The sequence below is a fragment of the Vanellus vanellus genome (assembly GCF_965231255.1).
Source record: "Vanellus vanellus genome assembly, chromosome: 3".
NCBI lineage: Eukaryota > Metazoa > Chordata > Aves > Charadriiformes > Charadriidae > Vanellus > Vanellus vanellus.
In genome coordinates, this window is record NC_138907.1 from 31923898 (window position 1) to 32046162 (window position 122265).

Sequence of the window (122265 nt, forward strand, 5' to 3'; positions counted from 1 at the left end):
GTTGCACAGGATGGCATCCAGGCAGGTTTTGAATGTCTCCAGAGTGGGAGACTCCACAACCTCTCTGGGCAGCCTGTTCCAGTGCTCTGCCACCCTCAAAGTAAAGAAGTTCTTCCTCATGTTTAGATGGAACTTCCTGTATTCAAGTTTGTGCCCATTACCTCTTGTGCTATCACTGGGCACCACTGAAAAAAAAACCTGTTCCCATCTCCCTGGCACCCTCCCTTTAAGTATTTATAAGCATTAATAAGATCCTTCACCTTTGGTAATCCCTTCATCAACTTCAGCTCTGTTCTCTTCCTCACTGGTTGACTCCAGTGAAGTTCATCCGTGAGGCCTATAAAGCATGGATTTCATGCAATTAATGCATCTGCCAGCAGAAATTTTGGGTGCTGAGCCTTGGCAGCCACAAGCAACTTCAAGTCACAGTGTAGTGGCTCTGTCCGTGTTTAGCATTCACCCTGTTGGCCTATATAGCATAGAAGGCAAAGCTTAGTTTGGTCATTTACACTCATCCAGAGCAGCAGCATCTTATACAGTACCTCTACACTTCCAGGGACACTAGAAGATACAAGTTTGTGGTTTATTTATGTGATACAATGTGCACAATACACACAGGAAGTGACATTGCTGAAGTTATCACTAGAGGAGCATTGCTATGATGCATTACCATCATATATATATTTATAAACCGGAAACAAAGATGCTTTATCATTTACTGATACTTCTCTTTGGTCAAGTTTGACAACTGTATTAGGATCAGGGCCTAGGAATCTGTGTTCCCCTGTCAGGGAGAAAATCTGCTTACATACAAATGAAGCCATATGCCTTTTGTGAAATTCAAGTGCAAACTCCAGTTTGTAGTTTGTACAGTTGAAGTTACACAAGTTGCTAACACAGCCTTGGTGTGTCGCTCTGTGATATTTACCTTGCTCATCATGTTCTTTCAAGTCAGAATGGGGAACAGTACAAACACTGCAGCAAAAGGAAATAATGTGATGCAAAGTGTCTGGGTTTTTGAAGGAACCCACTGCAGTATTAGGGCAACACTGGGAGGATAATGACTTTTCTGTCCTTTGGTGTGATTAAGCACATAAACACTTTGGGTTTAAAAGCACATTGGTAACTCAGATGTTCTGGTATTTGAAGCTTTAGAATATATGTCAGTTTAAATCCAGATGGCCAGGGATTAGTATCAAGGCTTATTTTAATACAGAAGCCACACAGGATTAAAGGAAATAGTTGCTTTTCTTCTCATACAGAGAGGGTGAAAATGACTCCTGGAGAGCTCAAGATTTATGCATCATTTAAGTCCTGTTCTGATGCTGTGAAGTAGAGCATTGTGATGTCTCTCTGCATAAAGGTGACCTTAACCCAGCGGGAGTACCCCAAGGTATTTATCTGTCAAGACATGTAAGAGAAGTGAAAATGTTTCTAAGGGCAGACTTTGTAGCACCAGGAAGAACCTGATTAAATTCTCCAAGAATTCTCCAAGGTTTTTTGGCAAAACCCTCAATCCAAATATTTTATTTAAATATTTCTTGAACTCTGATACTGTGTTTCATGAAAGGCATTTGTATTATTTAAATGTCTTCCATGTGGCTATTTATAAATCTTGCTTCTAATCTAACCCTTTTAATCAAGTTGTCTCTATTTTAAATTAAGCATCTACATTGGGATGATACACTTTATTGCTGATTTATATCCTAAATCACTGGCTTTCTACAGTCTTCCAGAATATGACTCAGACTGCAGGAGACTGTCATGCTGGAGTTTTTGCTGGAGCCTGCACACCAGCAGATGTACAACAGTCTTCACTGACACACGCAGGTTAAACTCCCAGAAAGATCAATAGCACCATTCCCCGGTTGTTATTGGCAAAACAAAATCTCTGTCTCAAGGAGTTTACATTATGATCCTCTACTCTGACTTCTGCCAAAGGACTGACCAAGTAAAGTAACCTAGGAATCCCTATTTAAAGCCCATAGCTCTCCTTTGAAAAGCAGTCAAACTTCTAGGAAAGCATGCTCTCTTAGATGCCTCTTCATAGAGACTATGAAGAACAGGGAACTATCCTTCACTCTTAAAAACAGGCAGCTACAGCCTGAACTGTAGCAAGACTTGCAGATACCCATAAGAGGCTAGATCTCTCATTTATAATTTTTTGGAGTCTTCCTTCCTACCTTACAGTGGGGTTCATTGCCAGTCTATTGCCTACAGAAAGGCAGTCTCCTCCTATTTTTTTTTACCCCTTAGGGAAATTTTATTTTGACCAGCAATCATGACACTGAATAAAGGCACAGAATCTAGGAGCTCTGGATGGCTGTGACTCGTGGGACTCTGTGGGAGCAGAAAGAGTACATTCATGGCTATGAATGGCAATGCCTGGCATTCAAGCTACCTTTCCAGTAACCACTGCCCTTTACTTGTGTGGGTCCAGAAAATCCAGGGTCAGTAGCAAAGCAAGCAGGAAGGAAGACGCCACGCATGTTCAATCCCCAACCTTTTGTATCAGCACACTAGTCACAGACTAGTTCCTAATGGAGACAAGAAAGCAGGATCAGTGTGTTGCTGTAGGTCTGAGGGACAGATAAATGCTACACCTAAATATTCATCAAGGAGTTTTAACGATTTAGCTAAAAATATGGCATCGTGCTGCTTTAGTTCAACCAGTGCAGCTGTGTGTGTTATGTGCATACTCTGTACTAGTCTGGGGAAAACTTCACAAGGATAGGCAAGGTTTAAAGGGACACACAGTTAAACTGATGCAACATCATCCTTCTAATGAAACTGATACATTTCCTCTGCTTAATGAACTGTTTTTGAGACCCCACTGCCTTGTCTGCATCATCATTTACACCTACAATAAAAGGGTACCTTACCAAATCAGCAGAGGGGATACTTGTTATCAGATCAAAAGTTCCCAAGGTGACTTCAAAATCAAGGCTAATCTAATAATGCCTTAATGCCTTTACTGGTAGATTTCTTATTTTTAAAGCAATCCAGGAAATGGCAGGGACTATAGGCCGGTATGATTGATCTCCATAAGCCTCTGAGTATCGGGGTAATTGCTTATTTGACATGTTTCTGTTTTCATCCAGGTTTCTTAGCTAAGCAAATTCCTCTGTGTAAATAATCTCATCAAATGACACAGGGCCAAATACTGTCCAGCCTGTACTCTGTGTACAAGGTGCCAGCAGTTCTAGGACACTGTATCTGTGGATCCCAGTGAAGTGAAATCCTGTCCGAGAGTCCACGTGACTACTACCATCTGATTAAGCACAGTGAAGGTCCTTGCTGCTTCCTCCAGTATAACAGCACTGGAGTGACTCTGGGAGGCTGAGGAGTGCTGGTGTCCTGCCTACCAGAACAGTTGACTCCTACCTAGCTCAGTAAGCTACAGCCCTCAAAGGCTGTCAGACTGAAAGAGAGAGGGAGAACTCAGAGGATGCACTATTTCACCGATTCATCCCTGAAACATGGCAGGGGTTGAGCTCCAGCTGTGACACGTGAATATAATGTGCAGGCTCCGCAATTGCTCTGTGGTTCACTGTTACTGGAAGTGTCAAGCTATGGAAAACAGAAGGCAGGAGGAGGTGAAAATGGATTGAAGGCCTATTTCATTCCTTCTGCCAGTCCCCTGCCAAACGTACTATGCCAGAAAGGTCTAATCCCTGTTCTTTACTCCTTCCGGATCTCCTATCTGTGGCACAGGCTGCATGGAGGAGTATATGCTCCACAGATAGCTAGCTAGCTGTGAATAAGCAGAGATCGTATTTATCTAAGAACTCCCCTTCCCAAGGGCCTGTCCACAATGGAGTGCAAATTCTTGCCTTGCTGTCTCTACCCTCAGGAGCAGGGAGTCTAGCACACCTATATGGTGTTTTGAGGTATGGTATGGTTTTGAGGTAAACAGAGGCCACAGTGCCACTTACAGACACATGAGAGGAGCTAGGATCTGTCAGAGTCCATTTGGTTGTCAACTATATTCTGATACCTAAGAGAAACATTATCCCTTGCTTTGTAAGAATAAGCTTATTTGCTCACGCTGTTTATGAGGGATGACTCTAATGGTGTCTGCTTTAGTTATTCTGCAACGCAGGAAATCTGCAGTCTCTCACTGAAATTATAGCAAGTCCCACATTTGCTGTGTATTTGTTATGTAAGAGTTACTATTCTGGGCTGTGCTAAATTTAAAAGAGAAATCTATCAGGGACTCCTACCAGCAACTTGGGCATTGAAATGTTCAGGAGGATCTCCTGCTTTGATTAGGCAGATTGTGAGCAGAAAAGCAGAGTTTAGAAGCTTAATTTAATTCCCAGTTCAAGTCAAAAGAGAAAATTGTAAAGCCCTAGGCAAATTGTCAATGATACCATCATTTAATCTACTCACAGAATAAAATTTCAGTTACAGTGACAATATTTGTAAGGGGGCATATCTTGAGGCCCTTCACCGATAAATTAAGCTCCTCACCTATACTGGATGGGGGGGTGTCTGGTGTGTAAGTGTTATAAAACCATGGATGGTCTACACTCAAGCCGTGTCGGCTTACTGGAAACTTGTAAAAATAACCTGTCTTGACTCCTGAATGTTCATGGCTTTGGTGGGGCTCACACAGGGACCTTGTACTGCTTTACCTCATTACATCAAACCAGGACACTCATAAAAGTGTTTTTTAACTACTTTTAGGTGGTTAAGTGTCAAGTGAATACAACAGAATATGTGTCAGATTGTTTGATGCTTTCACCCTAACATCATTTTACTAAATAACAACAATCATTTTATAGCTACTCAATTTACCAGTACTAAGAAAATTAAGGAAAAAATCAGCTAAACACTAAGAGCTAGATTTTTCAAATGTTTACAGGCACCTAAATGTACAGCATAAACTTAGATGTTTTGAACAATGTTCATAACACTGTGAATACAGACTGTCTCTGAAAACTTTTCATTCAATGATATAGGACAAGGGATTGCAAAAAGGCCTAAATAACACTTTTTAGAAAGCTTTAGCAAGAAGGCGGATAAAGTGAGATTCCCTGAGGGATGATGCTGTGACAAACAGGTCAATACCTGAAACCATGACTGATCCCACTTTGCTATCTACAATACTCCAGGCCACTGTCATTCAGTTATAATCCCGCTCCAAAGGGTATGTAAGCTGTCAGAAGGTTCAAGAGATTTCTCTCCAGTGTTACCTGAGCTGCTCTGTGCCTGCTATCTGTTGGTGTAGCCCCGGAGAGGGGGAGGCCCATTCAAACCTGGGGGTACGTCAGCTTTCTCCACCAGCCTCAGGGTCACACCACCAACCACCACCACCATTTGAGGAATGATGGCACTGGTTAACAGATTATTTTTCCCAAATACTCACTTGCAATTCAGTGTTTTACCAGAAACCACCTTATCGCAGGCCCAGCTCTAGGTGAAAAAAGGTGCCTGCGGATTTTAAATCTTGGTGAAATGCTGGGAGCTGTATTTTCAGCCATGTGCACTTAGAAGGAGTTAGGTGTAGGCTCACCCTGAACAGGAATCATGTATTTATCACCATGGTATTTTACCTGTGTTGTCATGTGAGAAGTAGTCCTTTGCTGCTGATGTGGTTGCCACTGCAAAGGTGGCTTCCAATACACTGGGAAGGAGCTGGGGCTTGTTGAGAGACCCAAAAATCGCCACACCGGGGTAGTAGTTCTCCGCACTGGTGTGGCTCTCCACCTGGGCGCACACCCAGCGCAGGGGGGGCATTGCAGCGGGGCTGTTGAACCTGTTGGCCCCTCGCTTGCAGCGCCGAGAAGCAATCGGCCCTACAACACTTTGAAATGCTTTTCTTTCCCCCCATAAGAAGAAGAGCAACGTCTTCATCAGCCGGCCCCCTCGACGGGCGCTGGCAGGGCCGTGTCCCGGCCGCCTGTCTCCTGGCACCAGCCCTCAGGGACCACAAGATGGCGCCCTGCCCGGCATGCGCCTCCCAACATGGTCGCCACACAAGGGGTGCATGGCAGGCAGTGGGAGCTGGGCTAACCCCGGCGAAGTTGCTGAGCCTGCACTTTTTTTCTATGGGCAGGCTTCCTCTCTGCCTCGGAAAAGCCTCCTGACTGACAGTGCTGGCTGAAAGCATCCCAAGAGCCTCGGATGTGGAAGCCTGGGCCTTTGGCAGAGCTGAGCCAGGCCAGGCAGTGCCGTAGCCATGGCGAGGGCTGTGTGGACCCCGCTGTAGGGTCAACTCCCCAGGCTCTCAGGGGTGCGCACGTTTAGTGACTGCAGCTGTTTTTCAGGTCCCCAGGAAAAACTCATGGCCAAATGCGGCCTCCCACCCGCCCTTGCCCCTGGTGCCTCTCCTACAGCACTTGTCAGTCATGTACCTGACACAGAAAATGGCAAGAAACAAGCTGGTTTTCTGCCCTAGAAGCTTAAGAAGGGGAAAAGGACCAAGCAAAGAAACCCAAAATACTGCGGTGATCTCCTGCAGCTCTGCAGAGCCTGAACCCCTGGAGGTGGTCTCAAGTGCCATGGAGGAGAGGCACCGCGCTTGCTGGGGATGCAGGCTCAGCTGCCCAGGCACGCACCAAAGGACTACAAGACCCTTGCTTGTTATGGCCAAGCAGTAATACCTAACACACACACACACACACACACACAAAAACACACACACACACACTTCTTCTTGTCCCCAGATTTTCAGTTTTCTTTCATTTAGGAAACTAAACAGTCATAGGAAGGTCTTCAGCAAAGTCATGTAACAGATCAGCAACAAAGCAGAGCACAAGCAGCAGGCCACTAAGCTGCTGGCTTTTTCAGGAACATTCACGCTTCAGCTGGGATAATCAAAATAATGGGTGCTGTATCTAGTGAGAGCTTTTCAAGCAAAGGCTTTCCTGGAGCTGCAACCAAAACGTGACTGAAACCCTGTGTATCAAAAGCAAAGAAAGTCAATCCTGTTCTGATATGCTGTCAACATTAACGAGGCTAACTGGGATCTTACCTCTCCAAAGCATTACCACTGCAATTGGTAGATTAGAATAACCGTGCCACCTTTCAATCCAAAGAGAAGATAAGCAACATCAGGCAAGAGAAAAGAAGGTTTAGAGACAAGTAGTTGTATGGAAAATTCTTAATTTTTATCTTTTGAACAACACTGAAGCTGAATTGAAAAGTTTCAGGTCTGTAGTCTACAAATAGCTGCAAATTGCAGATGTATTAGTGAGAAAATTCTAAAAAATACATAAATCTCTGCACTTTTAGGACACTTTCAATTGGGACAACTCAGCAAGTAATTGCTATTATCATTTCATGCATGGCATAAGTTGCCATGGGGGTCAGTGCCAAAGCTGGGATTTTGATTTAGGACTTTTAATTCTCAGCCAGCCTCAGCTTTTGTCCCTGTGTAACAGTGCTGTGATAGAAAATTATCCCCATGGGGCCTATTGCACCTTTGCAAAATTCCAAGGTGGGGTTCCCCTACATGCTGAAGTGGTGTCTGGCTATCGAGAGAGCATCATCCCATGTCTTTCTCCCAGAACCCTCCTGGGAACTGCATAATGCAAAATCTATGCAAAAAAAAATAGGAGTGGACAGGCTTAGGAGGACACTCGGTACCCCTGGAAAATCTCCATAAAATTAAATACTATTCCAAGCTGTTCCATCCTCCTGCAAAATCACCCTGCCAGAGCATCCGGAGTGGATTCTGGGCCAGTGGCAGGGCAGAGATGACCTCCTTACTGCTGCAGCATCCTCCCACAGATCCCTGGAGGACATCTGAGCTTGCAGCAGCCCCATTGTCTGCAGAGTAATGCTGTGAACTAGTCATGGAGGCATTTCTTCCCTCTACCGCCCCTCCTGCAGATTTTTCCTTGGGAAGGGATGATCTAAGCCCATGTGATTTGGGATTCAGTATTTTTACCCTAATAGCAACTGTAGTGCACTTCCCAAGTGGAAAAAAAAAGAGTTTTGCTCCACTGCCACTCTTAAGCAGCTGCTTAATAGCCTGTACAAAGTATATCTCTGTATCCAAATTCAGGCTTCTCCTTTAAGTAACTTAGAAACTCGCCTTCTGTAAATGCCTTCTGCTTATTTAAGTGCCAGCACTGCCCTCATCACTGGGGGAGGAGGGGAGAAAGCCGAAATATGAGGTCATGTTCTAGTCACGTGACTGCTGCAGCATCTGTCAACTGTGATACAATTACTAAGCCATAACAGTGCATTTATGACATTCAAACCTGCTCCGCAAAGCCTCTCCTGGCCTTTGGTGCCTTCACCCTTTCTGTACGTAGGAATCATCTTAAAAGTTGTCTAAGCAAACCTGTACCATGAATGACAAAGCATGCATTTTGGCAGTTGTCCGTTATACCAAATATTGCAATGTACCACGAAAACAACATTCTAATTAAATCCTTTCCCTGCAAAAACCTTCAGGGCGGTCTCTTGGGTGGGACTGTTTGGAGCAGCAAATTTAACCTCTGTGTTTCAGGAGAGCTCTGAGCCTGCTCAGCTAAGCCGGAGTGAACACAGTCTCTTGCCCAGAGGAGCTGGGGTTTGAGGCTCTTCTGCCAAACTATCTGACTGCACGATTCTCACCTCAGCTGCTGAGTGGCTGCATAGGATATGCAATCACTGGATAAAGTAGGTTTGGGGTTTTTTTTTTTCAGTGACAAGAATAGCCAGATCTGTTGCAAGTTTGGTCAGAAGGTGCAGCAGCACACCAGTATTTTCTGTCTCTCTGTACCCTGCCTTCTGTGTTGCAGACTCAGAAACATTGCAGGCACAGTACAGACAGATTCCCATTGTTTACAAGTTTCCATTTTTAATTGTCGGGCCATGGCAGAGAAGAATGGGTACTACTGTGTACTAGGTAAACCCCCAATTATTAGAACCATATATATATTTCATTGCATAGGGTCCAGCAATATCTTATTAGTTGCAAATAGTAAAATCACCAGAACGGTACAAGTCCTTGTAGATGAGCCCCTGTATGATGCAGACTAATCACTATACAAAACATATTAGCCGAACACAGAATTTTTAGGAAAAAAATAAGAACATTCATGCCATACCAAAGTTCAGCTAGCTGAACATCTTATCATCTACAGGGGCCAAGGTCAATGCTCAGGGAATGTTTCTCTCTGAAGAGTGTTTCTTTTCCTAGAACATTGTGGCAGCACCTTTTGGCAAAATTGAACAGTATCCTGAGTCAGAGGTTGCATTTGGATCATCATATTTAACAGCCAAGGATGGAATCATCCTCCACAAATCTTTCCAATCTTTTTAAAGCCCATTTATCCATTTTTGCTGCCACAACAACTAATGGCTGTAAGTCCCACAACAGTATTAAACACTGTGTTAAAGCAGTTGTTTTCTGTTTGTTTAAAACCTGCCGCCTGGTAATTTCTTACATTTCAGGTCACATCAGTTCACATTTATCTCATATATTAAGCACCATAAAACTATCAGTCACATTTGATGAGTTATAAGCTGATGCATATACATGACTCTCAAAGAGTCAGAGAGAAAAGTAAGCGAGCTATTGAACTGGTGGGAAGAAGGTCTAGGATCTTTGCTGGCAACATTTGGGCTGTCTCTGACGCTCACACTGGTGATGTGGGAGATGAACGGTACTCTGTAGCTACCCCACAATACAAATCACATATCCCCAAAGGACAGAAGAAATCCCATAAAGGAGAAATGCAGAACCTCTATGGCTCTTGTAGCTGTTGATTGGAAAGGGTGAACAAAGGAGAAAAAAAGATCACCAACAATTCCCCTCAAAGCTCTAAGTCCCCTCTGCTTCTGTGGGCTTATTGGAGAGAACTAAAGATACTCAGCTCTAAGCTTCTTCCCGTATTCTATAGCTTGAAGGAGAGCACTTACCCAGGCGGTGGTGAGCTGAAGGTTAGGGCAGGCTAAAGATCACAAGTACATGAACATACTGAAATGTCCTGAGGATGTGTTCACCAGTAATGCTTCAGGATAGAAATTGCAATTGCTGGTAAATCTGTGATCCCTTAAAAATTTTTACAGAGCCTACAGAAATTGGCAGAGGCTAATTGATTAAGCTAATATATAAGGGAGAGATTTCTGTGAATACTGGCAAGGGATTTGAATAGGCCTTGAATACAATTTGCTAGCAAAATCCTTAGTGACTAACCCACCTCCAATACAAGTATCAATAACAAGAGTGAGACCATCCTTTACATAGCCAAATTTGAAGCAGCCTCATCCAATTCTTTAGCATTTTAACTATGACATGTGGTATGAATGTGTTTGCAACCAACAGGAGATAGGAATTATATCACATCCCTTGGCAGAAAATGGAGTTGTGTGTCTGTAGGCACTTGGTATATGAGAAAATTAAAGGAAAAAGAACAGCAGAAAACAAGGAAGGATTTTATATTCACTACTAGGTGGGTATAGCTGTCTACTAGGTGGCGTGTTAAATGTAGCATGGAAGCTGAAGTCATCCCCACAGTATTTAATGACTTAAGAAGTGGTGTGAGGCCCATCTTCTCTTTGGACTCTAAGTGCAATTCCGGCTACAGGCAGCAGGCTGTGAGTTCTGATTTTGTCAGCTCTAAGTTTGGTGTGCACTCTTCTGTCCTCTGCTTTTCTCCTTGTTCTTTCTGACTCTCCTCTTGCATTCTGCATCCCTGTAATAGCTGGGGTTTTTTTTCTCAGACTGAAATCTTGAAGAAGGCAACATCTTACTGTAGGCCATAATATGACAGAGCCTGCAACTGCAGCAAGGTCTCCAGGAGTTGTTGTATTACTACGAATGCCTTCATTTGTGTATGTCTTCTTTTGCATTGGATAAATAAGCTGTGCAATGAGAGAGATTTCCAGTTGCAAGAAATTCTCGGAGAGCTCCCTTAATAGAAAAAGCATTTGATGCTTGAAAGAGCATAGTAACAAGTTGGCACTGCATCTAAGCCTTTTATAACAGTTTAATTCACACCCTCTCTCCAAATGTAAATTAATCCAGATTGGGAAATGTTGGAAATCTGAAGCAATGTATGTAATTTGGTACTAGTCTAGGGGTGGGGAAGGAAGAATAAAAGCAAATATCCCGCTCAAACCCTTATATGAGCATTAAGCCAATTTTTAAGCCTTCTAGTCCTGAGACTAATAGTGCTGCTAACCCAAACAATCAGAAACTGAGAGTCAGACCCCAAACTTCCATCCCCAGACTTGCTGAAAGTTCCTCTAGTGTTTGAAACTTTACAGTTCACCTTTCCACCTTTTCTTCACAATCAGGAGGGCAAAAATTTTAATGAAACCAAACTAAGTTAGGACTTACGAAATTATGACTCCAGAGCATAGATTTTGAGGAAAAAGAAACCTCTCTAGGTTCTTAATAAAAACAATATGGGAGAAAAATATGATTCTTGCAAAAAAGAGCTTGCTATACATGTATAGGAAAAACACACATATACAGACTGAGTCATGTTTGGAAATGTTTTGTGCCATTTGCACGAACATTCTGTAACACAATTTCATTTTGTTGTATTTTTAACAAAATTTTCCCCTCTAATGATGTCTCTTTAAAAACCAGGCCACTTCCCACTAAAATGTTCTTAGGCATTCCCTAGCAGAGCACAAAGGCTGGTTTCCTGCAGTCAGCCAGACAGGTGTCAGGGCACTTGCATAAAAGCTGCCATTAGCATCAGCACTCCTCTCTTGGTTCTGCTAGTGCTTTTTGCACTTAACTCTTTTCCATCCTCTTTTGGAAGGATGGGTGGATCAGGGTCCTAACCTGGGAGCTGTCAGGGGGCTGTGCCCATGTTTGTATACGTGATGCAAATGAGATTGAAGGTGTTTTGGTTACTGCAGATTACCATTTGAGAAATACATGACATAGCAAACTACTGATTCACTGTGGCTACAAGAGAAGTAAATTAATGCAGGGAGCAATAATTTTGCAGTCCTTCTGTTACTGCAGCACCATTGCATGCAGATGCACAATACTGACTTCCCCATAACTATGCTACATCCAGCTTTACTGCCAGGAAAAGACTTGAGGTTTTTAACTCGGTCAAAGTTGTCCATGATTTTAGAGTACTCTGTAAAGTCGCTCATCATTATGCATTGTTACTATCTTAGGGGGAAGGTGACCTATATTACTTTCCTCTGATGTCTTTACTGTGTGCACTGTTATTTTTGCAAATGCTTCTGTCCCTAAGTTCCTGTCTGCCTCTTCGGGTTTCTCATGGTCAGTACAATACTAGAGATCCACACACAGGAAGCAGCAACTTCTTTATCTTTTCCAGCTAGAGGATCACACAAAGAGTGCAGTTCCCTGTCTGAAAACATTAAGTAGAATTTTCTATTGCCTTTTTGGATAACTTGAAGCAGGATGACCAGTAGGGGAACTGGGATTTGTTGGAAGCCCACAGACAAATCTAGAACAACTCATCAAGCTTGAAATTAAAAAGATTTACAACCATTACTCCCAGCATTTTGGCAGTCATTCTAGTGAATGGATGATCATATTACTTATTTCTGGAAGAGGAAGGGGGCACAAATTGGGACATGTGAGAGGATGTCCAGTTTCATTTCAGACTTTGTGAGCTCAAAAACAAGCCCATTTTGACTTGGGAAGAAACAGCTCTCTGAAAATATTTTGCCTGGTTCCAATCACACTTAATCACTGGTTGCCAGAGAAATCTTCCTCGGGGGGAGTGCTGGAGTTGCCTGTGCCTGAAATCCTTTTGTTCCTCTCTTGCACTGCTCAACAGCACAAAGGCCATGTAAAATTTATTTCTAAAGCAAGAGCTGCTTTGTTTGGATTTGTCCACTGACCAAATTCAGACATCACAGAAGCTGATGCAACTGGGCTGACTCATGCCACTGCTGAATCTTTTTCAAGGTCTGTTACTATAAGGTAAAGTCTACATCACTTTTATCTCCTTGAGTTCTTGTTATTGCCTAGCATCAACCATCACTTTCTGATGATGGTTTAATGGGTGGAAGGAGCAGTGAATTTGGTGGCAGTGCACTCATGCATATTCATGAATATGTGAACTGCTGAGGTGTTTTATCATTCCTAGGTCGGCATCGTAATACCAGTTTTCCAATGGAAAATGTTTCTTCATGTTATTGTTTAAAAATTTCATTTTAAGTACTTGAATTGATTTTTAAAACATTTTTTCTTTGCCCTTGTCACCACAGCTTTTTCCAGCCATCCTGGGGGGAGGTTTTTCAGGTTATGGAAATGGAAGGTCATGAAGGTTGCAGCCACCTTTAAGAGACAGCTGTGGTATATAGTTTACATCACCAGATGGAGGGGGCGAGAGGTGTGCATCCCCTGTTTCCACTGACACCACTGATCCTTCACCCCTATTATCCTGTCAACATTACTAATGACGTGCCACACCATTTCTATCCTATTTTAGATGTCAAACTGAAAAATTAAGTGAGTTCATGGCTGAGTTTTGACAGACCTTGGGCTAAAGGGGTAGATTACCTGTAGTCCTAGACCAAAACTTCAGCTTCACTCTACCTTTCATCTGTACACAACTGGGATCAGAGTTTTAAAAGGTGGTCATGTACCACCCAAAGAGTGCACTCAGGTACTTCTGAAAATCCAGCCACAAAATGTAACAGTGAGATCCACTGAGAATTTTGAGATCACTATCCTTTTTACTTTTTTTTTTCCTGAGAGATAGAAGCTGAGCTCTGTTGAAACTCGTGCAGTGTTTGTGGCTTCAAACAGTTATGCATACATTTTTAAAAGCTCCTTTCTTTATATATACCTGCTAAAGAAGCCTGCTCTTCCTTAGCTCAGTGTTTTCTGACTGCTATTAAAAACAGAACCCATGAAAGCAATAAAGAAAATAGCAAAACAGCGGTGAACCCCACCGCCAGTATAAAAGAGCCAGTCAGCAAGAAAATGTTCAAAACCAAACCACCACCCCACACCCAGCAAAAAAAAAAAATACCCCAGCCTACCATTCCCTCATGCATCTGGTCCTTACTAGAAACTCCAGTAGCTTCATATTTTTTTTCCTCTTCCTGAATTGCGGACCAACACATTGCAAAGATGCTCTCTCTGAAGCCATATTTTGAGGATCAAGGAAAGAATGAATTTCAGGTCCTTAAATCATCTTTCCTTCTTAGTGACTGACAAAACCCCTTAATTAATGCAGAGTTAGGATTTCCTGGCTGTAGTTGGAGCCCTTATAAAATATCAGCTTCAGCAAAATTCAGACTTTCAGAAGCCAGGAAATACAGAGTTTGGGTCAACATTCAGGCAACCTTTATTTTTCCCTCCTGGGAGCTGGCAGTAGGAACAGGGAACTGGCAGTATTTGCTGAATTGAGTATTGTTGTGTCAAATGGTAGCGGACTTGCTAAACTATGATAGTCGGAAAGATGGGAGGCCATACCTCTCAGATGGGGCCGCAGCCCCATCACTTCTGTGGGTGGGTTCAAAAGACCAACATATATATGTACCCTGAGATAGCTGCATGTTTCTTTTCACGACAGAGTTCTGTATGTTCAGTCAGCACTGGGAGGCAGAGATGTTGTAAATGTTTTAGCCACTGACACTTGGGCAAGGTAAAGTAGGGAGAATATTCTGTGGTCTTAATAATATGTATCTGTGACCAAATGTTATCTGGTGAGTAGCGGGAAAGATCAAATTTAATTATTATGGAATTGTTTCTAGGAAATTCGGTCAGCATGCATGTAAAGGAAGTGCAAATACAGCCCCCTTCTCCAAAGAGAAGGTATGCCTGGGCTATAGTAGTTACATACAATGTTCTCTGAAAGACGCTCACTGCAAAGGTGAATTATTTCTATTACAGATATACTGAGGCATTGCTCTGAAGGCTGGAGATAATATTGCGTTATTATCCTCTGTATTGCCTGGTTTCTCAGAAGTTTGAATTATGCTGCGCTCAACTTTATGGAAGCAAGAGAGCAATCTTAACCATACGTTAGCAAATCTTTTCAGCAAAGTAATGTTTTTAATAGGAACAGACATATTTTTTGTATATCTTAGAGCTTCTTTAGGTACTTGTAGTTACTTTTGCAACAACGGCAGTACTGAAATGAAGTAAAGGGAACCCTGTGACTCTGAAGCCCTGTTCTCTCCATTGTTATATGGAACGGGGTTGTCACCACTCACTGAAACATTTAGAGGATGAAGATATCGACAGTGTGATGAGAGAATCCTCAGAAATTATGATTTTATGTTGATTACAATAAACACCTAAGATAAAAATGATGGGTCTCTCCTCTTCTCCCTCCCCTCCATTTCCTATCAGGATATACATAACCCTGCCTGAGAAAATTTCCAGCACGCTCTTCTCCTCCAGCCTTATTAAGCCATTAGCATTTTAGAAGCTATTAGCACTTAAAGAGTTTCTCTTTGCTCTCTGATAGTGTGCTGCTGCAGGCATGTTTCATAGCGAGCTGCTTACAGCCCCATGCTCCCCTGCATGCGCTAGGTGCCCCAAGTCTGGATTTCTGTCCTCAGATCTGGTTTTGGATCCCCTCCAGCATTCTCCGCATGCCAAATTACATGACACATTGTTGAAGAGGACAGCCAAGGAAGGACTTATCCTTTCCCTCCTAGTGCAGGGTGGGTTCAGGTCCTAGAGCAGGACTGAGTGGGGGGACTGCATGGTTCTTCGCTGTCCCATTCACTTCTCCTGTCCTCTGCCATCCAACCCCATTTCCCAGTATCCCACACATCACCGTTCTTTAACTTCCACCTGACACTAGACTTTACAAGGCACTTCACTAGGAAGCTGATAACTGGCAGGGGTTCAAATATGCCTACATTTTTCTGTGTGAAACATCATCAAATCAAGAAAGATGTTTGTTTCAGCATTTGGCTTTAAAATTGAATCCTACTGGTGTAGAGAAGATTAACTATCTTTGAGACTTACTTGCATCTAACAAAGAGATCAAGAATCAGCTTCAAAGAAGCTGATGAAAGAAGTCCAGGCTTCATGAAAATTCAACCCCAAATCCAGACTTCATCAAAAGTTGGGGAAAATCCAGAGGTCAGCTTTAGGCACAGATTCATTTGTGATAAATGGAATTTAAAAAGGTATTTTTTCATGTATATATGTTTAGAGCTGGACGATTTGTTGGTTGGTTGGTTAGTTCTTTTTTGCACAGAGGGAAACATTACTAGATTTACCAGAATTAATCAATAATAAAAACAGCTAAGAACCAAGGGAAATAATTTGCATTGGAATTAGTCCAGCTCAAGAAAAATGAAATTCGGAACACATAGGCCTTACAATGATGTTATCCATCCTAGTAAATTGTAGAAAGCCAGGGTATGCTCTTGAATGATAAGACTCAGTTGTCAGCACTGCGACATCCCTAGAACACTTTTGGGGGTAGTTCTGGGTGGAGCAACACCAGGACTCTCCCAGGGAACTCACCGCCACCACGCAGAAGTCAGCTTTGAAAAGGCACCATTCCCAACAGAGCACAAGGCGTCAGTGTCGTGGACATGGCTGGATTGTGCCTGCCATGTCCCAGAGCCATGGAATAGGCTCAGGCACAATTTAGTTTAGTTGAAGGGTTATAGCTTGTGGCCTTTTTGGTTCCTTGAAGATAGTTTTCATTGAGCTAAAATGGAAGATTGCTAAAACTTTAATTTGGCCGTCCAAAAGCCACATCTGGGATAATCACAGGCACAAGCAGCAAACACAGCAGACACAACACAGCAGTGATCCTGGTGCCCTCTGGAAGTCTAGTGTACAGCCAAGTACAAACAGGAAACATGTTATCTCACGGATTCATCAGGTGATACCCTTAACTTCTAGTAAGGCCAGTAGAATTGGAGGATGATTTGTAACATATAAAACGACACTCAACTTTAACTTTCCAGAACTAGATGTTTCAGGGGATTAGTTTCATTCCAAAATACACGGTGTCAGCAAAGAGTCAGTATTCCCTATGCAAATCCTGCCCCGTTCTTGTAGCAAGAGTACCTTTTCTGGTCTCTGGTTCAAGATCGAAAGGCTGAGGCACTTGGGTCTCTTTAGTCTGGAGAAGAGAAGACTGAGGGGGGATCTTATCAACGCTTATAAATACTTAAAGGGAGGGTGCCAGGGGGATGGGAACAGGTTTTTTTCAGTGATGCTCAGTGATAGCACAAGAGGTAATGGGCACAAACTTGAACATAGGAAGTTCCATCTAAACATGAGGAGGAACTTCTTTACTTTGAGGGTGGCAGAGCACTGGAACAGGCTGCCCAGAGAGGTTGTGGAGTCTCCCACTCTGGAGATATTCAAAATCTGTCTGGACACCATCCTGTGCAACCTGCTGTAGGTGACCCGGCTCTGTCAGGGGGGTTGGACTAGATGATCTCCAGCGGTCCCTTCCAACCCTGACCATTCTGTGATTCTGTGATCTTATTTCACTGTCCTTTTTGATACGCTGTGGTATGTAATAGCCATACCAGACTATACAATCTTCAGCACTGGAATGAGTCAGAGGTGTATATTTCTTAGCAACCATGAAAGGGATGTTCTGATACTATGGTGATGTATGGAGCCATATAGGTAGCATCAACAGAGGATGTTAAGTGTTTAGAGGGGTGCTTGCTCGCTTAGTCCTCTCTTCTCTGCCTGGGAATGGTGGTGACTCTAGCTGTATAAAAAGCCCCACCATGATACAGATTTTATTTCCAACAAAATGTCTGGTGAACTGCACGTAACTGTCACCAAGTTGTCCTGAGGAAGAAAATTGCTTCTTTTTGACACTTAGCCCAGTGCTAAATAGCTGAGTAGTGATTTATTCTGTTCAGGCTCTTTCAGTGAATAGGGAATAGCACCAAAAGAGCAGCTCCAGTTATTTTATAGTTTCATACTATATCTTGGATTCACAGATTTTTCAAGAAACCTGTGAGAGGTAGGTGCCCTAATCTCACCAAGTTTCCAAGGGATTTATTCTTTCTGGTGCTTTAAATCCTTGTGTAGAAAATGCAATTTATGTTGGCCTGAATAAAACACAAGCTTAATTTTAGGCATGGGCCTGCGTCTGTGGACTTACAATATTTGAAATTAAGTACCCTCTCAGAGGTTAACTGAATCAGACACTTTTGTTCTTTTTTTGGCCGGCTGTTTCTTTTCTTTTTGTTTTTAATATCTCTTCTACCCCTACTTTCCTATCTGTCATTTTTTCATTCTTCCATCTCCTTCCATTTCTTGCAGCATCCTTCACCCTGCTTTGGCTTTTCTTCTCTTGTTTCCTTCCATTCTTCCTAAGAATTCTTCTTTTCCAAGTATAGTAAAGTAGTGTTATATTTAATTTCTTCTGTAATTTCCTAATAGGGGCTGGTAAATAGCATGCTAATGAATTTGGCAGCAAACACTAATTTGGTAGGTATTACAGGGGTCAGCATGGCATAAATAACCCTAGAAAAATCAAGATACAAACAGAAAAAAGGAAATTAAATAAGATCTTTAAAAACACATATGGAGAAAAACAACCCAATCCACAGCTATGTCTTAGGGCAGAGAAACCTGGAAAGTTGGGCATGTGCCTACAGTTTGTATCAGCTTGATCCTGTAAATTTTAACCCTGACTTCACTCACTTGCTGTCCTTTTTATGTGTGGTGCGCTGGTTTAATTTCTTCAGGGATTGCACCATAAACTCTGCAGTAGAGAAGCTCTTTTCCACTCTATATTTGAGCAGTTCCTGCTCAAATCAAACACTCACCTTAATTAAGGACACAATACTATCGTGATACAGTAGAGTAATTATTAATAATATTGTTGCAATACAGCATCACTGAAAAATCGGATGTATTCTTGGAAGGTGTATCTAAGAGAATCGCAGCTCAGAAGTGGACAGCACTTGTTGGGTGCTTCTGCTTGGACACTAATCTTGAAATCTGGGCACTTCATTACTGACAAACAAAGAGATTTCAAGGGAAAAATGACACTGTAAGTTAGAAGGCAACATACTATCTTATCATAGTTTAGCATGCCGTGAGCATGAGGGAGTGCATAAGCTGTGCAGAGGATGAAAATTCAGCTGTATGAACATTTTTGAGATTTGTCTTTGTCCTAATTAGGAATGCCCCCTGAAAATTTTGAAATCCCTTAAAAAAAACTTTTAGAAGAAAAATGAGGATGATCGAAATGTTTAATGATGTCATCTTTTCATTTATGTTTCACTATATTCTAAGACTATGCTAACTTAAATTGAAAACAGTGATTTAGAAATGAAAATGCTGTGCTTTTAAAATGTAAAAACTACATGCTTTGAAGCTGCCAGAGCATTTTTCTGCCTTTCTGAAAACATTTTCAAGGAATTCACATGATTTCAAAAAGTACTCACCTCAAAGGAACTGCCTTTTCAGAGAAAAGTGTTCTGCAGATGTATTTTCTTTGACCGTCTTTAAAGCTCCTGCACTACAGTTATTGAGTAAAAGCACACAGAGTAGTGATTGTGACACTTTCCAGTGGCTACTGCCAAATTTATTTTTCAAACATTGTCTCTCATTCTCAGCAACGGGCTCTAGTTTTTGTCCTCGTGCCACTGCTTTGCTACTGGCAAGCCATGTATAACTGAAGCCAGTCAACTGAAGACTCCCATCTCAGACTCTCCCGTCCCTGCAAAAAGGAAAGAAATTATTTAGAGTGGTTAATAAAGCATCATGAGCTGTAATAGCATAACAGAAAAAGATGAGACCATTCAAGACACCTATGCGTGAGCTTTCCATAGAGTGGACCACACTAGGTTGCTCCCTGAAGAGACCAAGTGCTGTTTCTTCTCCTTGCAACGTTCAGCCCCATTCTGAGAAGAGGACCGCTACAGGTACATGGAAGAGCCAGTGAGCTCTAGCGATCAGATGACTTCAGCAGATGACCTAAGAGGTGTCATCCTGTTTTATTCTGATTTTATATACTGCGTGCCTTTGCTTGGAGACCTCATCGTGTTCATGAAACATGGAATCATAGAATCATAGAATGGTTTAGGTTGGAAAGGACCTTGAAGGTCATCAAGTTCCAACCCCGCTGCCATAGGCAGGGACACCTCCCACTAGACCAGGTTGCCCAAGGCCACGTCCAGCCTGGGTTTTCTTCCTAATGTTTAATCTAAACCTGCCCTGTTCCAGTTTAAAACCATTCCCCCTCGTCCTATCGCTACATGCCCTAGTAAAAAGTCCTTCCCCAGCTCTCCTGTAGGCCCCTTTTAGGTACTGGAAGGCCGCAATAAGATCTTCCCGGAGCCTTCTCTTCTCCAGGCTGAACAGCCCCAACTCTTTCAGCCTCTCCTCATAGGGGAGGTGCTCCAGCCCTCGGATCATCCTCGTGGCTCTCCTCTGGACACGCTCCAGCAGGTCCATGTCCTTCTTATGTTGGGGACTCCAGAGCTGCTGGGTGCAGTACTCCAGGTGGGTCTCACGGGAGTGGAGTAGAGGGGCAGAATCACCTCCTTTGACCTGCTGGCCACGCTTCTTTTGATGCAGCCCAGGATACGGTTGGCCTTCTGGGCAGCGATTGCACACTGCTGGCTCATGTTGAGCTTCTCGTCAATCAGCACCCCCAGGTCCTTCTCCTCAGGGCTGCTCTCCAGCCATTCCCCGCCGAGCCTGTATTTGCGCTTGGGATTGCCCTGACCCAGATGTAGGACCTTGCACTTGGCCTTCTTGAACTGCATGAGGTTGGCTTGGGCCCACCTCTCCAGCCTGGCCAGGTCCCTCTGGATGGCATTCCTCCCTTCCAGCGTGTCTACCTTGCCAGACATATTATGAAGGAAAAAAACCACACAATCGGGACCCTTTAAACAGAGAGGAAATTAGTATCAGTGCCCTTGTAAATGATTAAAAAAATACTTGGGATTGAGTACAGACTGACATGCAGAAGGAATTGGATGTGCAGCTACTGAATTGCCTATCCATTTTTGGCACATTAGAAATATGTGATTTGTTTCCTCTGTACTACCTGGGATACATAAACGTTCTCTGCATTACATAATCTCAGGCAGAGAAGCAAAACTGTAATGATTGGATTCATAAATTGTAAAAATGGCATTCTCACCATTTATGACAACAGTAAATAATCCTGACTGAACGCCAGGCTTGCCTTCCGTCCATTCGGGTGTTACCTTCTGCTGCTGAGGGACAGCTCTGCTCGAAAATGAGAGATTGATTGGCCTGAAAGACAATATGCTGCAAACAGGACATTCAGATGACATTGCCCTTTTCACTGACTTTCCTAAACCCTTAACATTCCTTGTAAGTCTAAAAGTTTTTTTAGAGGATAATAAACCATGTCTCCAATCTTGCACTGACATAGATGCCCCCCAAAAACGAATCCTCTGATGGACTTTTGTGGGACTGATTTGAGTGGTTTTTACACATCACTTTGGGCTTTGGCTGGGACTTGGCATTTTTAGGGGTGTTTCCTCAAATATTGGCTACTCTCGTGAAGTCCTTTCACCACACATGGGCAGATGTCCACCACTGTAGTGAGATGCGTGGCCACTCTCTAGTGGTGCACATCAATCTGGCGACAAGGTGAGGCACGGCAGCTTCTCTGGCAGGGCGAACAAGAGGGTTTGGACAGAGAAACACTGGAGTGTACTCACAACACAGAGTGGCAGCACAATTGGGGAAAGTAACCATATTGTGTAAATTTTGAAGTTAAGTTTAGAGACATGTTAATAATTGAGATGGACAGATTTATCTTTTCAAAATGTTTTAAGACACCGACAGAGGCTCTAACACAATCTTAGGGAGCTGCTGAAATTCAGAAAAGTTTAGAAGAGATCAATCTCCAGAAACTCCTGGTGAGTATATTCTTTTTGTTGCACCCTCCTTATTGCACTGCTGTGGGTGCTTGCCAGCAAACGGCACCTGCAAAGGGTGAAAAACGAGCACAAGAAATATGCTGTGGATGAAACCACCAGCACTTACAGTCCTGTGCCCCTACGGGTGATCCTGTGGAGCCGTATCAGCCGTGGGGCTCGTGTCTGGTTTTATGAGGTCACACTCCTTCAGCTATGCATCTCCCCAGGGCTGTGCTACCAGCCAGGCTGGTGAGGAGACCCAAGGCGAGCGTTTCAGTTTACCAGTTCTGTATCTTCATTTTCTCTAAATATTTAGTGCAGACTAATTGGCCATCCATTGTCTGAGAGAGATGGGGGACTGGATGAGAATCATTTGGCTGAGATTGTGCAAGTTCAGACTGATGATTATAGGATTCGAGAAGCAACGCTAGCAATTAAGCAAGCAGCAGACCGGAGGAAGTATACTTCCCACTGATTGCGCAGGCGGTGGCCTGGGGTGCTGTCGCCCAGGGCTGCAGGTGTTGGGTGCTCCTAAACCTATGCATTGGCAAGTACAGCAAAAAGGAAGTGGATGTCACCTGGGCCACCGCTTTCAACTCATGGGTACTGGGAACCTCTAACCCCAGGTAGCATGAATTGGACCACTGTAGAGCGCTTTTCCCAGACCTAGTCCCAAAACCTATCTTGAAATAGCTGCTCGTGCGGGTCGTACCTGCTCATGAGGCAAAGCTGCTCTTTGGGAGACCTGTGCACCAAGTCCTGTGCTGGCTGCCAGCTGCCTTCTCGGTAAATCCAGCTTTCTTTTACAGCTGGCATCTTCCAAAGGGATGAGGAAATACCTCCTGAGGCAGCCTCTGTCTGCTCACGGCTTTGGGTTGAATCAGGAAATCGCAGCAGGGCAGTCTTGGATGTCCTGCTTTCCCCCTCCGTGGTTTGAAGGCATGAAAGTTTGATTGACTAAGCTGAAAAACTTGCAAAGTAATAACTTTTCTATTTTGTCCCGATTTGAAAACATGTTTTAATGAATATTCAGATAAGCTTTGTGCAATGTGGGATTTGCATTTATTTTCTCCATTGAGCGTGTCAGATCAAATAGAAACACAAACTGTACGACACAGAGGTCTCCTCGTGGTTTGTGCTGCTGCGTGCCATCCTTTGTCGTAATTAGATCGGGCTTATAGCATAAATCTGCAAAAAAATACGGACCAGAAAAGGCAAAAGGCAATTGTTTTTGGTCTGACTGTAAGTGTATTTCACACCATTTGAAAATGTGAAGTTGGGAACGGCTTTCTAGGGTGACATCCCAGTGTCACTGAATGGTGGGATTTCTGCCACTGACACAAGCAGGAGGGAGCATCATTTCGCTCATTTCTCACGCAGTAGCGACTCTCTCTCGATCTTGTCCTCCGGCCCTTTTAGCCTTTCAGATGGGTACCCAAGACTGCTTAAACCACAGGCGTTAGCATTCTTAAACCCACGACCACGCCTGAATTTCAGACTCAAAAGACAATAAACTCAGTGCAGAAAATAAAATAAAATAATTTAAAAAATGCCTTCTCGTCCCGTTGATTATTTTCATACTTATGGGCTCAAGTTACGGGCTAATTACAACCAGAGGAGCCACCGAAGTTTCCTTTGTGGAAACCACACGGGGATGGTGAGGGGGTCGGAGTGGGGCGGGGGTGAGCCCAGGAGAATTAAGGACCCCCCCGGGGCTGTCGCGGGTCGGGGGGTACCCTGCGGCGCCCGCCCGCTGCCCGGGCAGAGCCGGCTGTTGCTGTGCATGCGTGGGCGGGCAGCGGCGGCGGGGCCAGCCGGCCCCTCACGCAGGCCGGCCCCAGCCCCGCCGCCGAGCCCACGCGTGGGGCGCCCCTCCCCGCCTCCGCCCGGCCCCGCGCCCCGGGCGGGCGCTTCCCCTGCGCGGCGCGGCGCGGCGCGGCCGCGGCCGGGGGGAAGGCGGCTCCCGCCGGGCCCAGCGCGGCGGCGGCGGCGGATGGCGGGGGGGCCGCGCCCGGCGGGGGCCGGCGGGGGCGCCCGCTGAGCGGCGGGCGGCGGCGGCGGCGGCGATGCCGGGGGGCCCGGCGCGGCGGGGCGCGCCCGCGGGGCCATGAGGGCGGCGGGCTCCGGCCATGGCCCATGGCAGCGCGGCGGTCATGCTGAAGTGCGTGGTGGTGGGGGACGGCGCCGTGGGCAAGACGTGCCTGCTGATGAGCTACGCCAACGACGCCTTCCCTGAGGAGTACGTGCCCACCGTCTTCGACCACTACGCAGGTGAGCGGGCGGGCGGGCGGAGGAGCGGGGGGGGGGGCCCGGCCGCCGGCGGTGGTGGTGGCAGCCGCCCGCCCCCTCTCCCTCCCTCCAGCCCCCGGCCTTCCCCTGCCGGGATGGGGGGGGGCGGGGAGGGGGGGATGTGTGTGAGCTGTTTCGACCGGGATTTGCCCCCCACCCCCCGCCTTTACCCGCTGTGTTTCTCCCCCCTCGCAGTCAGCGTTACCGTCGGGGGCAAGCAGTACCTGCTGGGGCTCTACGACACCGCCGGACAGGTGAGTGCCGAGCGCGGCCCGCCGTGTCCCCCCCATCCCCGTCGCTGAAGTTATGTGCGGGGCTGCGGTGGGGGCTGGGGCACTCACAGGCGGGTTGGCCCGGGGGGGGGGGGGGGTGGCGGTGGCGGTGTGTGTGTGTGACCCGATTGATAAAATGCGGCTTTAAAAGAAAACCATCGATCCCACCCTTATTCCCGAGGGCGGGCAGGCGGAGACGGGCTGGATTTTTCGGGGGGCGTGTGGCCGGGGGGCGGCAGGACGGGGCTGTGGCGGGGCCGGCGCTGGGGGTTGGCAGCGCTCCGGACCGGGAATCACCCCCCACTCCCGGTCAGACCCCCCTCCGCCCCCCGGAGTGCCGACCCCCCCGCCCGAAACGTGTCTCCTTCAGCGGGGGGGGGGGACGCGGTGCCTCGGACGCCTCGGGTGGGATGCAGAGCCGGAGTGCCGCAGCTTGCCTTGTTGTTTTACGCTTAAGAGCTCTTAAATAGCGAGAAAGAGTTGCTCGACTTGAAGGTGGAATATAATAGCCTGTAATTCTGAGCCGCTGCCTTTGAGATAACCCGGGTTCCTTTTGCTATCGAGTGATTCGTTTGGTTAAGATTGTCACAGCCTGTTGTGAAAGATGCGATGCCAGCACCGTGTCTTAAGTAACTTTAATGACGCATAAAGTGCTTGATGTTTTGGAGGGGTCACCGGTGTAGCGGTTTCTCAAGGGCTCCGTTATTCACCTCCCTTCTCGGTTAGCTTAACTCGCCCGGCACCAGCCGTCGGCCGAGCACAGGGGCTCCCGGGTTAAAGTGCTCCCGCAGCTCTCCGGAGATGCCGTACCCGAAACAAAATGGTTTGTGAAAGGCTCGACCCCGTGAGGTGCGGGGCCTCTGCCAAAGGGAGGCAGGCGCGGAGCGTACGCGGAAACGCTGCGTGGGTTTTTGCAAAGTTGTGTATTCCTTATATTAAAACTTCTCCTTGCGCTGCGAGCATGTGTTTCGGACTCACATGACCTCAGACACGCTTCCTCGTTGGAAAGAGCAACTAGTACGATAATCGCACCGGACTGGCAGAGAAAAAAAAGCCGTATTTTTTTAATCGTGTTACTTCCTATACTTAATTGAGCAACCGCTGCGTAAATTAGTATACATTTTTAGATCTGCACACAGCCTTAAGTAAGGGAAGCGGCGTTTAACCGGTCTTCTATATCTTTGTTAGGCCTGAAATCAGTAATAAAATTGATTCGATGAGAATTGTAGGAAACAGACCCATTTCCAGAAAGCTGATACCTGAAGCGTGAGACTGTCCCAAAAAGGCTGACTTTGTGATTGTCGTCTCACCGACGTAAACACAAACTAGTCAAATTCATGCCAACTAAGTACATTTGGTATTACTGTCATAGTCGTGTTTTTCTGTAGTAATTGGTTCAAAACACAGCTTGTAAAATACTGCTTAAGTACGCTACAAGACGAGATTCTAGTGGTCAGGCAAATAAAGCATTTGGTTAATAGGCATCTAGTTTTATTTTTTTTTATAATAAGCATTGGAAAATGTAAAAGCGACCCTAGCACTACTGTACATGTGCATAGCTTATTTGTGGGTGCTGTCTCAAACTGTTTGTGCCGGCTTGTTGCTATTAATGGGAACGTGTGCTGTTAGCACTGCGTAACCTTAACGAAGGTGGTTTTGTGGTATCCCACTCTGCCTGAATGTGCTGAGTACAAAACTGAGTGACCTTTGGCCTCCTCAAAAGCTAGTAGGGTAAGTAGCCAGTTTGCAGCTAAACGGCATGCGAAGATACTCCTGTTACACTAAGAAAAACTTTTCAGTGTGAAATTTTATATCCAGGTGTGTAAACAGTTGAGGCAAGCTTCCCTCACCCCAAATTCTGAGAAGCCGAAAGCTTAAGTTTGAATTACAGAGCAGTTTCTGATATACCCAGGACCAGAGCTTGCTGGCCTAATTCAGAGGAGCCTTAGCTCACGTAGGGTGTTTTAACCTTTACAAGTATATCTGCTCTTGCTAAAACTCCCCTTTTAGTCAGGCCTGCGGTGCTAATAAAATCTTTACCATTATGCCCATCTCACTTCAGCATGTTTGGGGAACTGGTGGACATCAGGGGCTGCTCACGGGAGCCCCATCCCAACATCCAGCACAACTAGGGAGATGCTCATGGGGAGGCTGTGTGAAGATGCCAGTCCAGCAGTGTCATTCTTTTAGCTGCTTTGTCAGACAAGCTCATCTTCCCAGAGCTATGTGATAACAGAAAGCTTACTTTAAAGTTTAAATATTTATAGTAAAGAGCAGAAAAGACAGGGGTTGATAGTGCCTTCTCCATGTTGAGGAAGCGGCATGCTGCATCTGGTACATGCCTGCTGCTTGCACAGACTTCTGTACGGCTCAGATTCTTTGCTGCTCAAAGTCGGGATTTCTATGCCAGCATACATCAGTGCTTTTATTTCTAATTCTGTATCATGGTGCAACCCCTCTACGCTTTTCCGCTTCCGACCCTCCAATGGGGCAAATAAAGTTAGCTCACCTTGGGTGTTACGGCAGTAAGTATAAGGAAGAGCCTCTCTGCATACCATGCCTGGGCATCAACTATAACATAGGTCTTATCACTCTGAGAGCAAACAGCCTCTGCACAGTATGCTGTTCATTTCAGTAGCTGGAAGAGGCTTAGCTAAAAAGTAAAGTTACTGAATAGAAAATTGGTTCTGTTTTACCTCAAACCAGAACATTCTGTCACCCCCAAATAGTGTTACTGTAAAATACTGGTCTGATAGTATCGTTTTATCAAAACTTGGCAGTGCATGATCACTGTGGTATCTAAGCAGTTCACAGTCTTCAACGTGTTTCAGAGCACATAGGTACAATCTACAGATCTCATTTTGGGGGAAGAAGAGTGAGGGGGTAAATGGAGGTTCAGACAGTGATCTGCTCCAACTCCAGGCAGGAAGCCCGTAATGGAGCAAGAATTAAATGCCTTTTGATTTCTAGCTGGTGTGCAGCAGGCTCATCAGCCTGAAATACTGACTACCAGCCTGTGGGTCTCTTTAACTTGTGTGGTTGTGTATTTAGCAACTTGTGACAGACTTCTCTTTGGCAGAGGAGCTGCAGGCTTTTGAGTTCATGGCATCCCGTGCTCATTTCTAGCTCTCGCTTCTTCACAACACACAGAGGATCACGTGTAGGAACTATACCGATGACATAATGCCTCACATCTTTGTGAGTTTAAAGTAGGTTGAGAATAAATCTATTGAAGTCCCATTTTTTTTCCAAGTTATATGTAGTACGGAAAAACGACGCTAGTGGTTTGCAAACTGCAGTCTATAGGCCAGCAGACTGTGCTCCCTTTGTGTGTGTGCGAACTCAGGCAGGCTCTTCTCTGGCTGAAAATCCTGAGGCTCTGGTTCAGCAGAAAATAGCCAGTACAGCTGTTGGGCAGTGGAGGCTCTTGGAGCCCGTTTGGTTTTGCAGCTGTGGAGGCAGGCTCCCGAGCCAGGGAAGCGGGTGGGAATTCGGTGCCGGTGGTGTCCGAGAAGACATTCCTCCAGCAATTCCTCCCAGAGGTGGAGCTGGCAGCTCCTTTTAGCCTTGCTGCTGCACATAGCCAGGTGCTGAGACCGGGTGGGCTTGGAGTGTGTCCTGGTTTCCCCAGGAAGATGAGAACTGTGGAACCTACCTACATTGCCTGGAGCTGGGAGCATCAATGCACTGAAGCGTAAACGTGCGGTGGTTGTGCTACTGATGGTTGAATGCCTTTGGCTTTGCAGGAGCCTCTCCTGCTCTGGGAAACTAACTGTGTGTCAGTACTGCTCTTCATTGAGCAGGGGTACGTGGCAAAGTCAGCCTGGGAAGGGAACCGTGGCTTCATCAAGGTTCTGTTAACTTCACCGTTGTTGGAGTGCTTTTGAACTAGTGACAAGCGATTGATCGCCCATAATACCAAAAATAATACTGCCAGCTCTTATGATATTAAAACTTTTGGAGAAGCGTCTGCAAGCACTAATGCAGAGGTGTGCTACATGTCCCCTCACCACGTCCCAGGTGATCGGGATAAGTGGCAGGACACACAGGAGTTACCTCTTGGGGGGTTTTGTTCCATACTGAAGGCTGCTGCTTAAAGTGGCAGTCAGGGCCCATCCTCCTCTCCGTCCCTTTTGCTGGGGGAGGGGGTTCATTCATGATGTGGTCCCTTTCTTCCAGTACGTGCTGACCACATACAGGTGAAAGCCTTGCTCTGCTCCTGTGTCTTTGCTGTGAAGGACTGTCAGGACCTGGAGGGAGGATGCTGCTGCTGCCCTGGGAAGAGAGATGCTGAGGCACAGCATGGCTGTCTGGTGCAGGTTCGGCACCAAACCCCCATCTGGGCAGCGCAGAGCAGGGCACAGACAGAGCAGAGCGAATCTTACTATGGTGCAGTGCCCAATAATAACATTTATATCCCTCAGCCATCACTTACTGGTGTGATACTAGTGTGGCCTGGTTGCACAAAGCTGAGTAAACTGTGTTCCTCGGCTTTCCACTACTATCTTTCTGCCTTAAAGGCCCTAATACGTGTAGGGCAAGCCGTAGGTCTGATACAATAAAGCTCTCAGTGCCTTCTCAAGACTCGCCAAAACAGTAGCCACAAAACACACTAAGCACAAGAGCAGGACAAACCGCTTTTGGTTCTTCTCAGCTCAGATACTGTGGCTACTCTGATTGCAGCTGCAGCCAGTTTAATTTGGATACACTGGCTTTTTGGTTGTAACAGAGGCCCCGATGTAAAATTGCTTTTAACATTAAAGTTGGTTGGGCTGCTGAAGTGCGTAAAGCTAACTCAAATATTAGCAAGATCAGCGCCTGCGTTAAGGCCAGGTGTAAAAACAAATGGTTATAACTCTGAATGTGCCTGTGGGGAAGAGAGGGGGTAGAGGTGTGGTTATTGAAATGGATGGTCACCAAACTTGCAGTGGTTGCTATAAATAAAACAAGAAATAGCAGTAATCTTGGTACTTCCTGCTGGCTATTTGTTGTGGCTTCGGTAGGTAGCCCTGGTCTAGCAGTGTCCTACTGAAAGCAGAGGCAGCAGTTGATCATTTTGGCCGGTCCATTGTGAAGTAGGAAAGTCCCTCCTTGGACCACATTACTCCTTCCCAGTTGCACCTACCCCGCAGCCGTAGCGCCAGCGCAAGCCTGGAACACACAGGCACGGTCTCCCGCAGCACAAAGCCTGCCGCCCCTTACTGCAGGGTTGTAAACACCGAAACCCGTAGCGTGATTTTGGCAGATCTAAAAATGAAATGTTGGCAATTAAAATGCTGTCCCCTTTCCATTCCCTCCCCCTGCACGTGTTTTCCCTCGCTCCCCTTCCATTGCCCCAGCCGAGCTGGCGGCAGGCGCTGGGGAGCTGCGAGCTCTCTCGCTCGCTGCTGGTCGGAGCGCTGGGCTATGAATAGCTCAGCCTCCGCTGAAGCTGCTCTCTGCTTCAGGACGTTGCCAGCCACGTAGATTTAAGGGCTCTGCAGCAACAACTGGATGTGTGCAAATAAAATAAAAACGTGCCTAGATTCTCCCTCTGAAATTTAAGTTTTTCAGGGCAAAAAAGGAGCTGAAGTGCCTGAGCTTACGATCCCTGCGTCGAGAGTTTTCTAGACTAATGTTTAAGCGAAGGCAGGCTTTCCCTTTAAAAGGAAAGGGACTCTTACCTTCAGATCGGCTTTTAAAAATGGCCTTCCAACAATAATAGTCCCAGTGCAAAGCTTACATTCAAATGTCTCTTTGTGAGCTGTGACTCACGCTTTGAAAGCATCGCATCTTTCCTGGAAAGGTAGGTAAGTATTGTTATTGCCAGATAGGGAGTCTCAGGATGGGAGACACTGCTCTGAGTTCCCAAAAGCATTCACTACTGAATAGCGGCACTGAGTTATGTTAAAATCAAATGTAAGGGATATGTTTGAAAATGTAGATCCAGAATGTCTTCGCCAAATTAATAGTAACTTAATGGCAGACCAAAGTAAAGAACCCAAAGTAAACCGAGTGTGAGAGGTTCTCTGAAACTTCAATTTTTGATATGTTAAAAGCACATTTTTATGGAGACTGCTGACCTAGAGAGACCCTTGCTAAACATTGATTGTGCGGTCAAGTAAAAATCCCTTTTTCCTGGTTTAAGAGTCATTAGATATCCTTTAGTTTGTGAGAGTTCTCTCTGAATTTTACTCCTTTATAATTTCTTCAAGGTACAGTGACATCTTTCAATGCTATCCAAACATTCACCAGCTAAAAAGGCAACACTGAATACATGCAATAATTACTGCTCTTCCAGCACAATGTTATTGCGTGTCCTCTTACTTCCTGACTTCATTTTAAGACTCATGTGAGTATCATATACTCTACAGCTGTACTGCAGGAGGCCAGGGTGAGGGAATGGGACAACTGGGTAAGCTGGCATGAGCTGGCAGAGTTTTTCTGATAGAGAACATAGGAGACCCTGGGAATTTTTGGCAGGTCCATAGTCAGACTTCTTGATTGAAATCTGTTGCCTTTGCAAAGAGCTCTTTATATTTTAGTAAAGCATGGAAAATGCGCTATTTTCACATTTATATCTTAACTTCTGATTCATCCTATGAAGTACATCTTAAATTAAATATAGTTTAGACTAGAGTACCGCTTCTGTAGCGCAGACCTACAATGCAGAAGGACTTAGAATGTGTATTAGGGTCTGATCCAAAGCTCTGTGCTGTTAGCAGGCACCCTATTGCTGATTTCAGTAGCTTTGTTCCAGTTCCTTTATTGAGAACACATGGACAAAGTGGACGTAAAACTTACTTCAGCAATACCGAGGTTTTGTCAGTTCCAGGCATTCAAAATGATGAGTCAGCTATTCCTATCCACACACACCACTACCTAAAAAAACCTTGGAAATCAAAATGGTTTGAGACTTTTTCTTTTGCCCTTTGCTGGATGTGGCTTTTCTTTAAGCCTTTGGGCTTCATGTATTCAAGTTTTCTCTATATCTGTGGGGGACTAGAAATTTGTCTTTCATTTAAAGGTAAAAAGGATGCAATTTTTCTTTATATGATCATGACACTCCAGGAACCTGGGCTTTATAATATAAAGCACACTGATTCCAAATCCTGCAGTTTTATTGTGAGTTATAGAAACCAACATTACTAAAATGGATGCTTTGGGACAGAGCTTCAGGATTCTTTTTTTAAACCTCCACATTAGCAGTTAGATTTCTAAGAAACTGCCCTTCCTCTAATTAGAAAAAAGTGCAAAATCAGGGCAGGAAGGAGGGGAATTGTATCTTTTTACCGCTCTGTTCTGTGGTTTGATAAGCAGTCTATTGGTTTGGACTGGTGACTGGATGATTTGTGTGAAGAAAAATGTGTCTGAACACTACGTGACACTTTCAGCAGTTCTGAAGAGGTTGTGTCATTTGACGCGTTAGCGGCTGCTGTCTTCAGTCTTGTTTTAATTCGTCTCTGTGCTGCATGCCTGTTGTGGCACGTGTGAAATAATTCTTTGCGATGGCCGGCACTCGCTGCTGTGTGTATAAAAATGCAAGTGGCAGCATTATTCTCCAGAGCAAAGGAAGATCTATCAGCATCCTAGGTGAGCTTATTGCTTCAGATGAATAAAACAGACTGAAAGTGCCGCAGGCAGCTTGCACTCTAAATGAGATGTAGCTGTGAATGCTAAAAGATCACAGGTAGGACTTAATGCTAGTTCCTTGTTGGTCTGATTTCCAGTTGGGATGGAGTGGTGGAATCCACAAGGGTGCCAGGTGTGACCTGGGCTGCACCTTTAGTTACAACCAACAGATAGCCCAGCCGCAGGCAGTGAGATGCCTTACGTATTCCTGTATTTTTCAAATACATGGCAGATAAAACTAACACCAGAGGCAATGTAGGCCCACTACTGAATGGGGTGGGTGCCCTGGTGACAGAAGATACAGAGAAGGCAGAACTATTGAATGCCTTCTTTGTCTCTGTCTACTCTGTCGGGGGCTGTCCTGAGGAGTCCTGTTCTGCTGAGACCCCAGATGAAGATGAAGTCAAGTCAATGGATGGGTTTGCCTTAGTTGATGAGGACTGGGTCAGAGACCAGTTAAGCAACCTGGACATCCATAAATCAATGGGTCCAGATGGGATGCACCCGCGGGTGCTGAAGGAGCTGTCTGAAGTCATTGCTGGACCACTCTCCACCATCTTTACCAAGTCTTGGGAAACGGGCGAGGTGCCTGAGGACTGGAGGAAAGCAAATGTCACTCCAGTCTTCAAAAAGGGCAAGAAGGAGGACCCGGGTAACTATAGACCGGTCAGCCTCACCTCCATCCCTGGGAAACTGATGGAGCAGCTTATCCTTGGTGCCCTCTCAAGGCATATCAAGGATAAGAGGGTTATTAGGGGCAGTCAGCATGGCTTTTCCAAGGGGAAGTCATGCTTGACCAACCTCATAGCCTTTTATGAGGAAATAACGAGATGGATGGATGATGGCAGAGCGGTGGATGTGGTCTACCTTGACTTCAGTAAAGCATTTGACACGGTCTCCCACAGCATCCTCATGGCTAAACTGAGGAAGTGTGGACTGGATGACCGGATAATTAGGTGGACTGCGAACGGCTGAAGGAGAGATGCCAGAGAGTCGTAGTCAATGGGGCAGAGTCCAGTTGGAGGCCGGTAACCAGCGGAGTGCCTCAAGGGTCGGTACTGGGGCCCATATTATTCAATATATTCATTAATGATTTAGATGAGGGAATTGAGTGTACTATCAGCAAGTTTGCTGATGACACTAAGCTAGGAGGAGTGGCTGACACGCCAGAGGGCTGTGCTGCCATCCAGAGAGACTTGGACAGGCTGGAGATTTGGGCAGGGAATAACTTCATGAAATACAACAAGGGAAAGTGTAGGGTCCTACATCTGGGCAGAAACAACCCCAGGTTCCAGTATAGGATGGGGAGCTACCTGTTAGAGAGCAGTGTAGAGGAAAGGGACCTGGGGGTCCTGGTGGACAGCAGGATGACCATGAGCCAGCACTGTGCCCTTGTGGCCAAGAAGGCCAATGGCATCCTGGGCTGTATTAGAAGGGGGGTGGTTAGCAGATCGAGAGAGGTCCTCCTTCCCCTCTACTCTGCCCTGGTGAGACCGCATCTGGAATATTGTGTCCAGTTCTGGGCCCCTCAGTTCAAGAAGGACAGAGAGCTGCTGGAGAGAGTCCAGCGTAGGGCAACTAAGATGATTAAGGGAGTGGAGCATCTCCCTTATGAGGAAAGACTGAGGGAGCTGGGTCTCTTTAGTTTGGAGAAGAGGAGACTGAGGGGTGATCTTATTAGCGTTTATAAATATATAAAGGGGGAATGTCATGAGGATGGAGCCAGGCTCTTCTCAGTAGCGACCAGTGATAGGACAAGGGGTAATGGATTCAAGCTGGAACACAAGAGGTTCCACTTAAATTTGAGAAGAAACTTCTTCTCAGTGAGGGTGACAGAGCACTGGAACAGGCTGCCCAGGGAGGTTGTGGAGTCTCCTTCTCTGGAGACATTCAAAACTCGCCTGGACGCCTTCCTGTGCAACCTCATCTAGGTGTTCCTGCTCCGACAGGGGGATTGGACTAGATGATCTTTTGAGGTCCCTTCCAATCCCTAGCATACTGTGATACTGTGATACTGTGATTCCTCACTTAAGAAAGAAAAACCGTAGGCAGTTTTTCAACTGCCTTAGCATCTGGTGCAGTGAAATCGTTGAGTGTTTTACCGAATTCTTCAGTGGAAGCTGTTAGGCCTGACAAATCAGGACTTGACATAAAATGAGGTGCAAAAGACTCTCAGGGACTCCTTTCATTCCAGAAACTCCTTCCCGGTGATGTGTTTCTTCAATGTGCCCGTGATGGCACTGGTACTATGGCACTTCGTCTTCTGAGAAGATGTGTGATGGGAATTAATCTTGAGGAGCCAGCATGAAGGCTTAGTCTTCTGTGTTACAAAGCTGTTGCTTAATGCTGGACTGAAGAATGTGCTTTTGGGGTTTATTTGTAAAAACTGAAAGGGAATGGGACACCTAACTGATCAGTCTTTCTTGCCTGGGCAGAATTTATGTAGTTAGTAAATGAAAAGACGTGTTTGATATGATATGGATAACTATATTAAACCACCTCTGTTCTGTAGTCTGTTTTCCATCTGAGAACAGATCTACTAATGGGCATATTCTCCTGTAAAAATGAAGTGCAAGAAACCATCTTTCCTAAGAGCAGGTTCTGCAGAGGATCTGCCCAGGTCCCCTGTGCCAGGGTGATTTTTTTTTTTTTTTCCTTTGATTGCCCATATCTGAAAGAATGGAAAATCCTGGTTGTTCATGGCTGCAGTCACCAAAACTGGGGTCAATTCCTTTCCTGGAGAAAGTGGAAATCCTGTGTGGGAAGAATGCGGTTCATAAGGTTGCTGATGGTGAGAAAGGAACCGGCACGGGAATGCACCACAGCCTTGTGATTTCTCATGGGTAAGGAGTGAAAGGGTTTGCCCACAGCAGTTACTCTGCCACTTCTTAGGTGCTTCGTAGTGGCTAAGCAAGTGGTATGAGGTGTTTAAGTGAAACTGTGCTCCCCGATACTGCTTGCAGTCAGTCGAATCCAAACAGCAGTTGGATTTTAGCATTGTTACAAAGGCTAAAATAATAAGGCTTATAGAGAAAATTCAGGGGCTTCTATTTTTAGAAACCCACGAAGAAGCCAGCAAGTTGGAAGTTCCTGTGGTGATGGACAGGAGAGAGGGAGTGTTCTGTTCAGACTGCCTAGGCAAATAGTTTATCATCACCACATGGCAAGGTGTAGGATTTGGACGGTATTTAAACCCACATTAAGACTGGGATCAATCCTGATCACTTAAAGGCAATTTTTTGTATAATTAAGGGAATACTCTGTCCTTCTGGTCTAATGCTCTGAAATCCATCTCACTAGGCTCCATCTTCCAGCTAGCTATTTCTCTCTATACAGAAAAGCTTTTCAGATGTGTAAACTGCTGCATAGTCCTCAAATATGCCAGAAGGAAAGTTTTGTCAAAAAAAAAAAAAAATCGTAATTCACAAACCCCGGGCTTTTTCAATGTATAATTCATACTGCCTTTGAACAGTCCTCCTCACAGGAATTTAGAGATGGATTTAGATCAGCTTACTTCATTTTTAGAATACAATGGGAGAGAGCACTTACCCTGCATTCTTGCAGCTATTTCTATAAATTAAAGATAGATGTTGGGCCCAAATCGGCAGCTTTTTGCACACTCCCTGGGAAACCTCTGCAAACCAGCCACAACAGGACAATTCTGCTTTCTTTAGCAATGCAAGCTGTATCTCCAGAAGTCTGTGAAGAGATAGAGGGTCTGTAGTGCGCTTTCCCCCTGCAGCCAGGGAATAATCACCGTATCTTGTTTTGCATGTTCAGAAGCTAGTGGTTACAGATGTAGGTGACTGAAAAATCAAAACGTAGCGACCAGCATAACAGGGCTTGGATTGCAAAATTGGACAGGCAGTCATTTTACAGCGATGCTGTGTCAGTCCAAATTGCCGCTTGCCAAATGCTCCTGCATTAGTGGTGCCTTGCGAGTGGCAGTGCCAGGAAGCCAAGCGTCCTGGGGACGCTCAATCCTCCTTCCCTGAAAAGGGTTACTGCGCCACACAGCCCGGGCTGAAAAAATTCGGCAAGTTTTTTTAGCCAGGGAAGCAATTTGTGCTTGGCATGGGGCAGTACAGACTACTTCCCTCTGTCTCCTCCGCCACCCAAGCTTCTTGTAGAATCAGAAACCACAGGGTGATTCACCGGGGTGAAGTTTGTTTCCTGGTGTGCTTCTGCAGTAGGCAGTTGCTCTCGGAGGCTTTGCCTGGTGCTGATGGCAAAGCTGCGGATCAGCCTTTAATTCCAAATAATCTGGGGGAGATGGCAGGATGTGTCCACTGGGGTAGGGATGAGCTGTTACTAACTCTCTGGGGTGCACGTTAGATGCAACGGTTGTTATGGCTCATGTTGTTTTCCAAAAATTACCGGGGGCCTTCTGAAATGGAAATTTATTTTGAGGCAGGAAAACTATGAAAAATGCAGTCTTGAAGGATAGCTTTGAAATGTACTTCAAAAATTAAAGCATGGTGATTCATATTGAGAGAGGACTTTTGACTGTTGCTACCAAGCCCTACTATGAAGTGGGTTACAACTTGGACTTTTAGCTGGGATTTTGCTCTGCAGAAACCAGCTAGGCACATATGTGTGCCTCACTGCGACCCTTTGAGCAGCAGCAGTCATTACCCTTCACTGCATGAAGGTTGGATTCCTCTAGCAACTCTGCCTGATGTCTATTTTTGGCTTCCCCTCTAAAAACAGATGGTTGGGAGTGAGAACCTCCTCTTACGATTGCTGTTGTAAGCTGTGAAAGCAACAGATGGTTGCTAACACAGAGATCACAAACCTAGAGTTGTCGAGCTGCAGTTTTTCTTCCAGTGGTGCAAGCTTTATTTTGTTCTCCCCCCATCCACTTGATACTGTTTCAGAACAGAAAAGAAATAGACATCCTTTTGTTTATAAGAGTATGTCAGTATGATATAACTGGAGATGTATCGGTAGCATGTCTTTCCTAAGCTGCAGAACACACAAAATCAGTAACTACTTTGGTTCCATGAGAGTACAAAACACGGGGCCTGGATTAAAACAGAAGCATGACATACCTTGCTCAGGGCCCCTGCCAATAGTGTTAATGACATACCAGAATTCAGTTTCTCCTATTTGCTTAAAGACACTAGCCCTCATATTTGCAGGGAAAAAAAATCAGACAAACAGATCTAGGTTTTAGCATCTTCTTCGCTGCCTGTAGCAGCACATCTGAGAGGTATGAATTTCCCCAAAGGTCTTGGTCCAGGCATGGGAAGGTATTGACTCCAAAGGTGACTCTTCTAATTGCCTTTCATCTCTCCAAATTGGATTGAGAGAGACCCTAATACCATTCCAGAGGAGAAAGAGGCCTGTGGTCTCACATTACTGAGGGAGGGGTAAGCACCGCTGTCCCCATTTAGCTTGGGCAGGGAGAAGTGTGATACCATAAAGCAGGGGAGCTACAGGGGCTCTAGTACTATGGGATCTCAGGATGCCTGCACCTCTCCGGTTTTCTAATAAATGTCAGGAAATAATGCTTTTTGTGGGTCAAGAAGGTTGTCCAGAAATGATTGGACTTGACTTTGTCTTAGTTTATTTAAAAAAAAACAACTATCCCACTGCACGTAAGCTATGTACATCAAAGGCTTTTGGAGTGCTTTGGAAAGACTAATGCATTATTAAGCTAGCAAACCCCTATGGGGCACCCTAACAGATGGGAAGATGCACGTAGAGAGAGGATAATGATTTGCTAAGGGCTACATACCGTGTCAGTGACAGAGTTAGAAATACAGTTTGTGCGTTTTTAACTATGTCTCTCAGCTGATATCCATGGAATTGGGCAAAAGTATTAGTTCAGAATCAGTTGTACAGCTTGAAATAGGGCACCGCATTCTGCTTTTATCCTCAGCAAACCCCTGAAATGAAGAAGAATATAATGCTGCAGAATTGCAATACCACTCTCTAGCTCCTCAAGACCTCTGTTTTTGAGCAGGTAAATGTCAGGGAAGGAAATAGCCAAATTTTGGACATGTTAAAACAAATCTACCTGAACATCCAAAATGCAGTGAAAATCGGTGATGCAGTATTCAAGTACAAGGCAGCAGAAACTCTGAGGCAGATTATTAGGGACTGTAACATGGAAAAAAAGAGACCTAAAGGAGAGATTTTTATGGAGCTAAGATAAAGGCAATGCTAGACTTACCTACTGAATATCAAACCTAGGGTGAAACGAAAATTTAAAAGTATGAATTTCCATTCTCCCATCTTAAAACAATAAACCCAAACAGTCCCCAGTTTGTAGCAGAGAAGCCAAGTCAAGTCATGAGCTCCTCCATCTCATCTCCTTTCCCACGTCTGTTCTCTGTTGGCAGCTGTCCTGGGTTACCACAGAGATACCAGGTAAATGATGGATGGTCCTGCTGCAATATACTGTCTTTTATAGGGATCACAGCTCCACATAACATTAATTAAGCCAACGTACATGCATCCCATTTGCTTACAGTTATTATAACTCTCAGCATATTTTTCTATTTGTATTTAACTGCTTCAGCAAACAGTGAACAATTTTGAAGTCCAGAGTATGTTGGAGAGTGAGCCATTTCACTATTATAGCCTGGAGTTGCTGAGACTTGTACTTGTAGTTGTATTTACTTGTATTTCGATCCTTAGTGGCTTTCCTGCCTATCTTATTCACATTCTTAAAATATTCCAGTTAAATTCTTTAAATGTTTTTAATGCCTAAATATACATGCAGTGCCTCCCCCAATTAGATTGGAAGTCTAATTGTTGTACAGTGTGGTGTGTACATGCACTCAAATTGGAATTTATGTTGACTGGCTAGTATAATTAGATTTTGCCGTTCCATTTAATTTTAGAATAAACCACATTTATTTCCCTTACACTAGATTCAAGAAATAAATTATCGTTGAAGCAATCAGATTTTTCCACGCTTCTCTAACATTCAGTCAAAATTCATTTGGTATTTCAGATTCTTCTAGCAAGTGCAGCAGTTATTTAGGCCCAATACATCAGAGAAAGTTTTCTGGTTTGATTGCTGTTTCTGAGAGGCTGTTGGGGAGCAGGAGGAGTCCTTAAGCACAGATAACCTACTAGATGCTGGTAACATTTAAGCCAGGGAGTCTCTTAGGAGAACCCAGGACCAGTCTAATCACGAGGCTTTATTAGAATTACCTGCTGTTATTAGTATCAATACAAACGTAATTTTTGCAGCACAAACAAGGTTCACAGGAGAGCCTGTCAGCACTGCCTTATTTCAAGCAGCAGGTGTGGTGGGTATAGCCAAATTCTCTGTTAATTTAAGTAAGCATAAATGCATTGAAGTCACTGTAGTGAATACCACGTACATCTTTGGCTGTGGTACATGATGTATCCAATCACACTGTACTTGCCTTCAGTGTAACTTCTTGATTATACTGGATGGACCCACAGCTTGCCCAGTGCAGATGGAAGAGGGTATAAATCAAAAGGCATATAAATAGATGCAGGGACAGGAAAAGAGTTCAGCAACGCACATGCCTTAACAAGTGCTAACATTGCTCAATCCCAGATGATTGCCGATGAACACTTGGGAAGAAAGGTGCAGTACTAAGACGTAGCTAAATGTACAAGGATTTGTACCTAATGGGATTTGAAAAGAGAAGCTAAATATGAAAGCTTCAAAGTAAACCATGCAAATGTAACTCAGCTTGGAGATCAGAAAATGATCAGCATTTGCTATGAATAAAAGGTCCATCTGTAATTTGAAATGGCTTAGCTAAGAGGTACTTTAAGGTCGGTGGACTAACAGTAATTTCTGGTGACAATGAAATATTTTCCCCATTCCAATATTTAATGCAGACAGTACTCTAGTTATTGTAACCCAGATGTGAGATTTTTAGAAAACGTTGAGTGTAGTGAAAGCAACTCTTTGATAGTAGGAATAAATTATGACTTTAAACTATTTTTTTCTTTTTTTTAGGAAAACCTTTTCAGTAATACCCTGCATATGATTTAGTAGAGCTGAATTTGTGAGCAACTGATGGATCTGCCTGCGTGTTCTTGCATGCAGATTTTGTACTCCAGGGACCAGTGTAATTTGCAGTTGGGAAGCTTCTTTTAGGATTTTGATTTCCACCCTAGAAAACAGAGTGGTAACCCTGAGCAGGATTGGACTACATTCAGTAGTAGCAGTAAAACATAAAATACATGCTTAAAAAAAAGAACTGAATGCTAAATAGTTTCAGTTTGCTGCTGTGATTTGTGATTTTTTTAAAGTTATTTCTGCCTTCTATGATGAATGTCCACAGATGTGGAAAAGACATGGTTAATAGTTGAGTGGGTTTTTTGGAAACTGGATAGGAGCCTGACACTAGCAGGGAAACAACTGATCTTCAAAAAGGCGTGTCAAATGGTGTAGTTTCACAGGAGTTTCAGTTACTGTGGTTGTGAAATTGGTAGCCTGTGTTTACAGCTAAGCATGCTCTAGCTTATTGACAAAACTGTAGAGTATACAAGACTGGCAGTAGAGTGTACAGTCAAAATAGCACATGAGAATACTGATTACAAATAAGGATATTATGTAAATAGACACTGAAGAGTATTGGCCAATTTGTCTCCTTGCTAGTGCAGAATCTACTCCAGTGCTCGTTCCCATATGTCTTTTCTCCATTTCACGATGAGGGTAATGGCCTTCTTCCCATAGCTGTTGAATTCCAAATGAAAAGATGGGTCTAGCAGAAACTGTTCTGGGGAAGTTCTCACATGTTTTCTGAAATTCTAGCGATGCCATCTTTAAAACTTAACAACTAATCAATGAAAGGCTTTTTTGAGGGTGCAGCTATAGGTTAATAATCTGGTAATGTGACAGTTGCCAAGGAAATGAAAATTTAATTTTCTGGCTTGTTTCAAACATGGAGTTGAATTACATTTCTGTCTCTACATTTAATGAACAAATTGTTCCAGTATTTGTGAGATTTAATTAAGGCGGGGAGCGTGCATGGGGAAGAGGGAAGCTGCTGCAGCAGCCATAATAAACTGGTGTTTATTGTGGAAGAGAAGGCCTAAACCCAGCATTCTTTGCTGTCTCTGCAATGTCTGGGCTTAGTTATATATGTGGGTTTTTTTAAAAAAAAAAAAAAAGCCTAAGGTAGGAATGGCAGGGCATTGGTTCACTGCCATAGACCAAAGGAAGCCTTGCAGAGAGAAGCTGGGGCACGTTCCCTCCTACTCTTAGCTAAAAAATATGGCAAAATCCACTTTCTTTGTCTCTTGCTAGAGATACTCTGTTTTACAGTAGGGACAATACTCCTAGGTACCTCTGTTGCCAGCGTATTGTATGCCCTGGCAGTAGGACTGGTGGCATTATATGCTTTTGATTTTAAATGACCTAATAATCTTTTCACACTGCCTCCCCTCCCCCCCGCCCCCAAAAAAGGGCATTAATGTTCCCCTGATAATGTTCTTGATCTTTAATTTTTGTTCCTTTCCAGTCTTTGCTGGGCTCGCTTAAAAGCAAGCAGAGTCTGGACAAGAGGTCCCTTCTGATCCGTACTTTGTCTGCCCTGATCATTAGCAACAGGACAGTAGGGCTTCTAAGAGGCAGAAAGAAAATTATAAGGAGGGACTTAAATAGCACGTCTACATATGTTCCAAAAGAACATATGTAATAGCACATCTACATATGTTCCAAAAGGAAAGTAAGTGTGTTAAATAGCCTAGCTTTGTATAACCTGGATGGCTCTACAGAAGTCACATCTGCTTACTCTCTTTGGGCAAACAAATGCTAACCTTTGATCTGCAAGTATGTTGGAACTGTAAGTTTTTCTTTTTTCCTTTAAGTGAAAACTTTTTAAAGGGTAGTCCTCTGTATATTCTCATACAGAGTAAGTTTCGATCAGTATTAATACACAGGGTTTTTTATATTTATATTCACATATAATTACCCTTATACACAGATTTTGCTCTAACAGCCATGCTAACTAACTTGGAATAGTTGTAAACATTCACAAGTTTGCTTCAACAAAATATGAAGAGTTTCTGAATATAACTGTTGAAATTAACAAAATACAATTTAATACTGCAGATAACAGAATTTTTCTTTCTCAGGAAGACTATGATCGTCTGAGACCTTTATCTTATCCTATGACCGATGTCTTCCTTATCTGCTTCTCAGTGGTAAATCCTGCTTCATTTCAAAATGTGAAGGAAGAGTGGGTACCGGAATTGAAGGAATATGCACCTAATGTTCCCTTTTTACTAGTAGGAACACAGGTATATCTGGTTCTGTTCTACTTTATGCAAGCAATTCAGATCCTTGTATGCTGTCTTTTCTTTGGGCTGGCAGTTCAGGCCTGACAGGACCTGAGCAGCATCTCCTTCTGGCTTTGGAGGAATGATCATAGCAAGTGGCAGAAGAACCTAGATCTGTGTTGATCTGTAATGAGCTACCTCCATTTTGTTAAAATACATGGATTGTAAACTGGGTGGCAAGATTAGCTGTATCTCTCTATGTGACTTTCTATAAAGTCATAGGACTTAAGGAATAAAATTGTCTATTCATACCCATGTTACTGGAATTACTTGGGTCTGCAACTATTGGTCACATCCAGTATTTGCTGAAGCAAAGGAGCAAGGGGAGAGGTGAGACAATTTCCTCTTGCTTCTTGTGGGCAGTGGTCTGGGCTTCAATTACAAAGTGACCCCCATGTTGGTATTAAGTTTGGGTTAATCTTTCTGCCACTGCTGGATATAATTTCTGGTATTCTGAGATGATCACATCTCATTGAAGAGCTGAATTACAGGATAAACGTTTGTTCCTTCTGGATTAAAGGTAGTAGTTCACAACTTAAATTTCCAGGGCTTTTGGATGAGGAAGGGTCCACAACCTGAATCATGACGTGACTCCATTTTTATACATGTAATACTCCATTAAATAAATAATTCTGCTTTAAAAAGAAGGTATCATATAACCTGCTGACTTTTGTTTAGAAAACGTATTCCAACATGACTGCAATCTTTCTTACTAGATTGATCTTCGTGATGACCCAAAAACTCTGGCAAGACTGAATGATATGAAAGAGAAGCCCATATCTGTGGAGCAAGGACAGAAGTTAGCAAAAGAGGTAAACTGGATACTCCTAAATGAAACCAAGTAGCAAAGAAGCAAAAAAACTCTACTTCCAGTTGACTTTTTTTCCCTTTACCACTTTGCCCAATTCTTTTACTAGTCAACATATGAAACCTTATGGTTACCAGTTAACAACATTTACTTACATTGTTGAATACAGCTAACAGCATTAGTTCTCCTACAGGGGGAAGCACATTCAGATAACTTTTCTAGATCACAACCAAACATTGTGGTGTCACTATAGGAAAAAAAAATGTGGAAGTGCCCAGATAGCAATGTATTTCAGCTGTTCAGTTCTATTGAATTTACTTATTTTCTTGACAGATAGGAGCCTGCTGCTATGTGGAGTGTTCAGCTTTGACACAGAAAGGACTGAAGACTGTTTTTGATGAAGCTATTATAGCCATTCTAACTCCAAAGAAACACACAGTGAAGAAGAGAATAGGCTCAAGATGCATAAACTGCTGTTTGATCACGTGAGATACATTTGACAATGGCCAGGCTTACTGTGAAATTCTACTGAATTTAAATACAATGCATTAAGTACACAGCAAACTTGTTACAGGTTTGAAAGCTAAAACTATGATTCTGCCTTCTACAACCAGTGAAATCCAGAGGAATAAAATCAAAGTCAACGAACTTGTAAGAAGAAGCCACCACATCTGTTACAAATATTTTATTCAGACTGGAAGGTACAATCTCTCAGGGTTACATAGTCTAGAGGAAGCAAAAACTGCACCATGTTGAAATGGCATCTGTGCGATTTTATTGAGTGGAGATGCTTGGCCTGAAATACTCTAAATGAATTTGGATAGTCTTCTGCTTTGACTATACATATATATATATATATCTTATAAAAACAACAACTTTTGCACAGTCTGTATGGAATCTGCACAAAGAAATACCTTGTCTCTCTTTGCTCCAGTTATCTGCTTTTGTATGTAAGCTGCTTCCGGTTCCAGTGTATCCACAGAGGTGCAATAATCAGACCAGCCATATAGCCAAAGGTAGCTCCGAGGGAACAGGAGATGGGCCATACCTGAGGGCAGAACACAAGGTAAAAGCAGACAATGAGGAAAATGTTTGTAGTTTTTTGTACTTCGTGAGCACAAATTCTCAGTGTAATTTAGATACTGAAAGACAGTACAGTCTAATTCTACTTTCAAGCTTGACGCGCTTTCCTAAAAATGCCAAAAGTGTAACAGTCATCTTCATGAACACTAAATGCTGTTGTACAGTTTTTAATTAATAAGCATTAAAATGTAACCAGGCTTCTGGCTATTGCAGACTTTAGTTTGATATTCCCAAAACTATGTGAAAAACTTAGGAGTATGTATATCCCTTGAAGTGTTCAGCTAACGTAACTTCCTGTTCCACTGCATATGTTTGGAAACTTACAGATTTCTTGCCAATTTCTCATGCCATTCTGAAATTTTAGAGATGTGTTTATAAATGAACTAATATTCAAGTAAGGCCAGAGACTGAGATGGATAGAGGGTTTTTCTTCCTTTTGGTCTTGAAAAGTAGACAAAGGGATGAATTTCCCTCTGGCTAGCAGTAGGGAGGGAACATAAATTTGGAAACTGACTGAACATGTTGCACCCAATTCAGCAAACTTGTAGTAAGCCAGCTGTGTTAAAGAGAGCCTTAATTATAAGCTCTATTTCCAAGTACAGGAACAGGGAACTGACTCAATACAGTTGACTCACTTTCACAAACCATCTAGCACTAAGGCAAAGAAGGAACGGGATTCTCCCCCCCCCCTTTTTTTTTTGGTTTTAAATTGCTATTGATTTGCAGGGAGGAGGGGCCAAAACAAAACTTAACCAGTCTGTCCTTAGATATAGCTTGTATTACCAGTCAACTACATACTGCATTTGATGAAAGTCTCAACTAAGCTGCTGATTAAAAATTATTATTTATTGTGGAATAAACTGAATTTCCATCCCTCTCCAAAATTCTCCTTTGCATATTTTTTATGCAAGGACAATTTTGCACTTCCTGCTGTACAGTGCATGTTCCTAAAGCAAGTACAGACTGCGCTCTCCTGGTTTTTTAATTTTTAAATTAAGGGGGATATTTCCACCTTCTATACTACTTGAGACTGAGAAATGCACTAGACATTAAAAAACTGTACACATCTCAGTGTCCAGCCTTCTGTTCTACTTCATTTTGACTTGCAATTCCTGAATATCAAATTAACTTACTCTTAGTGGTACTGGTTCCTCCTTTCATTCATTTCCCTAGTTCTGGTTCTTCTCTTCACTTCATTATCACTTGGAGAAATATATTTATTCACATCCTTTGATCATGGGAATTTTAATTAGGAATGAAAGTAATGTATTTTGTCCTCTGCTGTTTCATCTTCACAGTCTCCTCAGCTGTTCCATCTTCACATTCCTTAGCATTTGCCCTTTTATATATTATTTGGAGGTCTTAAGGAGTGTAGCAAAGATGACTATAAACAAGGTGCCTTAGGTACTCTTTATTGACCTTGTTTCATTCTTCCATTTCCAGACATTCTGTATTTGCTCCTTGTTTTTTGTTGCTGAATGTTTTGGCTGTTGCCTCTCAAACCAAAGACTTGCTTGTTTTCATTCATTCAACAGTGGTATTGTAGATCTTCTATAAAAAGCCTTGAGATGCTTTGGCATGGTAAGATATTATGTACATTTAAAACTCACATGAGTTTGTGGCCTTGGCTAAACTTACGCTTCAGGTGGATCTTTTCAACTTTTAAATGAAATATAATCAAGTTATTTCTAGCATTTTGCAGGCTATTACACACGTCTAAAGGACAAAAGAATAAAAAGGTCCCTGCAACCCCAGCTGCTTACTTAGTAATGTTCAGTTGGAACAGGAGTCATACTTTCCTATCCACTGATTAAGTCAAATACCACTCTACTATCCACAAAACTACGGACGGAGGCTTCATAACTCAGTGGTCTTTTTGTATCCTTCGTTAAATTTTACCTACATTAGGTGAATCTGTAGTTGCCTGTTTGCTTTTCAGAAGTATAAGTAAATGTTGGACCCCCAAATTTTTCCACTTTCCCTTAACTAGAGGGTCAATACCCTGATGACCCATTGATCCTGTATCTTTCTGGTATTTTGTGTACACTGGGCAATTGTTGGTACGATTAAAAGGATCTCTGATGATTGTTGTAGCTTCTTTTACCTGACTGAACTGCAACTTGGAACGTGTTTTTTTTAACAGTTATGTAACTTTGAATATTAATTATGCCTCTCTCTGCCTTCCAAAACATTCAGTTTCTGCTTCGCTTTTTTAAAATCAGTGTTGAGGCTGGCTTACTTAACACGTGACTCTGACCTCTGAATCTAACCCTCACCGGTGGCAGCTGGCTAAGATAGGGAGCAAAGGGAAGAAACCATACAATACTCCATCTCACTGACTATGAGTCAGACGCAAAAGAAGCACCACCTCATCCCTTCTAGTGACATAGAACAGAAGGGTACTAGGCCAGGTACTCGTTATGCTGGTCAGATGGCCCAAAGTAGTTCTGAAGGCAGTTTGATTGGGCTTTGAAAAATCCCTATGCACAGAAGTTAAAAGCCTGGACTTAAGAGCATTGCTGTCCTTACGCTATTTTCTCTAACCCTCAAGGCAGGGCAAAATAACCCCAACAGACACGTAATGATACCAGTTTTATTCTTCACTGCTGGTCTGTAGGCTACGTGTAGCCAGATGCAACCATGTATATATCTAAAGCAGCAAGTTATGAAAGACAGATTAAGACATGGCTCGTAAGCACATCAGCTGCACTAAAATAACAGCCCTTGCATATGCTTTTTGTCCGTCTATGAAAGTGGGTGCTTTATTTTGCATTAGCTGCTGGCCTCATTTTTCTGAGACCCAGTCTTTCTGCTGGACCTTTTTAAATTACTTTGACTTGGTCTGCTTTTGCCCTGTCTTTCATATTATCTCTTAAACATGGTTTAGCTTCCCTAACTTAGTACAAACTGCCTCTAAGTGATAAAAATCTAAGCAGTTAATATCCGTCTGCCTGTTCAGAGATTCCATTCTACTTGTTTCAAGTATGCAACTTCTAATCACCCTTCTCATCCCCTAAGAACTATTCAGCTCAGTTTCTTCTACTTTATGCTCCCTTCTGCTGTGAGGAAGCTGATGTATCCTACCCCAGCACTTGTGTCATCTCTAGGCTGGGTTAGCAGCAGGGGAATAAGGTGTTAGGTAACATTGCCTAACTGCGCTTTTTTTGGAGGGGGAAGAAGGTTGATCCAGAGAGAAGAGTGCAGGGCATGCAATAGACAGGACAGAACATTCTTCAGGAAACTGTCATGAAATGCCTTGTCTGTCCCAGCAGCTGGGAAGCATCAGCTACCATCCTCACTGCCTAATACAAGAAGAGTCAGTTTACATATGAAATGCACGTGGAAAAGGGCATTTTAACAACCTGTGTATGATTACTAGGAAACTGAACAGCAGCTTGGCAAAACCAAATCTCCCACTACATGCTTAACAAGCACAAAAAATGCATTTCAGGGGGCAGAGCATGAGCCAGCAAAACGATTCTGACTTCTGCTATTTGTTTTAGATTTCTTTTTGCCTTTTCTTTTCATCTGGCAGTAGTGACAGGACTTAACAGAGATTTCTTTAGGCTAGCTAAATAGACACTGCAGAACTGCAAGGCTTCTAGTATATAATAGAACTCATTTTAAGAATAAGGACCGAAAATAGGAATTGCCAACCTTTCATGACACAAATGACTTCGTTTCCTCAGCGCTTTTTAGAACAACTGTGAACTAATGGGAGAATGCTTAGCATATTGCATGGAAAGCAGAGCATGTTGCAGGATCCCAGCAAGGTATCTAGCTCTGCTGTACTATGCGTGTAGCTAGCTAAACCAGAATCCTGACTGCATGACAGTTTTGTCATCTGTGACAAGTCTGTAACTTGCATCCCATGTAATGGGAATTACACTGACATTGATAAAGACATAAAGGCCAGATTCTTACATGCCAGAGCAGCTATACCCTAGTAAAGTTTTTAGAGCTACTATAAAGGAAGCAGCTGACTGCTGGAACTTTAATTATACAAATGCAAATACAGTGGGGCAATCTACTGTACTTAACTTTTTTTTTTTTTTAGGAAACTGGTCCCATTCTTTAGATGAGTGCTTTTGTCATGTTCCTAAACTCAATTTTTTTGTATGCTTACTATTTCAAAAGATCCATTTCTGCCTGTCAATTAGAAAGCTATGTAATAATTTTTGTTTCATTTTAAAACTGAATAAATGAGCGTAATTACTTTCCCTCCCTGTTTCTAACATGCCTTAAATTTCTGATTGTTTAGTCTGTACTGTCTTAAAAATTTGAGCACATGCCTTTAATCTATTTTGGTTGCATGCACATGTTAACTAAAAGTGTCTTACCACATTGTACAGAATGTGTGTGTTGACAAGAACATGCCGAGGAGAAGAAAGTGTGAGGTTTTTTTCCAGCTGGCATTTGTAACTAGAAGTTGGTTTTGTGGATTTGTGTTCTAAAGTTAGAGCAAGCATAACTGCCTTTAATCTCACCATTAAGGTTTACATTAAGAAAACCTATCATTAAACAAACGATAACCACAGTGAAGTGAACAGGCTTCTACCTCTGTTTAAAAAAAAACCTCAAACACTGGATATTATCCCTTTTACTCACATAAAGCAACTTCATTTACAGCAGAACTTTCACAGTATGTAGTAGATCCAAAAGCAAATACAAGAAGGAAACTCTCTGAGCTGTGTTAAGAATAACAAAGTAGTGTGAAAGTTTATAGCCCTATTTCAGCTTACTCAAGTAACCACCAAGAACTGTACCCAAGATTCTCCAGATTATTTTTCAGGTTACAAGTGTCTGAGAGGTATCTAGGCTAATATTTACAGTCATATTGGCTAAATTACATGGCAGTCAATCAACTCATCTGAGTTGTATTAGCACTACCTATTGTATTTGAAGTATCCAGTATAAAGTGGGAATACATTAATTTCACTTTTACCTAATGATATGAAAACACTGTAGGCAGAATATTCTTTCAAAGCCACTTTTTATCATTAGTAACAGGTACTACAGATCAAAATAAAGCTACAAGATAGATGAGTGGGCAAGCATACAGTAAACCCAGAAACATGTTTTAAAAGTTTGTTATTAAAACATGCAATAGACCCGGGAACTTCACAATTTCCAAAATTCAGTTGTTGTCAATGATGAATGGGGTGTCTGGAGTTTTAATCCATTGCATATAAAGCATGCTGATAAGGTTTTGTTGTGTAATTATACCATCTTGTTCTGCAGCTAAATTACCTCAGGCTGAGTAGAGAAAGCACGTGTCACAATGTGTCTAGTAACACCTAAATGATCCCTTCTGTTTTGGTGGTGATGTATTTTAAGGTGCCACTTCTCAGATGACACATGCAGCTGGGATCCTAATCACATGCTGTTATTAGAAGTACACCATTAACTTGAAAGAGGTAATCTGAAAAAATTGAGCAACTGTAACAAAGGAAGTTATTTTCTATTTCTTTGCTAGAACTGTCCTAACTGTAACCCTTACATACCCACTGTGCATCAGAGGGCTAGAGGCAACTAGAGATGGATGTACAATTCTTTAAACGTTTTCAACATCAGCTAGAATGGCCTTATTTAAATGTTCATAATTAAGTGTTGCAAAGTATTTTAAAAATTGTTTAAGAATTAGATAGTAATCTCAGAACACTGGCAAAACTATTCACCAGTCTGACGCTTGTAATAAACTGAAACGTGTCTCGCAGAGTAAGTCTTGAAAAGTTTGGGGTTTTTTTGTGTTTTTTGTGTTTGGTTGGGGTTTTTTTGTTTGTTTGGTTGGTTGGTTTTTTGTTTTGTTGTTTTTTTAAATACAGAAATGTAACTACTGTAGGGACTAACTTGCATTCCTGTAAGGCAACTATCTTTACCTTTGTCTGAGATAGGCTTAATTCTGCAGACCTATAACCAGGAACAACCCTAGAGTAGGCCTCCCTGATCAACTGTTCGGCATAGTTACAAATTACATTTTTCTGAAAACTAGCAGAGGGGCAAGAGGTGTGGCCAAATTATGTTAAAAAATTACTTTAAGAGCAACAGAGTAATGAAAAACAATGCATCATCAGGATAGCAACTGACTTTCAGCAATGTATTTTATACTTCTAACAGAAATGCTTTATATATTTTTCACTTCCAATCTGAAATATTATTCAGATAATTAATGTCATTTTATTTCCAAAACAATATTCTGTTCCTATTAAGTAATATTTACTTAGCATAAAAGTTGTTGTATGCTAAAAAAATGCATTTTACATTATTTTTAAATGTAGACAGGCTCACTAATCTGAATATCCCCTGTATGCAATATTTTTCAAATATAAACGTGGAAAATAAAGTGAAGATTTTCTGAGACATCTGTATTTATCTCAGTTTTGTTGTGTGTCATAAGAGGTATGTGTAAAGAACCAATGTGTTTTCTTTGATTTATGAATAACTCAGGATGAAGTAGCATTTTGGTTTTAGCCATTTGTACATGAATTGGAACTCCTGATGATGAATTTCATACCAAGTTTACTCCACAGAAGTCTGAAGTACTTTGAAGTAAAAACAAATTCTAGTGAAAGACATACAAGACATTGACATCTGATTTTCTGATCAGGTAAGATACAGGTAATGGTACTACAGACTTCTCAGCTTCTACTAATATATCTCAACCGTGATGTAAAGGGATAACTACCATATAATTTTTCAGTTTTTCTATTAAGATTGCAGGAAATTATGCTAGTCCCAATAGAGACAGCTAAGGACTGGGAAACAGATTAGCAAAAAAATAACCTCAGGTGGTCCTAAATTGCTTTTTCTTTTAAGGGCACAAAGCAGCAACAAAGTGATATCAGAAAAACTGCCATATGTATCAGCGTGGCAGTTCAGACGCAGGTGCCTTACAGAAAAGTGCAGGCAGCTTTATTCAATACTCTACTGCAATTCCAGCATCCTCAGTACTCTTTACTTCAACATCTTGTTTGCTTCAGGTGAGTGACTACAGGCCATTTTCATTTGAAGCCATTTCTATGAACAAAACTGACTTCACAGAAGTAGCTTTACATACTCCACTCTCTTAAACTGACTGCAGTCCAGTGCAAAGTAGACTGTAGACACTCTGAAATCGTCTACAGTTTAAAGTGTAGACACTAGATTTGATAAAGTGCTAAATCCTGATCAAGTGGAAAAATAAACCAATTCAAGACACAGTGCTTAACTATTAGATTGTTCGAACAGAACTAAATGAATACCAATAGCCTTTTTTATTCCAAACTCATAGTACATTTCTGCATCTGCTGGATGTCAGATGTTTTGCCAACTTTTGACATTTCAGAGCTACAAACAGAGCACAAGGGCAGCAGCAACCCCTTGGTTTGCTTTATCATGTGATACTTGTCAACTACTGTTGACACACCCAATTCTTGTAGTACCAATTTCACCTTGTCTACAACACTCCTTAAATAATGAATTGTCTGAAGCTAAAGGTACAAATGCAGCTGTGTTTCCATAACATGTTGTTACACCACAAACACTAACCATAACCAACAGAAACATCAGAACCAGATTTTGCAGCAAGGAGGCTTAAAGGCCTTAACACTGCTGTCCGAAATGATAATACCACTTTAGTCTTGCCCATGTAAGACTTCAACCACATTTTCTGTTCTAGAGCATAACCACTTCCACTACAGATTTAAAAAAAAAAAAATCATTTACAACAAAAAGTCTAAAATACAAGAAGGAAAACAATCACTAATGAAACTTGTTCTTATCTCAAAAGCTGGTCTTGAGTCCAGAGACTAAGCTATTCTGTTTGAGTCCGTTTTTGGATCTGAGAAAGGTAAATCCAAAATTGTAACCCTCAAGCTCTCTGTTCTTAGGCTAATACGAGAAACAGCTGATGTCAAAAGCCTGACAGCTTAATACTTTATTCATGCAGATGCCTAGAAGTAATTTGGTTTTGACTGGGCTCTGATTACTTTTAAGCCTACATTAAGATCTACATGATTTTTTTCAGACCTTGCTTGGACTTAAGCTGTGGGTGTTCTCGTAAGCATGCCAGCTGGATTAGCTTCTACATAAAACACTGCCAGTTTATGTCTTTTGAGGGGATTATTTTTTATTATTTTTAAAATAAAGAACCTCTTACTGCAACTGCATTATGTACAGGTATTTTTTAAGTAAGCCAGTGGTTAGATCAACCACTCAGGAGATAGGCAATCTGCACTAAAGATTTTGTTCCCAAACAAAGCAGATCTGCAACAACAGCAGAATCCTTTATGAGAGCCATTCTTCTTTCCCCTGCCTTAGGCTGAAGACAACACAGAAAGCACCTCGCCTCTTTCATTGCTGCAGTGAAAGAATCTACTATGAATTCTGCAATCACCTGACATCAGGTGGCAAAAGGGAATGCTCCTGCAAAAAGGGGTTTCGTTGCCAGTGCCCAGTGAACTGAAAAATAACGGAAATGTCTTCTGGCTCTGAATATTTTTGAGATGGCAATGCAGAGCTACTACATGCAACTCAATACATATGTTATTGAATCCATACTACTCAGTGGGCATAGAAAGACAAGACTTATGTCAACTGTTGCTGAAGTTCAGTGTTTCCAGAGAACCGGATTCATATCTCAGCTTGGCTGAAGTGGGAAGCAGTGTTTCCTGGGCAACTATTGAAAATGTCTGTCCAGGACTTTTTTTTTTTTTTTATTCTGTGTCTTGGTGAGCAATATTTAACAGATCACCTTCACAAAAATATTAAATTATCAATAGGTGATTGAAAACTTCCGAGTTGTGAATAGGATCTCTAACAAGCTCCTTTAAAGAGGTTCATTTCTGCCTTAAAGATTTGTTACCATTTTGGTGCTTCACTGAGATAATTTGACTTCAAAATCTACATTACATTTAAAAAAAAAAGTTTCTTTCATTTCCCCTTGAACAACAGATCTTAAAAAACTAGTACTTAAAACTGCAGTTTTCAAAGACTGTTGAAGTGGCAGCCTGCAGGACTGATAAGCAAACTTTTCTATAGCTGCTCTTAAATTGCTCACACGATGATTAAAGTAAGGATCAAGCAGCTCAGACCCAAAATGGAAAGCAAGATTTCTTTCCCCACCCACTATTTGAAACCCTACAAGGCAGGGGGGAGAAAAGTGGTGATAGGGAAAAATGAGGGGAACTTACAGGAAAGAACACAGCAGCAAATGCTCTGGATCTAGGCATAGGAAAATTGCTTTGATGCAGGAGTTGATAGACAGAAACTCTCCCCTGCCAACTTTGGTATCAGGAGTATGTCAGAAATGAGGCTGGAGATAGTGAAGAAAAAGGGAAATGCAGCTATACAGTTTCTGCTGCTGCCCGAATTCTCTGGGGAGCACTCATGCCCAGAAACAGCTACTGACAAGTATGGTATTTGAGGTTTCTGCAGATGCTTTGCTGTTCTGAGGAGTCACATATCTTTTTAAGTGTCTAAGTATGGGTTCTAGAGCTTAACTTTTGTCAGTCATATTCAGCTTTCATTGACTTGGAGGAGTTTTCAAACAGAAAAAGCTGCCAGACCACTACCAAACTTGTGTCTCCTACTATGGGAAGATGGAATAATGGACAAATAAAGTAAAAAATTATCTGTACTTAAAGTATCTGTCTTAATCTATTATTGTCTTTGTTTTGTTAATCAGAACCTACTGACTTAATAATTAAGTTTTCCTTATATCATTGGTGAATAAAGGGTGACATTTTTATACATGGCATATTAGCAAAGTCTGGGATTTTGTGCATGTATGCGCATACATGCATGTATCTACATCTGCCTAAAAGAGATAGAGTAGTCAGGTGTGGGTGGGATTCATTTGTCTAAATGTGGGTGTCCAGTACGATTTTAGGTATTCTAGTGTTCTGCCTAGTCTCCAGCTACTACTCTGAAAGGTGATGGATCTCCGTTAGGTCCTGTGCCTTCTCCAGCAGTCTCACATGAGTTTCTTGCACGCATCAGATGGCACTCAATATTACATTCAGGTTACTGAATATTATTCAAAATACATGTACATAGACTTACTCTAATCCTCAATGCTGACTAATGTTTTCTGCAATTCTTACTCATGCACACAACTGTTTCCATCCCAGAGGACCAAGTTCTATACTAGGAAATGCAACCCTTATCAGTAGCTCCCTTAGACCATGCAGAGGAGACAGACATCACTTTGGATTTTTTTGACAAATGTGAACAAAGCATGGAAATGGACAACATGCCATTATATGATATATAAATGCAAGTTTTCATTAACAATTCTAGATTGAGTCAAAGCCCAGATAACAGTGAAGACACTGTGACAAATCTTGACTGCAAGAACCTGCCAGGTGTGACATGAAAAAAATCTCAGATGAACAAGAAAAAAGTGCTTGCCTTTCATTGGAGTAAGAAGGTGAATAAGACTTCAGAAGATACAAGATTGCATATCAATGAATCCCTAGATTTTTGGGTGACATTAACATCCATCAACAATTAACTAGTGCCAATGCATACCTATGTCAAATTGATGGTGAAACATCTTGCAAGAGTAAACCCAATTGTTTTTAGGGAAGAAAACCTTATTTTTTACTACAAGTATTAACCTACTCCTCTACTACTATTTTTTAATTAGAAATTTTAGTATCTTATTACACTGGTGTAAAGAAAGACTTGTGGCATAAAAGCAGGCTGTTAGCTACTTACAGAAGACAAATTTCCATTGCAGCTGCAGGCCACAATGTCTCTGCAATATCAGAGAGAAAAGTGGACGCCTGTTACACTGCTTTCTGAAAGAAACCTTTGAAACCATCTGCTTAAGAACAGGCCTGGTAGATACTACTCAGCTGAGAGCATATGAGTTTGGTAACCTGAGGAAAGAAAATATCCACTGAGGACATTAGGAAAAAGCGTTACAAATGTCGTCATTTTATGGCAATTGCAGACTTCAGTCATATTTAATGGAATAATTTCTCCATGCCAACAAAAATATTAAGAAAATAGCACAGACGTTTGAATTTATAAAGACAGAATCCGCAATGCCAGCTTCACATTTTTTATTGTACAACTACAAAGCTAATGCTTGCCTTCCTTTGAAATCAGAAGGTAAGGTTTTAGTACAGTGCTTTGGCCACACCATTTCCACAAATCAATCCAAATCCATTTAAAATGCATTCTGTTAAGTGCTTTTATGGAAGATAGAGGGGAACTAAAACACTAGGAAAGCATCTTTCCTTCCTTATCCATAAACAATAAAAGATACCAGACTGAAGGCAGACAAACTTGGAGCCATCTTTATCATTTCACATTTCTCCTCCTGCTTGTCTAGCTTCTTCATATCAAAATCCTTACAGCTCTATTTCATGATAAAATTTGCATGCAACAGATACTCATAAATCTATAACAAAGAACCTATTAAAAAGGGAGGTAATACTTCTGCATTTTACATCTTTACATTGTAAACAGAGATGCTTCCAATAACTTTTTAAGTGTTTGGCATAACCCTGTAGGAACAGCTTATGAGTAACTGTATAATATACCTGTACAGTTTCAGAGCAATTTTGGATAGCATGCACATGCAGAAAATTCAGAATTTTTACACTTATGATAAAGCTGCAGATACTAACCTGCCAAGGCCGATCCCAGTCAAGAGGAATAGGAAACGCTCCAAACCAAGCTCCTAGTATACTGCACATGGTAGTAATCTGTAGACTGCTTTCCCATATGGAGGTAGCTCTGTAAAAACAGTGTGTTACAAGTTTTCAACAGCAGTAGAAGGTACCACGTCATAATGTTAGATCTGATTTCTCCCAAGACTTCTGAGACTACAAACAGATATAAAAATCAGTATTTGGTAAATAGCATGCAGGTTTCTCCTAAGAGATACACACTATATGTAAAATGTAAATTGTATATTTTAGCTGTAATCACAATCTTCCTATACCACACATTAAGGAGATTTTTTTTTTCCTCTTGAGATGTTTACTGCAAAAGCTAATCTCTTTACCTGGAAATACTCCTATTGAGCTTGAAACACTGTATGATTGAGCAAGTTAAAACATCACAATGATACTGCGTGCATTGCAGGGAAAAGCAGATATGAAAGGGTAGTGGGGGATTGTATAGAAAAGTGGAAGCACAGTTGCAGAGTACTCTATAGTGGAGTCACACTGTTATTACGTGATGACTACAACAATTTAATATTTAAAATATAAGTCCATTATGTGAATATTCTAAAGCAATTTCCATCAACTGAAAAGAAACCTTGTGAATAACGTAACCTGCATGTTGCAGCCCTTCAGCAACGTTGCATCCAAGTTCAAGTACACTGGCTGCAGGATAAATTTATTGTGTGCTAAAGAATTCTTATATCACCAGTCATGGCACATGTATCATAACAGATATTAATGACTCCAGTTCTCAGTCTATAGCCTTCTACCACTACTGACTTCAGAAGTTTTGGCAAAGTTGGGTTTCCATTTAATGGTTAAGAACTTACTGTCCCTCATCAGTCTACCAAGTGATTGTTTTGCTTTTCTCAGGCCATGAACATTTGAGTACTTGGTACCAATTAAGAAACAAGAACAGAAGTCCAGAACACAGTAGGGCACAGTTCTGAGACAGGAGAAGCAGGCTGAAATCCCTGCTCCAAATCAGTAAGGCAAGAAGATCTGAATCCTAATGTTCGCTATATCTCTGATTATAAACACAAACCGAGCTGTAACCAACAGAAGAAAAAAGATGGGCATTTTTATTGCTAGAAGACTAACTGGATAGTAAACTCCAAACTTCACATGTGCTGTTTAGGCTGCAGACATGAAAGCTTTATACCTAGACCTTGTTTTGAAGAGAAGCCTAACATTTCTGACTGCATATAACTCACTGCTGCACTTGATGTTGACTAAAGGGCTCACAAGTGTAAGGCAAACATTTTTTATTGTTTGCAAAATAAAGGTCATACAGGTAATAATAGTAACAGCGCAACATTGACATTTTGAGCAGAAACAGGACTGTTTCTTCTACAGTAACCCCATCCCTCTAACTTAGAACACTTGATTTCAACTCACAATCCTATCGGCTTGAGAATTTTTTTTAAAGGGAAAGGTCTCGATTTAACTAGAAAACTTTAGGAGTCTGCACATAGAAAATTATTGTAAATTATTTTCAGAAACTGAGTAACTGAGCAGAGAGCTGTTAGGCAGCACAGGAGAGAGAATGTTCACTATAACCTTAAAGCAGTGAAAGAGACAGCAGAACATACCAAGGACTGACTGAGGTAGATTTATACTTCAAAAGACATCTTATCTGGTAAATCTGCACACATACTGCTGCACCATATGGAGATATCAGACTGAGTCCAAAAGCAAACCAACAGAATTAGCAAGGCACAGTGCCCAAGTAAAGAACAGCCATTGGTAGTTTAGCAACCATTTGAGCTGCTAATTCAACCACTCCGCACTATGGACGCTGGCTACTCAAATATAACCTGACTTGTCCTCCAACATTATCCTGCAGGAACAGTGCTTTGATTATTCTCTTTTTTGCATGAAATGTCATCCATTGGGATAAAACTCTGAGTTTTATAGGTTTCTTTATTTTTTTAACTATGAATAAGCTATAACTAAAACTATTCTGCTGGCAAAACTAGTGTTATTTAAAATGATAAATGACCACTAGTGGAACAAAGGCCTTTTAAAGCCTAAAGTAATTACTTAACCCCTTCAAATAATACAATACATTAAGTACTGTTTTAAATAACATCTTAATTATGAGGTTAGTTAACATAAAAATTTACTAAGACAGCTCTTGGATAGACAAGATCTGGTATTCTGTACTGTAACGGCACTGAAATACAAAGCTGCACATCACTTTGATGATGCCCACCATTAAAAAGAGTATTTCCAAGTAAGAGTATGCAGTTCACAAAAAAGTGATGAAATAGGTGAAATAAAAAACAGAAGGAGCCCTAAAGTTACAGTTTTATACTATTTTTTTACAAGCTCCAAATAAAAATCTATTTCCTACCCAGGTGACTAACTGCTCTTATACCAGAAAATTCAACACAACTACTCAGATGATTTGAAATAAACAGCCTCCAAAAAGAGCAATAAAAATCAGCAATTGAAAGCTGATTTCTTAAAGGCTTTTATGCAGGAGGCTCTTTCAACCAACAATTACTGAGAAGCAGTCAAAGAATAGTCACCTGCTTCCGTTAGTGCTGATAACCCTTTCTGTAGCTTTTATTTCCTTCTATCCATTTACAGCAGCATATGATAAGTGTCATGACATTGGTCACAACGCTAGATATCAGAATACAGAGTCCAGAGATAGCTGGCATGGTCCTACTCCTTCCCAAATGTAGATTTAGAGAAAAGAACCCTATTTACAGCTTGCTTACTCAGAACTGAAGTTTTTCTGATGTAGCTTACGTTTCTCACACATAGACTATAAATATGCAGGTAAGAACAAGCTGTTCAAATTTCTTAAAGTAATTAAAAAAAATAAATATCTATTTGGTCCATCAAATCGACATTTCCAATTCAAAAGTGTACTCAGTTTGAAAACATGGAGCATGTCCAATTTTCTATCTGAGCTACAATTGTTTCATGTATACAAAAAGCCCAAACAACCAAACACCTCCCCTCCAGCCCACCAACAACCCAAACTTTATAATACAATCAATAAACCTTGCTAGCAGTGACTGTGTTTCAAAGTGCTGCAAGTAGAAACAGAGAAAGTTAAGCATCTCTGCAGAAAAAAATAAGCACTTTGCAAGAATATCCCCAAAATATTTAAGTTGGACTAACTCAGTTGTACCACAGCTATTATGATGCAATAGATTACATTACTTGAATGTAACTTTATGCATAGTCCTATGACAAGACATTATGCACATCAGTAATTTCACACTAGACCACCTAAAACACAGCAGAAAGCTAACCAGAGCAATAGCTGGGTAATTAATATCTCTTACTTATTTATATTTGCTATATCAAGATAAACTTTTTTTTCTAGATGTCTTTCTGTCTTTCCACAAAGACAACAGCACAAGCACATTTTGATCTTACAAATATTGCACAGGTAAATAAGAACAACAAAAATAAATGCTAGTGGTTCCTTAAGTCTAAATTGTACTCAGATATTTTTAAAACAAATTCCTTTTTCATACTAAGCTATACTCTAAATCAGACTTCCCAGCTTGCTGTCCCAGTGCAATTCGCTCAACTCTTCTTTCAAGGCAAACAGCTCTATTGATCTTACCTAACCATCCTTTTTCTCCATTCAACCAGTCCCACCTCACTCCACATCGTTAAGTTAGAGACAACCTTTTAATACATCATGCGTGCACACAGCTCACACCTAAGTGCAAAATGTTCCAACTCATTCATGAAGTCAAATGAAAAAACCACAGAATTATTTTTAAAAGAGCAGCTTGCTACAATCCATTAAAAAAAAAATCAGTACAGTATTTCTTTGTAGTCTATTTTCATTCAAAGGCTAGGCTAAATATAATTAGTAAATAGACATTTTATTCAGACTAATGTCACATGGCTCACTAGTAAGAAGTATGTACAAATTGTCACAGCAAAAATGTCAAAACAAGACAACCCTGTTTCCTATGCAATAATTGTGCTGAAATAACATTAAGATACAGACTAGGAAAGAAAGAAATTGACTGGCATTCAAAATCTAACCTGGCACAAAGACAGACTGATTGACAAACATCTGTGTGTGACAAACATCTGTGTGTGACAAACATCTGTGTGTGACAAACATCTGTGTGTGACAAACATCTGTGTGTGACAAACATCTGTGTGTGACAAACATCTGTGTGTGACATCTGACTTCAACTATTACTTCCAGTTTTAAAACCTCCAAAAATAACTAAGTGAATCAGCAATGATTTGTTTTGGCTAAACAATTCCATGCACAAAGTCTTGCAAAGTGTAATTTCCATTCCTCTATTCAACCCTTCCACTGAAAATTAAAAAAATAAGTATAACTAATTTGAATAAGGATTCAAGATAATTTTGATAATTTTCAGTAAGATGAGAACTGAGATAAACTGAAAGTCAATAACTGAAACTACTATAAAAAGTATACTTTTGTCTTCCTCTACAGAACTTTAAACCAAAAGTAACTCCATAGGTCAGTGTCATGGTTTAAACCAAATCGGCCACTGAGGACATGGGGCACCCCAGATGGGACTGACAGATGCTCCCCCCTACCCCTCTTCAAAGAGAGAGGCAGAGGAGGGAAAGAGAGACTTATGAGTTTAGAAGGACCTAAGCTAGACGAGGCCTAGCTAAGAAGCAAAGCTACTGAACAAAATCGGTCCTGTTTTACCTCAAACCAGGACATTCAGCAGTGTTATTCAACTTCTCAGTTTCTTTTGAGGTAATACTTCACTGTAATGAACCATTAAAAGGGAATGAGTGGTAACAGCTTATTATTAAACTTCAAGCATACGTGGGGCTTCTTTATGTGCCAGTGTCCGTGTCTTTCAAAAATCCTGTTATTTAGTGAGTGAAAAATGGCAAAATACATAGAATAATTCTGAAAAATACATTATTCTCGATACATGTCATGGCTGTCACTGAAGTGAAAACGAGATTAAAAGGCTCATTTGACTCTAAACAGACTCTTGAAAAAGATTAATGCTTGAAAACTCCGACACTGAAAACAGCTTGCTTTGAAATTTGAAAAATAGCATGGGTAAACATTACATACTTAAGACCACAGTAAATTATATATCATTTTCACCATTATATTCAAGTTAAAAATACTGTTAAAATAGTGTTTGCTTTGGCTTGTTATTCCTACTTTAAAAAGCTGTGTTTACGAAGGTACTATTGGATCATGTGCAAGAGTTTCCCTTTACAACTCAGTCTCACGTCTCCTCTTTATTTGATAACCATCATACTGGACTGCACAATGGTTTTGCACCAGTAAATTACGTGTTTGAAACTTCACTTCCTTCAAACACATAGAAAGTGATATTTAGTGTCTGGACACCAAAAATAAAAAGTAATTTTTCTGAATCAATGTGTTCAAAGTAAATAATAATTTTCTTTGTCAGAACAGCTTTCATAAGCTTGTAATTACAAATATGAAGAATGCCTGTAATTCTGGAAGTTTTCCTTTCTTTACAAAAAAATTCCATGACACATTGTTTACATCAATTCTGTCCAGTCTATTCTGGGTAAAATCAGAAACTTTCGAATAGAACTTACCCGTTTTTACTAAATACCCGTATCCATGCTTGTATGTTTGGTCCCAGTATACACAAGCACTGTAAAGTAGTAAAGGTAGACAAGAGAACTGCAAACAGAAACGTCTCAGTCACTGACCTACAAAGAAGGAATATTACAAAATTAAGTGAAGGAGTTACTAATTTTCTAAGAATTCCAGTATTTAGGAAAAAAACCCCAACACCTAAGTCAACTTGTGAAAGCATGCATGCTTTCTTAAACCTCATGTAGAAGAATAAAGTATTTTCTTTTTACTCTGCAGAATAGTAAAGAAAGATGGAAAGAAGTCTGGTATCTGTTTGTTATCTTGACAAAGACTGAAATGCAGTAATTATTTTAAATGCCTGATACCCACAACATTTTAAAAAACACAGGAGTACCTCATATAGAACGTTAGTTCTGAATTGAAGTACACTTGGATATTTACTTCCTTATTCCACTTATTTTTCTAGTTTGATGTTGTGGAAGCAACCATGAAACCAAATTACACGATGCCATTGTTAGTCACTAACTTAGTATGTCTCTCAGAAATCAGGCTGCTTCATGCCTTTCCTTTCCTCTCCATCCCCTTTTTAATCATTCCTAAAAATCAAAACACTAATATCAAAAGGACGAAAGATATGAAAGATGTGCATTTTAGAATCTTATGGGGAAAATAACTAAATGAAACATGGAAAAATGTTTGTACCCTTATGTTTGACATAAATTTTAAAGTAAAAGGAGTTGTTTGCAACTATCTTTAACAACACATCTCCAAATATGCAGAAATCGTTAAGAGCCAGCTTCTAAAAAAAAAACAAAACAAAAACACAAGAAACAAACAAAAAAAACACAAAAAGAACCCAACCCAAAACCAACCCCACCCCCCCACCTCCCGAAAAAAACAAAACAGCCACCCTTCTTCCCCCAGCCAGGAGTTTATCCTTTTATTTCCAATGTAGCAGGAATTATACAACTACTTATACCAATATCTGCAAGGAGGACTGCCCCTTAAAACCTTTAAGGAAAGATAGGGTCTTCTGACTTACTCTATGAGAGGTGCTCCATAAAGAACAATAATCGCATGAAATAGAATGCAAGACATGAAAAAGTATATACAGCATTTTAGAAATCTGGATATCTAAAAAAGAGCAATAAAGTATCAGAATAATGTTTCAAAAGAAAAAAGAAAATAAGTAACATACATAGTCCACATCTTAACACTAGCATTGTACTCTACCTATTTCTTTAATGTCAGCTATAGCACAGTATGATAATAGCATGGCATATTTCAAAACCATTTTCCCTATGTTTAATACTTCAAATAACTAATTAAAAATGATCACATTCCATCTAAATTTTTTTTATGCACCCTATTGTAATAAGGCAAACATACAAAAAATATAACCGGAAATTACAAGATAAACAGAGATAATTTTATTAGATATTTTTACATTTCTGTTTTACACCTGGGTGTTATGTCCATTCATCAAAAGGCATCTTTCGCAGAAAGTCAAAAAATATTTAAAAGCAAGAAAATATGTAATATGGAAAAAAAAAGACATTTAGAATCAAATGTAATACTTAAAAATACATGCAATAAAACCCACTACATTTTGAACTTGACATCTTAAATTCTAAATCCATTTGAGCAATGTCCATGACTTTCTATAAGTTTGCAAAACACATAATTTTCTATGGATTTAACAACAGTTTCTGGGTACTCACTATATCATATAGAAGTACAGCCACTTGATAAACAGTTCTGGTTAGGTCTGTTCTGATCAGGTCACAAATGGAAATCCATAATTTCAACTGAACACTTTTTTTTTTTTTGGACATTTATTTCTTATGCTAGGCTGGGATAAAATCTCACCTAGAACATGAAGCCTACTTCATTTTTTAATCACAGATGGTTAAAATACTTGTTTTCCATAATGATTTTGTGTATTTCACATCCCCCTCAGTCAGAAAAACTAGACAGAAGCTTTGCATACAAAGATACTGCTTTCAGGGATGTCTGCTTAAATGTTTGAGAATCACCACATCAGAGCATTAAATCTTGTCAGACTCTGCAAGTTGGGAGTGCAAGACTATCCAGCTGACTTCAAAAATGACAGAATCATGTATGCCAGTATATTCCCCCACTCCTGAACAAGTTGTCTGCTGCTCTAAATTTGCTGTTCAAGCCTATTTTGTTGGGATTTAGTGCTCCTGTTCAAACTGCAACTACAAAAATTTCTCCTAGATTTAGATTCTTCTGTGTGCAAACTCCATCATTCAAGGAAATGTAGCCATTTTAATACTTTTCCACGTAATTTTTTAAAATTTACCAATTTTGTTGAAATTCGAATGAGCTAGTCTCTCTTTTACGTCTCAAATTCTAAAAACTATTTCTCTTCCTGTAAAGTTATTAGAAATTTATAACTACACATGCGAAAAGTGTTTCTTCCTAACACCAAAGGTCAGGCCTGCACCCATTCAACTTTGTTGATTTTTACCACCATGCAAATTGTTGGAAGACCAACTGCTGGGACTACAAACAACAACATACTGACAAGAAAAAGGAAAGGCACAGAATTGCTCACCTGAACAGGTTATTTACAGGTAGAGAAAGCTTAAGATCATGAAAATATTGGAGAACTTCTTTCACAAGGTGCTACACACTCAGGTCATTCATGGAAAACAAGAATTTGCCACCAAAAAATGACTCCTTTCTTTCTCATTCGATTATTTCAGTGAAAGAATTTGCTTCCCCTCCATATTGCCTGGTAGCAACTTAAGAATAAAAATCTTACCTTGTGAGCAAATGAACTTCTCTTAGGAGTCAGATTTGGTTTAAGGACTAAGTGCAAGATTATATTAAGGGTACCAACACAAACAGAACAAATACACAGCCACGTGAGGTGTGTTCCCAAAACTGTGAATGTGTCCCAGAAGAAAGCTGGAAGAACTGCTGTCAGAATAATTGAAAAAAAACAGAGGAGGTTGGCAGCAAAGAGCCTCCTTATTTCTGCTTCTTTCATCGTGTTCCCCATTAACCGGCCACCTGCAAGACAGAAAATCGCACCCCGTTACTGAAACGGCCTAAGATTTTTCCTACTCACAACACGCAAGACAGAACTCTGGGCTTAGTTTGGGACTGAAAGTTATTATTTTGGGGGCTGAAGAACGTCGCTCGTTTAAAAATCAACCCCCAGAACCTCGGACACAACAGGGCTGCGCCGTGAGCACTCGCACCGAGCGGGCAGGCAGCCTCCCCCCGCACCGACACCCCTCACGCCACCGAGCGCCCTTCCTGACAGGCGGAACAGCCTCACCCCCTTCCGCGCCCGGGCTCTTCCCAACAGCCCGGCCCGGGCGCCTCCTCACCGCTCTCTCTTCAGCCGGGACACGGCGGCGGGACGGCCTCAGGCCTCGGCCTCGCTCGGGGGCGAGCACCTGCCCCGGGCCGCGAGGGGGTGTGGGGGGGCTGAGGGGCCGGCCCGGCCCGCCTCTTCCCGCAGCCTCGCCGCCCCGGCTGCCGCCGTGCGCGCGCGGGGCCGCCCGGCAGCGGAAGCCGGCGGCTCCCGCGCGTCAGTTCCGGGGCGGGCCCGGAAGCGGCTGTTGGGTGGTGGTGTTGTGGTAGTGGTGGGGGTCAGCCATGGTGTGCGAGAAGTGTGAGTGCGGGCGGTCTGGGGGAACGGGGTGGGGGATCTTGCCCCAACCGCCGGGCCCTGCCCTCGGTGGTTCTGGGCCTCCCCTAAGCAGACCCCCCCCCTCCCCTCCGCCTGGTCTCGGGCTGTAGGTGGCGGTTCCGGCAATGTCTCTGTGTGAGCTGTCATTCCCCCGCAGGCAGCGCTTCTCGCAGGTATTAATGCGGCGTAGTTTTAATTTTTTTCCTTGGTAATGTTTCCTGCGTAGGTGAGAAGAAACTCGGTACGGTGATCACTCCCGATACGTGGAAAGATGGTGCAAGAAACACTACAGGTAATCTTGGGGATGTTTAACGCTTCTTTTACAGGTACCTTAAAGCCAGTTGGGCATCTGAGCTGTTTTACAATCCTAAAGGTAAAATTTGAGAGAGAGTTGGTTGGGTTAATTTTTAACGCCTGTAGTTTCACTCCCATGGTAGTTTAATGCACTAGGAATTTATTTACCCTGAGCTGTTCAGTATTGAACTTGTCTGGGTTTTTTCACCTTGTATGGAATGGTGATGCACAAATGGAGCACAGTGTAAAGTATTCTGTTGTCCTGTGCTTTGATGCTGTGCTATATGTTTTCTCTCTTACAGTGACTTTATTTGCACATGTGTAAAAGCTGTAAACTAAGCTTTTTAAAGTATGCTTGGAAATGGGAAATTTATTGGTGTATGGTTTTGCTCGTTTTGTAGAAAGCGGTGGCCGCAAGTTAAATGAAAACAAGGCATTGACCTCAAAGAAGGCAAGGTTAGTATTTAATACTGATTTTGGCTAAAAAAAGTCAGTTTGCTGTAACTGAGGCCTGTTTCCTGCACGTCTGGGCAACTGCGCAAAGCTTGTCCTAAATATATCTATTTTTTAAAAAATAATTTTGTGGGGATTATAACATTTGGTTAGTCGGTAAAAGTATGTCCATACATATTTCATGGGTGCTTTCTGCTGAATTGTAGACTCTGGGCATCTATTTTACTGCAGTTCTCACAGAAATTGCTAGGGTTTGATGCTTTTGTTAGGAGAGGAGCTGGGAAGGCTTATTTTCCAGCTAAAAGGGCCAGTATGATCTCTTGAGCATTTCCTTAATGTCCAGGGGTCATTCTGTTATGGAAGGCAGCAAGGCACTGCTGGAAGCTGTTTAAGTTTAAAATAGTCTAATATCTTAATAAAAAGACAAGTTTTTAGTTCTGCTTTTGGTAAGTTTGTGTCCGTAATGCAGGAAATCTCTCTTAACAGGGAGAACAGGAGCTTTTATGTGGACTTTGTGTAGCCTACTAGAAATAATCTTTGTATGTCCTTTTTCTAAATTATAGTTTTTGTTGGAGTTTCTGTCTGCATCCTCTGGCGTAGACTTTTTAGGATGAGGCAGAGGAAATACTTTATTTCAAGGCGTATAAATAAAATACTTCTTCTTTTTCCCAGGTTTGATCCTTATGGAAAGAACAAATTTGCAATATGTCGGATTTGTAAGAGTTCTGTCCATCAGCCAGGGTCTCATTATTGTCAAGGATGTGCTTATAAAAAAGGTGAGTTTCACTGAGTACTAGATTACCCCGGTTTGCTTTGAACTTAGAGAGCAAGTGGAATTCTCAAATTTGTTTTGCCTTACAAAGAGAAGGCTAAGATGAGATTTAATGGCTATCTTTAACTAATAGAAGAGTGTGGCTCCCATCTTCTCTACACCTTCCTGAGGTGCACAGTAATAGAATAAGAGACAATGTACACAGGTTAGAATGTGGAAAATTCTAACTACATACAAGAAAAGCAGTTTTCACCGTGAGGGTGGTCGAACATTGTAATAAGAGGGACCCACAGAGGTTGTGGAATCTCTACAGGAGGTGTTCAGAGCTTGACTTGAAAAGCCCTGAGCCAGCCAGATCCAAGTTGGCTGTGTTTTGAGTGGGGCAGAGGCAGGCCTAGAGACCGCTGGAGATCATTCCAAGAGATCATTCTGTGGTTCTGCTTCTTTTAGAATGTTTCTGGTATCTGAAGCAGTAGAACTGGAAGAATAACTGTAAGCTTAATCTTGGCAATTGCATAGAAAACTGTTGTCTAGCAAGTTTGATTCTTCTTGGTTTTTTAAAAAAAAAAAAAAGGCATTTTGTAAAACTCAATTGCTTGTTGTAGTCCCTGTTTTCTCCCTTCTCCCCTCTCCCATTTTTTATAATAGATGAATCTAAAACTCTAAATAGTGGTCTCAAAACCCTCCCAAAACAATCAAAAAAACCCCAAACCAAAAACCAAACACCCCAAACTCATCGACTCCCAAAAAACCCCCACAAAACAACCAAAAATCCAACTTCTGATCTTGGTAAAATGATAAGCTAGCTTAACAAAAGTATGATACCTGGGGAATAAAAGGCGAAGAAGAAAAAAATAAATTGTGTTGTAAAAGCAATTAAGAAATCTCTGAAGGCAAATCATGCTCATGGTTGTCTTTGTGCCTGCATGTATTCTTATTTATTCAGTGGCTTAACATAGGCCATTGGAAGGTTAATTTCTCTAATAGGCGTCTCTGTTCCAGTTGGCTTAAGGTGAAACTAAAAAATGAAAAAGAAGAATATAATCATCCCTAGAAAGCAAGATATTGCACTGTGCAGTACATAATATATAAAATATTTCTGTGCTTATGAATTATGTGTGAATGACTGCACTGAAATTCTGCTTATACCTGGAAGCTTTCTATCTCCCATATTCATAGTAAGTCTTCAGTACTGTTAAAAACTGTTCAAAAACTCCTGAGGGAAAATAGATCAGTTTCAAGGAAATTTGATGGAGAGCCTTAAGGATATAAAACTTCTACTAATCTTTTGATTTTGAGTGGGTAAGCAAAAGGGCTCAAACTTAGGAATTCCTGGAGCAGAAAAAAAAGCAACATGAACTCTGTTATGTGATAAATACTGAGGATTCCACATAGCCCACAGACATGGGGGTCAACCAATTGTTAGATGTAGAGTTACAGCTAACCAGTAGTAAGGTTTGTTCATGAAATTACTTAATTGTTCTATAAATGTGCACTGTTTCACTGAGTCAGTGATTTAGCAGCCTGCTGTAGGAGGGTTGCCTTTTCTGGTTGCTAGATGCTCACCAGATGGCTGCCTCTATCCCATATGGTAGAACCTTGTTCTCTTTCTTTAGCTTATGGCTGGTTTGGGTGGGCTTCAGGATTTTGTGTTTGTCTGCTTGTGTATCCTTTCAGGTTGAGTCTGGTTTCTTCATAAAATTCAGAACTCTTAAGTGCTTTAAGTTCTAGTTCTGACCATCAAAGCTGTGGCTGTGGCATGTTTCTTGAATCAAATCCAGTCATACAGCTTAGTTCTTCAACTGTTGCATATCTCTGAAATTGAGAGGCAATCAAAAGTTAATGACTCCTCAAATTAGACCTGAAGTGGGCTGGACTTTGCAATCTAAAGTAAATCATGTGGCATTTTCCATGCTCTTGTCTTTCCTAATAGACTCATAGATACAGGTCCAGTCACATGATGTCAATATATGAAAGCACGTGATTTGAAGAGAGTTAACAGGAATAGTTGCTACTTGACATTTTTTTTGTCTGCTGATGAATGGTCTTGTAGAATGAGATGTAGCCCTACCAGACAAAAGATTTAGAACCTTTCTGCTTTAGAAGAAGAGGGAAATATGGAGACAACCCATCCCTCTGCCCCTGCCCAACTTGTGTACTTTTTGCTGCTCTAGTCTTCTGACTTGCCAGTATTTCAGTTTAGGTCAAAGCCCTCTGGGATGTCAGTGGTCATTTTCACTTCAACTCTCAAGTATTCTTGGTGTCCATTGTTTCTCAGGTCTACTGCTCTATGAATAGCTAAATTCTATGAAACCATATTTTTCTCAGCTTTCTCAATTGGCTGAAGCTCCCTACCTGATAATCTTCCATTTAGCAGTCAGTTCGTTGGTGACTAGGTTTTCTTAGCCTAGCTACTTTCTGTCTGTCTTGGGCCTCGTTTCGGCTACAGGACTTACAAAGTTTAATAATACACCATTTTTACCTGTTTGCCAGATGGGAGCTGTTCCTGGCTTTCTTCCAGTATTCCAGCAAACAACAGAGGCTTTCAGTAGTGTTGTGAATCGTAATGCTCTCAAAATAGAGCTTTTTTTTTTTTTTTTTTTTAAAGTGGTAGCATTACACATATGCTGCAAATACTAATTTGTGTTAGAAGTCATATTGCAATATCTGGTGAGAAAATGCACAGATAGATTGTCAATGAGAGGTCATTTAAACAATTTCTTGAAAATTATGTTTACAAAAACATGCAACTGTTTTTGAAGAAAATTGTAATTATTTGAAAATAATTTACACACCTTTTGTGTGCTTATAGGCATCTGCTCAATGTGTGGCAAGAAGGTCTTGGATACGAAGAACTACAAGCAAACTTCTGTCTAATTGACTAGTGTTTTTATGAACTTTAACTTCTGTGTCTTTGTACAGTTAACTTTTCTCTAAAATCATTTGTGAATATTTCTGGAAGATAATACATGTATCTGGAATGAGATGAGAGGTAAAGATAGCCTGATTGTTTGCCTAGAATTGTACGTAATATTTGATTTTTGTTGTTTTAGCACTAATGTTAACTGATATTTAAAGGTAGTGGTTTGCAGCAACTGAAAGAGTTCGAAGTGCATGAGAGGATCCTAGTGGATAGGTTGAAACTATGTTACCATTGTAACACAGGTCCTGGAGATTAACACTTTATTCTTTTGCAGTATCTTGAATCTTCTGCTTGTCTGATAGTAATATTTTATAGATGTATAAAGTATGAGCTTATATCACCTCATTAAAATAGTATCTTCATTTAGTTCTGTGCTTATAGGTATTTATAATTACTCTTACCCCAAACTATTATCCCCTCCCCTAAGTATTGCTCTTCAGATTTTAACACAATGTCCTGTTGAATTTTGTTTCTGCCTACAGTACGGTTGGTTAAATCAAATTGTTGAACTACTGAATCTAATGTGTTACTCTGCCAGTTCTTACTTTGGCAGTAAGACTGATCAGCTATCCCCCCATCAGCCTCTAAGGAGGCTTAACATATGGCATCTGGTGGCCCAAGGCAATAATGAGCATCGGTTTCTAATGGCAGGTCCCAGTCTCATAATTTCCTAAGTTAGTCTGGCTTTAAATACTTGGTTTGAAACTGGCTTTTGAATTCTATGATGTAATTGCTTATATACGTGTCAAATTCGAAAGATCAAAACAGGCTGCCTTCTCTTCAGCATTGGTTTGATATAAGATTTGAAGTGAGCCACTCTGAACATGAGAGGCTGAGTGTAGCTCCGCATTTCTTTTTGTCCTTTGGTTAGTTTCTACATAAGAAAGCAATTTCTCTTGTGGGGAGTAATATGTTCACTATGCATGCATTTTAAGGGAAGAGAATGGTACTTTTAATTCATGGTGGGGTTTTAACTAGACCTGTTTAAGTGTTTGCTCCTCCAAGCAATCTCCTCTTGGCAATCTGTTACACTTTTACAACATTCAACTGTAACAGAAAAACTATCAATGGGAATTTCCCTATGAATAGATACTCTGTTTTAGGTTTCCTTTTGTTCTCACATCTATTACTGAGATAACTGCATGACCAATGGAGACTGAAAAACTGCTGTTCTTTCTATGTCTTAGTGGGAGAAAATAAAGAATACTGGGGATATAATTATCTTCTTTGCTGTAAGTAGCCCTCTAAAGGAGTTGCCTGACATTTCCTATCACCTTTAACTATCCATTATTGAGCATTTGTCACCAAAGTTTCTTGTTCCAAATGTGTTGACATCTTGCAGTTGCTAAAATGGCAATTCTTTTCAATATTTTATCTACTAAGAAGCTTTGTCAGGATAGTGGAATGAGCTGGGTCCCCCAAAAGAAGAGAGGAATGCTGCTGCTTTTCATTTTAAAAGCTTCACCTACCTTAATAATTGAATGGAAGTACATGGATTAGCTAGCTGGTGATAGCTGGCGTCCTGCAAAGTTATTTCCACATGGTGGTGGCCACTTGTTTCCAAACACATCATGGAATTCTAGGATTAGTGTACATCTTTATGGCACACCCTTTATATGGATGAAAAGAAAATGTCTGTAATTAGCTTCAAATTTTGCAGCAAGTACTTGTTGCCAGAATGTGTGGCGATTTCAGATGGCAGATTCTCTGATATTCTTTGAACTCTTCACGCTTTATGGGTGTGTTCTATAAGATTGATTGATTATTTTTTTTTTTTTTTTTGCTATTCTTTGAATAAAACTTCTTTTCTTGTCCTCCTAAAACTTGCCAGTATCTATATTTTAGGAGCATTACTGTTTGTAATTCTTGCATACATGGTATGAATTGAATGTTTATTGCACTCTGTAAATGTTGGCACTGAATGAACTCTTACCTCATTTTGTAACTGATTTAAGAACAGGGTTTTAAATGGTATGATCCTGTGTTCATAATTATTTTGTGAATAGAGCTTTTGTGCACCTGTATCCTATTACTGGGCAGCTGCTTTTGCATGTGAAAATGTATTTTTGTTGGAAAAGGAGGACAGGTTTTGTTTTGTTTTTTTGATAGTCATTACAAACAGTGCTTTATTGAGTGGTTTGTACATGCTTGGGATCTTCCATCTGTAGCTCTTGAACCTTCTTAGTGTCATGAGAGGTTCAGTTCCTGAGATCTGTAAAATTTGCTGGTGTAATAGTCACCTTTCAGAAAAGCCCATTTTCCAAGCATTGTTTTGGAGACCCATCACTTTAAATTTAGATCACAAGCCCTCTCCTGCACCTCTGAGATGCACCACACTTCAAGGCAATCTTGGCAAAGAAGCATTTCAGCTTAGCTTTTAAAATTTTATACACCTTCAGTATAATTGAATTATCATATAAAAGCATTTTTGTTGATACTAAAAATGTCTTGTTAGCATGGGACACCTTTCCTGAGACATGATGCAGTGAAAAGCAAAAGAAAATCTGTAATGGAAAGTTGCCATTTTTGTTTAATGTTCTGAGAAGAACACAGTAATGTTCCCGGATGATGAGACTGTCCTCTAAATCACATCTTACATAAGAGATTTGTGTTGCCAAATTTAGTAGGATTAGAATTTTCCTCAGTACTGCTGAATTCCTATACTGTCCTTGTTGTTTCTGTGTGTTCATTGGCTAGAGCTATTACTGAGCTAACTATAAGCAACATTTTGATGCAGATTATTGAGAGAAAAAAACAGATTAGCTATGAAAATGTTACTGTGCCTGTAGCAGCCAGTCAGATGAAAAATAACTGGGGTGTTCTCACGTTCTTCCCCATCCTCACCATTTGCTACTGTGATGTTTTTTTTTTTGTTTTGTTTTGTTTTTTTAACCCTGTTCTTTCTGCTGCAGAAGCTTGGGAAAGGACCATCCAGGATAGTCATTTGTCACTACTGTTCCAAGGCATTAGGACTATTTTAATTGTTTACCTGTAGAAATGGGGCAGGCTTTTTTTCCCCTCTTAGGTTTATTCTGTTCCTTCATTATCAAAATGATACCAAGAAAGACTTTATCTTATATACAGGGATGTCACTGACCACTTTGCATTCAGTTTTGCTTGAGAATGGCCCAGACTTTCACCAAAATCTCTTATTTAGCAAAATAAGAGATGTACAGGTTTCAGATTGTAAACCTGCTGCACTTACGTGCTTGTTCTTGTATCGCTCCTATCATCACCTCATCTCTCTGCAGTGCCTCAGGTTGCACAAATACTCCAGTTCTGTACTAGCTGAGTGTTGCTCTACCCAGAGACACTGAGGCCAGGACCCTCTGCCAATCTCGCCATCATAAATTCTGGGCAAGAATGCCATTGTATTATCAGTGGATGTAAGAGGTATGTGCAAAAATTAAAAACCAGTAGATTGAATTAAGCAGCTGCATGAAGTAATGCAATGAACCGTGTTGCTATATTTTTCTAATACAAAGCTGTAAGTGTCCCAGCTGCAGAAAGAATCCCCAGCATGAGAGATTCATTAGTCATTGAAAGACAGTCAGCCAAGAGCAGGAGCTGTGTCTATTTGCATTTGGTATGGCAAAACTTAATTTGTGACAGGGCCTCTAAGAATAAGAATCTGGGGCTAATAAAGTCTTTAAAAAATCCCTTAAACAAGTCATTGTTTTCCCTGGATTGAAACTGAGCTTCCTGATCTCCTGTAAGTATATAGGGCCTAAAGATGGGCCCCTTTCTGTCATTTACTTTGGATGTTTCTGCCCAGTCACTGACTTACAGGTTGCTTAATAGAACTGTCTGCTCAGTGAGCACTGGTTCAGCATGGGATCATGCAGGTATCTCTTACCGGATCTTACCAGATCACTGGTTTAGAAACAAAATGTGGCAGGGTGCAAAATGGAATACTGGTGACGAGGAAACTCACCCTGAATGAATATAATGAGAGAATGAACATATTGCCGCATCACAGCTGGGGTTTGCTATTAAGCAAAAATATTTTTGCTTTCCTAATCAGCAGAACTGGTTGGACAATCTGATAAGGCACGATGACAGCCCTTACGAATAACAGAGCCAAATGTTTCTTTTAGTGAGGATTATAAATGAGCCTCATAGGAAGTTTTGAACTGCTTGTCTTCCTCCTAGACTTGTGCTTTTATGGAAGAAGTTATCATCTGAAATTCATCAGAAACTGATTTTTCCTCAGCTTTTAGGGGTGGGGGCCATAGTTCACTTTGCAGAACTTGCACGAGGTATACACGTGATCATCATGTCTGGCTAACACCTGCAGGAAATGCGAGTTCTCTGTTGACAAGGAGCACTTCTTTCACCCAGTTTAGGGCAACAGGAACAAATGTGTTGATGGGACCTGGAAGAATTTGTTTGAAATCTTGCCAAGAAACTGAAGGAAGAACTGAGTGGAGTATTCTCCATGTGGGTATTACTGGTAAAGATTACTTTCTTACATGGTTCATGAAGATACTTCTGACACTTATGGTTTTTTTCCCTGCTGCCGTTCATTTGTGATAAATAAGAAGTAGATTTTTCAGGCACCACTGAATTGATGGCCAAATAATTACCTAATTAAGCAGACATTTCCAGATTGGCTTTCTAGTAGAAACCTCTAGAAACTACTTCTTCCTTTCTGTCTCTCTCTTGCACTGAAAGATGCAGACTGAACTTAGCAATGTTAGCAATTCATTAAGCATAAGCACTTCCAGCAAAGGCACTTAAACGATATGCTTGTCTGCCAAGTGGTATTGGGAAAACAAATGCTAAGACTTTTTTTTTTTTTTTCCTGCCTCATCATGGTTATGATGATTAGATATCAGTCTTTTTAACTGTTTCAGGTCACATGCAAACACACAGAACTCACATTTGCCACTTTCTACTGGCTAATATGTCTTATAGCAGGCCTCTTAGATAAATAATTTTCAGTCCTTTTTACTCTTTGCTGTTAATTTTCTGTTACTCCTTTTGCTGACATAAGAGGTAAACATTTTAAGTTTATACAGCTCCCAGATTTACTGTTCTTGTATGTTTACTACTGTTCAGTAACACATCAGTGCAACTGAGACTATGTGTGACGAAAGGCACAGTTCTCAGGGAGCTGGCATCTAGCCCAGTCCAGTTGTCATCTTTTATTGATTAAAATATTTAAATGCTAATTGGATTAAGCAAAGACTTAACTCTGCCGTCTTAGGTCTCTGTCTTTCTATGGAAGGCTTTTTAAAAAGTGATGACATTTCAGTGATGAATAGCTTCCTTATATGACTTCCAAAATCATTGTTTCCTAAAGGATGGGAAGGAAGCAAAAGTGATATAAGGAAGAGTAATTCTACTGATTTTCAGATTTTTTGTTTGTTTGTTTTGTCTTGGTTTTTTGTTTGTTTGTTTTTTCAGGTAGTCCCTACTTACTAAGGTTTCACAGAATTTTTTAAAAGGTCAGGCTTATTTTCTGCATGCAGTGGTGTCAACCTGAATTTGCGGACAGCCTGAAGCAGGGACTGAGAGATTAGTTGCTCTAATCTTAATATAAATCTTTGTTTGGATAATAAGATATTAGTAACATTAATTGTTGCCATTGTCATCAGGACATGTAAAATCTAAATTCAGAAACTTGCCAAACTGGCACATTTCCCAGCCTAAGTCAGGATTAGTGGACAGGTAAGTAGACCAATATGGATTTACATAGATTTGGTAGGGCTGCAGTGAAGAAGAAGAGGGGGGCATTGTGAACTTGCTCTGTGTGGCGCCCTGCAGTGTGGAGACTCTGGGCAGAGAGGCTCTGTGTGCCTGTCCTGGTGGTAGCTAAGAAAAAAAAGTGACTGCTAGCAAGGGCAGCAGAATTCAGACTTTAGGAGTCAAACTGTTCAAATTTAATATCTGTCTAGACTCTAAAACATTACAAATAGTGAACTGTGTGAGTGAATCTTTGACGCTTCTAGGAAAACTCTGTTAGAGAACAGTGAAAGCAATTCATTTCTTAAGGTTTTGTGATAATACCGCCGTTTCTTTCCATTTTATCCAGATTTCCTATTATTTCCTATTACCTCTCTGCACCTGGCTAACATACAAGCATATGTTATTGCTGAACTTCGAGTAAGTGCAGCATTAATAGTTGCACTGAGTTAAAAATAGACAACCGGGTACTATGGTACCTGAAGAAAAAAAAACTTAGTTTTTAAAGACTGTCACATACATTCATTATAAAAGAGAAAGCTTTTAAAATTATTTATCTTAGCTAAATTAAAGACAAATGATTGTGCAAATATTATGGATATAAACTAGCTTGCAGTCCTCATGCCATTTTATTCCAGGAAAGGTTTCTGAAGATTGGGCTTTTTTTCAGAAACAGCTGGGTGCCAGGGACAATTTTTTTAAAGTTTGCTAAGTTTATTTAAGCAAATAATTAGAAGTTTCAAATCCTGTCCATATAAGACTATATATGGCAAGGTCATGAAGATTGCTTGGAGGTGAATATATAGGTTAGCCAGGTTTTGACAAGTGCACCTGTCACATGCTAACTGTGAAATGCAATTTTAGAGAGATGGCTGTACCATAAAGTGCCATATGCTCTGGCTTTATTCCTGCCTTTATATTTGTATTGAAAAATCAATGTTTAGATTGAGGGGGGAAATTGTAGTACTAGCAACAGTAAAAGTGTGTGGAGCACAAGTGCATGCTTCTGTCATTGAGCACTTCGTAAGTGCTAATTTTCCATTGCAACGCCGTGCCCGGTAGATAAATAAGAACCGTTCAGCTCATTTGTCCAAGGCTGCCAAGAAAATTGGTGTCAGGTTGGGGTTAGAACTTATTTTAAAAAAACTATGATATACGTAGATTGCTAGGAGATAGGTTGTCTCTCTGTGTCTTTTGTGTGTGTAGTACTTTTGATACCTGTGTGATCAGAGCAGACTAAGACAAGAGCTTGACACAAGAACCCTTTTAACAAAGGAATGAGTTAATTCGGAAAACAAATAGAACATCGTTTTTATACAGGATTTTTTTCCCCCTGGAGGTCCATTCAAACAGTTTTCCTTAACATTTTATATGTGTTTATGTTCACGTATGTAAGTTTCACCACCAGTACTTAATACTTTGGGCTATGCAGCTGTTTTATTTGTGTAAACACTTTCTCTGTATAATTATTCAGCTTTCAGTGTTGATTAAAGTTAGGCAGGAAATGTGATAGTTCTTGAACATTTCATAAATAAAATTATCAGTTTAACTTGTTCTTATTTGGACACTTATGGGTTATGATATATTATCTCCATTCTGCCAAAGATTAAGGCATATCCAGGTTGTTGTAGGGCAATGTTTTATCAAGAAGATGGGTCAACAGGATTGCAATGCATTGAGGAACACACAACTATATCTCAAAGTACATTTGCACGACACAACTAAGAATGCTGAAGAAAGAGCAAGTATTAAAATAAATTGATAATCCGATAGGAAGAAACCCCCAAATATCTATAAAAGATAAACTTTTGATTCAATTTCAGGTAAACAGTCAGATTTTGCCACTCTTTATTAGAATAGTATCTTTTTCTCCAGGTGTTGCTCCTAGGTCGGCTCAGAGGTGCAGACATTTAAAAGTAGTTAGGGACCTAATTCCCATTGAATTGGTTTCATTGAGAACAAGTGCTCACATCAAGCTGTGTAATAAGGTACTGCACAGGATGAATAAAATACAAAATGTGGCATATTGGTCATGGTATATAAAAAAATGCCACTTGTTCTGTCTCATTTAGAATTTGTATCGGATTTACTGATACTGCAGGTTTATTTGCAACAAAGCTTTAATAAAAAGTCTGCTTGCCACTAACAGGTAAATAGCAGTACAATAGCAGCTGATCTTTTCTTTATGCGTAAGGATCTGGAGAGACTGATTGCAGAGATCTTAAGAAACAGCATTGTGTTACCTTGTTGGTTCTGTATTCCCTTCAGAAAGTGGCAAACAGGACTTCTGAGCTGGAATTTCCAGCTAGTGATAAATAAATTACCTTCACAGGAGGAATGAGGCAGCCTGCTAACTGGTGATTGAGCATTCTCCATATATCAAAACAGGCTGATAGTGCAGTGCTGACTTATACCATGCAATATACGTATTATAGTATCATCACATGATACAGTATATCATTCAGCCCTTTTCCAATCTGTCCTAGGAAATTGCTTTAGGTTAAGGAAAAGCATTAAAAATATTTTTTGAGGGCTGAACAAATACAGCTTTGTACTATTCTTTGATTCCCGCAGAAGGCCTCATAACATTTCTATGTATTTGAGAGTACTAATTTCAGGATGTAGAAGCATTTGTATGGAGGAAAGGGGCAGTTCTGGAGGTGAATGGTTCTCTGCAGCCACTTATCCATATTTCATTGTAGTCCAATTAACCAAATTTCTGTTGATCACTTTTAGGAACAAGCATGTAATTGCCTTGCTATTTTTCCAGTGGATATGATTCCAAAGGGCAGCTTGTGAGACAGGAGTTTCTGAAGCACTGTGGTGTGCTTGTCTTGCCATGCTAGCTTGGAATTTTAGCTTGTACCCTAATTCTGCCTGCCAGAAAGTATAGCGGGCAGTGTAGAAGCAGATTCCATCAAACCTGTATGTTCTGGCTGTTCATAGGGAGGATCCTGGCTGGGATATTTTTTTTTTATCAAAGCATCTTTTGGAAAGTGACTGTTAGAATCCTTTGAAATGGGACAGAATCCTCAAATGTGAGGTTTGGATCCCCAAAGGTATGTAGTCATTCAGCTCTTGCTGAAATCTGGGTAATGCCTGAGTGTCTTTGGGGATATATAGTTAAGTTTGTCTTCTGTCAGCTTTGTTAGTAGTTGGGATGAATTGGTTTGGTTTTGATTTCTTGTGTGGGGATGAGTAGGTCATTTTAGATTCTGGCTAGTAAAATGTTACAGTGGCATTATGCTGTGAACAGTGAGAAAACACCTTGTCTGTTTTTTGGGTAGCTATGAATTAAATACATTCATCCTTTAGCAGGAATTTTAGGAGACTGCAAGGTGCTAACAAGAGGTGAGAACAAAGCTGTGAAATAGCTGTTTCTCCTGTACAGATTCTCCAAACATACCCCGTATGGTTATCGGTGTCTGGCAATTGTTTTTACTGTTAGTGCCGTCAAACTGTGATTCAGAATCTGTTTCCATTTAATTCTTGATCAGCATGAGAAAATTCTTCCTTGGATTTTGGATCTTCTGCAAGAATGACGCTGGTAACTGTCCTGCTGTTTGTCAACACTGAGCAATACCATGCATATGTGTCCACGAACTGATTTGTTCAATGTTCAACCTTAGTTTAGTATTCTAAAATATTATAAATCTGGACTAAAGTTCACAGGAGTATAATTCTTAATTTCTGAGAACAGCTCTGAAATGAACTGCTGTTTTTCAATAGTCAATATGTAAACATGCTTCAGTTAATCAGAAAACCCATATATCACCCACTGTGTATTCCTCATTCCTGTAAGAATAATCTGCCTTTTATCTCTAGAAGGGAGTTTATGGTGAAAGTCTAACTGAAGACATGTTCCTCTTCTTCATCTTGGCAATTTGATACCTAGCAACCTTTAAGTGTTATGACCTTAACACAGCTTAGGTAGCTTCTCACTCAGATTGTTGCTTTTTGAGGATCTCATCCTTGATTCCGCCACAACAGAGTCTTTTGTGCAGGAAAGCTGCAGTGCCCATCTCAAGGCTGAAGATCCCATTGCACATGAGTTGGCCTCACAATGAAGAACTGGAACACTGTGTTTCTTTTGTGGAGCTAGCTGCAAATGACTTCACCAAGGTCATGGTATCAGGGTCATTGGCAAAATCAGCTTTAGGAGCTGGCTCAAAATCTCCCCTAAAATCTCCCAAAAGGAGATGACAGTCATACACTGGGACTGTGTAGCTGTTCCTGACTTTTTAATAGCAGGCATTATGATTAACCTCCAGGCATTATTGTACTTCTATGACTGTGGGCAGCCCAGCAGGTTTCAGAACTTCATTGACTGTAAGAGCAATCCATTTTGTAAGCTGGTCTTAAACTAGATGAAGTAAAGTAGGATCTCACAAACCCTGCTGCTACTGCCAGTACTTGTAAAGTAACATTGAGTTGGTCCTACTGCACTCCAGGTACACACCAACAAATTCTAACACCAAGTAACTAAGAGAGCTCTTGTGCTAGAAGCATTTCTTTAATGCTTTGTAAAGCCAGTAAGTGTAGTGCTAATGAGGAGTACTGGGCTGGCAGGTCTAAAGCTTTGAGTATTTGAAAAGGTGTTATCCTGACTGTTAGTGAATATAAATGATTGTACACCACCATATGTAATCTGATTAAAAATTTGTTAGACATACAGGCCTATTTATGATATCTTATGTACTAATTACCATTACTGTATCCTCCTTTGTAGACTTCTCTCTCAAAATATTTTGATTTGGGTTTGGGGGTTTTTTTTTAATACTCAGCTGCTATGGCAGTTTAGATTAGGTGGCTGGTATAGCCGTTCTGGGGTGCATTGAAGGAAGGCATTAGGGGACTCCCAGTCCTGTTACCATAAGCCAGTGACGTACGTGCCTCACAGTCTGTGGTTCAGCTATGGTTAAACCCATTTGCTACTTCCCTCCAGCCTAGTTTTTGTCAGACCGAAGTTACCCCAGCACCCACTTATTTTAATCCATGTCTTTTTTAAATGTAGTTACAATCTTCTAAGGTCAGCATATGAAAACCTCTGCTTTTTCCATGAGACATCTGTCAGCCAACAACAAAGAGGTCATATTTTACCAGCGTGATCTATTTGCAGTGCATTATCAGCCTTGCTATCACAACTATAAAGCAACCTCCAATATCACAGTGCATTTGTTGCAGCAGGAATATATTATGGTCACCGGCAAACATTTTTATTATTTTTGGCTCTAGTATGTGGACCATTTTTTCAAATGTAAGGAGTTTGCTCATTATTTAATAGCCTCAGCCCCTTCAACAGGAAGTAGATCTTCTCACTTGTGAGAAATCTTTCTTTGTATCCAGAAAGAGGCACCAGTCTGAAAGTTATGGGTATCCCTGATTTGCTTACAAAACTAATCTGGCAAATGTAGCAGATGACCAGCAGGGCCATCAGCAGCTGCCAGTAAAATATGTACGCTTGGTGGTTAGATCTTAACTAAACAGATCACAGAACCTACCCTTCATACAGACCTTAGCTTCCTGCCAAGTCCCTCCCCACCGAGAAGTCTGGGCAATAGGAAAATATTTGCAGCATGCCCATGAGGCTATTTCAGTTCAGGGTGAGGTGCCAACTCCTCAATTAAGTACCTCTCACAGAGAACACCCTCCTGCCAATCTCTTGCTGCTTGTAGATGATTGTGATTGTTTTGTTTGCAAGCTTTCAAGAAGTCTGATTGGAAAATGGTGTCAGAAAAGACAGCATTTCCGTGGCATGAAAAAGTCCTGCCATGAAAAAGCTGCAAGTAACTATATAAACTATAATAAAATCATACTGTGTAACCCCTCATTTCCTACTAAAAAATATTATTTTGAGATCACTGTCATAATCTTTGTCTGTGGTTTGTTGATACCGGTAACAATCTATCATCACTGTTCCCGTTACCTGTAAGAGACCCTTCCCTCCCATGAGAAGGGGAAAGTATTCCCAGAGCTTGAGATGGACATGGAGTTTCACCTGTGTACCTTGGAGCTGCTGCCTGGAGGTCTTTCTACTTCTTCAGGTTGGAAGACGCTGCAGAGCTGTCTGCCAATTTTTTCATGGGTCGAAGGAAGAGGTACAGCACTACCACAGTATCAAGACTTCATTCCTCGCTTTGAGTCTGTCCTTTTGAGTGGTTCACCACCACTCAGTCTCAGTTCTGATTTGCCTCTTGCACCTTAACTATAGTATTCCACAGATTTGGTTGTCTACATACATCTAGTTACCTTGCAAGCTTGCTTAGTGCAACCACTTTCTTCATAAGTATCTGATGCATACCTGCAAAAAGAAAGGGTATAAGTGCTTCATGACTAGAAGGAGTGATCCTAGAAGGAAAGGTGAAGTATAAATAAACCAAGGACTGAAAAGGATTTCTGTGCAAAGTCTATGGGGCTGCCCATGGTCACAGCAGCATAGGTGAAATCAGAAACTGTAAACGCTGAGCTCTTGAGCTGTGGTCTTCAAGCCTGCATGCCTTCCTATTAATTGTAGAATGGTTTAGGTTGGAAGGGATCTTAAAGTTCGTCTAGTTCCAACCCACCCGCCATGGGAATATCAATAGGAAATTCAGTGCTGCATCTGAAATTCTGAAAGCGTCAATAAGTCAAACACATAAAGCATGGTAGTTGTAGAGGTAAGCTGCACGCACAGAGGTGGTTTACAGCTGAGATGTTAAGAAGGTGAGAAACTCAGTTTCCTCCAGTTTCAGAAAAGTACTTTTAACATTGTGAAGGATGGAATGCCTAGGAACAATCATTCAGTGCGTGAAGATAAGGTGACATTTTAAATGGAAATTTTCTTTTGACAAGCCTTTTTATTCCTATAGCTAGGAATTTAACCTGATTTTATCCAGTTAATAAAACACTACTTTAATATTCTGAATGTTTGAGTTGTATTTGAATTCCAATTTGCACCTAAATGTAGCTTAACACTAATCAGGAATCAAAAAGAAATCAACTCTAAGAATTATCAGTTACCTTTTTCTATCATCATAAAATATACACATTAGAAATCTGAATAAATATGTCTTTTTAAATAAGTGCTTGTGTATATAGAGAATGTGTCTTACTGATTAGCAAAAAGAAGGACCAATTTAATGTGGAGGCGACATTATGCTGCAAATGAATGTTAATCAATGAGAATCCAACTTTTATTGGGAAGTGCGAAAAACATGGGAATGGAAAGTGATAAACTATTCAAGTCAGGAATTTCTATTTGCCAGATTAAATTGTAATTAAAACAGTGATTCAAATTATTAATCAGTATACTTTGAGGCACAGTTTGTGCATGTCTGGATCACAAGTAGGATTTTTGGTAAGGAAGAAAGCAGGCAGGTATGTTTTTACTCATTCCAAATGATTCAAGCTGCCAAGGTTTTGCATGGAGTAAGTACTGGGACCATAAACAGAGAAAGCTTTAGCAAAGCAGCACTTGTATAGACAAAGCGTATGGCTGAAGCAAAAAAACCTGAAAGTTCTACTGGAGAGAAAAAAATCATCTGGTTTGTTTAAATGTCATTCAAGCAAATAAATGCAGTGGGAGTTTCAGTTGTGGACAGATCTCAAGATTAAGCCAATGACTGTAAAATTTGGATTAAGTTTGTCTGACTTTGGATAGAGATATTTCCTTGGTGTAGCTTGCACAGTGTTTACATGAACAATACTCCTGTTATAGTAATTCACTTCAGTGGGAATTCTGAATGCCCAAAGAACAGCTTTACTCCTTACTAGGCCATCACCTTTCAGCTATCTAGCTACAGAAGTAAATGTTACTCTATCACTTTTGGTGGATATCTAGAGAGACCAGCTCTGGACTGCTTTATCCCACAGATACAACTACTTTCCCATTTCATGCTCCTAAAACTACCTTCCCAAGAAGCTACTATTTTACATATCCCTTTAGGGATAAGCATCAGCTGTTCTGGTTTACCTCGCTGGGCTTTAAGAACTTACAGCATTTTTTCTTTCTTTATTCTCTTTACTATTATCTCTCATTTTATTTCCTTTTATTCAACACAACATCCAAAACTCTGGAAAACAGATGTTTTCCATAAAATAGCTGGAGAATAACTAACTTACAAAAGGGTAGTAAGTGGTGCTTATAAAGGGAGAGCCTGTCAATATCCTTGATGGTCATCATTTTATCATGACCTTCATCAAGACAGCATCACTAAGTGTACTTAAAAGGACAGAGTCGAGCTTTTACTGGAAAGAAAATATCTGACCTATAGAAAACTCTGCTCTAAAGGAGTTTACGGTTGTAATGCAACAAATGAGCTGTACAGCCCGAAGAGCTAAAGAGAAATTTGCCAAGTGGCAACTGCGGGTGTACATTCCAGCCCTTAAAAATGGCTTTAATGAAGAAACCTGCAGTTAAACTCTGGGGTTACTCTGAAGACTCAGTAGCTCTAAGAGGAAGTTGGCATTTGCATCCAGACCTGCCCTTTTCTCTTTCCATGCATTTAAGAAAGCGAGGATTCTGCTCTGGGTTCAAATCTGTGACTCGGGTACATTTCCAGTCTTGAACCATTCGCCTGGATCTGAATATTGCTGAGACATCACCAAGGTTGAGCTCTGACCAATTTCAGTCCTGGTCACAGTGTGATAAATTTCTAGGGTTAAGCTTGATTTGTTTAACGGTTTGTTTTACTGATTGCAAATCAAGGCACAGTGACATGCCCTTCTAAATGTGAAGTCTTACAATACTTGTAAGGTAATTTTTCAATATTTTGACAAATTACATGGATTTGTTATATAGAAAAAAAAACAAATAAACTCTGAAAAATCAAACTAGAATCCCAAGTTTACAAGTATTGAGCGTGCTGAGGTGAGGGGATGAGAAAATAGGTCTCCCTTGCGCACCGCAAGAGTAGAGGAACCTCTTCCCAAACATTTGAATTACCATGAGAGCAAAATCAAATTGACATACAGAAGCCATGATCCCTGAATGAAATGAGTCACAGCAAAAGCACTAGATAAAATCATTATTTTTGGTTTCACAAATAAAAGGCTGCAGCCCAGAAAGCAGTGACAAAAAAGAATGAATGTTTATTTGAGAGGAAGGAAATTTCCCAGGACTAGAGAAACTGGACAGAAGAAGATGCAATTTATTTAATGAGGATTGGAGGGGGTTTTTTTTGTAAAGTAGTTTTCGCAGTTTCCATAATGTACCTTTCTTCTGTACATACTTCTTCCCAGCAGCTTATTTGCCACGTTCTTTATTCAAATCCTTCCCTTAAGTCATCACTGCAGTACTGCCTAAAAATGCCTTTACCAATTATTAACGATGTTACAATATTATCATAGCCTTAAACTTGCCAAAGAATGGAGCAGCTTGTCAGGGGAAAAACAGAGGTAAATGCCAGATGAACGTAGGGAAAGAAAGGGAAAGCACCATCAGGCTAAGTACAAAGGATGAGCTCTGCAAATCTCTCTTCTTAACACCCATTAAATGTTCGGGGTTTTTTTAAATTGCTCCTTGATATTTTTTTAGTCTCAAGAGCACTGGCTGTGACTGACCTGAAGTATGACCTGACTCAGTGAACACTTTGGCACCAGCATCACTTTAATCATGTTAGTCCAGGCAAACTCCATGTGAACAGAGGTAATACATACATGTAAACACTTTTGAGATCTGGTCTTTGGTTTTAGTATCAAGTTTTCGTACATATTGAAGGAGAAGCATCTTAAAGGTGGCTCTGGAATGGATTCTCAGAATGGAAGATAAACAAAATTGTGTATGTTGGTGTTTTTTCTTATTTTCATTTTATTAATGATAAATACGTTTGTAACTACTTGCTGATTTTCCCTTCACATGGAGATAGCTTTTTCAGTTGATCTTTAAGTACTGACTCATAAAGAACCCCCGCTAAAAGGGTTATCCTTGACATACTTTCAACAAAAGAAATAATAGGAGGACTTTCTAACCTACTGCTATGTGAATATCCATAATTTAAAAAATAACAATAACAATGGTAGAACTGATGTGTGCAATGGATTTCCAAAGGAAAATGAAGATTTTAAAGCATACAAATGTAATCTGTGGGAGTAAAGCTCAGATTATTTATCATCCATGTTATTAAAAATGGAGAAAAAGAAATAAAAACTCTGGGCAGTTTTGGAAGCAGGACCTTTTAAAAAAGAAACAAATTTTTTCCATTAAAAAGATTCTTTACGTGCAGACCCGTGAGTTAAAATAGGCTGTTACAGCAACAGGATATCTCATTAAGTAAAAATGATTTCTCAAGAAGTAGGAATATGGTGCTGCCCAGAAAAGAGGAAACCAGCCAGCCCCTGGGTGCACCCTTTGTATCAGGAATGGCTGTTTTTCCTGGCCTTGGGAGGCACGTGCTCAAATCTTACAGCTGAGAGCTGTAAGGCATATTTCATGTACTGCAGGAGACAATGGGTGGAGAAGGTTCTGAAGCGGTTCATAGCTAGCAAATGACAATTACTGCTCAGGGGCCCTCCTGCTCCATCACAGGATAAGGACATAACTGGTCTGAATGTCCTGCTGAGCCCTAGAGCATCCCCAAGATGTTCGCACCAGCAGCTTCAGATGCCTCACTCCTTTTTGCATCTGACATTAAAACTGAAGTAAGAGGAGGCTCTAGTCCCCTCCTACACAGCCCTGCCAGAACGGGACATCCTTAGGTTTAGAACCTTCTGACAGGAAAAAGGACCTCTGTTTACAGCAACTTGACTAGCAAGGGAGCAAGTAGAAAGTAATCCCGTTATCACAACTTTCTCCTAGTTGACTGGTATTGAAATTTATCTCCTTTGGGGAAAGGCTGTCTTTACACAACTCTCACAAAAATTTCCATCAGAAGGTGCAGATCTGAGTGAAACCTGGCTCTATTCATTTACAGCAGTTTGAGCCAGGAAAATTCAAACACCCTTGATCTCAACAACTCATTTCCCATTACAGATAACACTTTCTGCCAATACTGTCTAGGATGGAGAAACCAGGAAGAGGCAAATCTGGGGGAGGCATACCCATACACCAGTGGGAGAGCAAAACACAGTGGAGGTACCAGTCAGATGGGCTTGCCTGCAGCTGAAAAGGACCATGCTGTGTCCAGAGAAGGGCAACAAAGCTGCTGAGGGGTCTGGAGCACAAGTCTTATGAGGAGCAGCTGAGGGAACTGGGGTTGCTTAGCCTGGAGAGGAGGCAGCTCAGGGGAGACCTTATTACTCTCTACAACTACCTGAAAGGAAGTTGTAGAGAGGTGGGAGTTGGTCTCTTCTCCCAAGTAACAAGTGATAGGACAAGAGGAATGGCCTCAAGTTGTACCAGGGGAGGCTTGGGATGGATATTAGCAAAAAATTCTTCCCAGGAAGGGTTATCAAACATTGGAACAGGCTGCCCAGGGAAGTTGTTTAATTTAAAAGACAGGTAGATGTGGTGCTTAGGGACATGGTTTAGTGGTGGTTTTGGCAGTATTAGGTTGATGGTTGGACTTGATGATCTTAAAGGTCCCTTCCAACCTAGACAATTCTGTGATTCTATGCTGCCCCATAGGTACCCTTGCCTGAAGCACAGCTTGCCATTCCTGGAGCATCCCTGCCTCCTCCAGTCATCCCCCAGCCTGGTAGCAAGATTGCAAGGCCTTTTAGCCCAGTATAGCCCAGCACGTGCCAGTATGGCATGACCTGTGACAACCGAGTATGGCCTGTTCTGGTGAGGGACATGCCAGCACAGCATGGCACGGCACAGTCCAGTATAGCATGAGCATGGCACAGCTGCCCACCCCTCGGCTCAGCTGCACGCTGCCTGGTGCCCACAGACCCCATGTGGGTCTGGTCCAGCCTCGGCCAGGCTCTCCCTCCCTGCATCCTCCATCCAACTGAAGCTACCTTTGAGTGATGCAAAGCAGCCTGTTTTCCCGAGTCTTGATTCATGTATCTCGCCACTCCAACCAACCATCCAGGCTTTCCCTAATGGCACATTTATACTTTAACCCATGCTATTATGGAATCAATCTTGTACCGTGTTTGGAAAATGTCCATTACAAAGAAAATGGTAAAGCTAGCAGAACTGGAGTGGGGCTCCCAGTACCAGCATGAGCTGTGCACACAGCAGTAAGCACAAGGCAGGCTTGCCCTGCTTGGTACATGGGGGGAACCTGTGAGGCTTTGTATTGGCCAAATCAGAACAAGGTAAAACCTGTTTGTATCTATTAATTTGAGACGACATCTTTATGTATAGCAGTGGCTGTTCTGGATCAAACAGTAGATGACCTGCAATTGCTCTCTGATTTTGCCATTCACCTAAAGTATGACATTATTGATTTGCCTTTTACTCAAGCAGTTAGCGGAAATTAATCTCTGAACCATTGGCAATCACAGGTATCTACAAGGTCTGGAAAAAGGAAATAATACACATTCAGCTCCAAAGAGAAGTCAGAAATTATAAACTCGTCAGCCTAACTTCACGCCCAGGAGAGTTTTGGCATAAAACACTGAAGAATGGATGTGTGAGTGCCAAGATAAGGCACTGATAAGCACCTGCCCACAACACCACCACCCCCCGCCCAATCTGTCATTAGATGAACCAGTCCAATTTTCTTCTTTAAGAGGATAACTAGCCTAGCAAGGAAGGGAGAAGTTGTAGATGATAGAAAATAACCACCTATGTAGCAGTACAGAAAAGTATGTGAGAACAAAAGTATTTTACAACTACAGATGAGTCAACTAAATAGTGTCATTCTGGGATGAATGGACAGGGCTGTCATACTTTAAACAAGCAAAGTAATTTTTCTGCTCTACTTGATCCTTTTAAGGACTCAGTTGGAAAACTTTGTCCTGATGGCAGATTTTAGAAAACACAACTTAAAGCAAAGCTTAAGGAATTAGTTTGTTCACTTAAAAAAGAGAAGGTTATGGGTAGAGATTTTAACAATTTTTCAGTGCGTGAATGGATGTTATAAAAATGTAATGTTCAGCTGTTCTTCATCCTTACAACAGTAAAATATTTCAATCTGTTAAACATATATCTTCTTTGCTCTAAATGAGGATGATTTATTTTCATCATTCGATTATATAAAGTGCTAAAATAGATTGTATAGGTAGGTTGTATAATAGCCTTCACTGCAGTTTTTCAAGAAAAATGGACAAATAGCTCTGTGGTTGATCTGAACACACTTTAGCTGCCCTTAATGCATGGAGTTGGACTATACTATCTCCTGAAGTCCTTTCTGGCTCTGCAGTCTTATCTTTCAACAATTCTGTTCTAGATCATCTTTTAGACACAAAACTCTTTGAGGCAGGGTGTGTCACCATTGTGTTTGTGCAGTGCCTGAAAAAATGATGTCCTATATGGGACATCTGTCTGCATAATTATCTAGAGAGAATACATGAATTAATGCTGCAGATCACAAAAGCTAATGTAATGACAAGTAATACACTAGAAAAGATAAGGTAAATATACCTAGGATGGTTATCTAAGATATGTATTTAAGTTTGTTTATATTTTCTGGTATGCCTGTATAGAGATACAGATCTTCTCTATATTATATCTTAATCTGTGTACCATTTTTTCTGGCCTGTGATGCTTTAGCATCATTTAGTTTGCCAAAGCTATATTATATTCTGCATATGACAGAGGTTTCCCTCTAGAAAAAAATAACCTGATGCATTCTTAGATATTTTTGCAGAAGGTCTTCTAACATCTCTTCCGGTTTGATTTTATACAAAGATCGAGGCAGACTATAATGCTGTAGTTTAAACAGTATTTTTAAATCCATTTGCATATTAGCTTATGGTAAAATTAATTTTGCTGACATGCTACATGACTTTTCCCCTTTTTAAATTTTGACTTTTTGGACAGCCTCTGGCATGATGGGAGTGCTGACTCTGTTGAGAATCTTTGGGAAATGTCATGGCACAGAGAATAATTATACAGCACAGTGAGACAGAGGCGTTAAGAATACTAAGCATTTCAAAATAAATCAGACCTCCAAACTATGAAGCTGATTTAAAGATCATAGCATTTTACCACAGATTGTTTTGGGAGGAGGGACTTGGCTTTCTTATATTTGAGCTCTTCGGATTTATGGTTTTCCACCTTTCTCTGTAGTCTGAAAAGCAGTTAACTTACTTTTTTCTTTTTGTTCTTTTTCTTTTTTAAGATGAGAGCTGAAAGTTTCACAGAACTTTGGAAACTTAAATCAACGGATTGCATTTCATGAAATTCATGCAATTCTGAACAGAACCTTCTCTCCAATTCAATAAAGACCTAGAAAGGGCAAAACCATCTGTTTTTTACAATTGTTTTTCACTTTCTGGAATAAATCCTGGAATAAATGTAGTTCTGATGTTCAGCTCCAGCTCAGCTTCCACTGCAGTAAATGAAACATCTGCTGCTGATTTCAGTGAGAGCTGGGGCAGACCCTGATAAGCAATGCTTTTTTCTTCACATCTGTGTGTTCAGAAACCAGCTCAGTACTTTGTGACAATTTGCTAACCCTCTTTAAATATGGGGAACCTAATGGAAGAAAAAGAACTTTAATGTCAGATCAAACCAGGCACACAAACATACCTCAATCTAACCTCCTTTTAGACCAACAGGAACTTTCCATTGACTTCACTGGGCAGTGAATCAAGCCAGATAAATCGAAGCTTAGCCATAAATTTCAAATCTGCGTGGAATCTAAATAAAACTGATAGCCCCAAGAGAGGTTCTAGGGAATAAGCTTACTACATTGGCAAACCGAAATCCAGAGGGCAGGTGCACAGCAGTACAAAAAACCATAGGCAGAACGCATCAAAATTTGTGAGGGAATTGCTTTGTTGTTGAAAGTAGAAGTGAGTAGATTTAAATATAGCAGCAAATCAAACTTAAATTAAATTTTCAAGCATATTTTTAGACTATTTAATGTTTAAAAAATACTAGATGCATCTTTGACCAGGTTATTGCTGTAAGAAGTAATTTTCCAAAAGTCCTATGGAAGTAATATCTGCAGGTCTGGCTGCAGTCTGTATCAGCGCATTCAATCAAAAATGACTCGAAGCAGGGCTTGTGTAATGTCAGTAATAGATGTGTCAAATCAGGGCCTGCGAATACTCTACAGAAATGACATTTATTAAGACTGGATTCTGTTAATGACACCGCGTAGGACTGTGTTTGGCAAGCAGTATAGATAAAGCGTAGTAACTGTACACTGGTAGCTTGACTGCTTTGTCCTGCTGCCACTCAGATACGCTCCCAGCTTTCCCCATTTCAGTCCCGGCATGCTTTTGTGTTTCTAGTGTCCTTACTTTTGAACAGAGTTACTGACGAGGATTACAGTAATGTCATATGGTTCCAGTGGCAGATGAAGCCTGACAGACCCTAGTCCACAAAAAAAGAGTGAATGGAAACAGCTGCTACCACAAGCTGAGATACTGCTGGGGGGGGGGGGATAGATGCCAGCATTGCTACCCTCATTTTGCCAAAAAGTCTTAAGTACCAATAAGATGTCTACATGTGCCCAGGGAAGATGGTAATGGCATCACTAGTTCTGGGGGATTCTTTATAGAAGCAATGAATAATGTTTCAATTTTGAGACTCTGTTTTTTCTCACATTTCACTTTCTTCAAAGCTTTGTTTTGGACTAGGCTATTTCTGCTAATCCTTCATTGTTCTATGGGAGAGTGGGGAGTTTTCAGTTAGTATTGTAAATGTTTATTCGGGTCTACAAATGTTAATGAAGGTTTTGCAATGATTCATGAGAGCTCAGACCATGATTCATCTAACCTCTACTGAAAATTCTTTCCAGAGCCAGGTCTCCTGGACTGAGAATGCTCATCCTACGCTCTCACACGCTATATGCCAGGCTTCGAGATCTGATTCATTCCCTCATCAGAATCCTTGAGCCTTTTAACTCGAATGGCTTTCAAAGTGATAAGATACAATTTAGCTTTTAGTCCTAAGTAGCTCTTCATGAAGCATTGCTATCACTTCAGTGTATTCCTACTTATTTCTTCCTGCAATTTATCTTCCAGATTACTATTTCTCTTTCCTTCTTGCCTAGCCCTGTCTTACATTCAGAATATAATGTTCTCCATGACTCATATTCCAGGCAAAATGCCATTTATCCTAATACAGTGAACCAGAGTATATTTTCCTCCTATTAATTTACCCAAATCTGTTTTTTGTTCAGATCATTTTCTGTACTTTCAAACAAATCTTATTTGTTCCTAACATCTTCTAGCTGAGGATCTCATCACACTTTACAGTTTAATAGATTAGACCTTATAACTTCACTATGAAGCATGTAAATACTAAGATTTGTTGGGTTTTTTCAAATGAAAAATTCAGATATGGTAACTTATAAAATTTGGTAACGGTTATAAACTGGTAAATGAGCTGTGACCTGATTCAATATGTCATTATTCTTTAGGCTGAGCTTCACTCCTACTTACTTGATACATAAGCAGAGTTTCCTAGGTGAACGTGTGTAAAACACACACTTTTGGAGGTGAAAATTCGGGCCTGATCTGTATCACATAACAAGTTTAGGTTTAAGCTGGGACAGAAAGTTAGGAAACACAGTTCTAACACTCATGGCCATTTTAATGCTCTAGAATAGTTCTGTCTTGTAGGTTGAAAATACTGATGTGGTCTGTATCACAAAATTGCTTTATTTTTGTAAGCTGCATGCCAAGTCTAGAGAATGAGCATCCTCTTTACGGGTTGCTCATAGATGCACCCACCAATTCATCCCTTCTGAGCCTAAACATTGAAATGTGAGCAGTAGCTGTTTATCTCAGCCATCCCTGATAGCTTTTGGAGGAGAATTATGATGGGTCTATTTCCAGCCTCATATTAGGAGTGATGTGGTTGTCCTGTGCATTATGTACTATTCAGGCATATATAGTGGATATGTTATTTTTCCTTTTCTCTTTGTCGCCAGTAAAAAAAGGGTTAAATTAAAACCATTTATTTGATGTTTTGCTTGCTAGGAGGGTATTTTTGCTTATTGAGCATTGCAGCATTATCATCTAGTTTGCAGATTCCTGGCTTTGGGCTTGAGTTGATGCTGTGTGTAGGTGGTTTTGTAAGGACACCTAGAAATTGAAGTTAGCCTTTTGAAGCTAATCACTCTTTGGCAGATGATCTACAATTACAATGTTAGGAAATGAGATTCTGCCTGCAAAGGAATACTTAAAGCAGGACTGCTCAATGTCTGGTCAACAAGGCTGCATTTGGCCCACAAATGCAGTACTTCTCTCCAGCTCGTGCTCATCCCCAGATCGCATGAATTCTAGCCACGTCTCAGCAACACTTGCCTATGTATTCAGGGCTTCCCCCGATTTCAGGGAGAGGTGTCGCAGCAATTAGCTGCTCGGACAGACATAACTTGAACCTTGAGGTGGCTAATTATCAGAACAGGGTTTTTAACCAAAGTCCTCCTTTCCATTAGATCCCCAATGAATGGTAATAGATCCATCTCCTGTCACTGGCCTTCTCCTTCTTTAAGACTATTTAACCTAACTTTGCAAAATGTAAATGTCTCAAAATGAGATTGAAAATGACCCCATCTTAGGAACCTGATCTACCCACGTACCGTAAGAGCAAGAGCGACACAGTGCACCCAGTGGGCGTGTGAAGTAATGCTAATCTGCAGAGGAACTGCGCAGGAGGTTATGGACTTATGTTTGTTTCATAAGCAAAGCAAAGCAAATTCCTGAAATATTGCACTACAAATTGTTTTCCAATTTTTTGTGAGTCTTCTCTAAACCTTCTCAGTGTCTCAATACTGAGTTTAGTGGAGATCAATCACACAAATGTCAAATAGGACCCTTCCCTTTTGATTTATACATACATTTATGGATCGCATTAGTGCTCTTGGCTACAGAATCCCATCAGAAGCTGAATGCTCAGCAGACAATCTGCCTTACTCATTGCCAAATCCTTTCCAATGTCACATCTTCACAGGACAGATCTTCCAGCTTTTACCTGTTTTCTGAATATGATCTGCATGTTTTCATCCTGGCTCTGTAACTTTATGTTTGATTATATCTTCTGCTTGTGTCCAGTTGACCATACCACCCAGATTATTCTGTATTATTGACCTGTCCTCATTCTTCACAACTCCTGCAATCTTTGTTGTTATCTCTAAACATCATCATCAGTTAGGCATAGATATACCGTTGTTTTCCCTTTGGGATGTTTGTCTGTCCTATCCACCCTCTCACCACAGCTTCTGTACACAAGTTTGTTGAGGCAACATAGTTCTGGTAAATGCAAGATGTACAAACAACAGAGACACGGTACCTTCTGTTTGCTCAGTCTGCAATAGGTGGGCTATATCACATCATTTCTGTTGCCTGTGGACTGGGCCTCACTCTGTAAGCCTGTAAACCTACTCGGTAAGAGATGCCTGTAGTCTTGCAGACCAATCTTCTAAAAGTAACTTGATTTATTTACATACATGCTGCTGCCACAAAAGACGTGGAGACACAGCACTGTGTAAGCTCCACAGCCCAGTTCTCAGGGGACAATTTTATATCAAGAGTGGATCCAAGGAACCTTCTTTAAGACTTGTGTCAGAAGGATTTAAGAAATGGTACTTGCTTCTCCACTGAGAAAATAGACTTTTTGTCCAGTTACATTGACAGGTATGAGATGTTCCTTATGATAATCCTTCTGATAGCAGGACCAGGATCTAGCATCTGTACTGAAAAATAATGACATGAACTGAGCCCTTCCCCCAAGACTCAGAAAAAGATAGTCGCACCCTCTTGCATATCCTTGGCAGACAGAAATTCTTCTTCCCACAGAACTCCAACTGGGTACAAACAGGAAAACCTGGACTGGGAAAAGAGAACAGCATCAATAACTTGGAACAATAGAATAGAAATGCTAATGAGGTGTCAAATATGCCTTCTTATTCTGCCCTTTCTTGCTAGTAATTTAATAACAGTCTTCCTGCAAACTATCAAGGTCATTATCTCACAGATAACAGTCTCATACAAACTGCTTCAGGAAAGTATGATACTGGCTTCCAGAACAGCTACAGATTTTTTCCCCAAATATTGCTGTAAGTATGCAGTGGATATCATGCATTTCTCATTTAAGGTTATGGTAGTTTGTTTTTCATTCATGAGAGTTTGGTCATATAGTGGGACCACTAAGACTATCAGATGAACAAATATATTTTCTATTCAAGAAAGCACTAAATCTAGAAAAAGTTAAAGATTTTTAGCATCTTTGTTACTATGTAGGCACAGATACAGTTTGCAGCCATTTGCATTTTTTAACCTTGCAATCAGTGTCTGTAGTTAAGTTATAAAATAGGTCAACTAGTATTTTTATATCTAGCAAGAACAACCCATTTTTGAATTAGAAACATGTTTTCGGACAGTTTGGCTTTGTATGTTAGAGCTTAAGCCAAACTGTGTTAGGCAGAAGGCTAAGCTGCCTAAGTCGCACCAGGGTACGACTCTGGTTGTCTGCTTCCACAGGGCTCTTACAGGTTTCTTGGAAGCGCTTTGTACCAATCGCTGTCAGAGAAAAGGTTTTGGACTAGAGGAATCTGGACCTACCCACGCTGGTAACAACCCTGTATTGAAACTTCATTTCTGAATTGCTGTCCTCTCTGTAGACTCCAGCACCAAATTACCTGTGAGTTAACATGTGGGTTACTGTCATCTTGTACGGAATTTTTTTCTGTCATTTCCTAGGTAATGAGACATTTTAACTGTAGATTTTGAACTAATTCACAGAACTGCACAGAGACCACACTACGTCAGTATTGTCATTAAATACATTTTTGTTTTAAAGTCAGCTTTTCTTTATGTGTGGAGCCTTGGCACCATCTAGTGTTTGAAAATGTAGACCAACTGTAGACCACTGAGCACAGAACATCACTACAAATAGGTTTGAGCCATAATAAAAGCCAGTGGTGCTGGGAGCCATCACCTAATTAATTTCACACAATTAAGTTTTTCCAGCAACAGAACACACATTTACCAGAGCAAGATATGCAAAAGCCTTTCCGTGTTTGTGATTTCCAACCCCTTGTCTCTCCTGTGATGTTACACTGGAACTAATAGATCGATTCAGTGTCAGAAATGGACATCTGTGTGTCTGGTGGTGGCAAAAGTACAGTTTTCATTGAAATAAGTGTGGTGTTAGATAAATCTCCAAGCACAGCTTGGATGGAGAAAATGGTTTTCTATTCCTGTTCTAGATAGTGGCATCTTCTGACCCAAATCACAACAGCAGCTGTCTGCATCCCAAATTTAGCTGCTGATTATCCCCCTTTTGAGGGAATGATGTTGACCTTCCAGTTCTTGCATGGAGCTCTGCATAAACAGAACCATAATTACTTATCTATCTACTGTATAATTGCATATGCTACGCTGCAAAAAACTACCGGCAAAGCTGTTCTGACAACAGTTTGTACTTCATGAGTTCGCTACCAAAACATTTGTTTTAATAAGATAAATAAAGCGTGTGTAGTTTTAGCGTAGATTTCTATGGCAATCTAACAAAGCTGAGACAGCATAGTCTCCGATTTCTGGTACCTCGGGACCATTTCTTGCAGCAGCTGAGTGAAAAGATCATGTGAAACGTACAGTGTGGTTAGCCAAGTGTGAAAGGGAAAAATTGCTGTGATAGCAAATTACGCTTCCTTCTACGTGCTATGAGAAATATGGTCAGGCAAAAAAATGACATCCCTTTGTCAGTTTATGCCAGGGTGAATGAAAGCTAGGGAGAGGAGATCTCTTTTTCAACTGATAGCTTTGTCTTGTTCTTGTGACTCCATGAATGTGACCCAGCTGCTGGTTACTGAGGTATTGCCAGGAATGGCTGGGCAAAGACAATCTGCTATAGATGACTAGAGCTAGAGGCAGAGGATGTGTGGAAGACAGAGAACACAGAGGATATTCAGCACTTAAATTAAACTTTATGGATTTTCATACGTATACTGAATCTGGCTATGCATGCAGTGCTTTCCTGGAAAAGTAATCAGCTGGACTAGAGAACCTGGCCTGTCATTAAGGAAATAATTGTGATTGCATTTCCATGGCTATCAAAGAATTGGACACCTGGCCTAAGGCTGTCCTGGTCACTCCCTTGCTGGTGAATGGAGAGAGGCAGCATGTTCGGGAGGTGATTCATGCTGCGTCTCCAAGACATGTATTTCAGAATGGGGTGAATCCAGAGCTAGGGAGGTAGTTCTTCCTTTCCCAGACTGTAGAGGAGACCAAAAGGGGCTCCAATTTTAGATCAGTTAGGTGGGATGACTCCTCTGCTAAGTCAGAAATAGAAGCAAGGTGAGGAGAAGACATCTAAAGAAAAGTGCAGTATTAGCGGTGTGAACCCTCTTCTCTGTACTTTATTCAGCATACAGAGGGTAAAAGCAATAAGCATGACAGTCTTGAGACCCATGCCCTGCCTCTGAGTATATAAACTGACCTGCATGTGCTTGACATCTCTGTTCCCCACTGCCCTCTGCCCGTGGACTCCATTTACATTTGTTTCAGTCAATTTTTTTGTTGTACTAAATGATCTGATGAATACAAGGATCTAGTCGTAAAAACAGTGGCAAGATCAAGCCTTTCTCTCGGGACTGATTGCACCCAGGTCTCAGTGCAAACTACTTGTGGCTGGTGGATACAGCCCCTGAGGCTCCCTTTCCTCACAGCTGTCACAACACAACGTGATCTACCCTTGTCTGTCCCTCAGAGTCAGCTCAAGGGTCTTACACAGGGCTTGTCACAGTCCTTTCTGCAGAGGAAGACCCAGGGTTACATGGGTCACAAGCCGAGTGTGAGTCAGATATGTGGCAGGATTGCACAACAAATGATGCTCTGGGAAGTGTTAATAATAGGGCAATACGGGAGCCACAGAAGGTCATTTCTGGGGGTCTGTTTGGCACTGGATTTTTCTTTCACAGCTGGAATTGAGATTCCTGTTTTGGGCACTGTGTTTTAAAAAGCGTGAAAAACTAGAGAGAGATGAGAGAAAAGCAATGGAGATGACAGGCAGTTCAGAAATCCTGAGCTCTGAGAAAGGACAGAAGGAAGCTAGGCTGAAAAAAAAAGAGGAAACTGAGGGAAAGGGAAATACAGCAATCTGCTGAATATGTTTTCAGTTGTCATGAAGTTGATTCAACTATTGTCTGTGTCCAGTGCAGGTATGAAGTTAAGAAGTAATTACCTTAATTTTTAACAAGAGAGGTTTAGATTAAAAACCCTAGTTAGAGGGGGAATGAAGTAGTGTGATGGGATGCTGCCTGCCATCATTGTGGAATCACCTTAATTGGAAGCTGTTAACAAGCATCTGTCAGGAATAGCTTGATATATGTCATTCTGTGCTGGTGCTGTAGAGTGGAGTAAATGATACCAGGAAATCCCTTCCAGCTATAGATCTCTAGGTCTCGTAAATGCTGTCAAAATTCAGGAAAAACTGTATTTATTTTGCTCAGATGCTGTGACAGATATATATGAACTTTCCCATCAATTTAATGGTATGCCTACCTTATTTTCCCTAGAGCTTGCATTCCTTGGCTGCCTCTGGATGTGCAAATTGCAGTGGAGGCTGGAACCCCCTTGTGCCTGACTACCAGCCTGTGAGTACCTGTCTTGGACAAGGACTGTGCTGCCTTCCTCCGTGCATTTCTCGCTTCCATCCTGGATCACTGCACTCATTTGCATAAGAACAAAGGTAATCTGAGTTAATTCAGAAGTGTCTACCTGTACTCTGTATTGTGTCATAGACAGATAATGGCATGGCATGAGGATTAATCAATGTAATGCCTTGTTTCAGTAAAGAGCCAGTAAAAACTAAATGCAGTGAACCTATTTAAATGTCTGCATCAAATATATTTAAATTAAAGTACAGACCAATACACAATGTAAGGTCCTGTGAAAGATACATTCCTCACTGAATTGTGCCATGTAGGGGCCACAGAGGCAGGAGTTCACACTTTATTGTAAAGTGCTTAAGAAGTTCTCCAGCTGCACAGATATCTGAAAGGCAATAATAAGCTTTTTCTGTCTGATGCAGAAACAGAAGTGGGGGGGGAAGTTACTAATGGTGACTATCCTTTGGTAAGAGGAAGAGGCAATGGAGACATAAGAATGAAACTTTTCATATGCTCCCATTTATTTGCTTCCGCTCCTCCTGCTAGAGAGACCATGCCTCCAACACAGAATATAGATATCAGAATCCAGTATTAAAAGGGATCTCATAGCTCACTTCCTAAGGTGTTTATAATTGTCAGTCATCCTGCAGATTCTACAGCTGATACTGAAAAGAGAATAGTTTATTGCCATATTGTGTCTTGAAGGTTATATGTGTCTACACTATTAAAATAATGACCTTGTCAGATAAGAGCTGAACAAAGGAGGATAACATGGTAGTTAAGTGTGTAGTTCTTCCAGTCCTGCTGTACGGTATTTTAAATAGTAAGCTGTAGTAGTTAATGAACCAAATAAACAGGCTTCCAAATTAGCCAGAGATATAAATAGTGGACGAGCTAGAAGTACATCTGGTAGGATACTTTCTTCTCTTTCTGTCATCTTCAAGGAATGTTCCCAAGACAATAAACTCAGAATTCAGTTGGGAAAATGGTAATTGTTTTCCACTCCTGTCATCAGGAAACTGAAGTCAGAATAAAGTACTTAACTCCTGTTATCACAACCACAGATGTCTGTAGCGTTCCCCCGACCCCTCATACCCCCAAATTGTTTCGTAAGTGTTTGCATTCAGTGAATTTAGCACTTTAGGATAGGTATGTGGACTGTACAGGCAGCCTGAATGTTCATGAGTGAAAAAAATTAATACAGACGTATTACATAGGGTTGATTGCAGCTGCATGTTACCTTCTATGCACTTTATTTCAAGTTGTCCACTCAACAAGATTATAGCTGGCAAAAATTAGTTAGGACCGAGAAGGATGTATTCAAAGTTCAGGAGTAACTTTCCGGCTTTAATAGGTCAGATTCTGGCCATTTCCATCAATCATTTCAAGGAAAAAGAGGCTGCTTCCTGAGCATCCGCTGCTGAGCCGCTGAGGTACTGGAGTGTTTTCCAGTTCCTTGGGATAAGAACTACTCAGGCTGGAAATGCAAAGCTACTCCTTAGTTTCTCCAAGGATGAAACTTTGGTTCTGCTAAGTTAAAAGGAGTTTTGCTACTGTTTTGAATAGACAGGAATTGTTCTCAGCAGGGAGTGATGTGAGTAGCAGGCAGTGTTTCCTCCAGCAGTCCCAGAGGAGGGACAGAGCTTGCATTGCTGGGGAGCAGGGACTACGAGGACTCCTCTTCCGTCCTGGATCTGGATTGAGGCTCTCATAACTCTCAGCTTGGTCTCAAAAGCACGAAGCGGTGAGGCTGCAGGTCATACTGCATGTAACCTACTCGGTCCTTTCACCCTGCGTATTAGGTTTAAGGAAGACCTTTAAGAAGTTCCAGCTTCTTTTCCAGGGGTAAAGGGTTCCTCTGTGCTGGATTCTTTAGCTGTAATCCTGTAACATCCTGCCATGGTATCCATACTGGGGAAAAAAAAGCGCCTTCTTTGGAGGCATGTGGTAGCTTGCTGGAGGAGCCTGCCAAAGACTGGCTGAGCAGCTACTTCTCTTTCGTCTTCATGCCACACTAAGCACCAGGCCCACTGGCACAGGGAAGAGATGAGAACCTCATCTAAGGACTTACTACTCCTGCATCGCTGCTTGTGTCTGAAATAATCCTGTTCAGTTACATACCAGTTCTGTTTGCTCAGTGGTATGGTATGTGAGTTACCTCAATCTCTGGCTCATGTCTGTGCCTTCTACCATCTTTGCAAGATCTCATGAAAGATTAATGGGAAAAATGTAATGGATAGAGAAGCAACTGATGAACACTGGCTCCTGAACAAGGCACAGTCCCAAAAATGTGCATGTACAAAATTGACAACTCTTCTAAAAACGGGTGCTTGCATATACAGGTGCAGGAGCTGGTGGGCACCACAGTGTATGGATTTTGTCAACTATCCCACTTAGGTGCAGCTTTGAATTTTAGACACTAGGGGATTCAGTTGCCTGATCAGAAGCATCTAGTGTGTTTTTAGATACTGACCAGCCTTCAGCTGCTGCTGCAAAATGGCTTGGATCTCCTGTAAGTCCTTATCATACCTGCCAGACCAATGAATGTGTCTTGGACAACCTAGGTCATCTAAATAGGCATAGATCCCTAGGTCAGATCTGTCCTGATCACTCCCAAGATGTCTGTGTAGCTGGGAAAATGGGATACATTTGAATTTCGAAGCTTGTATTTTCTGTGTAGAATGAAAGGGTTTCCTTTGCCTTCATTAAATGGGTCATTAGGAGAACTATAACCCCTTCATGTTTTTGAGCATGAAAGGAAACCCAGAAGGTCATGAGATGTCACATGCAATGAAAAACTGTAAGTATATAGTATATCTGTAATCTGTATGTAAACCACAATGAAAAGTGCCAGTTTTGATGTCACCTGACTGTTTTCTTGCAATCAAAGGCTGTAGGGTCCTTTGATTAAGAAATTGTGAGATTTCAGTGGCAGCAAAGACTATTTAAATGTCAGTAGACTCTTGTGAGACCTCAAGCCATTGTGTGATAAGAAGAATGTACTGGTTATATGACTTGCATGCTTCATTGCAGTTTTCTACATTTATGGGTTTCTTTCCAGAGATGATTTAAATATGCCTCATGCCATGTGACTCAAGCAATGTCATGAAATAAGTGAAATGAAATAAAATGGAAATAACCTGAAATCTTAACCATTGATCTAGAAGCATGTAATTTTATTATGTATCTTACAATAGTAGGGTGACGTGGAGTTCTTAAATCTAAGTTATGTCATATGTGATGGCAAAGAAAAATGATGAATTCTAAAACACTAAAAACATTAACAAAAAAAAACCCTAAACCTTTATGATTTTGGGGTGCTGCCTCATGAATTTTGAATACTTGTCATTAGCAAAACCGAAATAAGATGTCAGGCTTTAACTTGTCAGGGTCTTGAGGTTGTTATGGCTGCTCAAGCACAGCCCACCCTGTGTTTTGCTCCACTGGTCTACACCGGAAACCTCAGTTTTCCCAGTAGCTCCAGGCTGAAGTTTAGCAGTAGTGAACCCGGTGTGCCAGCAATCCCAACCTTTTGCCCTCAGCAACATCCTGGATGTTTCCTTTCTGCCTGGTTTAGGACTACAACTCAATCAACTGTTCTGGACATCTTGGCTATCACCACGCTGGCTTCTGGAAAGGCAATCTTATTTGCTGGAGTTATCAGCAGTAGTGCCACTACTGTGACTTAGCTTAGAAGTTGATCCGTGACACACAGCCACTTGGGCTTTGCATGTTCTCATTCTAACCAGTTCACTCCGTAACTTCAGCGTAGCCTTGACTGGCTAAAGGTACTGCACATGCAGCAGTCAACTGCAAGAGAGTCTGGGGTTTGTGTCTTTTTGTGGTTTGCTTTTTTATTTTGGGGGGTTTGGTTTTGGTTTTGGTTTTGGGTTTGTTTTTTTTTTCCTTTTAACTGGCCAGCTAGCAAGCCTATCTTGGTTCTCTTCTGTATGCACTAGAGAAACTGGACACAGAGAGGCACAAATTAGCCAAAGTCCTTCCTTCTTCTGCAACCTTTTCTGTGCTTTCCGTCAAGGCTTATGTGTCCTGTGTGACATAGGGCATCCGCTGTGCTTGGTGGGTTTTGTCACACTTGACAAATACTGTGTTGGGAACACCTAAATTTGGTACCCCCTCATTGCTAGCATTTCCCCTCTGGGGTCCCAATCTGTTGGTTACCTTCTTCCAGCCTGGGTGGACTGAGAACATTCCACCTCAGCTGGCCTAGGGGGAGTAAAAAGCAAAGTATTAGTTGAGACAGCATGCCTTGTAAGGTAATAAAACATTCTTTAAACTATGGTACACACTATGACAAGCCTTGTCCTGGAAGAAGATGTAACTCTTGAGAAAAAAAAATTATGGCTTGTTATAACTAAGAGCTGAAAAATGTTATCCAGAACTGACCTTCGGGATAGAAACTGAAAGAACAGATGTACTACTATGCAGTATTTAGAAACACTCTGATGGACATTGTGATGGGCTGTGGACTCCCAGATGAAACTAGAGGAGAGGAACCAGGCTGTTTCTCACTCTCTGCCTTCCTGAATTCCTCATTAGACTTGCCCAGACATACAGTGGTCTAAGTCTGGTTGCACAGGGTGGGCATGCCTAGAACAGTAGTACCAGGGATGGGCACGCTTCCTGGAAGGCTGAGGGCGTAGCGAGATTGATGCACATGGCACACATCCTTCTGGTATGCAGTTTCTTGAGATCTGGATAAAACCCCACTTTTCAGTGCAAAGCAAGTCAGATGGGCTGTGCAAGACCTGAGTCTGAGTACATCGTGGCTTCTGGACAGCTTGCAGACAAACAGCAACTTTGACTTGAAAGTGGGTTTAATAGCAAGCTTCAAAGCCATGGATGTATTTAAGAAGAGCTAATTCTGCCGCCTTCACTTCTCTGTGAGGCACTTAACTGACTTTCACATCCTTGCTCCCCAATTCACACAGTAATGTACAGAGGAAAGATGACAGAAGTAGCAGCTCTGGGATTTGTTTACTTCTGCCTCAAGTCACCCATGTGAAATCAAGCTAGCAGTGTTCTCCTCTAACTTGGATTTTGAATCTACAATGAAATTTTGTACATAAAAAAGTTATTGAACAGCTTCCTTATGACCAGGCTTGTCTTTTTTAAACATATATATGCATTTTTGCTCTCTCAAAAAGCTCCTTCTCTCCCGCAGGGAAAGAGGTAAACAAGCCCGGAGAGAGAAGGACCTGTGCAAAATTGTAGGATCTACTGAAGGAGCAGATGGGGAGCAGGAGGAGTGAGGGGACAACAAGTCATGCAGGGCAGGACAATAGGGAAGAGATTTGGAGACAGGCAGAATTGTTTACTTCAGAAGTATGCAGACTTCTGCAAATGCAGAGCTTTGTTTTGGTCCCTTTTGAATCAGTATGAAAGACTGACTTTGATGGAGTGTATGGAATAAATGCCAAGGAGGTGAGAGCTAGGCCTCTAGTCTCCTTTTTTTCTGGGGTCTTCCTAATTTATCCATAGCTTTGCTCTATTTCCTTAGCTTTCCAAGGTGGAATCTCTTCTATATGACCATAAAGGCCAGATGCTCAAAGAGCTCAAACGCACCTGCTCATGCAGGTGCACACAAAAACTGCCTCAGTGGTCTCTGAGTGACCAAGAGTCTTTAGTTTATTGTGTGGACAGACAAGGAGAGGAGGAGGGATGGAGCACACGCTGAATTGGCACATTGCACAAACAGATTGAACAATACATGGGGGGCGAGCTTCGGGCAGTGCAACCATGATGTGCTTGAAATGTTGCCACCAAGTCATTCTTGAGGATCAGTACATCTAAAAATGACTACTAAATGTATATGTCAGTTAAGCAGACATCATTAGTTCAAATAATGTTTTGCATTTTTTAAAACGAAATGGAAATGATTAAAACCAGACAAGGTAAACAATTATCTAAACAGTTTTACTGCAAAAGTATACAGTGGTATTCAAGAGACAATTTCATATGACGCCATTCTAAATCCAAAAAATCATGTTAGAACACTGAAAAGCTGACTGGCATTTAACTGTAATGGAGCTGTAACACTAAGACAAATTTATCTGAAGAAATATTAAAAGTGCTAGGATAATTAATGTAGTTACAATGCCCTCTACTCTTGCAAAGCCCTGTATTCTTCCCTGCTGATTTTTCCTCTAAAGCAAAATAAATGTTAGCAATAATAGTGGCTCATATCACCTTACAAAGCTGTAAAATCATATATCATAAGAAACGGGGATTCTTTGCCAATGAAAATAGAAAAAGATTTTTGCATTCTCAAATGTCTTAGCTTTTGGCATTTGGAGTAAAACCAATTCTTTTTGAAAAATAAAACATTACTTTATGTAAAACTTATGTTCCTTAAGAGTCCAGAAGCTATAAAAAGAGGCTTTCTTGAAATCATTGCAATTTTTAAAAACAATAATGCAACTCATATGTTTTCTAAAACAAATTTAATTAGTTTTTAGTAAATATCTCAGAAAAAGAGTAAATCTTTCTAGCAAGCCAACAGAATTTGCAATTATTTTTCAGTGTCTTGCTATTGTAGCATACTGATGAGATCAGTCAATAAAAGTTGAAGAAAATTTCAGAGGTGGAAAAATATGCTGGGTTAGAATGAATGACACATGGGAATCCCACAGCCACAGTGTCAGTGCTGTGTCAGTACTACTCTGTCAGGAGCAGAAGGCAATTATTACATAAAAATAATAAATCTTTTCAGATTTCCTAAATGTAGCAATAAAGGTGTCAGAAGTGTTCAAATTACAGATGAATTCTGTGAAAAACCTTTGCCTTAAAAAAGTATAAAGTACATGAATCTTTGGAAATAATAATTTGAAGGTCATTTAGGCCAGTCTAACGCTGATTCTTGTGCATGTGAACATATTTACTGTTCCTTGTGTCCGAGAGGACTCCCCAAGAACATGGGCGCTTTCTCTATGCCTCTTCATCTCTTCATTAATTCATAAGCCCTGCAGCCAGAAAGAATCATTGCAGATCATCTTGTCTCACTCTGACATTTTAGAGGCAGTTGGATTTCAAAAACCAAGCCCACCACTTCCAGTAGAAAGATACCCAGTCTGGCTTTTGAAATGGCGAATGCCCCAGCTTCCATAAGTCAGCCTTCTCCAATTTCCCTGCAACCCTTGAGGTGAGCCCAAGAGCTCTGACCCCCCAAAAGAAGGGAACTTACCTGTGTGGAGTGAGGGACGTGCAAGAGCATAGGAAAGCAGGAAGGATTCCCTCAGTCCCTCTTACTGAAGGAAAGTATTGGGGCAGAACTTCCTTAACTTATGTGTAGAAGCCCAGAATGAAATCTACAGTGTTGGATAAGGGTAGACTATTGAAAATTTGAGGAGAGTGAAAACTCCTTTTCAAACTTTTGAATTCTGACAATATTTTCTGCAGATCACAGAAGTCACATCAGCAAACTGAGTATTTGTTTTCTGCCGGAGAATCTCAAATAACACAGCAGTGCTAAATGAATAGAAAAGAAAAACAATAATTTCTAAGTCCTTTTCTTGGCTCACTTCATCATAAAACACATTTCAGTCATATTACAGAAAGCCCTCTGAGCAGAATATGAATCTGCCAAATTTTAGGCCCAAGGAAGGGGAAGAATGTTAGGAAAGATCTACAGATAATTCCTCCGATCAGAGCACGCTATGTTGCTGCGCCAGTAGGTATCAACCTGCTGCAATAGCACCATAATTCTATACCGTGTGAAAGGATGGCCAAGAAAGTCAAACAGATTTCAAATGCATTCAAATTTGAAGAGAAAGTGAAAAAATCACTTGTCATTATTCATAGTGTAATGAATTTCTGCAGTACTTTGTAAAACACCTTTAATTATCAATGTAAGCTCAGAGCATGCTGGAAAAAAGATATGACCATCTTGGAAACCATTCTCAGAACATAGCTTAAACACTAATAGGAATGAGCATCTTCCTGGTAATGAGAGAACTACACTGCTGGCTACACATTAAAGCAGAAAATTTGGTCTCATTTGAACTGAGATACCTCAGTCAGAACTCCAGAGCAGTCAGGAGAGATGTTTAGATTTACTCCTGTGAAAAAGATGACCGAGTCTGGTTCTGAATGAGTTTATTGCTTTCTTCTCTGCATGCACAGAAATCATAAAGAGAAGGATTTAGCTGATTTTAATCAAGCACTTTGGTAAAGAGGCAAGTCTGTTCTAACACACTTATGTTTGTAGGGATAAAAGGGAAAAAAAGAATAATAGAATGAAACCAATCTTAAAGAAAGACAAGTAAAGTTATATAAAAGTCCACATTATTGCTATTAAGTAAAAATAATTTTTAGAATTACTGAAACATGAAACTACATAATCGGGGGGGGTGAGGGTGGAAATGGCATCCTACTCCCAAGAAAGAGTTACAGAGATTTGGGAACACAACTGAACAGCTGTGAAAGTTCATGCCTAAACTTGCTATCTTGACAGTGCCCATCACAAGTTTACTGCAAACATTAGGAGGACAAAAAAGAAGTTCATCATAAACACTATTTATGGGTGCTGAAAAAACCTGTGAAATCTCAGCTGTGACACAACCTGTTAATTTTTAGCATTTGGTACCTTTAAATCAGAATGAGAAGCTAATGCAATCCACCCAGAAACTCAGCTAACAATCTCCCAGCAACTCACCACCAAATTAAAAAAAAAAAAATTGAAGGGAGAGTTAAACTGAAACACTGACAAAACTAAACGAGTTGCCAGTAGTATGAAAAAAGAGAGCCAAAGCAATATTCCAGATGGAGATTATTTGGAGTTACAGCAGTGAACTGTGTAAAGCTGAAGGAATGGTAATAAAGAATGAAAATGAATCTGACTATTAAATGGAGGGGATAGGAAACGGTGCCACTAGAGATGGGTGTGCGTGAAATGGAATACTCTTTGTAAGAGATTCACTCCAGAGCTGACAATCCTGCAACATGTCAACTCTTTTCAAAGCCAAACCAGCAACTCTTATTAAATATCAGATCATCCGTAGTGAGTTATGAAAGCCGACTTGCCCATGCACTATTACTTGACAACAGGGAACAGAGAACGGCTAAACTAACTCCCTTCATCCTTCCCTGGCTCCGCAGGCTGTCCAGCAGAGCTACTTTGCAGCAGTGGCTCTGGGAGCCTCCTGCTGTAGTAACAAAAGCTGATAGAGGACCCCATGCCTCAGGGAGATGGCTGCTGCAGCACCTTTGCACCGGAGCCTGGAGTGACAGTTTCCAGTGAGCATTCCCAATTTCCTCTTCGCTCTAAAAGGTTATGGGATAAGGGATAAAGAAGCTATCTGGGGTGAGAGAGAGAGTTTGAAGGGGGCTCCCTGGTACCATCAAAACTAATCATATTCAAGGCCTCAGGCGCTTAGCAGGGTTTCTGAACTTATGTGCCCCAGCTGGCCAGACAGTGCAGGTGAGAGGACCTCTTCCCTACTGGGGGAGCAGCAGCTGGGAAGAGGATCCCAGGCACTGATCTGCCATACTTTAGGGCATCAAGGCACCTGAATCTTTCTTAAGGCCCGAAGAGTTCATTATAAATGTATTTTATTTCAATGGATCTTAGGCTACAGATGACATTCACACTTACAGGCTTCTGCACAGCTCAGTTTCCAGTTTGATCTCGCCTCTTTTTAGCAAAGACTACCTCCACCCCACTCCGCGTCAGCTGGATCCTCCAGTGTACTCACAGACAGCCTGTGGCCATATTAAATATTTAACCTGGGGAGTGGCAAACTTTTCCCTGCTAAGGACTGAAAGCCTTCTGAACACCTTTAACAGGTCACAACTTGACACACATCTTAGTATTATCCAACAGTAGCCAGAAAAATAAATAAACTATGTGTTGGCAAGCAGCCTGAATTGAAATCACAAGTCACATTGAGGCTTGACTCCTATCTCTCTCTCCCTTGTTTTTCCTTTCTCTCTCCCTCAGCAATTTAAAGTCTTATTCTTCCTCAAAGCAGACATTTAAGGCTGAGATCAGGGAGTAAAAGCCATAACCTTCAAACACCTTCCTTTCTCCCATTGTCTAAAGAGATGCACAGCAGCAGCTGGGAAGGGCCTCTTCCTCCTGGACGCAACCATGCCCTGAACTCCAAAATCTGGCTGTTGGCTATTTCTGCACCAGCCTCCATTTGTCTGGCCCATTGCTGCTGTTTGCTGCTTCTCCTTCAGTTTATTCACCTACTCTTCACTTTCCCTGCCTATCCTGGTTTTCACTCTTGCTCCTCTGTCCAGCCTCCTTCCTACACAGTTTCTCCTTCCTTTCTTCACCTCCTTAAACTTCAGTGCCTTCCCATATCCCCCTCTTAACATCCAACACTGATATCTTCTCTAATGACATCTTCTGTAAGGGTATGTTTTGACCTCTCACTTCATGCACATGCACACACACACCCATTATGTGACTCTTACATGTAAAAAGACATGCTTAAGACAGAAGTCAATGGTTAGTTATCTTCATTCATCAGGTTGAGTGGAGAGAGGTGATTTATTCACACAGGTACCTGTTCTTTGGAAAGGACTTGCATCAGAGTGGTGGTTTGTTCCCCACTCTGTTGCTCGATACCATGTTCAGGATCATCCAGGAAGGAAGGGACAGATTAGACTGGTTCTGTCCCAAGGGTAAAAGCAGCAAAGAGGGAAAAAAAAAAAAAAAAAAAGGAAAAAAACAAACCACACAAAAGAAAGCAGATGAGATCAAATATCTTCTGACAGAAATCAGGCCAGGTCAAAGGTTTAGCAGTAGGAACAGTATCACAGAGAACTTTATATGCCAAATATTACATCATATGTGGTAAAAATGTGAAGCCACATGTCACTGAATCTTCAGAAGTCACATGCGTTGACAACCTCTGTACAATTCCTAGGGGAAGGAAATATCTATATTTAAAGCCTTCTGTTTCTATATTGTTTCTTAAGTTATATTTATTGCTTGACAGTGAAAAATTAATCTACACCTGTTATATCTATATCTCTTAACCAGTTTGAAGTATACCCAAGTGGAACATCTATTTGACATTTAAAAGAATGAGACAGTTGTGTACTGTCTTTAGCTATGACACTGTCAATCAGTTCATTTTTATGTTTAATACGTTGTGCTCACAAAATGTGTGAAATGTTTGCTAGATACAATGGGAATGACCTTTAAAAAAAGAGTAAAATGTAGACAGTTCACTTGCACATTTGGTATATTTTACTGCTAAGACATATTTAGCACAGTCCTAAAACTGAGACTCTTATCAGAGCTAACGTAGAGTGGAAAGTAAAATTCAGTAAGAAGGTGCCTAAATTAAACTGTATCAGTCTTTTCCACAGTTTCTGTGATATGTTCCAAATGCGTGGCAGTCAGATGGTAATCATAAATCATTGCTTTCTGTTCTCTAACTTGAGCCCTATCCAACATAGACAGTGAAACCTCTGAAATAGCTTATACAGTCACCTTGAAAACTTCAGGAAGACGTTAGGTTTGTTGTCATTCTGTCGGACTCACATGGCAAAATCTGAAAAGTGTCTTCTCACATCAGGTTTATTCACTCCTTTGCAATTTGAGAAGGCATTGGGCAGCAGCGGAGACTCTGAAATTATCTTCTGCAGACTCAGGAAGATGGTACTATACTGTGTCATTCTCAAGTCACATTTGAATTCTTGTTCAGGAGCAGTACTAGAAACTTTTTTTAAAAAATGAAAGTTATTGGCATTCATGGGGGGACATCCTTACTCCTGCTGAGTGGATTTTAGACACTTTTTATTGGATCAAATTCTTCTATCTGTCAGTAACTCATAGAGATCTATTAATATTGTTCAAAGGATCACGCTTTGCACTCTTGATCTGTGAAAAGTATAGACTAGGTAGGTTTCATACTTGCAGTTTCCTTTTTCGCAGTTTACAGGATCCTGTGAAATGTTCCAGCAAATTCAGGCTGCAATAATAGTAGAATAGCTACAGAAAGTGTTGGATACACAAAAACTGAACGGTGAGCAGTAGGGGCCCTTTCAAAATGAGGGTTAAAAACACATAAATGTATTTCAAACAAAAGTCCTAAACCTGGTGAAATTTGTGCAGACGCTTAACATCGTACTTTGTGAGTAGCTTCATTTAAATCAATGAGGCTCTTCACAGCATGTAAAACTTGACACATACACAAGCCTTTGCAGGATGAGGGCCAAAAATTTTTTTTGAAGAGTGTGACTTTCTTGGAGACATTCCAGAGGAAAAAAACATGTGGGGCTTTCTATAAAATTGTTGGCACCATTCTGCTTATTAAACAAGACATGAATTCACTTAAATAAGATAAGGTCTAGACATTTATATCAAGTATGTGGAAGTTTGTGCCTATTCCTAAGTTAAAAAAAAGTAGCAATAATGCTTCTAGATTTGTACATTGGGTTAAATTCTTGATATATATTTATTTAGAGTTGTACAATATTAGCTCTCTTACCTATTTTACTCTCTTAGCTACAGTTCTGCTACCAGGCAAAGTTTGCTCTGTTAGCTAATAAATTGCTATAACTTTAAAGCAAACTGCATGGAAACCAGTTTCTATTATTTACTTTATGACCTTAGATGTGCCATAAAGTAAATCTTCCTATCTTACCTCAAGCTAATTCAACACTAAGTATATAAGACAAGAATTTATTGTTCAATTTGCAGCCTGCGTATTGTAGAGCAATATATTCGTTTCAGGAACAGTCTAATTTTAGATCGGTATTGAAGGTGTGATGAAAATGCGAATGCTGGGGGTGTCAGTAGGACTTTTCCAAGAGCAAGCCCAGTATAGTTCTCAAACTACAATGATTGTGAGATGAAAGAAATCATAGAATAGACTTTACTGGTCTAAGTGGAACCTGTTATATACCTGAAATTATTCACCCTGTATTTGTTACCATGGGCATAGCCTCAAACTACTTCAGATAAATGCTTCAACGTGATAGCTCTTCAAGAAAGCAGAAATAGCCATTTGGCCCACTGGGTGCTGGACTGCTTGGTGGTAGGTGCTGCCAGCACTTTAAATAAGCAGCCTAGGGAGACATGTGGAACATCTGGCAACAGCAGCTACTTTTAATCACACAAGCCACAGGTCACATTGTACCACAGCACGCAAAATCAGTGTCACATTTAGCAAAGCACATTTACTTGACCACAAGGTGTCTTGAGGTCAGATTTAAAAGCTTCTGCAGATGTAGACAGGAACCCAGCAGGATTTTCACAAGCCCCTAGGTCCTTATTTCCCATCGCTTTCTCACTAGGACTGTCTTTCTAGTAATACTTTAAAAATACTTCAAAAATATGGCGTTAGGTGCCTCAAGGCACACGTCCTTGCTTCAGGCTGCAGAAAGCCAGAAGTTGCTGGCTGGGTAACTGATCTTCAACTACAGTTACTTTTAGGGCAGCTGTCCCATATCCATACCAAAATCCTCTAGGGCTCCTAGTCTGGGAACGCAGGAGACCTGGGTGAGTTAACAGGGACAATTGTTCCATCAACCAGGTACATTTTAGTTAACAGAATTGCATGGAAAGTCTTTTTCATCTCCTGGGGTGTGGTAATCCCTGTGGATTTTTCAACAGAGATATGTACATATATGTAGGGAAAAGAATAGTTTTGTCACCGTTTGGACTGGCCTTGGTGCTTCAAAATCATCTTTGCAAACATCTCCCCGCTCCTCCATGGTGCTCTCCAGCCCCACACCCAGACTGGCCATGCTGGAAGGCATCAGGTCCCTTCTCTAGGTGTGCTTCCCTGAGCAACTTCTGCATTCCTATTTTTAAAAGTTGCACATTTTGAAGATATGGGAACACGTGCTCCTCGCAAGATAATCTCTAGTTCCTTCCCCATTCCACACAGTCATGCTGCTCAGTGCCAATTTATGGCATTGCTGGAAGGTCTGTTATAGAAATGTATATGATCTATATTATGACTTGCGTGAGAAAAAGTGGGGGGTGGGGAATGTTCCCGAGGAAGTTAATTGCATTTTCAAGATTTCAGAGTATTTAGAGCTAGAAGTAATGAATCCAGAGCAATGATGTCCTTGGAAATGCTAGGCAGCAAATGCAAGGATCGGGAGAGTAGCACTAGATGGCACTACAGTAATTTTCACCAAAAAGCATAGGCCAAGCTCAGGGAAAGAGGGACTCGGGTCCACCTGTGAATGGGCAGCTTAAATTTACCGTCTATATTTTACCTGGGTGGCCTGGGGATTTTGAGGAATATGAGACATCGCGGTCTTGCCAAGGATAATAATATATAGCCTGGAGTAGGTTGATAAGTGATATAATACATATGATGAAGATGACTGTGGAAAACTACCTGAATGCTTTCATTTCACCAAGTGAGACCACGAGGCACCTGAAAACCTGTTATGTTTTGTTGAACCCAAGGTAAGGATATCCAGATTCAATATATCTAAAACCATCTCGCTCAAAAGCACACCAAAAATGCTATGTGTCATCTAGGGAACTGGATGGTCCAATATCTGTCTGTGGATATAAACTGGCTGTTTATAACTATAGTGTTCTGTGCCTAAAAATGAAAATTTGACTTAGTGGGTCAAAATCAGCTAGATTTTGGGACTAGCCTCATAGCTTGCATTTCCTATCATACAGAGTTAAATGCTGACTATTGCCAATTTCTTTCAATGTTTCCCACAGGTGGCAGCTAACATCAAAGCTTGATACATATCTAGTTCCTAATAACAGACAGTATAGCTTGTTGTCTCTAACAGGTACTGCAATAAGTTGATTTGAGAGCCTGCTTTTAGAACTTTGCAGAAGTGTAGTCTTTTATAGGAACAACTGAGTGATTCTGTAGCATATGTTATCAAATACTGTTGAGCCTGTTGAAAAAATCATAGTCATTCTTGTAAGCTGAACTGTTTTAACCTAAATTCAGGCAGTTGATGCAATTTAAAGGACTTGGTCTACCTCAGATTTGAATTGTGAAATACTGGAGAACCAGATTTATATATCTTGTAAATCCTTTTAAAGGAAACATCTAAGTGCAGAGCATTCACTACAACAGCACTACAAGTTATTTTTATAATATCATAATTATTTTTCTATTATGCATTTCTGTGAGTTACATTTTGCCTTCTGTTATGCTCCAGGTTCAAATCCTCAAAGGGTAATTCGTATCTATTTCACTGGAATCAGTGGGAATTAGTTATTTCAGAGATAGGGAACTCTGACATTTAAGTTTTAAGGAGAGATCGGCATGAACGTTTAAGCTTCTTCAAGTAAATCTTACTGTAGTTATATAGCTATGTACACTTTAGGGATATTGCCAGCTAAAAGGGCCATCTACTTGTCAGTTACAAATAAAAAAATCTAATTGTACATTCCTTTACTACAAGAATGTTCTTAATCAATGGAAATAGCCCAACTGGAGACAATAGGATTGTTTAGAAAAGTAAGCACTGGAACCTGTAGTATTATTTGATCATAGGTTGTGCTCCCACCCAGCCAATATGTGCAGGTTAACCCACATGGGCTTTCAACACAAGAAGGGTGGAGAAAAGGGGTCATAAGAGTCAGAGCATAAAAATCTAGCATTGCACCATTGCTTCAAACTGCCAACATTTAAATAGCATTGTTTAATAAGAAATTAAGTGCCCCTTGTACTGGAATTGGACTGTTTGTCCATGCAAGGCTAAACCTGTGGTAAAGATGAGAGACATATGATGCCCAAAAACACTTTAAACTGTCTCTTTTAGTCATAAGCCACTGGTCTTTGAAACAATTCCTGTGTGGTTCTGAGCACATCCTGAGAAAATGTTCTAGTTGTCCTACTTCTTCTAATGTGTGCTCTAATAAGGGCTCCTTTAATCTGTGCTTTAAATCTCCTTTAATCTGGCCACTGTCTTACACTTTGAGATGTACCCCTGGGGCCTCCTCTTGTCTCAGAAGAGGCTTGAAAACAACCATAACTTGCTGCTCGCTTTCTCAGACATGTCTCCGTCTACATTCCTGGAGTCGATGTTGGTCCTGATAGACATGTCCTAAAAGCAGACTCTATCCTAGATGCAAAAGTGGTCTCTAGCTGGCAATGAAGCATAACACTCATGGAAATACTCGCTAGTGAAGTGAAGGTCTGATGAGACATGCCATTTGTTGTTCAGCCCATTTTGCAACCCGAATCATTTAACCGAAGTCCATCCCAACAATCCATGAGCAACTGCAGAAGTTTCCCGAAGTGTGGTGTGCCTGTGGGAAACAACAACAATGCCCCACAGCTCACTGTTTTCACTGCCACTCCAACAGTACAGGGTGACCCAGAAGTAGATGAAGCAGTGCCTTGAGCAAGCACAGCCACAGCGGTGGTGTATCACTGCCCAGCTCTGAAGGCTTGGGAAGAGGTATGTGCTTGACAAATGTGCTTGGTTCAGCACTAATTACATTGCCAAACCACTCTGTGTGTGTCTATATGTATGTGGGCGTGTGAGGTAGGAGATCAGGGAGTCTTGCCTTGCTCTATTACCTGAGCACCAGGTATCTTGCCTAAACTAGTCACCTATACTGCCTTTGTGTCGATGGGAAGGCAGGTAGGGTAATACATTCTGTTCTAACCTAGGAGATAAAGCTTAGAAAACTAATTTAGAAAATGAGTAGCTACTATTTAGTTAGCTGAACATGTGAAAAAAGTCTCCCCTCATTTAAAAAGTCAAACTATCATGAAATGTTTTCAAAATATAGCACATTTAAGACAATTTAATTCTCCTCTAGGTTTAAAATTCACATCTAAAACTTTCTCAGCTTCTTTAATTTGTCTGTTGCAATGAATTTGGACCCTCTCCTTTTCCCACCCCGAGCTCCCTGGGGATCACCGTACGGATTCTGGCCTTAGTGGAAACACCTGCTTGGCATAACGCAATGCAGCCTGTGACTCCTGGGCTCAAGTGACCTGGTGGACTCAGTCTTATGGGTAGCTGGGACTGCAGGCATGCCCCACTGTGCCCAGAAAACAGCATGCCAAAAGCATCCTGGACTGCATTAGGAGGAGCATTACTCAAGGGAAGTGATCCTTCCCCTCTACTCAGCACTGGTGAGGCCACACCTGCAGTACTGTGTCCAGTTCTGGGCTGCCCAGTACAAGAGACATGTAGACTTACTGAAGAGAGTGCGGCCAGCACAGGGCCACAAAGATCATTAAGGGACTGGAGCCTCTTTTGTAGGAGAAGAGGCTGGGAGAGGTGGGAATGTTCATCCTGGAGAAAAAGGAGGTTCAGGAAGATCTTATCTATGTATACAAATACCTGATGGGAGAGAATGAAGAAGAGTGAGGCTTACTTTTCTCAGTAGTGCCCAGAAACAAGACAAGAGGCGATGGGCACAAATTGAAACACATGAAATTCCAGCCAAACACAAGAAAACACTTTTTTACTGTGGCACAGGCTGGCCAGAGAGGTTGTGGAGTCTCCATCTTTGCAGATACTCAAAACTCAACCAGACACAGTCCTTGCAACCTGCAGTAGCTGGCCCTGCTTGAGCGGGGGCTTGGACATGATGACCTCCAGAGGTCCCTTCCAACCTCAGTCATTCTGTGACTGATTCTGTGAATTTGCTTCAAGAAAAGAAAGCTTCAAATCTTTATTGAGTTGGTACTATAAGGACAACATCTTTTAATGTCCAAGCTGTAGTAAATCCAGACAGCCCTGATACAGGAAATAGGCACTAATTCTAACATAAACCTGGCTTACCTTTATGTAAATGACACTGGATTCACACGAATTGTATGTTTATTAGTATTCTATCCCTTTCACTCTCATTTGCCTATAATTTTCATTTGTGTAGCTCTCTTCAATGATGGCTGTAGTTGTATTTCCCAGTTTGTATTCTCCCTCAACAACAACAAAATAATCCCAAATCCAAAGAAATAAACACACTATATATTTTCTATGTTTCTTGATGAAGAGTTAAGAAAACTTGAGATGTGTTCTCTCTTTTTTCACTCCTTTGCTATTGATAACTAATCTATATTTATATTTACGCATGTGCACATGCACATTCTCAGACACAAGATCTTTTAAGTTAAATCATTCAGGTGTTTTGACATTGTATGGACTCTGGCAGCACTTTATTCCATTCTTTAAGTTTAGCTGTCAGCCTTCAGGAATCACATTAGTAGCCACTAACACCAAACATGACTGATTATAATCTGATATGTGTGAGAGTAAGAGATCTAAATCCTCCGTCCTACATCACTGATCTTCAGTGCTCTGAAAACAGAGAGCAAGTTCAAAACGTCTTTGCTGGAAGTGTGGAAATCTACAAGTGGAGCGAAGCCACCAACCAGAATGTCTCCCAAACCACTGCCACAGAAGAATATAGCCTGCACAGATATTCTTGGGGAGTGTTCAGCTGCTTCAATTTATATTCAAATTATGCTGACAGTCAAGTGACCTGGGTAACAAAGAGATGTTTTAAAGCAACTTTGTAGGTCGCTCATACCTTGGCCCACATCTCTTGCATTGATTCCTTACCTGTTTGCACTTAAATTTTGTTCTGAAACTCAGAAAGATGAAATAATGCAATCCTGTTCATGCTGGTGTCAGGCAACTGAGTTACACATCATTTTGCTTAGCCTCTTTCTAACTAACTATGACTTCTGCAGATGAAAAGTGCTATATCAATGCTGAAAACTGGTCTTCCACGTTGATTTGTGGAAAGCACCGTCTGCCAGTCTTGCAGCACAGTACGCAGCCACAGGGACCAAGCACTGAAAATACAAACCTGGAATGTATTTGGGTGGCATTAACTAGGTTTCAACCCAATCTTTTTCTACTGTTGCTGTAGCCTGAAAAACTATGCAAATGCATTGCTGCTGAAGAAAGAAGGGAAAATGAAACAAGTCCAGACAACAGAACCGCCAGCTCACATTAGTATTATCCCACAGTGAAATAAACCAGATCGTTGAGACAAAATAGACACAAATGAAGGTCTCATTGGGAGTATAGCTGCTTGAGTAGGAATGGCTCTAATCTCAGCAGTGCAACAAATCCCCTTTGAGAAAATGAATTTTGGAACACACTAAATTTTTAACTGTTTTTCAGTTTCCATGGAATAGCACCATGCCTCAGGCCACTCTAATACCATTCCTGACTTGCCCTGCTGTAACAATCTGTAAAAACTCATCCAGTCAGATGATTTGGGTTTTAATATCAAGTTGCTTTGGAGAACATTCATGGTTGGAAGTGCGTAAGATTATGTTTTATTATTGCTGTAAAGAAAAAAAAAAAGAAATGCTAGAAGACAAGTGGTTTGCTTTTGCCCATTGGGGAGCTCTGGTTTGTTATTACATTCTATGCAATGATAATTAATGACTCCACAACCAGCACTAAAAAAGTGTTCCCTGGCTAAAATTTTCAAAAGTAACCAATGATTTGGGGTTTCTTTGCTTTTATGTGTTCAGTTTGAGATAACTTAAAGAGAAACCTGGTTTTCAAAAAATGCTAAGCCCTGACTTTCTGCAAATAGTCTACCTTCCTCTTAAAACCTTCAGACCCTGTCATTTTAAGGTCATGGTAGATGCTGTTTACTGGTAACAAAAGAAAAGTATGTCAATTCACAAATTAGTAATAGAGCACCGGAGAAGATCACAAATAAATCCATTTCAAAGGAAAATATTTTAAAATGACACCTTTCTTGCACCAGCAAGAACAGACTTCTAGACTCTTGGGATGATTGGAAGCTACTTAATGAACAAGGATGTAAGCAAAAGAGGGTAGGCTAGGGACCGGTTCTAGCAGTTGTTTTGTATTACTCAGTAAAAGAAAGATCAAGACCACATCCCTACAGTCTTGGGCGGAGCTTGGACATGTCAGAGTACTTTTGAATGTCACTGTGTGCGTTGCGCCTGCCTGAAGGTGTCCCGGAGCCTTGCTGTCCTTTGCCCCGCAGGAGGAAACACTATTAACACCTGTGCAAAGTGGGAACCTGCAACTGCATCAGAAAGCTGATGTGTCAGCCTAATGCTCATTCAAGGTATGCAGCGATGGAGAAAGGAGCATCGTAGATGTTCTTATTTCATCCACCCAAATGACTCAGCTTCAGAAAAATCCAGAAAGGCTTCTAGGTCTTTCTTCCAGCTCACCTGCACTGGAGCAGGTAGAAGAAAGCAAAGGACTGAAGGAGAAAGCAAGTAACTGCTTCCGAGCCTTCCTCCACCACAGTGATTGCACCAGGGTAGCCTTATTTCACACCCCTCTACTTCTAGTCATATTCAGTTAGCCCGGATTAAAAACCTTGGGACCTACGTCTCCCTAGTCTGGTTCCAGTCATTTAAGCAGCCTGGCCTTTTCTTTGAAGGGCAGTCCCTGGCCAGGGCAGGTGTGCTGGATGTTCATGTCAACATTTCAAAAATATAGTTCTGTTCTGATACCCGAGGTTCTCACATTTTTAAGTGAAAATTTGCCTTCCATTAATTTGGGCAAGATGCAACTTTTGATCCTGTAAAATTAACAATGAGTGTGCTTGCAAACAACCAGATCAGCATGCTGCAGCTGATTTTATGTGCAAGTGAAACTGTCAGACGTCAGTGAAGGGAAAGCAGGGTAGCACTTTGTATCTCAAGGTGCCAGATGCACGGAACTGGCTGGCCTGCTGATGGGGGTTCCTGAGTTCTTAATCCTAAATCTGTCCCATGTTGGCATTATTTTGTTGGATTAGGCACCAGCCAAGGCTCCGCGCTTGTGTGACCTTGCTCTACCTTCCCCAGGATTGTCCACTTTTGCTTTGCAGAGGTCTCTGTCCCTATTGCAAGTCCTTCTTCCTAAATCTTGTGGTTTATCTAGTACATGCTCATCAACCTTTTGCTTCAAGGTGTCCTTTGCTGACAGGATCTATCCATAGACACCAAGATTTCCCCAGCAGGATAATGAAAGTGGTTACTCCGCTTTACTCCAGCTGTCTTTCCTCACTATTATTTTAGATTTTCTATCACTAATTCTTCTCCTCTGCTTGGCTGAAGGAGAGAGGAGCGTGCGTCTAGTTCCAGTCTGAAGGGAAAAACCCTGGAAGTAAGGAGGCAGCATCAAATGATGACACTTCTGACAACTCTGACTTTCATGTGCAATCCTCTGGCTGTGTCTCTGTGGCCTAGAAGAAGCACCCTACCACAGGAAAGTCGTACCACTATAGCTGCACCACAGTTCTCACAGACACACACACTTCTGGGTCCAGGGCAGGGATGCTGGGTCTGCAGAGAAGGCAGCTTGCTACACCAGCCAGAACTGAAAGGGCGCTATTTTGCTTTGCTGTACTACAGTTTGATTTTACAACTCCTGACACACAACTCCTGTCACTGGTATGTGACAAATGGTTTGGGCCCCTCACTACAAGAAAGGCAGTGAGGTTGTGGAGCATGTCCAGAGAAGGGCAGTAAAGCTGCTGAGGGGTCTGGAGCACAAGTCTTATGAGGACCAGCTGAGGGAACTGGGGTTGTTTAGTTTGGAGAAAAGGAGGCTGAGGGGAGACCTTATTGCTCTCTACAACTACCTGAAAGGAGGTTGTAGAGAGGTGGGGGTTGGTCTCTTCTCCCAAGTAACAAGTGATAGGACAAGAGGAATGGCCTCAAGTTGCACCAGGGAGGTTTAGAATGGATATTAGGGAAAAATTTTTTCCCAGGAAGGGTTATCAAACATTGGAACAGGCTGCCCAGGGAACTGGTTGAATCACCAGCCCTGGAGGTATTTAAAAGACAGGTAGACATGGTGCTTAGGGACATGGTTTAGTGGTGGTTTTGCCAGTGTTAGGTTAATGGTTGGACTTGATGATCTTAAAGGTCCCTTCCAACCTAGATGATTCTAAGACTCTGTTATTGTATGATTCTTTTATTCTATGATTCTATGACCGATGCTGCTGCTAGGAGTGAGGGAACAAATGTACCTTGACTAACTTTATCAAACTTTATGAAGCTCTGTTTGGAATTAAAAAGTTTTATTTATGGCCTATGCCTGCATTTGCTTTCTCAGAATTGCTCTACGTTGCAGAGAAGATTGCCTGGAGAAGGCAGTGGGAGAAGGTGCTTAGAGCCAGAGCTGCAGAGCTTGCCAGGGTCAGGCAATTTTTCATGCAGAACCACGATCAGTCAGCGACAAACTGAGAAGTAATGATACAGCAGAGCTGGGCTAGGGAAACGGAGTTAGCGTGGTAGCTCAGCACTGGTGAAGCTACCATGGTGGTTGATAGCACGGAAAGTGGGCAGTGTCACCCGGGAGTGGCAGGCTGAGGGCACTGTGCATGCCATGCCCAGCAATGCTGCACTGCATTGTTGGCAGCGCACACAGGAGCTGGCGGCACGCCCGGGAAATAAACATCGAAAGATGAAAGCAGGCCAATGTGGGAGGTAGCAGCCTGCTCGGTTTCCAGCCTCTGATCACCTTCTTCCAAGCCCCGTTTCTTCACAATGTCCCCTTGTCCTCCCACAATGAATGGATCGTTGCCCTCCGTTTGGAAAATGAATTGCCGTATGAAAAAAGAGATTGTCCAGATGTTTCCCCAGAGAACTGCTTTGCATTCAAGGGTGTGTGCACATCCTGAGAAAGAAGGTGATCTGATTTCTTTTAATAGACTCATTACAGCCTCATAGTCTGGAGCATCCACAATTGCCCATGGCTTTCTCATATCCTTCTGAGTCTAACTGATACAGCTCTTTAAGATGTTCATACCAACAGATTAGTACAGAAATACCACAGCAAGTAGCATCATGCTTTGAGGTCTCAGTGTTGGTCCCTTGCACCAATGCTTCCTTCCAAAATCTAAGTAGATCCCACAGCTCTGCGGGTCAGGCTGGTGAAGCCTGGGGATGATAACCACCAGTCGCACAGTCTCCATCCTGCTGGGCTCTGGCTACAGCCTAGCTCTTCTGCTATTAGGAAATTTTCTTCTTGTTTATAGCAAGTAGCAGCCTATTTTCTTTCATTTCCTCCATCCTATCATCAGATCCCCCAAATGAAACATATGGTAGTTAGAACAAAGCAGTTGATTATTTCCCTCTACTCAGTTACTAGTTCTTTGCCAGAGTAGCAGACCAGAATGGCAGGTGTTTTCATTAGATGAAGGCTGTTGCCGAACCTTAATCCTGACAAAAATGGTAATATCAAGAGGATTTGCTCTATGAGTAAGAAGAGATACAGCAAATCTTGGATTTTTTGTTACTAAAACTTTATACTTCTGAGAAGTTTGTAAGAATCTAGCATAAAAATATTTACTACATACTAGAAATGTAAAAGAATGCTAGTTTACTACAGAATTAAAAAGGGAAACAGCCTACAAGTTGAAGTTAAAACAGACTTATGGAACTTTTATACAAGTGGAGTTAGTACTGGGTAACTGCAGAAAAGATTGCTGTGGTTTAACCCCAGCCATCACCACACAGCTGCTCGCATGCTTCCCCCCAGTGCCATGCGGGAGAGAAACGGAAAGGTAAAAGCGCAGAAACCCGTGGGTTGAGGTAAAGGCAGTTTAATAGGTAAAGCAAAAGCCACGCATGCAAACAACGCAAAACAAGGAATTCATTCACTGCTTCCCATCAGCAGGCAGGTGTTCAGCCACCTCCAGGAAAGCAGGGCTCCATCACGCGTAATGGTTACTTGGGAAGACAAAACACCATAACTCCAAATGCCCCCCCCCCCCCCCCCCCCTTCCTTCTTCTGCCCCCCAGCTTTTTATTGCTGGGTGTGACGTCACATGGTATGGAATATCCCCTTGGTCAGCTGGGGTCAGGTGTCCTGGCTGTGTCCCCTCCCAGCTGCTTGTGCACCCCCAGTCTCCTCGCTGGCAGGGCGGTGTGAGAAGGAGAAAAGGCCTTGACTCTTTGTAAGTAGTAATGAAAACATCCCTGTTTCCAGCACAAATCTGAAACATAGCTCCATACTAGCTACTATGAAGAAAATTAATGCTATCCCAGCCAAAAGCAGCACAAAGATAAGCGATGCTTTAGAAGCAAAATCTCTCCGGTGATGTGGTGATATTAAATGTTACAGAATCAGAGAATGTAGAGGTTGGAAGGGACCTCTGGAAGTTATCTTGTCCAACCTCCCCTGGTCATGCAGGATCAGCTAGAGCTGGCTGCCCAGGACCATGTCTAGGTGGCTTTTGAATATCTACAAGGATGGAGATTCCACAATCTCCCTGGGCAACCTGTTCCAGTGCTTGGTCACCCTCACTGTGAAAAAGTGTTTCTTGATGTTCAGGCAGAACACCCTGTGTTTCAGTTTGCGCCCATGGCTTCTGGTCCTGTCACTGGGCACCACTGTAAAGAGCCTGGCTCCATCCTCTTTACATACTCCCTTCAGATATTTAAATTCATTGATGAGATCCCCTGAGCCTTCTCTTCTCCAGGCTGAACAGTCTCAGCTCTTCCAGCCTCTCCTCACAGGAGGGTGTTCCAATCCCCTAATCATCTTAGCAGCTCTCTATTGTACTCTCTCTAGTAGCTCCATGTCTCTCTTGTGCTGGGGAGCCCAGAACTGGACACAGTACTCCAGGTGTGGCCTCACCAGTGCAGGGCAGAGC

General features: G+C 41.3%; 3 protein-coding genes across 6 annotated transcripts; 2 read left to right on the forward strand and 1 right to left on the reverse strand.

Annotated features, from left to right (window-relative positions):
• Positions 1 to 23856: 23856 nt before the first annotated feature.
• Positions 23857 to 43539, forward strand: RHOQ (ras homolog family member Q). The gene is made up of 5 exons (XM_082481818.1): positions 23857 to 24027; positions 24241 to 24299; positions 42009 to 42173; positions 42929 to 43024; positions 43354 to 43539. The coding sequence occupies exons 1-5, from the start codon at positions 23886 to 23888 to the stop codon at positions 43507 to 43509; spliced, it is 618 nt and encodes a 205-aa protein (XP_082337944.1). The 5' UTR covers positions 23857 to 23885; the 3' UTR covers positions 43510 to 43539.
• A 394-nt stretch (positions 43540 to 43933) lies between these two features.
• Positions 43934 to 64784, reverse strand: PIGF (phosphatidylinositol glycan anchor biosynthesis class F). Of its 2 annotated transcripts, none has more exons than XM_082481816.1 (6): positions 64698 to 64784; positions 64124 to 64374; positions 62375 to 62466; positions 61329 to 61445; positions 55722 to 55830; positions 43934 to 44068 (listed from the first exon to the last, which is right to left on the reverse strand). In XM_082481816.1, exons 2-6 carry the CDS (start codon positions 64361 to 64363, stop codon positions 43955 to 43957), a joined length of 672 nt encoding a protein of 223 aa, XP_082337942.1. In that variant the 5' UTR covers positions 64364 to 64374; positions 64698 to 64784; the 3' UTR covers positions 43934 to 43954. The 2 variants fall into 2 exon arrangements, with proteins under 2 accessions (XP_082337942.1, XP_082337943.1); XM_082481817.1 differs by having other exon boundaries at positions 64646 to 64769.
• Positions 64785 to 64915: 131 nt separating this feature from the next.
• On the forward strand, positions 64916 to 97759 carry CRIPT (CXXC repeat containing interactor of PDZ3 domain). 3 transcript variants are annotated; one of them, XM_082480594.1, is made up of 5 exons: positions 64916 to 64984; positions 65229 to 65294; positions 65698 to 65752; positions 66422 to 66525; positions 97641 to 97759. In XM_082480594.1, exons 1-5 carry the CDS (start codon positions 64969 to 64971, stop codon positions 97706 to 97708), a joined length of 309 nt encoding a protein of 102 aa, XP_082336720.1. In that variant the 5' UTR covers positions 64916 to 64968; the 3' UTR covers positions 97709 to 97759. The 3 variants fall into 3 exon arrangements, with proteins under 3 accessions (XP_082336720.1, XP_082336722.1, XP_082336721.1); XM_082480596.1 differs by lacking the exon at positions 97641 to 97759 and adding an exon at positions 72696 to 72785; XM_082480595.1 differs by lacking the exon at positions 97641 to 97759 and adding an exon at positions 69334 to 71589.
• The last annotated feature ends 24506 nt before the right edge of the window (positions 97760 to 122265 follow it).

What these genes read in the sequence shown, in the direction of transcription:
- RHOQ (XM_082481818.1), top strand. Translation starts at nt 23,886, where the DNA reads ATGGCCCATGGCAGCGCGGCGGTCATGCTGAAGTGCGTGGTGGTGGGG. An exon ending in TCTACGACACCGCCGGACAG is followed by an intron (nt 24,300 to 42,008) that starts GTGAGTGCCGAG and finishes TTTCTTTCTCAG; the next exon opens with GAAGACTATGATCGTCTGAG. An exon ending in GACAGAAGTTAGCAAAAGAG is followed by an intron (nt 43,025 to 43,353) that starts GTAAACTGGATA and finishes TTTTCTTGACAG; the next exon opens with ATAGGAGCCTGCTGCTATGT.
- PIGF (XM_082481816.1), bottom strand. Translation starts at nt 64,363, where the DNA reads ATGGGGAACACGATGAAAGAAGCAGAAATAAGGAGGCTCTTTGCTGCC. An exon ending in GAAGTTCATTTGCTCACAAG is followed by an intron (nt 62,467 to 64,123) that starts GTAAGATTTTTA and finishes GCTCTTTTTTAG; the next exon opens with ATATCCAGATTTCTAAAATG. An exon ending in CGGGTATTTAGTAAAAACGG is followed by an intron (nt 55,831 to 61,328) that starts GTAAGTTCTATT and finishes CTGTTTTTACAG; the next exon opens with AGCTACCTCCATATGGGAAA.
- CRIPT (XM_082480594.1), top strand. An exon ending in TGGTGCAAGAAACACTACAG is followed by an intron (nt 65,295 to 65,697) that starts GTAATCTTGGGG and finishes CTCGTTTTGTAG; the next exon opens with AAAGCGGTGGCCGCAAGTTA. An exon ending in TTGACCTCAAAGAAGGCAAG is followed by an intron (nt 65,753 to 66,421) that starts GTTAGTATTTAA and finishes TCTTTTTCCCAG; the next exon opens with GTTTGATCCTTATGGAAAGA.